This window comes from Nipponia nippon, unplaced genomic scaffold, assembly GCF_047370975.1.
Source record: "Nipponia nippon isolate SJK-2023a ecotype South Korea unplaced genomic scaffold, ASM4737097v1 scaffold_2, whole genome shotgun sequence".
NCBI classification, from domain to species: domain Eukaryota; kingdom Metazoa; phylum Chordata; class Aves; order Pelecaniformes; family Threskiornithidae; genus Nipponia; species Nipponia nippon.
The window spans coordinates 57,655,577-57,799,755 of record NW_028262336.1 but is presented as its reverse complement, the minus strand read 5'-3'; the positions used below and the strand labels follow the sequence as shown (position 1 = coordinate 57,799,755).

The 144,179-nt window shown below is 44.0% G+C and overlaps 3 protein-coding genes across 3 annotated transcripts in view; 2 read left to right on the top strand and 1 right to left on the bottom strand.

The window, feature by feature from the left end:
* Window positions 1–17,277: 17,277 nt before the first annotated feature.
* On the top strand, window positions 17,278–18,957 carry CHST7 (carbohydrate sulfotransferase 7). The gene has a single exon (XM_087758179.1). It carries the CDS (start codon window positions 17,412–17,414, stop codon window positions 18,837–18,839), a length of 1,428 nt encoding a protein of 475 aa, XP_087614305.1. The 5' UTR covers window positions 17,278–17,411; the 3' UTR covers window positions 18,840–18,957.
* A 20,557-nt stretch (window positions 18,958–39,514) lies between these two features.
* SLC9A7 (solute carrier family 9 member A7) lies at window positions 39,515–117,367 on the bottom strand. The gene is made up of 17 exons (XM_087758180.1): window positions 116,218–117,367; window positions 81,805–82,001; window positions 80,387–80,464; window positions 79,588–79,664; window positions 78,474–78,586; window positions 77,030–77,135; window positions 76,600–76,741; window positions 72,595–72,700; window positions 72,150–72,238; window positions 71,922–72,035; window positions 69,357–69,468; window positions 67,279–67,432; window positions 60,169–60,228; window positions 53,981–54,044; window positions 51,353–51,435; window positions 47,905–48,010; window positions 39,515–42,062 (listed from the first exon to the last, which is right to left on the bottom strand). Exons 1-17 carry the CDS (start codon window positions 116,483–116,485, stop codon window positions 41,814–41,816), a joined length of 2,118 nt encoding a protein of 705 aa, XP_087614306.1. The 5' UTR covers window positions 116,486–117,367; the 3' UTR covers window positions 39,515–41,813.
* A 16,652-nt stretch (window positions 117,368–134,019) lies between these two features.
* Window positions 134,020–144,179, top strand: part of RP2 (RP2 activator of ARL3 GTPase) — an 18,244-nt gene continuing 8,084 nt past the window's right edge. The window contains exons 1-2 of the mRNA XM_087759130.1: window positions 134,020–134,242; window positions 142,705–143,370. Of these exons, the coding sequence (XP_087615256.1) occupies window positions 134,096–134,242; window positions 142,705–143,370 (813 nt within the window). The 5' untranslated portion in view covers window positions 134,020–134,095. The remainder of the gene's footprint in view (window positions 134,243–142,704; window positions 143,371–144,179) is intronic.

Below are 144,179 nucleotides of genomic sequence, written 5' to 3'. Positions count from 1 at the left end.
TTCATCACTTAGTTGGAATTTCAATACACTTACAAGATGTGAACTCATTCAGACAGGACGATGCAGATTTGACCGAGTCCTCATGGGTGAAGTTTTCAAGTTCAGCAGCAAGGGGGAAGACCACAAAGAGTGTACAGAGCTGTGCCAGGAGACTTCTTTAAAAGGCAAATACGAAGATGAGAGGGGAGGCTAAATGTGCTCAGATTCGACATCCCCACTACAGACATCTGCTTTGGCATTGGGCTCTCTTTGTAGTCAATGGAGAGCACCAGATGTTTCTGGGCTTGACTCATCCCATTTGAAAACTGGTATTTGTACCAGATCAAACAATCTGCACCTTGAATTTGGCACTTTCTCTCCATTGACTGTAAAGGGTAGACAGGGTGATTAGCTCAGCTGTAAATGCTTCTAACATAGATGTATAAAACCAAGTCAGAAGAAGTGGATGTTGGACCAGGGGACCTCCAAAGGTCCCTTCCAGCCTCAACCATCCTGTGATTCTGTGAAGCCCGGGCAAAATGCCGACATATAAAACTGGAGCAGCCAAAGGCAGCTGCCTCTCAAGGCATGTACCCAAACTAGCTGTTAAGACCAGTCTTTCGCAGCATTTGAAATGATAACAGGACAGTCATGAGGGGTCAGTGATATTGGCACTCCGTTTACTCATCCGGGTAAAAAAATGCAAGCTTTGACAAGATAGTACATACAGAAGCTCATTAAGAGATTGTCAGGAAAGCAATGGAAAACTTACTGAAGGGTCAGTCCTGTTACAGACAACCCTAATTTTGTTAAGATATTGATCTTTGTGCCATCGGTCATTGTCAAGAACAGAGAGAGCTGACACTGTGGCCCTTGGGAATTGAATAAAAAGCTTTTTACATGATGAGAGTTAGCAAACTACTAAATAATAATTTTTTTATCCCTGTGTGAGCAGACCAACAGATGTTGAACTGATGTCCGAGCTGCTGAGGAATATAAAGTGCCTTGGGCTGGCGGGAATAAATGTGCAGCTGCCCTAGGAAAAGGGAAAGATGGAGGCCTGCAACCAAAATGGCATGTTTCTGAGGAGACCATGATGGTCAAAGAAACAACTAACTTGGAAAAGGTCACCTTATTTGCCTGAAAGTCTCATTCTGCAACTAATTTCTGGAAATAGATCAACTCAGAGGAGTAAGTGTAGTCATCGCCAAGCTGTTTATGAGTCAGAGATTAAAGTGTGATAGGGTGTGAAAAAGTACGGAGGTGTGAGGAAAAGAAAGCGCTCCTCTGCGACTACTGTCAGATGCAGCATCTAACTGTCCATAGGTTGACTGCATTACAGAGGGAATGTAATACCCTTTGTAGTCATCACAGGATTCGTTTTTCAGTATTCTTTAGGTTTGCTTTTTAATGCAGTTGGCTAGTCCCTCCAGGAGCACCTTGACCTACGACGGCCATAATTCCCACCCAAAAAACCTCTTAAAATGTCCTCCATACTTTTCCTGAACTTGAAAAAAAAAATCACAAGTAACCTTTCTCATGTGTCCAAAACACTGCTAAGTACCAGCAAGTACCTTGGACAGATGGACATCCATAGTGGCTGTCTTGGACTAACAGCTGCTCAGAAGAAGGAAAGAGTTTATATTGCTTTACATACCCTTTTTATTCTCAGCACTTTCAGCCCTGAGGATTTTATCAGTAAACCCAAGGAAAATATTTAGGAGTACAGTGACAACAAATAATCTGTTTCCCTAATTCCCCCACCCCACCAATCCCACCTACCGCACTCGAGAGCTGTAGCCCTCTCTGGGCTGCAAGGTGAGGTATGCATTCATCTCCACAACACAGTTTTCCCTCTGGTGGTTAGCATTCCTTTCCCATTCGTATCCCAAAAATGTACATTTACTATCCAAATAAGTAGTCAGGAACGTGGCTAAGAGGAAATTGAGGAGAGAAGGAGAAAAAGGAAAATCAAAACAGCAAAATTCTTGCTAAGTATTGAAAGTACTCCTTGTCTTACTCAGAAGCAGGTAGAGAGAGAAAGACGGATGCATTAGGTCGGCACCGGCAATTTTATATTCAATCGCTTTATTGCTTTCCTGATATATTCAGTTCATGAGAGACCTGATTCTCTGCTTTGCTATCCAGTTTTAAATCAGGAAATCATGGAAGGTAATACCCATATCTTTCACTGTGCTAAATGAAGTAAGCCAGCTTATGTGGCAGGGGAGTAGATGATCTAACAAACAGACCTATTTACTTGAATATTTTAGGTTAGTACTGTTTAATGTCTTAGTTCCTCACAAAAGTATTTCCTCGCATTCCTAGCCAAAAGAAATGTTCGCAGCAGCCAACAATCACTGCCCTGAAGGAGCACACAGGCTTTGCTGCTGGTCAGCACTTCCAAGTCCCATGTGTGAGGTGAGTTAAGGACCAGCAGCAGATGTCACAGCAGGACCAACGTCAACCAGGACTAAGTCTCAGAAATATGGACTCCTGTGCACAACATCAGCAAGGACGTGCTGGGGACACCAATCACTTTAAAATACACTGTCCTGTGTCTTGCAATGCCTCCAGAATATCTGACCCTACCCTGAACAAGCACAGTGTCTCCAGGCCTGGGCAGTGAATCTTCTGGTGTTTGGTGCACTCAACTCTAAAATCACACACACACACACCAAAAAAAAAAAAAAAAATCCAAGAAAAGCTTTGGTGGTGAAAACATTGCAGGAGGAGCTCACAGCCTTCCAGAAACTATAAAAGCAAAAAATTTGAAATTAATAGAAGCCTCTTTTCAGCATGCTTTAATAGTCTCCATTATTTAGCTGATTTTCCATCTTGTCCCGAAGCATATTCCCATGTTTGGTCATTTCTCTCCCTCTGGGATTTGCTGTGATGCCATCAGTAATTACATGCGTTACGGGTGGCAGACCACAATTAGGCATTCTCAGCATCTCAGCCCTTTTCAGCTTCTGAAATTGGGGCCTGTCCCCTTCTCCCCAGGAATCGCTGTGGACTCTCTCCTGGGCAGCAGGGCCACTGGCTTCCATCTTCTTGGCTGAGCTCAGATTTACCACTGCATCCCCTCACCTCCAAAGATGACTCTCTCTTTTAATTTTTATTCTCTGCTTTCTGTGCTGGCTGAAGTTGCTTTAAGCTACTGACCCCCATCACTTATTTTTTAAACAACAACAAAAAAATGGGATGATAAGTACCTTAAATGGAGTGCCCCTAAATTTGACCCTCAAGTGAATCCTGCGAAGGTTAGCCCGCATGACTGTTGTAAAGGCAGCTGCAGTCGCAGAAGCCTGGAAGGGCTGGCCCGTGACCCATTTTAAACACACAATCACTGATTCATAGTAGAAATCTCATTGTGGACATTCATTTTTTTGAAGAACTGCTGAGCAGCGGATAACAGCATATCTGCGAATTAAATCCAGTTCAATAAATAGTGCAAAATTAAATCATTCAATGTCTGGTCTGCCTTGAGCTATACTTAAGCCCTGTGCATGATCAACAGATTAGCATGCGAAAAAAAGCAGCTTAATCTGTCCGCTGCAGAGATACTTTTATTCCTCTGTGCTGCAAATTGTTTTATCTTTAGATACTACACCAGACAAGGTCTGCCTTTAGGTCTCAGCAGATGGTGTGGCTAGAGGAGCACGAATTTCCAATTTATCCTGAACCCTGGGTATTTATGTTGTGTCCTTTTAATGATAATACTGTTTTCAATTCTCGCCAAGAGCTACATATTTGTCCTTCTTATATTTATTACAGTAATATTGCCAGTCAAGATCAACACAGACAAACAAACGCTGAGAGGCTTAGGCATGGGAAATGACTGGTCCCAGGCCATGCAGCAATTCAGCACAAAAGAAAAAGCGATGGCATCCAGATATCCTGAATCCTATTCTAATGCCTTCTCTGTAACAACACACTGCCTGCTGTGTGGCTGTCGCTTATCCTTTGAATTAGCACTTTATACTAGGACATTTAAATCCTAAATGTTCCTCACCAGGAACTTCAATTAATTAACAAAGCTGGCATTTCCAGCCTTTCTTTTCTTAAACGGAGACTGTTTTTATTTTTTTTAGAAGGCTTCATAGCTGTATGACTACACCACTGCACTTAAAATAAAAGTAACTACAGTAGGTTAATATAAGGCTCAATCCAACAGAACATGAGTTTTTCTGGTGCAGCAGGAGCATGCTTCACTTTCAGCAGAAACAGAGAAGTGAGAGCGCTCAGCCCTTTGCAGGATGAAGCCACGATATACTTGCAGTGTTACATACACTGGTGCCAAAGCACACCAGGCTTTGAGTATACCAATGTATACCATACATTGAGACCATGCTCAGGTGCCTGGAATATCACCACACAGTCTTTGGCATCTAAAAAACCAGAACATCACTAGCATCAGTTGCATTTCATACCTGCAATTCACTTAAATATAGGGGCATATCAGAATAACAATGAGACACGCTGGCATATTCATATATTTTTAAATATGAAAAGAAATCCCCCTACTGTACCCGGCGATGTTCTGCAGTCTGCTCTGATACCCTCCTTCATTTATGCCAGCTACTTCCATCAGATGTTTTCTGCCAGAGTGCCTGAATAAATTAGAAAGCTGCTGGCACAGGGGATTTTTCAAACGGAGCAGTGGGATTTTAATTTAGTAATTCTTTTTAATAACTAATGTAACACCCTCAAACCCCTATGTGAGCTCACGAGCTACACGCCGAGTCAGACTCACCTCGGGTGCCAAATCCCGATGACAATCCATCAGCCCGTGACGGCTGTAAAAGCAACGTGGGCTACCGAGTGCCGCAGTGGGGTGATGGTACCTCACCTGCAGCTGCTGAGCTACAGGCTTATGCGAGAAGAGAAAAGCTGGCCTAGGAATAGGTTTATACGTCAAATGGTTTACTTTTGGTAAGCTTTCATGCAATTTTCCTCTGTCAAGATTTCAGAAATGAGTCAGGTGATCCGTGACCCAGTTTTAAACAGGAAAGTTACCCCACCTGCTATGTTTCCAAGAGCAAGGATGGTCATCTGGTGGTAGGCAATACTAAGGAAAAGCAGTAGTTTTGAGTTGTATTTTTCCAATGAGTTGATGTTTGAGCAGCTGGCTTTGTTGTGCAAGAGGTTTTGTTCTAATATTAATTTCTGTAGTGACGTCTACTAAAAAAATGGCCACGTGTGTTTAATAAGACTATTCAGTGTGATAAGGCTGTGTTGAGAATTTAAAAACCTGTTTGTGTCTGTCATACTATTTTTCTGGAGAAAGACATCAGAACAACAGAGTCTGTAATGTGGAGAATGGTGAGCACTTTTTCAGCTGCTTGCTTAAAAATAACTGCATTTTTAGTGACCTACTTCGAATTCAAGTGGCCATGAGTCTCATGCTTGATTCATGTGTAAATCTTGGAGGCTGGAGTTTGTAAAATTCCTTAAAAAAAGAATTAAGTGAGTCTGAGATGTCTGATATTTGAGGAAAGACTGACTTTCCAGACTCTCCAAAACAGATAACCATGGGAAAAGAAAACATCCTGTTGTCAACAGCTAAGCCTCCCAGATGCTCTCCAGTTCCCCTCAAACCAGCGAGAAGCACTGTGCCAGAAAATGGCATTTTATGTGACAAGCTCCTTGCCTCCAGTGCCAGGCTCTGCCCTTCCAGAGTCCCGAGGGCTGGGGAAACAGAGTAGGTGAGCCCCCGGCTTTTCCCCACATTTTCTCTTGTTTATTATTATTGCCAAAGGGGCATCCATCCCCTTGTTATTTTTCTTTTTTTTTTTTTTTAAATGTTGTGACAAGGGAAGTGACAGCTTTGTGCATGTAAGGCTCACATATCTATGCGCAGCCCAGCCAACGTCAGCAGCCAAAGAGACGCAGCCAAAGAGACCAGCGGTAAGGCCATGAAGTCTCAGCATCTTTTAGACGTTGTCAGGTTTGCTGCGAATACACAGATCAGCTGGGCTCCTGCCATCAGTCTGTCCGTGTCCAGCAAGCGTTAGTCCAGCTAACCATTTTAATTTTGTCCAGGATGCCTGGACAGGCAACGGTGTGGGCCACCAGAAGTTCAAAGAGTGCAGAAGCTCGGAGTACATCAGCAGCGCTCCGGCCAGAGCTGCAGGAGTGATTTTTGGAGTTGAAGGCTGTAGGGTTGGACAGAAAAAAATAAAAGCTGTTGGTAAGGCCAGTGATAGGAGAGTGTAGGTGAGAAAAATTTCCCCAGATTTAACACGATCCTAAATATTTTCTTAAAGAGAGTCTCTGAGCTATTCTATGCACCTAAAGTAACCGAGAGATTTGAGTCTGTCATGTGCTCTTGTTTAATTAAGGGTTGTTAAGAGTCCTACTGAAACTATTTTGCTAATGTTTGTATTATAAAGGCACTGTGACAGTAATGTGAGAATAACAGGAATAATCCTGTCATCATAGCAAACACTAAAGGCAGCTCTGTAACTGGCTCTGAGTTTGTGATGCAAAAAAGAGTAGTTCTGCTTTTCTGGTCAGCTACATTTTATGTTTATTCAGTAAAATTCTCTAGTCTAGACTACTTGATCAAACTCAAAGTTGGTTTTAGAGTTTATATAAGGAAAGCTAATCTTGGTATTAACAGAATGATTTTGATATTGAATTTACTGTACTGAGCATAGCATAGTAAAAAAAAAAAAAATCAAGACCTGACTTTAATTTCATTTCCACTTTAATCCAGTTTATTGCAACTTAGTATTATAATATGTAGTGTAGCTTTGGTGACGTGTTTTCTTGACTCTACCAAACTGAAACCATAGCTGTTTCATGTCGATAAACTTATGATTCTTGCAGCTGCATCCCAAGAGCCGCCTTCTGAGGATGCTGCTTGTGGACTGATGCAGGCTGACGCAGAAAGGCATAATGTGAAGAGCAAACAGAGTTAATACAAGCAGAAGAACTGCAAGGTGCAGACAGGGAGTACCCTTTCTGGTTTTGTTATAAGTAACTTGTTTTAGTCTGTTGCAAAAGCTATGTTGTTCAAAGAGAGACTGAGAAAATGAATTCTTTTTTTATTCCTGAACTGCAAAATTACACATCTTAAAATGGTAGTAGAAAGACAGCAGTCCAGTTTGATTGGCAAATTAATTGGCATTGAAATATTAGCCATGTGCTGTTTCATTTGGTCTGGGTTTTTCCCAAACTGAAATAGATAAACCTACTTCGAATTTTAAAATCCTTTCACACTTTTAATTTCCTGTAAATACTGTTTAAGATGTTTTGCATTACAGTGGAAACCTGTGTGTTTTTTCAGCTGAGAATTAATCGCCTTACCTACTGATTGCTGATGAGGGTACTGATGACTGACGAACGTCCATCATTTAAAAACTTGAGATATATCACTATAATCTATTAAACCTATCAAATTGTTTTAATTTTCTTGACTATCTTCTCATTCAATGGCAGCAGAAGTTGAGACAGACAGCATTCAGCAAAGCCACATAGTTCGATGCTGACATCAGTTTTACTTTCATCATGAGTCAATTGGAGGCATCGCTAATTCGATCAGAAAAGACGTTAAACGCTTTCTAGTTGAGTGGATTATTGGGCAGAAGGAATTGTGATCGAGGCAGTAAAACTCCATCCTGCCACACGTAGGGCTGGAACTCAGATCACAGGGAGCGCTTATTTGGGCCATGTTGGGAAGGAAAACAGGTCTCCTAACACAAACACAGATAATTTTAATGACTTTAATTGTTTTCACAGGAGCCTTTTGAAGAGAAACTCAATTTTTTTAGGACTCCCACAGGATAAAGACAAATTAACCAAGTAAATAGACACAGGGCATCTTAGATCGCAGACAAAACATTTAAGCAAACTGATCTCTTTGACTTCCTTGCAGAATAACCATCAGGCTTCCCCAGAGGAAGAGGGGTAGCACTGAGCAATCCTCGAGCAATCCCTAGGTGTCATCTGAACCCTTGAAGGCAGTAAAGCCAAACTACTGTGAAAAGCGGTGATTTAGATTTCCCTACAAAACGTTTTTGTCAGTACTGTAAGGTGTGGTACATCAAAGCCCAAGATACTCTTGGATGGAGACAGTTTGTGCTGTAAATTAGAAAAAAAAAGAGTTTTATAAGAAGAGCAACAAACAAAATGGATCAAGAATGAGGGAACTGAGATTAAGAGTTTCCCAAAGTACCAGGCATGGCTGGATTGACTGATATCCTTGATGACTGTCAGTAAGTCAGGACGCCGAGGCCCAGACAGCTGGAAGAGGGCCATGTACTCCTGACCGGGTCTGTGTATTCAGGAGGTGTCCCTCAGGAGATGACCCAAACCAGAGCCTCAAAGAGGGTCCTCAGCGTTCATCAAGTGAAAGTCTGCTATGGCTGAGTTACTCAAGAGGCGAGGTGATACCACTGCTAAGAAATGCCTTTATTTCAAGTAATTCTGTAGACTGTGAGCTTGGGTGAAACCCATTTGGAAGCTCTATCACCAAGACCAAGGAGATAAACCCCCAAAATAGCTGAAATGTGAAGGAGCTGCTTAGCTACCTGGTTCTGCTCAGTTTGGAAGAAGGCATGACTCTTCATGGCGGAGAAGGTACTTGACTCAGTCCCAGTACTCAAGAGGACACCCCACCCCCTTTGCAAAACAGCTGTGCCTGCATCCAGGAGACTCAGAGAAGATACACCCTTGCCATGTTTGTGTGGTGCTTACTGTGGGGATACACAGGCAATAACCCACCGGTACGTTTCTATTCTTTTAGCAATTATTAGTGAGTAGAGGTGGGAGAGCCCGGCCCGTACAGCAGCGACTCAGCTCAGACGTGGGTGGGTGTCCAGCACATCCCTCAAAGGGACTCTTGGCAGAAATTAAAGCCGAGAGTGCAGAAGATGATTGTCAGCTACAAAGTGCCGGGCCCCTGAGGGCACCCACTGTCCCTGCCCAGCCCCGCCAGGCTCCCCCCAGCCTCCCATGGCCCAGGACCCCCTTTCAGCCCAGCCCGGAGCCATCAGTTAGGAAAGGTCCCGATCAGAGGTCTCTTACTTGAGGTAACTTACCTTCATCAGAACTCAGATAGAGGCAGCTGTGGCAACAATTTCAAATACTTAAAATATTTAGTAAAATTTTCTGCCTGTTTTACCAGTAGTCTTGCAGCATTTTCAGGAGGTGTTTCCAATGGCAGGTTGAAGGGGAAATCACAAAAAAAAAAAATCCCCGAACAGTAAAACCACAAAGTATGGCAATTTGTCAAAACAAGATGTAAAACAGGGGCTTCCTTCCATCTCACCCCAGTACCAAAACAAACGTGAGCGGCTCTCTGTAGCTCCTGCCTGGGCAGCTGCTTCAGCCTCCGGTGGGTCAGTGCTCTTCCCTGGAGGCTGGGTGACTGGACCATCCAGCAAGAGGATAAAGAAAAAAAGTCTGTAGATAGGAGGACTGAGAACAGTGAAGGAAGGATCCAAGAAAAAACAACCAACAACAAAAAAATACAGCAAAGGCTGTAACAATAAAGCTTCCTGTAAGTAGAGCAGAGGTACGGGGCATTTGAATTCATGCTCCAACCTTGGCTGATGAACCTCACGGCCAGCAAGCTGGAACAGCCTGATTTGACCCATTCAGTCCTACCACCAGTAATGCCTACGTGCTCTTCTCCGTACAACCCAGTCCAGCAGTAATAAATGATGCGGGAAGCCTGCCTGGACAGAGGATAATTCCAAGAGGTGCAGAGATCAGGTTTTCCCAGAACATTTCTGTACTCAGCCCAAAGGTGATAGGCGGAATGGGCAGGAATTTCTCCTGGGAGGAGAACGTGAAGAGTATTGCAGAAACTGTGCTGAGATCAGCTTGAAGTTTTCAGGCTGCATTTAAATACTTTCTGTTTGAGCTGCATGGTTGAAATTAATTTGCACAGCAGCTCTGCAATCGCATGTAACATTTTGTTGTTGTTGTTCAGCTAGAACATTAGTTCTCTCATTTGTAAATCAGCCGCTATATGACCTTTTACTGTGTGGTTTTCTTCTGTTCACCCACTTGTTTAATGAGTTTGGTTTGTGGGTTTTCTCTTCATTTTTCTAATAGGTATTGCAAGAGTGAAGCTACTGTGAGAGCAGAAGAGCAGACAATTTCTGTGCTAAAGCTTTAGTAAATTTTGTAAGACAATTTTCACAGCCATATAAAACCTAAAATTGCATTAAATTGTCTACATAGCTAAAGCAGCAAGGAGCCTGACACTTAACATTTGCATACTGCCCAGAGTAAATTTGAGCAGTCCCCCCTTCACAGCAAACTTGTGTGAGCATTTTGTCCTAATCACTTTTTTTCTGCCAGGGTGCTGATACCTAATGCATCCTTTACTTCTTACTCCCACCTCAGCTTGGTCCCGAGAATAAGAAGTGCAGGGAGCAGATGCCTCTCCTGGGACTGCAAGACAGCAGCACCCTGGCCTCATTCTGCAGCTTTGAGAAGCAACCTCGACAGAGTGAGTAGGAGTAAAATATCTGTGATAGCTGATGTGCAGGTCAGTGCAGTTGTCTCTGTTTCTTACAGGGATTCTCGGAAATGCATGAGTCTGCGCAGGCGTGGCCACACATGGGGGTCCTACCAGGAAAGCTTCTCTTGTCCTCACAGACAAATAGCACAGCTTATTGCTTCCAGTTTTTAGTATAATAAGCTATATGTAGTCAAAGTTTATTTTAGATCTTAACCGTGAAGATTTCCTTTTAAAACTATTGCTATCTAGCAGCTTATGATCAGCTCAGTGGGGCTCAGCTTCAGCTGGACGTGCCTGTACTCACAACGACCTCTGTTGAGGTGCCACAAAATGAAGTGATGGCACTGGAGACTCAGGCAGGGTTGTCCTGCAGAGCCTGAGGAAATGTGGTTAGCCAGTGTGCAAGTTCTTTGTTGATAAAGGTTACAGTCAAACCAAAATGGTTTTCATATAGTGTTTTAAGCATATGGACGCACCACTAAATAAATGGTGCGCTGCAGCCGCATAGTTATGCTATGATCCCTTTGGCCAGGTTTTGTAAAGCTTGTAGTGAAGGCCCAAAGCAAGAGACTGACACCAATTTTTAAAACTGTTGCAGTCATTAGACAGCTGAAAAAAGAAATGATGGCCTGCTGACTACCACTCAAGTTGGGAAACCCCAATTAACAGCATAACCAACCCAGGGAAGGCTTCCTCATTAATAACCAGTGATGACAGCCAGGGAGCTAAACTGGTTCCCAGAGGTTCCAGGAACCCAGGAGTTTCCCAGAATCACTACCTTTTTGCCCACTAACATTTTCCTCATAAAAGTTAGATCATCTGGCACAAGCATACACAAGAATAAATTTCAAGTGAATTATACATTCTGGCATTTATCTTTCTCCCATACAGGCACAGTAATGTCTCCTGGAAATCATTTGCATCAGAAATTCTGAATTCTCAAAATGATCTTTAGAAAACTTGATGGGTCAAATTTATGAAGTAGGTGCAGTGATTGAGCCCTCAGCATTTTCATTTGCACATGCTAGTACAGATATGCACATAAGACTGAAATGAATAAAAAGGCAGATAGATTCTTGGCCCAAAAATTATATTCTGTGCATGAAAGCGTTGCCTTATGAAGGCACAGGAGAGCTGTAAGTATTTTGTTACAATGGCTGTCAGAGGGTTTTTTGGGGGGGAGAAAAATAATCCCCGGTTAAAAATAGGTCGCAAATTTTCTAGTTCATTTCTTCGCTTGACTGAACTGTAAAAGATTTAGTTCCCTGATTATACCAACACAATGGCTTAACTTGTTGAGTTGCGAAAGCTTGCTGTTATTCTTAATCAGCACCTCTAGTTCAGCAATCGTAAGCCTGTGACAATGAGAGAAAACAGAAAAAGATGCATGGTTTCTGCCGTTAAAAACAATTATTTCCCACGCATTTTAGTGTTGAGGCACTTCTGTGAGACCCCCAAACACGTTACCATCAGAATAATTTTTCTTCAGCCGCTACTGTACCTTGCCAGGCAGCGGGAGGCTTGCTGGCTATTCATGTAGCGTAAGCCTGTTTCTGGGTTGTGAGATGACTGTCTTGCTGCTAACAGGCTAACAGAGCACGGTCTGTGGGGAAAACGCTTAAAGACTTCAGATTAGAGTCATCCTTGGCGTAACTTAGAGATACTCAAGTTACATTAGCATTGAGTTGGATTGCAGAATAGATGTTTTCTTCTTTCATTGTTACCGATTTATCTGAATTTCCACTGTTATAAATAACAACAGATTTTTCCTTCTGAACTTCCTCTTGAGCCTCAACAAATTCATATACTTGCTTTGCTCTGCCTTCCACCCCCTGCATTTTCTTGTTGCATTTCCTAGTAGCATTTTCTATCACCTGCAATGCAGGCAGTATCTTCTTTTCTTAGAGGAAAGCTGAGGCGCTGACAAGATGACTGATGCCATAAAAGGGAGCATCACAAGATCGCTGATGACATAAAAGGGACCATGATTTCAATTTATTAAAAACTCTGCTTTCAATTTTTTTTCGCCATTTCAATATCCAGATCTCACATTCTTGGAAAAGCCACATCTTGGAAAGGCGGAGAAGCCAGCTAAGACCACAGAAAATCCCCACTCTGACACTTACGGTGTAGTATACTAGTAATAGGTTCACCTTTAAAAATCAGCAGTGGAAATGAAATGTAGCTCTTCTCTCGGGCGCAGAAGAGCTCCCCTAGCTGGGTACCCGTCAGGCTGCTGCAGCTGGTTCAGGCACGCTGGACTGTGCTGTCGAGCACCCCATAGCCCACAAGCAGGCTGCAGCGCTGGTTTTCACCTCACCTGAACACTTCCCCAGCTCACGCTCTGTGCCCGGCTCTTATGTCAAGCAGCAGAGAGCAGCAGCGCACCTAACTTTAGAGTTAACTTTACCAGTTCTCAGTTAGGAGTAACTGGAGAAATTTGGGAGAGAGGAGTGAGGAATATGCCTCCTCCCTTCCAATTCTACACGGTCCCCAGTCTCAGCCGCTAGCTCCCCTCAGCCTGGAGGGGCACTGAGGGGTCTCGTACCTTGCCGCTGTCCCCGCTCTTTTGCAGAGAGCCACAGGGTGGTATGATTCACATGGTGACTACTGGATTATATTAACCAAAAGCTGAAGCTGTACACCTGCCTTCTCTCAAAGCAGCCCACAAACTCAGAGTTTGAACTTCTTCCAGTTCAACTAGCGGAAGGAGTACACAGACGAAGACAGTCATGAACACCAGTTTTCCTGCCCCGTTTCCTTGTCTTTCTTGCAGGTACTGAAGAGTGGCCTCAGAGGTATGTGCAGAGAGGAGAATTACCACCTTCTGCATATGGCTTTGCATCTGAAGTCCCTTCCACCTGGCTGCTCAGCAGCCCCCAGGCTAGAAGTCTCCTCTCCTTTTGTCCAACTTTCCACTTTCTTCATGTGCTCTAAATTTCCACCGAGCCTCTCAAAACTTCTGTGACATTTTTGACCTTTTGCAGGCCCTCAATCTCTGTTCCTCTTTGGGGGAAACTCCACTGCAAAAAATCCCTTCTGCGCTGGCCGCCTCGCCTGGACCAGCTTCTCCATCCCACTATTCTCAACACATCCCTTCTGAAATGGGAGCTGCTAAGACTGATCTTGTATGTGAAACATGTGGTATTGCATATGTTGAAACATCTGATGACAAAGCAACTTCAAAAATAAAAATATTGTCCTAGGTTGTCTGCTTCTTGAAGCTTTTTAAGCTACCGTTAACCACAGACTTCCTTTTGGCTGAAGCCTGTGAGTGACAATATGAGCAAGCACAGCGCTCATTAACAGCCAGGATGTTTGAGGGCGGTGCTCCCTGTGCAAAGCATATTTAATTTTATCAGCTAATCAAGCTATTTTTAATCACAAAGCGCTCTTTGAAAATGACAAGAGCATGCGAGAGCTGAAAGATGGCTAGATACAGAGGCAACTATTTCTATTTTGAAACCTCTGCTGAGAAGATAAAAATGATTCTGAGGCTGAAACACAGTGTTCCAGCATTTGCTGTCTCTCTTGTCAGCAGAAGTACCGTGGGAGATGGAAGGGCAAAAATTAAGTTAGAGAGACAATACACAGGAAGCCAATGTTATGTTAGATTAAAAACAGCCAGTACTTTCAGTGACAAGCTTGGAAGCTAAAAAGGAAATACTGCTATACTAAACTACGCAAAACATGTTATGCCTATATTCTTTTTTTGACCCCTTTATAAAATAACATAAAGCACAGAATTATCACCAAGAAATGGCAGGAGCTAGATGCCAAACGGGCAGGCTGCTTCGCAGATCGATGAAGAAGAACCTGGTTGCCTCTCTCGGGTACGGAACTGTCCTGCTCTCAGGAGGAAATGCAAAAGATCATCTGTATATGTAAATGGAGTCTTTATGGCTCATAGAAAAAGCCTAGATGGGGGAAAATCATCCCCCTTCTCTGTGCTGAAGAGAGAACAAATTAATACAGAACTGAAATGCGAGAAAAGCGAAAGCCAATCTCTTCCCAGCTCTATTCAGACCAGCAACCCGCTCCCCAGTGCTCGAACTGGGTACTTCCCGTGACCCCTCAGGAAGGCTGGAGCTCGGCAATTTCAAGCCGAGCTCAGGCACCTGCTGGGTGGCAGAATGAATACCGGCCTTGCTGGAATCTCCCCACGCCTAAAAAGCCCTAACCCAAAAAAACCAAAGTAAACACTTACAGGCTAATCCTCTTTCCGTAGAGGAACCCACGCGAAGGTGCAGAACAAAACATTTACTCTGGTTCTTTCTTGGTTTGATAATCTTTTGACAACGGACTATGCTTTTATCTTAGTAAAGATGTAGCCTGTGGTAAAGTGATTTGCGTCTTCCACTTTTTCCAGAACGGTTGCCACAGAAGTTTGTAACTCCGTCGTCTAACGTAGTAACACACACGTAGTTTTATTTCTATGGTTTCTCATTTGTCTGGCAGGCCATCTTACTCTGTGAGATGTAGGCAGGGGCAGTTTAGGTTGGATATTAGGAAAAACTTCTTCACCGAAAGGGTGGTCAGGCACTGGAACAGGCTGCCCAGGGAAGTGGTTGAGTCTCCATCCCTGGAGGTATTTAAAAGATGGGTAGACGTGGTGCTTGAGGACATGGTTTAGTGGTGGACTTGGCAGTGAGGTTAACGGTTTGACTCGATGATCTTAAAGGTCTTTTCCAACCTTAACGATTCTATGATTCTATGATTCATTCTTTCCAAGACAGTTTTACTTCAGTTAGGCAGCTTTAAGACCTTGATTTTAGTTTTTAGACAAGTACGTGTCATAGAAACCAATACAGGATTAGTTTAAGGTAACACATATTACACTGCGGCTCCTTTGTCAGCGATGGTGCTGGTGCTGCTCCCAACTCGGCATTTTGGCTTGCAAAGGGGAAATCCCAGCAGCTCAGAGTTACCCATTCTCATCTGCACGTCTCAGGATCCCATCTTGGTAAATCTTCCAAAATTGCTATTTTGCATGATGCCACAGAAGTCAACTACACTGGAGATGCCTCTCAAAATACTAGATACACGTTTTTTGGATAGGGGGAGTTTTTTTGGCGTGTGGTTTTATTCTGTTGTTCTCCTTTCATCGCTTGAGGGTCTGGATGAAATCCTGGCCTTTACAGAGTCAGAGCTGAAACCCGCACTGGTGTATATTGCTGTTTAAAAAGCCCAAAGCCATGATGAATATAAGCGGTGAAATGTATGTTGGGGCAGAATTTCCTTTCCAATGCCATCATTTCTACATTCTTCTGCTCAGGAGCCTACAAGTCTTGTTTGGCACCACCTACTCGCTCAGCACGCCATAAACCGCAGGAACCCCAGTCTTTAACACTTACTTAAAGAGGTCAAGTCAAGTGTTAGCAGGCAGACTGCTGGCTCGCCACCTGGACAGAAAAGCAGCATGCTTTTTCTCTCGCGTTGCTTTGTGCTCCTTGTATTTTGCCCAACAAATTTGAAATAAGATTATTCTTTAATAGCTAGACATTCAGACAACGTGCAGCAGCTGCAAAATCCCTGTCTATATATCTATACTATAGAAGGAGCACACTTAGAACCTGTGCAACTAGTGGGTCATTTCTGCGCCCTGTTGTATGCAATATCATCGACGAAGGTTGCGTCATGTGCCTTACCACCGTTGCACACATACATACCGCATAGACTATTGTGGGAGTCCAAGCACCACACACCGAGGGTGAGAATTGTGTTATCCTCGATGAATTTCACTCTGCACACCATACTTAAGTATTAGTAGTGTTTTACAGAGGATGCCATCCATCGCCTGGGGGTGAGGACAGTCAGCAGCCCCCGCTACACAGTCAGCAGGACGGGGACATCGCTTTCCGGCCAGGTGGATGCCTTAACCAGGACATCTCCTTCTGTGAGCATCTGCCAAGGTCAGGCAGGGGCTGGGCTAGAGATTTTGAGACTATACATTCATACACCTGAAGGCAACCTCTTGTTGACTCGCCATCCCACAAGAGATTTATTTAAGCTAATCTTAGATGTCTAACAAAACTAGAAGTGTAAGCCTGAGCCGGTAACGTTATGCTCCCACTGTAGTTAATAAAGAGAAGGGTTATCAGAAGGCTATCAGACATCCAAGACAGGTTGAATGTCCCTCTGTGGGTGCCCATTTTTTCCTACCAACTGCAAAGGGTGACCAGCTCAGACAGACACGAAACTTTTGGGTGCATAAACTGGAGCAATGAGTCACGATCGAGATGTCCGTGTATCTCATCAGCACGCACACAGACAAAAGCGTGGCTGAGAAATCCCGCAGCTCTCTACAGCGCCGAGCTGCAGTATTTCTGAAACCCACTGCAGATTTTAATAGCTGTCATCCATCCTAAAAATACATTTGCACCTCTCGTCGGTACCGTAGCGTGTTCTTTCTCTGGAGACCTGCTGGAGCAAACGCTGCTCCCTCGGGTCAGCCTCAGCTGCTCGGCACCTCTCCTGGCTAACGCGCCGCCTTTGCGGTGCGCCCTTGCCCGGGCGGGGGTGACTCCCGGGAGGCCGAGCCCGCCCCTCCGGCCCTGCCCGTGGGGCGGGAGGGAGAGAGGGAGAGAGGGAGGGCGGGCGGCCCGGAGCCCCGCGCAGCGGCAGCGGCGGCAGCGGCAGCCCTGGCCCCGCCGGCGGCGGCGGCTCCTCAGGCGGCGGCGGGCGCAGGTGCGGGCGCTTCCGCGTCGCGCTGTGAGGGGGGGGGGGGGAGGAGGCGGCGGCGGCGGCAGAGGCGGGCGGGCGGCGGGGCCGGCGGCCCCGAGTCGGGCCGGCGTGCCCGTGGGCGTGCTCCCCGGCGGGGAGGGCCGCCCGCAGCCCACACCCCCGCCGCCGGCGCCGCTAACTTTGCTTCTCCGCGGAGAGCCGCCCTCCGGCAGGCAGCGGGTCGGCGGAGCCCCGGCGGTCCGGAGCCGCCCGCCCCATCCCCGCCGCGATGAAGGGCCGCCGGCGGTGGCGGTGGCGGGGGGAGCACCGCCGGTTCGCCGCGGTGCTGGTGCTGTACACGCTGCTGCTGCTGCTGCTGGTGCCCTACGCGCTGGACTACGGGGCCAGGCGGGGGCGGGCGGACGAGGAGCCGCTGCTGCGGCGCTGCCCCAGCCTGGAGGAGGCGCTGAGCGAGTGGGGCTGGGAGCAGCGGCAGCCGCCGCTGGAGGAGGAGGAGGAGGAGGCGGCGGCGGAGGGCGGCACGGCCGGGGCGGCGGGTAACGGCAGCGCGGCGGCGGCGGCGGGGAAGCGGCACATCTACCTGCACGCCACCTGGCGCACGGGCTCCTCCTTCCTGGGGGAGCTCTTCAACCAGCACCCCGACGTCTTCTACCTCTACGAGCCCATGTGGCACCTGTGGCAGGCGCTCTACCCGGGGGACGCGCTCAGCCTGCAGGGCGCCCTCCGCGACATGCTGCGCGCCCTCTTCCGATGCGACTTCTCCGTCCTGCGCCTCTACGCCGCCCCGCCCGGCCCCCGCGACCCGCTGGCCCCCGCCCCGCCCGCCGCCCCCAACCTCACCACGGCCGGCATCTTCGGCTGGCGGACCAACAAGGTGATCTGCTCGCCGCCGCTCTGCCCCGCCGCCCCGCGGCCGCGCCGGGAGATCGGCCTGGTCGACGGCGCCGCCTGCGAGGAGACCTGCCCGCCGCGGGCGCTGCGGGAGCTGGAGGCCGAGTGCCGCAAGTACCCGGTGGTGGTCATCAAGGACGTGCGGCTGCTGGAGCTGGGCGCCCTGCTGCCGCTGCTGCGGGAGCCCGGCCTCAACCTGCGGGTGGTGCAGCTCTTCCGCGACCCCCGCGCCGTCCACAACTCCCGCCTGAAGGCCCGGCAGGCGCTGCTGCGGGAGAGCATCCAGGTGCTGCGCAGCCGCCACCGCGCCGAGCCGCGGGGGCCGCCCCGCCACCAGCAGCAGCAGCAGCAGCCCCTGCTGCCGCCCGGCCTGCTGGGCGGCGGGCGGGCCCCGCAGCCGCAGCACCGCGCCGAGTTCTTCCTCGGCGGCGCCCTGGAGGTGATCTGCCAGGCCTGGCTGCGCGACCTCCTGCTGGCCCGCCGCGCCCCGGCCTGGCTGCGCCGCCGCTACACGCAGCTGCGCTACGAGGACCTGGTGCGGGAGCCCCGCGCCCAGCTGCGCCGCCTGCTGCGCTTCGCCGGGCTGCCGGTGCCGCCCGCCCTGGAGGCCTTCGTGCTCAACATGACCCGCGGCGCCGCCTACTCCTCCGACCGGCCCTTCCTCATCTCCGCCCGCGACGCGCGGGAGGCCATCCACGCCTGGCGGGAGCGCCTCAGCCGCCAGCAGGTGCGGCAGGTGGAGGCCGCCTGCGGCGAGGCCATGAGCCTCCTCGCCTACCCCCTCAGCGGCGGCGACGCCCGGTAGCGCCCCGGCCCCGCGCCCGGCGGGGAGAGCCCGCCGCCGGCTGAGGGCCGGCACCGGCGGAGGCGGCGCGGGGCCAAGCCGCGCCCGCGACGGGCCCGAGGGCGGGCGGGCGGGCGGGCGAGCGGCCGCCGGGGCCCGGCTCTGCCGAGGCCCGGCTCTGCCGTGGCGGGAGGGCGGGCGCCGTCGGGCAGAGCTGAGCGCGGGGGTCCGCGGCTGAGCGTGGCGGCGGCCGGGCCGCTCTCCTCACGGGCCGGGCCGGGCGCTCCCGCCGAGGCCGAAGGAAACCCGCCTGGCCTCCGGTACCGGCCGCGTGGCGGGGCCCGGGCCCCGCGTCCCGCCGTGGGCCGCGGTGGCGTGGTGTTTCCCCTGGGGACCGCGGCCGCCCCACGCCGGGGTGCGTGGAGGGGGCACCGGGGGTGCTTCGTTGAAGAGCAGGGTTTGGTGAGGGCTGTCCTCGGGGCACGGCGTCCCTCTGGGAGCCCTTCTAACGTCAGACGGCGACCACGCGCGAAGCACGGGCGTTCTTCAAAAGAACTGCGTCGAAACTTAAAAATCTCCCGAATAAGACCCTCAGCAAGGAACCCAAGGGCTGGAAAGGTGTTGCTGTGCGAGCACCACCTTGCCCGAGCGCTGAAGCGCGCTTGGCTCCGTCGCGTCGCTACCAAAACACGTACGAGGGGCTTCTGCGAAGTTTGCTGCGGAGGTCAGCGCGGGCCCGGAGGGCGGAGGGCTCGGCTCTCCTGCCCCGGCCGGGTCGCTCTGCGGCGCTGGGCTCTGCCCCTATGGGTGCCGATGCTCCGGGGAGGGGGGCACCGGCTGCGGGAGGGGGAACCGTGTCCAACCCCGTCCGTCGTTCAGAGCAGCGGGGTAAGCGGTCGCACGGAGGGGGTAAGCGTTCGCCTGCTTACGTGTTTCAAAGGTGTTTGTGGCAGAAATCTTTGCTTTTCTAAAGAAATCTGTAATTCTTTTTAAAGTAGGATTTTTTTTTTTAATATATTGGTATAGTTAGGTGGCGCTACTCATGCGAGATACAGGTGACTAACATGTTTCTTGGGGACACGCGTAGAGGTGACTGTAACTGGAAGGCGAACGCTCGATATTTCCATTTTGTTTCCTCAGCCAGATGAGAGAATCACTTTTCTTCCCCCGCTTCCGGGCTGACACATTGTGCCGTGCACGGGGTCCTCCTGGTCACATCCCTTCCGAACAATAACATCCTCTCAGCTGGCAACTCCTGGACAAAAGCAAATGTTTCCGAACGAGGCTAAGGCAAATTAATCGCAAAGTTCCCAAATAAAAGCTTGTATTAAAAAAAACCCAAAAAAACAAAAAAACCTTAAGTTTCATTTTGGATTTGGATTTTAAAATGACATTTTCCTGTAGGCATCCTGCAACCTGTATGAGAACGGTGTGCGTGTGTGTGTGTATGTGCGAGTACCTTTTTTCCTTTATTTCTTAATTTGGGGATAGAAGGTTCAATTGTAACTTAGGGACGCGGTATTGTAACTTCTCAGAGACTGCTTTTGAGTCCGTTACGGTCTGGCAGCGTTTAAACGGCCCCACAAGAGTATACAGGGTTATAGGGATGTTTACGTGCAGTCCTCAAATACAAACTGAGCTACGTGAACTTCAAATGGAGGATAATCCAGGATCAGGAAGAAAGCTATATTTATATAAAGTGCTGGAAATAAAAGCAGTTCAAAGGCGTTACGTTATCTTTGAGGAAACATTTGAATTGCGCTGTAGGTTTTCATGCTCTGAATATCGTGCTGTAAAACATGTCAGTGAGTTAGGATGGACCTTCGTTTATTTTAGCCCTTTTTTTTGTTCCTCGACCCTCCCACCTGAGAGTGCATTGGCACAAGAAGCGGGTTTCTTTCATTATCTGCCAGGAAAATGTAGTCATAAAAATGTTTTTGAGTAAATCTATCCATTTCACGGTAGCGTGCTTCATACAGTTCTGTTTCGTTTGGCTTCTGCTTGAAGTAAAAATGGTTTTGTGCTGGAACGACTTTCCATATTCTCTGAGGGATGTTGCTGTATTCTCTCACAGGCACCGTGAGAGCAAAATTTGTCTCTGGGTGTTCTAGTGGTATTTAATAATGGTATTTGTATAGATGCACAATACGTGTATTAATGCCTTGATAAGCTGTGGGTAACCTAATCTGGAAAGCGTTTCTGGGAATACACCCAGCCTGGCTTGTACTGACAGGTTTGGGAAGAAAATAATGTTTTCTTGCATGCCAAAAGACGATACGGTACTTACTTTCTTCTGTCGGATGGGAGGTTGAAATCCAGTATGTCTTGTTGATTTGTTTTTAGCAAGTTGCAGTCACATATTTGTACGGCGCAACTGTTAAGCATTCGCTTCACCTCGACAGGGAATCTCATCTTGCTGTCTCAGGTGGTAAATGTCTTTCGTAAGCAGTTTTTAGAAATCCACGCTTAGTTCCTCTTACACCGGTTCATCATGATGAAGAAACAAGTGTTGCCATCTAGCTTAACCTGTTGCTTATGGCTGGGAAGAAATGGACTAATTGAAAATTATTTAGTATTTTCTGAAGCAGTTTCCATGTTTGACGTAGATGCACCCTCTGTGTCAAGACTTATTTCTCTCAATGGAAGTTGTTCACTAATACAATTGCTCTTTATTAGCGATTAATTCAATTTTTTTCTCACCCCAAGCTGTTCTTGCAGGTGTTTTTGTATACTGTGAAAAGGGCTCTGTTTGGCAAAGCGTACAAAATATAGCAAGTGCAATTCCTGGTTTGCAGTCGGGTCGCCTGAGTTCATTAGAAGACCCTAAAACAACCTACAGGGAATATCCAAAACGGACAAAGGAGCGAGTAGCCCAGAGTGGGATCTTTGAGCAGGGCGTGCAAGAGCATCTAAGACTGGATGACAGTTGCTTCATGAGTGATGTCGCGACGTGTGCGCGTCAGTCACTAGAAGGCTTTCCAAAATTCCCCCGCCTGAGGAGGACAGCTGAGGCTCACCCACAGGTGCGTCCCATTTTTGTCTTCAAGGTGTTCTGATGCTGTCGGAAAGCGTCGTTCAGGATGCGTACGGCGTATCCTCGTTGGCTTTGTAACCCATGACTTGAAGAAAAAAAAAAAAAAAGAGTACAGTCAAATGACAGTGGTGGTGCTTACCTGAAAAGACAGAAACAGGTCTGATTAGGGCGACCAGCATGGAGTTTCACTGGCAGAGGTCTTTGGAAGTAAGTAGAACCTGCTGAAAGCAGGACGCCCATGGTTAAACTGCATTTTGAGAGCAGCTGGACATTCATGGCGCAGTCACCAGCTTTTTTTACTGTTATTGGGCTCAACTGAGATTTTGAGCTGAAATCGCAGTTCTACTGAATGACGCAGAAAACCGAAGTGTAACTGCGTCTTTCAGAGCAGAGGATGGCATGAGCGTGATAAGCAAGGGAACAATAAACACGTTTTATAGGTGAGCCGAACTTGGCGGGCTTAGAATCAGAGAGCAGGACTGAGCCACGGAGTTTTAGTAGTTCAGACTGAGATTTGGGAAAAATACCTACTTGTGCTACATTACATATAATGAATTAACAACTTTAATATACTAAAAAGTCATACTGGGAAACGGGAACGAAACTGGCAAATGCTCACAAGGCTTATTTCTGTCATCTGTTTTTACTTAACTTTTGGTCGTCATGTGTTTGCCTTAAGGGAGGTAGAAACGGGTACAGTAATTGTACATAAAAGGCTGTGATATTTCCACAATGGAATTGTTAATTGCTCTCTTACAACATTATATCCGTAGTTAAATTGTTGCTTTTGGTGAGACAACTGTAGCGACATACTTGTGAGAAACGCTTAAAGTCCCAGGTCAAGAAATGCCTACCCCCTGCGCCACTTGCGCTCCCTGGAACGTTACTGATGGAGGCCTTGTAGATACCCGCGGTATGCGCGCACATACTTCGGACGCAATAGAAGTAGTTTAGTAGCTCTCCCAGTTGCAGTATCCTCTGAGAAGTGTTAAACGGTCATGAAGTGACTTATTTAACAACTTCAGTATTGTCATTTTAGTCCCCCCTCTGCCCCATCCACCTGTGCATCAAGAAAAGTTCTGAGTTTCTACATTAAGTTCTCGATATCACCGCTTTCAGTAAGCCCGATGATAAAAAAAAAACAGTGCAGAATTTCTGGGTTTATTATGGTAATGCAATTAAACAACAATTTTGGCGAAGAACTGAGCTCCTGAAAGACTCTGAGCGCCAGCAAACCTGACGGCACGCTCTGTTCCTTTCGGGACCACGCAGTGCTGCCACGGAGACTCTCTGATGGCGTCGAGTACAGGGACAGTAAGCGCGGTGCACGTCACTTCTCAGAACCTCCCTGCGATCCGTGCAGCGCTGGGACTCTCTCAGCTGTTCTTTTGCCATTCCTACGTAACTTGACAGGACACCAACCACCGTGGAGAAGGATATGGGGAAAAACAAGATTGTCAAAGCAAATTTCAGTGCCTCGCTGGCTACTTGGACGTGAGTGAGGGGCAGGGGCCAGCTTGGCTTCCCTTGACTGCCATTTAAAGCGATGAATGTTAAATCCAAACTCGTTAAGGTGGTGGTGTTCAGTGACTGAGGGACCTGTTGCTTGTTGCAGCGCCGTACTTTTGCCAGTCTCGGCGCCGGGCAAACGCCTGGAAGCTGTTTAATGTTTTAGTACTTCGAGCGTGTCTGGGTATTGAGTCCCGGGAAATTCTTGCTTCCAGCCCCGAGGCGTTAAGCTCTGCTGCTGACCTACGGCACCTGCAGCGCCATTTCTTGGTGCTGGTAAATGGGAATCGAGTCTTTCCCCGGCGCTTCCAAGTTCATCACCCTGTTTCCAATCGTCCACCTTTGCCAAACTTCAACTCTGCGTAGGCTGAAACTTTTCATCTTGGGCTTAAGGTTTAAGTCTCCTTGGGAAACTTCAGTCAAAACAGTGCATGTTCTTTTGGACCCAGGGTGAGGATGTGGTGGTCTTTTGCCTGTGTTCAGATACTCTCAAAGATGTTTCTTTGAAATCATTTGTCACTTCAGTGCTTTGGGACAGGAGCTCCAGTTCGGGTAGAGGAAATGACCTCTGTGTAGAGGATGCCCGCTGTGTTTTGTTTTTACCTCTGCCTTCTATTCTGATTTGGCCAAATACATTAATGTTTGTAAAAAAACGGATAGCATGTGCTCAGTAAAAGTGGTTTTGGTATGTGTGTGCATCTTTATTTTATACCAAATAAAATCTGCATTGGTTTTATCTTCAGTGAGCATGCTCAAACCTCTTTCTTTCCCACAGAAAAGCTTGGTGTGGTATAGGACATACAGCAGTGGGAATCAAAGCCGTGTAGCTACGGCTGGGGCTGAGCAGGGAGGAGCCTGCCATTCCTGCGCTCCCTGCCATTCCTGCGCTCCCTGCCATTCCTGCACGCCCCCTGGTCCCTTCTCCTCTAGCCCCTCTTACCCTGTTGCTAGTAGTCCTAAGGAAGACTCCCGAAGCCAGCGTTCAGCTTTCCAGTGCTTAATAATGGAAAGGACTAGAGGTGACAGGGAGAAGACGTGGGTTACGGATGGGGTAAACACGAGGGGGCAGGGGAAAGGAATTGCCTTTGAGTTGTAGAGAGCGGGATTTGTTGGGCAAAGGGCTTGGGTGTGAGAGGGATGAGGGACTGGGATTTGATGAGGAGGGGCAGCTGGAAGCTGCGACTGGTTTAATTGGAAAAGGCAGCTAGGAGCATGTGGGAGGGAAGGAAGGGACATGGGGAGAGCAAGCTGGGAGGAGAAGTAGGGACCAAGAGCTGGGCTGCAGCAGGGCGCTGGGAATTGCCCCGAGAGCGTTGTTTGGAGGAGATGGAGGGGGAGAGCTTGGGGGGACGGAGGGCAGGGTGAGGCCGAATCCAAACTGTAGAGGGAAAACTGGGAGCTCTTCAAAGTCGGGTCTTCCCGCTTCTCTGTTCCAATGGCCGTGCAGACAACTGGTGGGGGACCAGCCCCGCCGGTGGAGCGCTGGTCCACGCAGCAGCGGCCGCTTGCCTTCCGCTATCCCTTTCTCAGCCCATACAAACACGTTTTCTCCTGCAAACCAGACTCCTCTCTTCCCCTCTGCATAAGGAATTTACTGACGGCCCCACAGCTCTCCTAGCAGCATCGGGGTGGGAGGCATGGGAAGAAGTTCTCTCCTGCAAAACTGAAGTAAAGCTTAAGCTTGTACAAACAGAGTCTTCCCCCGCCTCCTGATACTGTCAGGCTCAGCTTGTGAGTGCAAGGGACGATGTGAGAGCTGCCTGATCCAGCTGCCTTGGCCTGAGGTGCGTTCGGGGGTGCCTTTGCGCTCCCTTCTGCGGTGGCCGTTACCACCAGCTGCCCGAACAGAGGGGTCTGGAGGAGACCCTTGGCCGTGTCCTCGGTTCAAGCGACAGATGTTTGCACGCTGGATTTAAAAGTGCCAGTTCTAGCAGTGACTCACATGAATATCGCTGACATCTATTGTTTTCAGTATGAGCTTCTTAAAAAATGCCAGGAAACCTCTTGTATGCGCACGCTGTTACAGAGACGTTCAATGTCTGTGCTGCAGAGTCAGTCAAGCACTGAAGGAACTCTGCAGCCTCCCCTTTCATGCTCCTTGACAGTCATCTCTCATCACAGCTGGTTGGTTTGTCTCCTCTACAGCGCTTGGTCACCGCGCAAGGTTAGGCCCATCCGGGGCAGGCACGGATCGCGCAGCGCGCCTGGCACCGCGAGCCTTGCCTGGTCTGCGGCAGAAGCTAGAAAGCGCGCAGGAATCCGGTAGGAGACTGAAGGAGGAGAAAGGATGGGGGCAGTGTCTCATGGTTGAGGTATTCAAAAGCTCGCGGAGGAACTGGACTCAGTCCCTGGCGCCAGACTATCTCTGAGATGTTAGACAAATAAGTTAGCTTTTCTGAGGAGGCCAAGTCCGTATCAGGCTGCCAGAGGCTGAGTGACACATTTGGTATGCCGGAGCTGGCTTTGCAGCGCTGCCGCAGCAGCAGTCGGCGCGTGGGTGTGCCTGCTCGGGGAGCACCGGTGGCTCGCGGGGGGACTCTGAGCCCCTGGGCCAGCTAGTTCTGCAGAGGGCAGAGGTACGGTGGCATTAACGTGTTTTTTCTCCTAGTCGCCCGAGTCCCAGGGGGATGAATTCAGATTTTTAATAGATACAGAGAAATGTCAAGTGAAATAACAGCCCTCTGTCTTGGAGAAGACTGAGCTGTGTGGTGTATTTAGCCTCCAAGTCAGGGTTGAAAGAGGACAGCGGTGCTCAGCAGCATGAGCAGAAGTGTGGGAGAGAGGTAATCAAGCCACAGACAATACTGGCAGAGGAACAGATGTCTGTACATGAGCAATGAATCACTTCAGCCTGGAAGCTGGGAGAAGTGGTGGTTTTGTTTTTTTTTTTAAACCATGAGAACAGCATGGCTCTGGAGCAGGAAGGGAAGGAAAAAAGACAATTCATTTTAAGAGACAACTCCATTAATTTAGAAATAGAAAGGAACCGATACGGTAGACAACCATGTTATGGTAAGAGATGAAGCCGTGTGATCCAGGAGCCCTGTGGTCTGTGGAAGGTTCCGTGCAGAGTGCTGAAGACTTCTGAAAAATCAGCTTTACTGTACAAAAAGACCCGAGCCCCCAGTTTAAAGATGCTTTGTACATTTTGTTTGTGCTCTGTGGAAAGGAGGCAATGCTGACCTTCACGGAAATGTTGTAAAATAGTTTGTTCTGGAGTACTCTGCAATAGCCTAATGTCTCATAACATTTCCTAGGAGGAAATCTGGTCATTTTGTCTTTCCCAGGATTTGAATAAAATATACCGGAGCTGTACAATAAATCAAGAGGAGAACAAACCCCACACCATTAACTCAGTAATTTTTGCCCTGTTTTTTTGAGAAGACGGGAGCTGAGGGGAAAGGAAAGGCGGTATGCATTTGTGTAAGCAAAAGCTGCGTGGTTATTGCCTTGCAATGGGTAGAAATCCCAGCTGGGGAGGCAAGGGTAGGGCGTGGGGCCATACAACCCTAACGCTACCCTAGCTGTGGATGAGCTGTCTTTAATGTTTTGCCATAGAGCTGTGAAATGATTTGCACCTTGGTTATTTATGCACACGCATGAAATGGTACAAGTTTCAGCTGTGCTCTGGATAGCATTTAAAGTACAGCAAAGATGTCAGTGCACGTGTTAAAATAACAGGAAGGGGCTGCAGGAGATGAGCTGAGGTACAGCAGAGGCCTCTCTGATGGAAGTTTTGGAAATCTTGCCTCGGCTTTTCACAATCATTTCAGCTGCTGCTTGAGCAGGGTGACTTGGGTGAGCTGTCATGCCCCCCCCCCCTTTTTTTCCTAAAACCAGTTTAAGAAAAATTCGTGATACCTAACTTTATCTCAAATGGATTTAAAGACGATAGGATGGGACATTTGTCACCTGTCCCAAGTTGTTCTTAAAATCATTAAGGATGGAGACTTCCTATCCTCCAGCAGTCATTTACTCCATTATGTCAGTATGTCCACTGTTAAAAACTGCTGTCAATCACCTACTTGAATCATTTTTGATTCAGTTTAAGCCTGTTACTTCTCTTACTGGCTGTGGAAAACAGCCTGCTATCATTTCTGTGTGCTAAACTTGGTCTTATCACAAGCATGTAATTATATGTTTCTTTTTTACACAACAACAAAAAAAACCCCAACTAACCAGCTTTCAAGCCTATTGGTTTCCAATTCAGGTCTCAATTTTACAGTTCTTGTTCTGATAGAGCGCTTTGGTTCATTCATCCTTTCATATTGAGCAACTTCCATACTCCACCTGACTCAAGCCCCAGTTCTGCCTTAATGCCACCAGATCAGATAAGCAGATAAACATTTCAGTCATTCATATAGCCTCAACTTCTTACACGAAGAGGTGCTTTTGCTTACTTGAAACTTGGTCTTGGCTGTTCGCAGAGGTTTTCACGTCTAAGATGTGGAAACTGATAGAAAGCAGGACCCAGCCCCGAGCTGCCTTCTGATCAAGTGAGTGACTGCTGGTTATACTCTGCAGCAAATGAGGAGTCGCTTCTGTATGAATTTCCTTTTGCACCCTAAACTGTACATTGGAAACCGTATCTTCCTATTGATTCTCAGTAAATTCTCAGGAAAATATTTATGTTAGTTGGCTCTTCTAAGAACTTACAATTAAAGCAGTTACGTTCAGACAGGCAGTAACTAGCCAATGTTTCTTAAACCTTGTTCCTTAATGGGAAAGGACTTAAAATCTTGACAAGTGATACAGGTTATGTGTAGCTGCCTTGATACTTCTGCACTGGAAAATGGCCATCCTGCTGCTTTTAGCTCTCCACTGTAGGTTTTTCAGCTCTCCACTGTAGGTTAATGTGTTGCTTGTAAACTGGTAATGCTAACCTTGAAGGAAAGAGCTAGTAAGCAGTTTTAAGACTGAATAAACTCAGCTTATTTCTAAACTGAGTTTCAGGTTGCTTGGAGCTGTTGAAGTGTGTGCGGTCATGCCTGTACCTACAGCTCCACAGATTCCTGCCAGGAGGAATTCCAGCTGCGAGGCACCGAGCTCCCCGGGGCTGCCCCCGGAGCGCTGCGCAGCGGGTGGAGGCAGAGCGCGAAACCCCTTTACTGGCTACAGCGCAGGTGTCGCCGGCTCCCCATCCCCCGGGAAAAATCCCGCCCTTCTGAAGAGTTAGGCTGTGCCTTTAAGAAGGTTTATTTTAAACATCTTTACTATTGCATGGGAGTGGAAGGGCCAAGGGTAAGCGGGAGAGAAGTCTCTTGTGATCTCTTCCAGAACGGCTAGAATAATTTTGAGGCAGACATTTAATTAATACAACTCTTTGATCTTCTAATGATGCTTTGATCTGGGGAATGCAGAAGCAGTATAGGGCCCTACAGACTAATTCCCAAGACTTATTTCTGAATGTCTGCAGGGCTTCATCACTGCTCTACCCATGAAACATTCATTCCATATTGAGTGGTTTTAAACCAGTAAAGGTAAAAACTATCTAGGGAAGGTGATAGTTACTCCTCAAACTAAACCAGCTGTAGTACTAGAAGCATCTAACTGCAAGCAGTAATTTGAATACCTGTAATGGCGTAAGTGCAATTAATACAGAGAAAAGTTTACATCCTTTGGGCAGTCAGGTTTTGGAATAACTGCCAAAAGGTGAAATGAGGTTGATTATCGTAACCAAGTGTTTTCATACATGCATAGTATTGCTCTCCAAATCAAGTGTGAACTTCTACAAGAAGAAAATGCACATCCATCTTTGCAAATTTTCTTGGATAAAGGCCCAAGATGGACCACCTTCCTTTTCAGAAGTTTTTTTTTTTTTCCTTACTGGTGCATCTGCCCCAGGTAGCTATGGCATCTTTGCTGAAATACGTAGCTACCCATAGCTTTAGTAACCTGCAGGTAGATTTGTTTATGTTTGCCCATAACACTGCAACAGTTAATTCCTTCTTAATGAAGGAAGAACTACAGGAGAAGTTTGATGGTATTCCCCTCTCCTCCCTTTCTAAATACCAACAGCCAGGGTAAATCCTGTTTTGTCCTGTTTATTTTTGCAGTGGGGTTTTACCAACATGCGCGTTACTCGTGCCCGAGGAGGCTTTCTCCCGGGGTCTGTTAGGCAGAACTGCACCCACGCACCCCTGCACTCTCCTCCCTTTCACTGCCTTAAACCGCTCGATGCTGCTGCTTCTGTGGGGCCTGAACCCAAATTCCTACTGTTGGCTGAGAAGCCCAACCAACAGACAGACACAGCTGAAATTCCACTCTTTGGAGAACCCAGCCGGCACTTGGTTTCTCGAGGTCTGGGCAGCGAGGGGCCCGGGCGGCAGCAGGCGGCTGGAGCTCCGCGGCCGCATCCCACCCCGCAGCGGCCGGCTGCTCCGCAGCCCCGGGAGGAGGCTGCCTCCGGCACAGCCGAGCGCACCAGGAAAGCTCGGCCTCCCACCTCGCGCCACTCCTCTTTGCCGTTTCAAAACCCACCGCCGCCACACCAGAGAAACTCAGCGGTGTAACAGGACAGAAGCCATTTTCTGTAGGGGATGGCTGGTGTGCAGTGAGAGCTGGGGTGTGACTCAGCACGGCGGAGAGCTCTCTCCTCTTTTTTGGTATAAAGACTAAAGGCACCGCCGGAAAGATGAGGCTGGAGTTTCTACAGAAAGACAGGCACGTTTCAGTACTGCGGTTGGTATTGAAAATTTCACACCATAAACCACATTTCTATCTACAGCTGGGGCATGTGTTCAATTACTCACCCTTTCTAGAACAAAGCGTATTTTCAAGAGAGCTGTAGTCTTACCTCAGGTTATGCCTCCATTTTTCAGATTGCATGTAATCATTTAGTATTTAAATACTATTTCTTGTCCTATAACGAGAGCAGACTTGGTTTTATTTAAGATTTTTAATAGAGATGGATTTGATAATTTTATTTCATTGATCAGATAGCTCAGAACACGTAGTGTGTTTAGAAAGTCACATTTTCAAGCATTACACTACGCAAAACTGAATGTAAGCTGTCACTTTTTTTCCTTCTTAAAAAAAAAAAAAAGAAAAAGAAAACCTCTCCTAACTTCAAAACCACACATGGCTTATGTTACTTGAAGTGCCTTGCAGAAACCACTTTGTCTTGGAGCATGGATTAGTTTAGCAGGAACAGTTTTTACTTCGTGAACCCACTCTTGGTTAGGGAAAATAGGAGGTAAAAGGATTAACAAAATTCAGTTTCTTTGAGAATATCGAACTCAGTCATCTCATAGGTGTGTTACTCTTGGAACAGAAGCTACGTTAGATTGATAAACACTAAAACATCCTTTATTGATTATATCTAAGAATGGCTGGGGTAAAGAAAGACAGCGTGCAGAATGTCTGTAGCTCTCCAAGCACAGTTCAATTCTGATCACCATCTCCTGTCATCATTTCCACTCGTCCCTTGTTTGATCCAGTTCAAATATTCAGCTGATGTTAGCATACTGAAAATTTACTGAGTACCCTTAAAAAGCTTATTTTTAGAAGGAAATTCCCACATATTTGAGGAAAACATATTGCAAAAGCGAAAGAAGAATGGTTTATTTGGATTGAACAAACAAACAAACAAAAAGTTGAAAACAAGTAGCATTAAAAGCATCAGTTCTCGGGCCTCCCAAACAAAGGGGCTCTGTAGTTGTAAGCAGGAAATAGCCGTAATTTTCTCAGTTCTCAGTTCTCCAAGATAACACCTGCTAATGTTGAAGAAGAGTCCCTTCCTCATTAAATAACAGTTCTGAACTTCATAGCTTACCTGATTACAAGCTTTCATGTCTTCCCCCAGGTGCTACAACCTACTTATTACTGTAAAACCCCCTAAGCTTCTCCCTCGCAGGCTCACTGCAGAGCTGCCCTTCCCTTCCTGACCGCAGGATGACCTTCGGCGCAGGGGCAGTTTGCTCGCGCCGGCAGCAGGCCGAGGTACCCGCGCCGCCGTGCCAGCGGGCCCACGCCTTGCGTGTACGGTACGGGAGCGAACGAGTAAAGTCCCGCTCCCAAATGCAGGGCACCCATCCGCTTCAGCCAAACTTTCCGCCTGGAAAGGATCAAGAACTACGTCTTCCCAAAACAAATTCCAGTCTCTTTAAAACCTCACTGTTGACCAGAATGGACAAGTACAGTCAAAATGCAGCGACTCTTAACGATTGGAGACGCTGCTTCCAGCTACTTGTAAGGAAATGAGACAACAAGAGTAGGGTAAGATGGGTTTCACCTCCTTCGACCGGAACTGTAATATTTCATGCTCAGATTTGCTCTGTGGATCGTACTGCCATCAAAAAATAAAGAAGCGAGTCACTGCAAACACAGCACAGCAAAGCCGGCAGATTGCGTCACTGGGAAGAGGAAGACCGTCCCTGCTCAAAGAAGGTCACGCTGTGAGCAGAGGCCTTGCCAGCGATTTCATAAGCTACCAAGAAGCGCCTATTTCTTCAGTGTTTTTATGGAAAAAGTGCAAGGTGTGAGGGAAATATTTATCCTGAGGTGTAAGCTTCTGTTTTCATTAAGCTGAAAAATAATCCCAATGCTAACTGGTCACTACAGTAACAAATCCCTCAATTTGTATGCAACTAGTGTGGTTTTGGTGTAAAATGCATGATAAGATAATGCAAGATAAATAAGACTGTCCGCTGGTATCTTACACTGGAATTACCATTCTGCCTCGGCTCCGCCTCACGTCCTCTGAAGACGGGCGAAGACGGGCAAAGCCACCCGCGCGTCGCCGCCTGGGACAGGACTAAGGAGCAGCTTCCCCACCGGGCCCTCACCTCCCCGGCCCGGGCTCTGTGCAGGTGCAGCAGGGGGGTTAACACAAGGCGTCCGTTCCAGCATTCGTCTCTTCGATCGCCAAGCTCAGACCAGCTCACTGTGTGTGTACGAGGGGAAACCTCACAGCGGCGGTCCCTGGCTCGGGCTAGCAGGCCACGCTGGGGGAAAGCAATGCAGCGGAACACCCCCCGAGTCCTCCCCAGCTCCTCGTTTTTTCGGGGAGCGCCTAAGGCAGAGGCCAGGTTTGGATCACGCTGAATGACTATCGGTGCAACCAGTCTTGTGGGAAACGCTGACTTTTGAACCTGTTGACATGCTTTTGAATGCACAGCCTGTGACAGCAAGTTTCACTATTTGCTTAGGGTAACAACATTGCCTTCGGTTTTGATTTGCTGCTTCATGTCAGCAGGTATCCTCATTTGTTTTAGCAACAGGTGAACTGCCATTCCCTGTTCTCCTTTGCCGTACCATTTTTAATTTTACAAACATCAGATCTTCCTTTGCCATCTCTTCTACCCGGCTAAAACAACCCAAGCGTTTACTCATCACGTGAAATTTGCACTGTACTTTTGGTTACCCTTTTGCCCTGCTCTGTACCTTTTCAGGTTTTTTATGTCCTTTCAAAGATGACCAAAGCTACATTGGATGCTGATAGCAGGGACACATGGGGGATTTATAGAGCAACAGGTTTTTGATTTTGACTTCAGATGCTAACATTGCTTGCCTTTTAAATTATTCCTGCTGTCTTCTGACATAACCATAATGATTCCAAGCTCTTTCTTATGAGGAAATTTATAGACCAGCTATTTTATAGACCATTGCACTGGTATAGTTGGAGGTGCTTTTCACTAAGCGCTACCCCACATTTTACAGTCAACCGTGGGTTCCATAACCCTGGGTAACTGAGTATCCCACATGTTTTTCACTTTCCTACTCACTCCCTTCTCCAGATCCAGCAGCACAAACCTCTGGATGACATTGCTAGCAACTTCTCTCCATTGTGAAAACTGGTGAAAAGATAACAGAACCAAGAATAAATGGTCACGTACTAATCCTGATAGATTCCTGCTCCTACAGCAACTAAGATGGATAGCATGAGCTAAGACTTTTTGATAACAGACTTTCCAAATATCTTTTTATAAATTAAGTGTACCACGCTTTGTCTGCACGATCATTCACTCTTTCTAAGAAGAGCTAGAAGTTACAACTCCTCTTTATCACAGCCATACTGACATAAATCTATGTTTTATTGCTGCATATAACAATATTTACTTTTAGTTGTAGCTTGCAGCCCTTCCTAAAATGAAAAGGATATTGGAGCAACTGCTGGATGCTTCCGGGTGGGAATCATTACTCGTGTTTTAAGGAAGGGAACTCCAAATCAATTCTGTACTGAGAGAAGAGGGTTGAGTTGCTAGCTTTGTCTTGAGGACAGACCTGCCAATATCAGCCCTTTTAACTCCTGAGCTGAAATATGGAGTTTATACGTACGTGTCAAGCCACGGTAAGTTTTGCACTGTTATTAATCAAATAAGAAGAGGTGGGGTATTTCTGACGTGACTACAGTTGACAAATACGATCATTTGTTCTGGTACAGCTAACAGCGTAACTCCATGTAAAACACCGAACTCCACAAAAGCTAACACCACCGTGTGCCTCCTGCTTCCCAGTGACGGCAAGGTCTATGTGAAGTAAGGGAGTACTAAGAAGAAAGGGAAAGATGAAGTGCTTTGCTGACCTAGGACGGTATCGTCATGCTCATACCTAACTGGAAACTTGTTGACAGAAGAGGAGCTCCAAGCAGCACTGGCATTTCTTCTCTTTAGAAAGGAATATGTGGATGAGGCCTTAATCAGCATGCTCAAACAAAGCTGAAATTACTGCAATATCTTGTCCACACAATTGAATGTTTAGCTAAGTATGTACACAAATCAGCCGGTGGCAGAAAGCCCAGAGGGTGTTTCTATTCCCCTTCCTCCACTACTACTATCCCCACAGCACGGAGAGCTTTCACAATGTTTTGCTTTTTCTCTCTTCCCCACCCACTGTTGCAGTTAAACAACAATCCCTTGCCATTTAACCTCATTAGGATACTGAGCTCCCAAACCGGGGCTCAGAGCACCTGCATGCCATCCTTGCACTAACTGCTTAAGACCAAAAAACCAAGCCTGGAAGCTGCAGAGAGTCGCTGTCCTTCTTAAATCCTCAGAGCTTAAACCGCAAATATTGCAAAGAATGTTGCGGCTGTAGCTATCAACGCAATGAAGGGGCTGTATCAGGGGATACAGTATTATATTCCCGTTCTGCTGAACCTCTGCTTACAGTAATTACTTCAACGTTCTTAAAGACATATGGTGCAGTAGCACCCAATTTCTTGCACACAAGAGAGAAACGCTCTCTCTAGGAAGGATAGCGCTTGGCCCACCCCCAGCTTGAACCTATCATGCCGTGCAAGGCTTTAGGTGCTTTGACAACAAGGGAACAGAAGTTACCAAAGGTTTTGGACAGAACACCGACCATGGCAGTCTTAGGACAGCACGATATGCTTTGGATACCTAGTGCGTTTTTACGGTTGAAGGAACGATAAGACACCTCCTGCAACCTTAGTGATGCGTTCGTATCTTAAACGACGAGAAGTTAAGAGTTCTGAGAATGGTAGGCTGAGGAAAATCAGGTAAAATGATGCTTCTGATTTTCTGCTTTATGAACAGACCAGAACGAATACACAGAAAACCAGTAAGGCACATCCTGTAGCTGCAAAGGAAAGGCACAGCAGCCTGTCTCCCTGAAAGGAAGGAAGCGACTCTAGGACATCCTTAGCTGGCTTACGTTCTCACTGTTCCACCGAAACCAGCTACGGGCCTTATCCCTTTCTCTACTTCCAATATCCCAAGCTAAAATCAGGCAAACTTACCTCAAGTGACCCCTTGTGCTGGAAGCCGTTATTTCCCAACAACTATTACTAATCGGCTGTTACGATCTAGAAGAATATCTTCTGGTATTCTGCTTTCTGGTATTAATCTGCGTCAACATCAAGGCATTCAGCCAGGAAATTTAGGACTGAAATTCAGAATCAGACAGTGGATGTTAACCTCCTCGATTAAACTAAAATCTGGAAATAAAATTCATGAATATGTCATAACAGGGAACTGTACGACCTACTTCTCTCTGCCTCTGTAATAACAACTTCAGAGATTTCACTAGTTAAAAAATAAATCCAATCTATTTCTCATAGCCTGAAGTGAAGTATTTTAACATTGCGGTAAAATCCTTTTAAGCTGGGCATTCACTTTCTCTGAGGGAACGCAAATCTATTTTTTTCCAAATGAAAGTGAGAAGTGACCTTTAAGTGCAGTATTTCAAATTATGACTATCTAACTAACCCAATTGGCATAAGGTAGCAATGCAGCGTAGCTTTGACATTGTGCTCAGGCACAAAAGTGAAGTCTGACTGCTCTGCCCTCCCCCCCTTTTTAAAAATGTGTATCAGATGCTTATATGGGATGCTTTCAAGCTCCAAAAGGTTAAAAAAATGCAGGAAACTAGGGGCATCAGAAAATTATATGAAAAAGCATTGCATTAACAAAAGCTAGAACTAACCCAAATATTTTTCCTTTCCCCAGAATGAAGATTGCTGCTCATTTGCATGCACCAATATAAATCCTTTCTGGCTCTGTACTACAGCGTATGAACCTGGGAGGGGCACTGGCTTTATCTGTACTGGCATAACCAGGTATTAAAAAAGCCAGGGCTTCTCTCCCTCCCTGCAGACACCTTTCTGCACCACCAAGTTCCCTGATGTAGACAGCGCAGGCAACCTACAAAGCCCTTTATCCTAGGATAAATTATTACGAGTTGTCTTTCCCAGTGAAGTTTCAGTCCCTAGATAAAGCTTCAAACCCAACGGCATTTTGGAAGTCTGCAAGTCCATGTAGGTTGGTGCAAAATAGATTATGATAAAGAAAGTAGCACATGATAAAGGTGTATTGAATAAAGCATCCAAACCAGAGAGATCATTTTATTACCTGAAAATCTGAACAGGCTCTAGTACTTCATCACAACTGTTTAATTTCCACAGCAAAAGCTTGTATAAATTGCAGGTATCAAATTAAGATAGGGAAGTTCACTTGAGTCTGTAACACAGATTCAAATATGATTAGCCAAACGTTTACAACCTGTTTGTATGTATGCATGTGTTGTAAGGCACCTCCGTATTTATCAGACTAACGTTACCCTAGAACTACTTTCAAAACTTCTAAAGGCTTTTTAGATTCAAGAAAACACAGTAATGATGTGAGAGTATTTTTCAAAAAATTGTTCAAAGTTACTCGCCTTGCTCTGGAGTAGAAGTAAGCCAGTGCTTCCCTGTGAAAGCCTTTGATTTTTTGATGGATTAGGATGGGGGTAGCTCAATTACTTTGGCATTATCCCATTGCCTTTATTTTAGGATAAGGCATGCAGAAGTCCACAAAGCTTCTCAGCGGTTAGGACTGCAAGATTAAGAGCAACAATTGTTGACAGGGCTGTTCCCACAGTAAAGCTGCCTGTGTAAGCCATTTCCTGGCTTTGTAATTCACTGCTTCCTCCACACTTTCCTTCTCTTTCACTTTGCAGGCTTATTTCTACTGGCAGTTAGTTTTCAGAAGGGCACTCCCAAAAATCCCAGGCCAAGAAGCGTCTGTGGTTTCTCATTGCACAATATTAAAGTCTCCTCCCCAAAGAGGGGAAACGAGACCCTCCTCCTGCACTGCAAATAAGGTTTGCATGAGCAGCTTCGTACAAAGAAGGTTTTTCAATATCGGGACATTTGAAATTGTTATTCTACATGTTTTTCTCTTAGGAATGTGTTCATGCCACTAAGCAGCTCTGTCCTACTTTCTGTGGCTCTGATTACGACTGACATAATATATACCCCAGACTGACTACGCAGAGCCTGCTTTCCTGCTGGATGGTCTCTGCCTCCCGGTCATGGTTTATTCCCCCTTGCTTCTAAGTTTCAGTGGGTCATGAGTTCAGTATTTTGGAGAGGAATACTCCCTGCTGATGCATCTGTAAGTTCTCTGGTTTCTCCCCGAAAAAGGCCCTCCCCTCACCCGCATCTTAAAGAAAAGCACATGAAGTTGAGGCTTCTGGTTACTCAAATTCCATTCCCACCCTTGTGCAGAGGCAGAGACCATCTCTGCCAAGGCTGAGGTCAAGCATGTTATTCCCGTGAGCTACTTCAAACAGACTGAAAAGAAACACTGAACCTTTCTTCAAAAAGCATGTGAAGCATGTTCGTTTCCAGGGTTTTACCGTTACAAATTAGACTCAAAGAAGCTCCTCTGACCAACACTGTCTGAAGAGAGACTGCAATTCAAGTTAAAATGAACTAATACAAGAAGGACCATGCTTTCCATGCCAAGCTACAAACTGTCTCACTGATTATAAAGATTAAAATCACAGGATCTGGCCTCCTAGTTATTATAAGCTGCTCATGCTACCTGTTAAGGTTGCTAGACTTCGTACTATGAGGTCTTTCCCTCCCCTCAGGAGTAAAACATAGTAGCTATCATATTAGGAGTAGACATAATTTTAACCTTTGCTGTGTACTTGCTTCAGATCAGCTCTTTGGAAGTTTGGCCAAGAACGCTTAGATTTTTTTTTTTTCCCCCCTCCAGTTAAAATTTCTGCAGTCCTTTCCCCAAAGGCAATTCCTGCAGTGCAAAAACTAAATAAATAATATTTTTGGTCTTTTCGTAGGCTGAAAAACTTGCATCCTTGGAACAGGGCTTGACTTGGTCAAGTACCAACTATGTGATACTTTACCCTTGTTCAGCCTTTATCAGAAAAGGCAGCTTACTCCATACCCTTCCTCTGCATAGCAGATACGTAACGTACAACATAAACACACTTGTCATAGCGTTCCTCCTCTCTGATAACTTGAGATGAGAGTATCAGAGCTACTGCTGAAGCCAGCGTAAGCAGCGCTTGCAACACCTCTCGCAAGAAGCGCCCTGAAAAATCCAGCGTCGTGCCCGTGCTTGCAGCGAGGCTGCTGTGGCGCTGCTCTCAGCAGTCACGGGCTCTGACCGCAGCTATTCAACCGATAAACTGCCTGGAGCCCCGTGGAAGTGGAGAGAATGTGCTCTTTTGCACAAAACAGGCGCAGTGTTGTACAGGTGACTCAAAACATGATCATCTCTCACACACACTGAATTAACTAGCAGCAAAGCACAAAAATGGCAGTTTTCTAGATATTTTTTGTGTTCTTCCAAATTCTGTGAATGAAAATATTTCTAACATTGTAGATGAATACACAGAAAGGTTTCAATAGCTTTTTAGTCTGTTTAAAAATGATGGTAGTGAAGTCCTTGTGGATCACCGTGGTCGTTAACATAAGTAAATCAGAAAGATTTGTTTGCATGGGAATTCAAGCACCCACAGAACAGTCTTGCCTTACTGTCAGTATTAGCTTATATGAAGCACTGAAATAAGATTAGGGACTTCATTTTGCCCTTCTCCAGGGACTGAAGTAAGCAGATTCCTTGGCAACTTCAGGTGAAGACTTTCAGCAGTAAGTTGACAATGCAGCAAGCAAAATACTACAAGGAGAAATCACTCGGTCCCAAGTACAAGGGCAGCCACATAAACTGCAACGTCCTGTGCTACTGTGGCAATGCTTTTCTCAGTGAAGACCATCATCTTACAGGTTTTCTTTTTCAATTTGAAGAGAATATTCATAGGTATCTATTGCTGTTCATTACAATCATAAGCTGTGTTTTCTATTCAAAACCTCACACCAGGTTTATAAGAAAATATGCATCTGCTGGTATGGTTTGGTCAAGTTCTTTCCAGCTCAGGATCTTACTGGAAAGGAACTGAAAGTATTAAACTATTCTTTCAAAAGGATATACATGAGAAAAAAGGATCTATTAGAGAGTTGGTAAAATACCCAGTGTTTCAGGACAACGAGGGTTTGTTTGTTTTTCCCACTTTTTCAGTAAAGGAGTCCCTTGAGAATTTGGTACAAGGATCAGTGTCAGTAGTAAGAAAAGGCTAGATGTTTTAGCTTACCTTTTGTTGGCAGTGAAGTCCAATTTTGGAAGAAGACTTAAAATGAAAAATAGATAAAAATAAGGAATAAAATTCATTGTTGTAACGTATGAATAAAAATTAAGCTTGTGTATATGGGCCTCTCCTCACCATGCTGGATAAGCGTTTGAAGTAATTTTTGAATGTGAAGTTAGACTATTATATTCCTCACCTCTCACCAATGATCCATCTAATTTGGCTGCTCTTTCACAACGACATTTTGAGCTTACTGGTGAACTTCATTCAATTGTATATTTTTGCTATGGGAATTAAAAACACAGACAGAGAAGCATCTGCACTGGAATGGTTTATTGATGCTTTCAAGAGATTCAGTCTTCCTGAGGAAGCTAATGAAACAGAATTTCTACTTCCAGAATCTGTACCTGATCTTTCTTCCAAAGAACAGATCTCTCTGCACAAGGCTCTGTTTGTCAGCCAAAGTGATTTGGTAAGCTTCAGCTTCAAGCTGCACGTAAAGATTTGCCTCACTGTATTAAGTCCATTTATTTTGGGTAAGTTTCACTGTCTCAACCCAAAATTTGTTTCATACGACTCAGCTAATAACTCGAATTGTTGTAGAAGTTTCAAGTCCTCACTCAGTGTTGACAGCATGGGTCCCAAGACTTGTCCAAAATGAATGCAATTATTTTTGTAATTTAGGAGGAAACTACTTTTTCTACTGCCAGAGCACTTAAAAAAAAAAGAAAAAACAAGCCATGTAGACAGTATAAATAGCATGGATCATTGCTATTTATCTGCTTTGTCTTCCTTGAAAGCAGAGGAGAACTGAAAGGGAGTTGTTCTGCTCAGATCTTCCTCAGGGTTTGTTACTCTTCACCATTTAAGAACAGAGCTCAGACTGTATTGCTCTTCCAGTTTTTCCACAAAAAAAGCTTCTGCTTTCCTCGTGTCTCTTTTCTTAATAATGTCAGACAGTCATTACAGATCAATGCCCTTTACAAATTTACCTTGGAGGGACAGACAAGGAGGTAGATCACTCATTAGAGAACACATCTGAAAGAAAGCAGACTAGACAATATGACTGCAATGTTTCTCTGCAGCAGTAAGTTCTCGTACCAAAGTTAGCCTGTTAAGTTTAATAGTTAAGGAAAAACAGAGTGGGTATTTACTCACACAGTTTTATGAGAGGAACAACTGAAATGGCAGCAAGAAAAACACACGTTTTAGACAAACTGATATTACATCACATTAGTGGGCCACAGAACTCTTAAAAAAATAAACCTTTTGAGACATGAGAATGAAAACACATTTTAGCATGCTTTAAATAGCTGAACTGCTCTTCGAAGCATAAGTTTTCAGCTATTGGCAAAGACAATGATATCTCCTCATTTGGAAATTAAAAAGCATTTAGCAATAAGTTAAAGCTAGCCTACGTGTAAGTGGGCTAAAGACTAGGCAAAGATTTTTCCCTTTTCACATTTATGATGATATACAGTTCATCGCTTCTGTAGCTTATATGTTGTTGTGCAATGTCCCACTGAAGTTTCACATCTACTCTGCGAAAGAGAACAAGAGTAAACACCTTTCTTTTAGGAGAGTCACAAATGGTAAAGCCAGTAGTATTTGTTTGTCTGTTTAATTAGATGTTTGCTGTTTATCACACACAAGAACTGTAAGCAGAGTCCATGGATTCTTCTGAGCAATATGAAACCTCATGGTTCCATGCAAGTTCAATACTGCCTCTCTCTCTCTCTTCCACCTCCTCCTCCTATCTGCTGTTTTCCCCAGCCCAACAAGATACATTTCCAACTATCTTCATCCAGTTTTAGGAACCTTAAGGGAGAGAAAGTTTTACTTCATGACTTCCACCCAAGAGAGCCTGGCTCCAGGCTTGTGTTGGGTCAGGTACATCTTAGACCACAGGAAGCTGGATGTTTTTCTTTTGAGGCACTAGAAGTTAGGCTAATAGTAATAGTCAAGTTGCCCAAAGCTAAAGGGACAAGTAGCTCTCATTGCCTTCCTATTTAAACACATGGCCAGTGAAGAAATCCTCTTTTCCCTTTTTTCCCCTGAAATACATTAAGTACAGCTTGCAGTAACAGATTCTCCACAGAGTCTTGCATTCATGCACCTGTAGTCCTAATGTATACTGACCCGTTTACTTTATAGTTTCCTCAGCCTCACAAGAGAAGTTAACAATGGATCTCTCCACATTCAGACACACGCATCCTTTTTTCATCTCATAATTATCATCATGTTTAAATCTCTTTTTCCTCATTCCCAAGCTAAGCCAAGACAAGCTCAGTTCCATGACAATGTTTTCATATACTTCTCTTCAGAGAGAGCTGCTGCAGCTGAACAAGACAATTGCAGCATGCTAGTTATACTTGGATTCAATATGCAGTTGAAAAGAGGAGAATGACAAGTTCTCATTCGTCTATTTTCAGACATTTAGAAAACCCCACCGTCAGCATCTTGAGTAAAAAAGAGGCGACATCTTCAGGCCCTAGTAAAACCACTTACGCATGTTAACTTGTTTCAATAAAACATCCCCACCTCAAGTGACACAGTGGCCTGCAGTCTTCCTTGATCCATCCACAGAGCAAGAGTCATTTTTACTGAGTCAGTGATCATGCATTGTCTTCCAGAGGAAATACTAGCCGGGTACCCCTGCTTGTAACTTCATGATCTGCTGCTCCCAAATCACGTTCTAGTGCTTCCTCTGAACTACTTTTTGTTCTCCTGCCATCAAGGCTAGTAGTAGCTGTATGGGGGCCAGAAGAACCATTTGCAGTTATTGTTGTATCACCATACGTCACAGTAAGGTCACCATCATTCAGAATAAAATCAGAATCCTCTTCTCTAAGCTGTTCTTGATTCTGGGGGGAAAAAAAAAAAAAAGAAGAAAAATCTTTGTACACTGGACAACATCTGGTCTTTGCCAAGAAGGTAACTGAACAGAAGAGTTTACCTATGTGTCAATACAGAAGCAGTAAGCGGTAAAGTTCGAACCTCAAGAAATGCTAAAAATAATCTTGCACCCAGTGTTTGCAAATCACCTTACTGCTTCCTGTATAACTACTGCTAGTGTGGAGAGATGAGCAGGAGCTGAATCCAAGAACTAGATTATGAAACACGTAACTAGGGATTTAATTGCACTGGAAGTTTACCAGAAGTACATGAGATGAGCAGTATACACTTTTTTGCATGACAATTTAGAAGGCAGTACAGGAAAGACTGGAGAACGAGCACAATTAAGTCACTCCAGATACAAAGTCAGAGTTGCATCTGTTGCTAATTAGTCAAGTTCAATAGTAAAAGACTCATGCAAACTGGTAAGAACTCATCAGGCCCAAATTCTTTATACTCAAGGTTTCCTCAACAAATTTTTGTTATTGATCGAAAACTAGCCACACTCTTAAACTATCTGCTTACTCTTACCTGGTACTAAATAGAGAATTACTTGACCTAGTTCTTAGGAACGCTCCTGAGCCATAAAAGTACGAAAGACGATACAAGAAAGTGCTTGCTTCATAGTTTTGTAACTAGTTCTGATATGTTTTCTTTCCAAAAAATCATTCAAGAAAGTGGCTTATGAAACCCTGTTAATTTATTTTGGCAGAGATGGGATGAAATAAACGGTCAGAGACTAGGAATTGCTAAAGTGTAACAAAACAATTTCTCTACACAGCATAATACAACAGGAAGCAATCGTTTCACTCCTGTTTAACACCGTCTTGATAAAAGGCAAAACAGCTGAATTGGTCAGAAAATAGGGCTTCCTCATATTTGAAGAAATCCTATCAGTACTATAAGCTTGCTTTCTTGCAACTGAAAGCAATTATTTCCCCATGCGAGTAGCTCCATACTGCTTAACAAGAGCCGAAATGTAAGTGTATTGCTGTTCCCCTCAGTAGGCTGGACACCGATCAGGCTACATTCTCAAAATACATCATTTTCGTCCACTTCGTCAAAGGAAGGAGGGCACAAGCTACGTGAGATAGGATGCCTGTGATCAGCCTGACCAGAAAGCCCTACCTGTATTGCAGAACAGGAGCTCAGGGCACTTGAGATTGAAAATGCTGATTAACCTGTCCATGATGAAAAATGCAGTGCCTGGCTAAATAAAACTTCCTAGGAAAGCTTCCTGTCATTATTTCAGAACGATAATCAGCCAAAATAAAGCAGCAGAAGCCTCTAGATGATACAGAATATTTAACTAATGAGGCCTGGAAGAGGTGTCAGGAGTTTCCCAAAACCAACAAAAATAGTGGTGCAGTTCAGCGTTGGGTGTAAGACAAGCCCTACTTAGAATGAATGCTAATTTCTCAGAACCTTCATGGAATCCAAATTTATCATCGCTTATTAGAGACAGGGTTACTGTGATAGACAGCACCGTTCTCAAAGAGCAAATACAGTTTAGGACACTTGTTTTCTTCGATTGCAAAGAAAACACTCAACTACTGTCACTATCTTAAAAAGTAAAAAGGTAGAAATTAAAGGGTTCAGCTATAGTTGGCAGAAACAGCCTTTACAAGCTTTCCATTGCAAGAAAGTGAAAGTCTGAGGGACAAGAACATGATGATTAAAAAAGGTACACAAAATAATCAGCTGTTTAAGAAAACCTGATATCCCTATATATTCTGGTTTTGAAGAAGAGACATTCAAATAAAGATGAAAAGCAGAAAAACGAGTAAGAAGACGGCAGTTTGTGACTGTTGACTGGTTATGTTTTAAGAAGTCGAAGAAGCTGAGAAGCTCTATCGCAAGCTGCCTTTCACGGTGTTCGCCCTTGGAGAAGCGCCAAGGAGGGGAGGGCAGGGCTAACAGCGCACCAGGAGGTATTGCGATAGCAGGGCCACGTGTGAAGTGGCTGCAGCAAGCTCCCGAAGCATCTCGGGTCTCCACAATTCTATTTAACAGTGAATCCTTGCAGCCACTTATCAGATAAGAAACCAGTAAGAACACATACACTACACTTGAGCTTCCCCAAAATGCTGAAAAGCTCTTGGAAGCACGATGCTGAAAGGAGAGGGCCACCGGCTTTACACTATATGGCAAGTCTTAACTCAGTCTTTGCTGGTTTGTCCCAGGCTATGCTTACATGTACGTAAACACGACCAGTTCCAGAGAAAACATTAAGCTTTCTCTCAACATAGTGAACAAACATTGACTTGTACAAGCCAAGTTCCACTTATTTATTTCACTTCTGAACAGCACTGCAAGCAGCAGGCAATTTATTTCATATATTTCCCCAGAGAACATCCATGAACAATCCCATGTAGTACACGGATTTACTATGTTTGCAAGCAAAGAGGATGGGTGAATAAACCTACTGTGCTTCATGCAGCACTAACAATTCTTTCAAGAAAGACAGGAAACGTATCCAAGCAGATCCCTAGAGACTTGAAATTCTTCCAAGAATAACCCTAAACTGGCCTCTGCAATCCCCTACAGTTCTGTAGGAATAGCTGCAATTCACTCAAAAAATATAGGTCTGAACTTCACTACTTAAACTGACAAACTAGAATGGCTAAGTACTTCAATCCAAAACCCTGCAAAAGACTGAATTTTGCTTTGACGTGCTGACCATAGCCCTGAGGGACCTCACGGCATTCTGTCCCATTTGTAGGAAAATCTGCTCATGCTCCTAAGAATGTGTGATGGAGATGTTAAAATGGCTGAAGCTTATTTAGAGTTACTGCTTACAAAGCCAGTCTTTATTGCCTCCTAAGGCAGTGCAAAAAGAAGTATGTGCGGTGTACTTTACACGTGCAAAGCGCTGATAGTCACCACATAGGCTGCTGGGGCTGAATACAACACAGGCATCACGGATGACAAAACTTGCACCAGAAGTCACTTATCTTGTGGCTCCAAAACAAAAGCATCAAGTAGTATGCATGCAAAATACATTACAGCTTAAACCTGATGCTCTGCTTAAGAGTTTATTTCTCAGCTGAGTTCAAATTCAAGGAAACTAAACAATCTTTGCTATGAAGCTAGAAGCAATAAGAAAGGGGAGGGGAGAGGCATGGCTGAATAGTTTTCTCACTATTTTGAGAGTTACCTCCTCCAAGATTTATATAAACTGCAAATGAAGTTTCTTTACTGGGTTTGCTTATTTAGAAAAATAATTCAATTCCCTCTGCTTTCATATGAAGTTGTCACACTGTGTATGGTGCAAGAACTAAACTTTCAAAATAAAAAAAAAAAAGGTGGGAGCATGTGTAGGACAGAAAACACACCCCTGAACAAACAAGCAAAAAAAAAAAATCCCCCTGGAGTGTTTCGTTTTATCAGGTGATAACGCAGATGCTTCTTCCAAATGGGATAAATGGTTGATGAAACAGAGAATTACTAAAAGTTTCAAAGGACATGTCAAAAGGGAAGAAAAAAGGTGACCTGGCATAAATTGGAAAGCCCTGCCAAATGGTCAGGCACTGAAGATAACACCAGAAGAGAAAAATAGGAGTAAATTTTTGAAAAGGATTATTTTAAACACTAACTACAGCAGCCTTTTATGCTTTTAAGTTGCAGCTTGGATTCTGTTTGGGTGGGAAACACTTAATGGTGAGCCTAATGGCACAGTCCTAAAGCAGTGGGAGAACATCAGCAAGGAATAATAACAGCAGCTCTGGAAAAAATGCACTGTACCTCACCCCTGCATGCTGACTCAGAGCATTACATGTACGTCATGTAAATTCGAGTTTAGATGACACGATCTCATTCTTAGGAATAGGTTGTAGGTGGACTACGTAATAAGATTATCTGACTTTCAGACTTTAAAACGCCCCGTTGGCATCTAACTAAAAAGATGTACTCCCACTCACAGAAGCGAAACTGAATTCTAAATAATGTTGCAATACAGCCAGAGGAAAAAACCCAACAAAAGCTGAAAACAATACACAAATATACAGTCAGTACAGCCACATACTTGTATGCTTTCTTCTCCTTCTTCTCTATGTAGATGTTGTAACTGCTCAGACATGCACCTGAATGAGATCTAGGATTTACTACTTTTTGAAACACATTTTCCAGCTATGTTACATTCTGTTGAGTGCTTACAGACATTTTGTTTGTTTAATTCAAAGTCTTCAGTCTTTAATTCTCTCAGATGTATCATTCCATTTTCCTGGAAATACCTCACAAAAGCACAACTATTCCAAGCAGTTTCTGTCCCCCCAAAGACATGGCACTCAGTTGCTTCACCTGCACTTAACAGGAAGGCAAAAGATTCCAAGCTTTTTAGCCAGTAATAAAATGGTATAGTCACAGTACTGTAGCAAAGCCAGTCATGCAAAGAAATGAAAAGCAATAAAGCAACTGCAGAGTTTGGAAATCTTGAAAAGAAACAAAATCTCAAAATTATATTCTTTCCTAAGACTAATGCAACAATGCACTGAAATAGGAACAAGAAGAGAGAATACAATGTAAAAGTTCCACATTATACACCTTAAGAAAGTATGCAGCCTTATAAGCATTTTTAACGATGAAGGTAACATCCCAAGAGGCAGAGAGTGAGTGTGTGTGTGTGGGGGGGTGTGACAGAACCAATCCAATTAAAGAATAAGTTTCCACATGCGGTAGTAGCTAAGAATGAGGAGTAAAGAATAATTAAAAAAGGGCCCAACTGTTAGAGAAAATGAAAGCCAAAGCTTCCATGTTCATTCTGGTTAGAACCTCAGTTACTGGATAACTAATCTTATAAGATCATACATAGATAGACACATGGGCAAGACACAAGTAGGCTAATTGGTCTGATGGATGCCTTCCAGCCTAGATCTGTTTTAAGATCTCCAGTGGCATTGCAAAGATGGGAACAAGGCCAATTTCTTGCATTACTAATACCTCCAAATAGGCAGCAAACATTTCAAATTTCTTTGGAATTTTACTCTCAGGTAAAAGAAAGATGCTAATGATACCAGAAAGAAATGCAGGAAAGTATTTCAAAGTTGCAAGTGGAATTCATAACTCCCTAGGAAAAGATAAATAGAAATCTGATCCAAGACTACTTGAACATAGCAGAGATGTTACCATTCCAGAGAACCTGCAAATCTGAGTGATGCCACACAGTACTATGGTTTTATTTACAAGCAGCTCATAAAAAGTTGTAGATTTCAGAAGCACTGTACAGATAGGAATGACATGTATCAGGATCCTGCAAGAGTAATAGGAGAATGAAGCATTAATTATTGCAAGACATGGCTGTAAAGACAGTACAGTGACCTGCTAGACTGAGATAAGTAACTGATTAACAGTTCCTGTAATATGATCTCAAATTTCACAGTGGAAACAACGAAGGGAATCTGTACCAGATTTCCTTCCGGCATGGGTAAATGCATCAGTGTCTTCTCTGAAGGAGACCTCAACACAGCCTTAGTAGTAACAGGAAAAGAATCTTGTCCAAAAGTGTTGAGAGGGAATGAATATTTTGAAGTGATTCACTGAACTGGTTTATTGACTATGCCTGTAATTTTCCAATATCCTTAAATGTTATTTTTTTAAATGTAGTATTTGAACAATAAGATCATCTCCAATTTCCACTAAGAGAAGCTGTTGCCTGAGGGGAGAGTATCTTAAATCTTTTCTGCCTAGGACAAGCAAGCACTTTCTTGCAGTATGTATATCATACCAGCCTTCTGCCTAAAAGGAAAAAAAAAAAACACTTTGCTGAAATTAAATAAGAAACAAAACACAGAAGTATTGAGTCATTCTACTTACATCATAAACCTGGGGACTTGTCAGACAGCGGGCTATCAGGCCACACCAGCTGGGTAGAGTTGTGGTTAACGGAGGGCCACTGTGAGTGAGAATCGGCTTTAAATAACTTAAGTAGTTAAGGAAAACACATCAGTGCTCAAAAACCACTATGAAAATAAAAAGACAATTGTACATAAATGTGATTCTGCCTTTGATCTATGTGTTGCTCAATAATTGTATATAAAACAGCCATTGAAAAAAAAAAAATCTGTATTTGTAAACAAATAAATGAAAAACATCTCCCCCAACATTTTTCCCTTGGTCCTTTTAAGGGAAGTTTCTTTACCCACACATTTACTGCAAGGGGAACTACCTACCTCTCAAATTTTCAAGCAGGTGCCATATTTCCAGCTTTTGGGCTCTCTGGAGCCAAAAGGAGCAGAGGTACATGTGCTTTAATGTTAACAGGTCCAATGGTGCCTCTGCTCTGCAGATGGAAGCATGGTCTTGAGATTGCAAGCTAGAGGTAACAAGACGACACACCCATGCAAGGCAACACAGAGAAATAAAGAAATACTGTCCATCCAACATCCTCCAAGCAATGCAGCCACCTGAACTGGTCCACTGCTGGCTGGTCACTGAGCCACAGAGATGCAACCAGAGATCTTACTCTGGTAAGGCTCAAAGACATCTCTGCAGTGCACATATACATACCACACAGAGCCTCAGAAAGGCGAAGGGAAAACTGTATGGCAAGAAGCATGTAACACAGCCTGGAAGGAAAACATCTGCCCAGGCAATGTTACCTCGATTACATTGAGGGGGCACGGGGGGTGGAAAGGAAGGTGTCTTTACACCTCTCCTCACAGGTCTGCCCCCAGGTAAAGCCATATTTGGTCACACTAGTACCCAGACTGAGGATATGCCTGAGGAAACACCCAGGAGTCAAAAAAGGTGTCCCTGCTACAGAGCAGCATGCTGATCTTGACTGGCACAAGAACAGCGCTCAGGAGGAAAGTGCTAAGACTTCCAAACATTGAAATCAGGACCAGAAGGCTTTTTTGTTTGTTTGTTTTTAAGTTAGTCTGATTATTTTAAATGTAAATATAAACTGTAGGTATTGTAGTTACTTTCTTAGGCCTCTAAGCACAGAGAGAATCAAGTCCACTTGTGAAATATAACACAGTTTCCCTGATGCTCTCAACGGATCAGGTGCTTGGGGGAAAGCGGGGTTAAAAGGGGCTGTTTTAGCAGAGCCTGGCATAGCATGTTTACTTGAGCGTGTAACAGCGTGATTATGCCACTGCAGAGTTATATTTCCTCCTTCCCTCCCCCAGTAACAGTGTGGCTACACCCAGTCCTGGAAAGAAATAAACTCTCCCCCTTACACTAACCTACCAGCCTCTACGTTGCCCTGTGGCAGACAGTCACGCAGTGACTCAGTTGTAATAAAACAGGCCCAGTAAAAGACATCTGGTACTTCATCAAAGTTGCCGTTTTCTTCATGTTTAACAATTGTGGGTGAACCCATGGAACAGCCCATGACATTCAATGAACTCTGCATTCCACAGGAATGAAGTTCCCAGTTACCCATCCACACAGAGCTCTGCAGGCAATTGGAGCACACTGCCAAGTGCATCTTACTTCATCTTTCTCAAGTTCCCTTGCAAAGAGTGAATTTTGAGACAATCTGCCTTTCTACCCACAAACCAAGTGACTGCATTAGCAAAAAATATTTTTACATTTAGCCATGGGTGGCAGTTCTAAAGATCATCCCTTCCATGCAATTTAAGGCCACCCAGCCGATGCTTATCTGAATGCCTCCTTGCAACAGAAGGAGCAGAATTTTACCTCTAAGATACAGCAAGTCAATTCTGCCCCTGGACATCAGTTTCCTTGGCACAGACTTCATGGAAACCTTCCCTAAAGATTGCTAGTCACCACTGAAAAAGCAAGTGCACTACCAGCATCCTTTACATTTCTGTGAAATAGCTAATTAAGCTGTAATTTTCACCTAGCACTCCCCCCGCCCTTGCTGCAGCTGCTGGGGACTGCCCTTGTGCTAGCATCAGCCGAGGGGAAGTCAGCATTGCCAACTACTCCATTTTTCATTGGGCACATACCTCTTGTAAGGGTAGGGGAAGAGGATAGTTCTGCTTCCTTCTTAAAAAGACAAAAAAGCAGCAGTCAGCCACAGCCAGACCCTTCTGTGCTCTTATCACATAAGTTGTTTTTTTGGTTTTTTTAAATAACAAAAATTGACCTCAATACACTTTGACACCAGCCACTACAAATCAAAGTGTTAACTTGAAATCACTTACATTTATGAATATTTAAACTAGCACATACACTCCCTGCTGGGCTTTGACCCAATACTACTGCATCTGAAAGTATCAGTCACAAACAGACTTTATCCTGAACAGACAAGTGCTGTAGGATCTGAATGCTTTCAACACTATACCTGGGTTTCCCTGGGTGGGAAATCTTGATGCACAAGGCATGGAAGAAAACTGCTGTGCTCCAACCAGGCCAGCAATCTCTCATCAACCAATGGCCAAGACCCCAGTGAAAAGACTCACTTCTCAGATGCAAGCTGCAACAAGATTAAGGCCCTGTCACAGACATTTACATATATTTAACTGCCCCAGAAATTACTACAAATCAAGAACCAAAACTTCTTTGAATTTCTAGGTATAAGTAACTTGCCATGGCCACCACATCATCTTTGCCATTTTCCACTAAGTGAGTGTAAGCTGTTAAGGAGGGGTACCTGTATGATATACTGATTAAGAATATGCTAAGTAGACTAAAAAAAGCACAAGCATGAAAGATAGGACAGCTACACAAAACTTGCTCAGAAGCTTAAACAAGGCTATCTAAATAGTATAATAGCAGCTTCAGAAAGGTTGTACAGTACTATATACACACAAGGACACTCTCTGCTTTAACACCCATAGGAAGTTGTGGATATACTGAAGGAAATAAGCTGGATCACATGTAGCTTTCAGTTCCAGAACTTCCCGTATCAGCAATGAGTTTCCAAAGAGGACTTCATCACAAAAGCAGATGGCTCGTCAGAGCAATGAGTGGAGGCTTACACACATACAATGAACTGGAAAACTAGTTTTTGCCATGAGCATCAGTGAAGATGAGAACAGATTAATGGAACAAATCAGAGGATCTGAAATAGTTAATTGGCTGTCTTGTTGTTCAGGAAGGAACTTCAGCTCCTAGAACTGACTGGTTTCTGTCCTCCAGCAAGTGTGACATACCATGCATTAGAGAAAGGAAAGGTCCATCTTCCAAGTCAGCAAGTTCAAGCTTCAGTTCTGTGCCTTGAACCTGTCAAATACTTGATTTTTTTTATCCTGTGTGACTCTCAAGTGCTTAAGGCTACATATGGGTACATGGAAAGAAAAAAAGTGAACATTTCATGCCTTGAAGCTAAGCTGTGTTTTCAAAAGGATACTTATGGTCAAAGCTATACCATAGTCTGAAGAGCCAAGCGCTTTCCTGCTTTGTCCTGTTCCTTCTTTCAGAATCTGGGCCATCCTAAAAATAAGATAAAAAAAAATATTCAATTATTTCAGGCAGGAAAAAAAAACCCAAATCACACATTCCAATCATTCACGTTACAATGTCCTGTCCAAAAAAGCCAAATTACTTCAATACTGTACTTGGACTGCAGAAGAAAACTGTTTTAGAGACATGCTTATACTGAGAAGGTTACTTACCCTAGAAAGACCAGAAATGACTGCAGAGAAGTAGGCCCTCTTCATTACCCTCAAGTTACCTTAATGAGCCCTCTACCACCAAGTTCCCTTGAGTCTAAAAGCTTATCGCACAGTTAATGCAGTAATGGATACAGAAGTAAGTCCAAAACTGACAAATAAGCCTCATTGATGTACCATCCCCATTCTCCTGCCCAAATAAATCAACTGGAATAATCCAGCCTGATCCCTATTCATTGCTTGCTTCTGTAACTCTAGGTCTATTCGACGTTCTTTCCTTAAGCCTATTGCTTCCTTGGAAGAATAAGGGCATTTACCGTACCCGATAAACTCTCGCAAACCTGATGGAAAATACTACACTTAAAAAAAATACGCTTAACAGGGAATCCGTATAAACTAACAATTGAGGAAGGTCATGCAAATTTCCTAAGTTCTAGATCAAGCTCAGATATATCTAACACTGCAAACAGTGTTAAATATAATCCCTTTACTAACTGTGCTGCTAGTCATCACACCAGCTGGTCTGCAGCTGCATTTGTTTTTACTTTTGTTACTGTTTTGGGTTGGTTTTTTTTTTTTTGGCCAGAGGCCAAAGTTAAACACAGGAAAACAGATGAAGTGAGAATGCCTTCTATGAATCATCTTCCAAACTACTAGAAAAGAACAAGCTGGGATTGCCCTGTGTACTTCTGATCTGCAAAAAATCCATGATCCACCAAGAGTTAAAGCTTAGTACATTTTCACTCCCAAATGATGTATTTTCTTTAACTGTGACATGCTGCTAATCTTGGCTTGGTGAAAGAAAAAGGAATCCAAAGGGAACTGACTAATCGAGTCCATTAGGAATGCAATGCACAGCTAAAGAAGGAAACAAATGGGTAAGTGCTCTATGTTTACATGGGAAAAAAGCAAACAAGTTATTTCCACCCAGACACTGAATGAGAACAGAATACCCATGCTCTGTTTCCTGTTAAAGCAATTCCTCAAATACTGACAAGCTCAGTCTGAACTGGCCAAAGCCATCTTACTACTTCCTAACCTTGGTTTTATGCAGTAACTGTAGCCTTCATTGTAGAAGGTGTTTTGAGGCCTGGCCTTGTGGTTGTGTCCAGATAGCTAGAAAACCAAGTTCACCCTTTTTGGTACCCAAACCCACCATTTCAGAATCTATTTTGTGTGCTGGACACAGGGGCATCTACAAAGAACACAGAGGTGCCTAATGCAGTTTCTGCAATGAAGGAGATGCTTCCTGAGCAAGTAACTCTTACCTGTACAACCTGTGACCAAAAAAAAAAGCAAGGCAGAAGAAACCACTAATAAGGAAGCTGATCCCTGATACAGCAAGTATCCCATGCATGTATTTGTGACCAGCCTGAACACCAGGACCATACAATCTGAGGTTTACAAAGCAGAGTTCACCCACTTGCACCCTATGCATCCTCTGGGTCCAAAGTCATCCGTCTTTCCTGCCATTCGACTTCCTCTAGCAGGTTGCTATGTAAGCAACCAGTTGTGCTATTGAACTAGTGTCAGGCAGTACTCTGGGAGAGTGTAAACTGAGGTCTGGACAGAGGAAAGTCCCAGTTTAGCCTCAGGAAATGTTGGGTTGTTCTCCCCGCCCCCAACCTTTCACTCCTGTGAATTCACTCAGTTTATAGATGAGGACAACTGAAATTTCTGCTATGAACAACATTCTTTCGATACTCTTGTTTGCCAATAACATATTGCAGGGGAAAAAGTCAACTCTTGGGTTGTTACTGACGCATCGAAAGCTGCACTCAAGATTCACAGCAACAGTTTCCCGAATATAAATGACAGTTTTCCAGTGCTCCTTTTGCCTCATACAGGTGGTAGGTAGCACAGGCAAGATCCAACTGGCTTGTGGTATGGTATACAGGAGCTGAGATTGGATTAGCATCTTAATCTTTGATTCTAAGCAAGTCCAAGGGCCAAAATTTGGTATCAATTATTGAACAGAAGCCAAGAGGATTATCTCTGGGTCAGTCTTGGGGAGGACTGTTTATGCTGTAGCACGTTAAAAGCAAGCATGTTGGGTGGGTGGGGGAAGAGGAAAGCACATTATTAAATAGAGTATATTAGTAGATTTGGGACGTTTTTTGATGCCATATATATATACACACACACACACACGCACATATATATACAAAAATTTGAATGCTGCAGCATTACACCCTACACCACAGTGTTTTTCAGTGGGCATAACTTGAATATTATAAAGTAAAATGCATTATTGACTTCCCAGCTAGGAGAGAAAGGTTTTACCCATGCTCATACCTTCTGTAGTTCTTTATCGTCTTAGTTACAAAATAAGATCAGCCTAATGGAAAAGTTATGTAATTACTTACTCCTTGTAAGACTTGAAAGCTGTCATTAGTAGGTGGAGGATCCTGATCTGGGTCAACCCCAACCCTACAGAAACATTAGGAAAACAAAGCAAGTGGTGTTACGGAGGGTTGCAAATGCTGTAAGTTTGGCAGAATGCATTTTAAAAGCACTTTAAGCACCCAGCAAAGCTGCATTCAGAGAAGCTATAAGAATAGCTTGAGGAAGAGCTGTCTATTATTCCCCTGCAGTTGCATAGCTATAAACAAGATACTTTTTCACTCAAGCAGCAACTACCTGTAGGTAACAGCTTCAACTCCATCTCGGCATCAACTTTAACTGCTTACCTTTGTTGCCAATTCTCCTAGGACACTGGCAAATACTATTTTTGGCTTAAAAGGTGAACTGTGCGTGGCATCAGCTTCAGTGGAGAGCATCCCTTATGTCCAGCAGGAAGAAACCAGAGACTAAGGATAAGCCCAGCCTAAACATTTGACACAGCAAATAACTTAGATGCCAGATAGGCCTGAGAATGGCTCAATTATACGATTAAAAAAAGCCACACACACCAAGTTTTAATGCACTGTGTGAACCAACAAAAATACTTTCTAAAGACTCATAATATTAATTTGCTGCAAGTTTCATTCACCTAACACAACACAGCCACAGTGGATTAACAAGAGGTCCGTATAGTCCAGCCTCCCACCTGAGTGAGGGAGGGTCTGTATAATGAGATGGTAATGATGACAGTTTCTTATTAACATATTATTCTGTATACTCACTTTTGCATAGTTAGCAAGCATCTTATTACTGAACCATCCTTTCACATAGTGCTCCTATCCAGGATGGGTATTTTTGTAATTACATTCAGGTTTTTCTGGTCTGTTTTGGGGGGAGCTATTTGTTAAGATTGGACTTGTCTGGTTTTAAATCCTATTCATGCCTTAATCTCTGTGCTTTTTTGTAGAACCTAGACCTCCAGCCTCAAATGTTTGGTAAGATTGTCAGCCTCAAACGTGTTGTGTTTCAGTCCTACCATGGTGCATAATAAGTATAGGAAAATGCACACAACAACAAAAATACATTGTCTGAAATGGCTAACTTCTTCATTTGCCCTCTCTTAGAAGAGACTGAGCTGGTTTGGTGCAATTTCTTTGTTACCTAGACTTTGTGTCAGCTATTTCTAGCCATAGCATTTATGCAACATCCCTGAGGAGCATCAGAAACCAAAAGAACCTTGCTGGTAAGACTATATCATCTGCGTGTCCCAGGGACATGTGCTTGCGTAATGCAAGCAGTGATCCAGACATGATTTACCTTCAGGCACAGGAGATGGCATGGATTAAACTAAAAGGCAACACCTTCGAATAACTTCCAGGGCAGCACTTTCTAATAGAACAATAGAAGAAGAAAAGTAGGCATTGAACTGAAGTTTTAAGTCATCCTTGTGGACTCACGGCCAATCAATCCAAGGCCTCACATGACAATGTAGTTCAGAGAAACTCCAGAAGATCCCTCTAAGACAGCCTGCAGCAGCCTCATATAGAGCTAGTGCTGACTCAGTCCTCTGCTTGGATTTTTTCCTGAGTCTCTTTTCTTGCCTTATCACTTCCTTTTTCCACATACAGAGTCATCTTAACCCCTAGGCACATTTGGCCTGGGAATTCATTGGCAATGACCAGCCTCCAGACTAAAAAGCTTCACCAGTTTAAGGGGACACTGGACAAACAGGTTGGGTACTGGATTGTAATACATGCTAAAATAAAACCCCCCACACAAGAGCTCTGAAAGGTTACCAGAGCTTAGATGTTACTGCTTAGGCTATCACTAAGCAATGAAGACATGGCAAGAAGGGTTTTCTGCAGACAAACAAGTTACCTAATGAAGCCTCATGCAGAAAGCTGACAAGCAATGTCAGGAAACTCGCTCTGTACGGCAATATATGTAAGATTGTGCATTCCTTTATAAATACACATAAAAATAAAAAGATCTGTGGCTTTCCAGACTCCATCTGCACACTGCGGAGGTTCAACACACTATGCACAGCAACTACACTCATGTTAGCCGTGCAGCTGGCAATATGAAGAAGGAGCTCAAGAAGCTCGTTCCAGAAGATGAACATAGCTTGCATTCCCTAAATAGTTTCAACTCAGTGGGCTGCCCATTCACTTCACAGTACATAAGAAAACCAAACAATTCAGAATGTCTCAGCTTTTACTTGACTTACAAGGTTGTGCATTTGTTTGGGGGATTTTAACTGCCCTTAGGCAGGGGAAGGGGGCTTAGTGGAAGACCGAAGCGGGATGACCATACTGTTGAGTGAAAAGTCACAGTACACCACAGGCCAAGTATTTGGGTTCACTGTTGTGCTGAAGAGGAAGAGAGCACTTTTCTATATTAAAATGGGTCAACTTTTAGGAAAAAAAAAATTCTTACTACAGAGATTTCTTTCAATATTGAAATAGTACATCGACATAGACTTGTCCATTTTACTTTTTTTTTTTTCAAAGTTATTCTTCAGGTGAATTTATATTTTGAGCATTTCTAAATAACTCTTTTCTATAAATCACTTTTTTTTTAAGTTCATGTTTCAAAGTGTGTTCCTCAGTTCACAGATTAACACAAAATACATTACTATTCTGAATTCCCATTACTATTTTTTTGTATCTTTCAACCAGCATCCTGTGTCTCTTATCCTCTACTCTAGCATGAATTGTATAGGAAGCTTTTTTTTTGTAGCAAGTCTGCCTCTTTCACAGTATATAGACCCTGGTTTCATGACAAGCATCACGTTTTTGCAGGCCCTGCCCCCAAATTTCTAAGAAAGTTTTGTCTTTATCACATGAAACAAAACAATACCAAAACCAGTCAAGTCTTTCCCAACCTCCTTTAGAGTAAAGCACAGAAAACATGTAGTTACTTTGTCCTTACTTAACTACTTCCGTAATTAAAAGCACAAGTAAAGCTGATGCATGTATGTCTTCAACCTATTTTTTTTCCTGGCGGTTAAAAGAAAAAAATCCATCTCACATCCTTAAGTACATTTAAAAAGCTTTCTGTAATTTAAATATGCTGTAAAGGCCAGTATCAGTTCTCATTTATTTAACCAGTTTTTAAATTAAGAAAAATTGTTACTGGTTTGATTTATGCAGATCCCCTCTCAGAGAGCAGTGGCACAGAATGGGTAGCCTCGCTAATGACTGTGGTGTTTTGCTCAAACCCCCTAGCAGAAAGGCGGGCAAGCAAGCAAGCTCTGGTTGAAAACAGTGTTTTGCTGAAGAGGCACAGACTGCGTGAGGAGGACTGGGGGCCCCATAGGCTGTGGGACAGCCAAGGCCAGGGCAGTGCAGATGCCAGCAAGCATCTTTGTTTTCCCCTCTACCCTTTCTGAAAAGCCCATTGCAGCAGTTGCGTGTGGATTCCCCGCGCATGTACGATACCAATTCAAATATGTAACTCTTAAAAAGCAGATGTCAGATGAAGAAAATGAGCAGTCTTTCAGCTGTAACACTGCATATATGTCCCCAAACTGGTGAAAAACTCATCTATGTGCCCCATTGGCATCAATTTGGTATTTGATAGATACGTTAATACTTCAGTACAGACAGTTATTAGTACATAAAGTTCAGCCATCTTTATTTCTGCTTTAGGAAGTTTACTAGAATCTGTAGACAAGAGTATGCTATAGCAAAAATCCAATTTAAGTGTATTTCTTCACTCCTCCCTAATAAAAATATTTTTTTTGTTTTTAAGGCATAAAAGGCTTTTCACACTTTAAGAACTCTGTAATAGCAAAGGGACTACCATTGAGCTCCTAATGCCCAATACCAAAGCACTGTGTTTCTGCTCCTAACTGACTCCTGACCTTCTTGGTCCTTAGTTCCAGCTAGAACTTCAGCATCACATGTAGGAGAGCACTTACTCAGATTTGATCCCTCAAACACTAAGCCTATGTATAATTCAGTAATATAAGCAGTGTGGTAGAAAATGGTTGACACACAAAATGTAGAAACTAAGTGTATGGAAAAGAATAGTAGAAAAAGCAGATAGAACTACTTCAAGTTCCCCACTATGTAATTTTAAAATGGGTGGAACCATTTCTTCTTACACATCAAAAACCTTTCCAAGGCCCTACAACACATAGATGACAAGTTACCAAAATACCAGGCTTTATTACGTTCTAGCATATGTAATTAGTGTGGCAACAACCGAGACTGACTGTAATAGTTCTCAAATTCTCTGTGCAAGCTAACGTACTGCATCTCTGGCAAATTTAGTAGTTGGCTGGGAACCTTCAAGTGTGACAGAATACATGAAAAATTTACCATTGCCCCACGCCAAAGAGTTTTCTTTATATAAATACTCTGTATATAGTTATATATATACACACACGTGCATACAAATATACACTCTCCTATACATTTTTTTTTCTTCCCTTCTTTCTCTATCCATGTATCAGTTCTAGAAACCATCAACTAGAGAAGACTAGGATTCTGGTTTATGTCCACTTTTTTTTAGCATCTTCCTATAAAGCAATGTGATAACCCTCAGTTTTTAAAATATAACCCCACAGAGGCTGGGCTAAATCATGTATGAAGTCCCTTCCAATCTAGAATCATAGAATCATTTCAGTTGGAAAAGACCCTTAAGATCATCGAGTCCAACAGTTAACTTAGCACTGCTAACTCCACCACTAAATCATGTCCTCAAGCACCACGTCTACCCGTCTTTTAAATACCTCCAGGGATGGAGACTCAACCACTTCCCTGGGCAGCCTGTTCCAATGCCTGACTACCCTTTCGGTGAAGAAGTTTTTCCTAATATCCAACCTAAACTTTCCCTGGCCCAGCTTGAGGCCATTTCCTCTCATCCTGTCCCTTGTTACTAGGGAGAAGAGACTGACCCCCACCTCGCTACAACCTGCTTTCAGGTAGTTGTAGGGAGCAATAAGGTCTCCCCTCAGCCTCCTCTTCTCCAGACTAAATAACCCCAGTTCCCTCAGCAGCTCCTTGATAAGACATGTGCTCCAGACCCTTCACCAGCTTTGTTGCCCTCCTCTGGACACGCTCCAGCACCTCAGTGTCCTTCTTGTAGTGAGGGGCCCAAAACTGAACACAGTACTTGAGGTGCGGCCTCACCAGTGCCAAGTACAGGGGCACTATCACCTCCCTAGTCCTGCTGGCCACGCTATTCCTGATACAAGCCAGGATGCCATTGGCCCTCTTGGCCACCTGAGCACACTGCTGGCTCATGTTCAGGCGGCTGTCGACCAACACCCCCAGGTCCTTTTCTGCCAGGCAGCTCTCCAGCCACTCCTCCCCCAGCCTGTAGCGTTGCATGGGGTTGTTGTGACCCAAGTGCAGGACCCAGCACTGAGCCTTGTTGAATCTCATACAGTTGGCCCCGGCCCAGCGATCCAGCTTGTCCAGGTCCCTCTGCAGGGCCTTCCTGCCCTCCAGCAGATCAACACTTCCACCCAACTTGGTGTCATCTGAAAACTCACTGAGGGTGCACTCGATCCCCTCATCCAGATCATCAATGAAGATATTGAACAGGACCGGCCCCAGTACTGAGCCCTGGGGAACACCACTCGTGACCGGCCACCAATTGGAGTTGACTCCATTCACCACCACTCTCTGGGCTCAGCCGTCCAGCCAGTTTATAACCCAGCGTAGAGGGCACCCATCCAAGCCGTGTGCAGCCAGCTTCTCCAGGAGAATGCTGTGGAAGACAGTGTCAAAGGCCTTACTAAAGTCCAAGTAGACAACATCCACAGCCTTCCCCTCATCCACTAAGCGGGTCACCTTGTCAACCTGAACAGTTGTATGAAATAACCCCAAGGAATACTTAAGAATACCTGTGTGATTAAGGATCATAGGATCGCATCCATGATTTATCAGCTTTCAAGTCTTCCCAGGCCAGAGACACTAATTTTTCTTCATTAATTACCCATACACAAGAGTTAAAGGATGTGGTGTTTTGTGTGTTTTGTTGGTTTTTTTTAAGCTAAAGACATGATGAGTGATCCACACTCTCCCAGCTCAAAAGAAGAGAACAGACTCAGAACTGAGGAACGCCTATGGCACTCTGCAGAGAAGGAGAAGCAGCAGCAGCATGCCATAGTATAGAAAAAGAGCACACGCTTAGTGTTATAAAGATGAAGAAAGCCAAGCACCAGGTTAATTTGGTATAAAGGAAAGCACAGTGTCACCTGAAATACAGCCAGCGGCTTTCACTCATCTCTTCCACCGATGGAACATGGTCATCAACTCTGGTACAGTACAAGAATGCAATGTGAGTAACAAAATGTTCATGAGATGGTAGCTTTACAGAGCTCCCTAGCAAAACAAAATAAACCAACAAAAAAGCCTACCCAATCAAAAAAGATAAAGCATACAAGAATAAGAATGACAGAACAATGGGAAAGTGACAAAAATCATAAAAATTATCAACAGCAGCACTTTATGATTGAGATGTCCAGTAATGCTCTTCATTCTTTCAGATTCAGGCTGGTAAAACACCTGTATTCATGACAGGCTACCTTCCCTAGAAAAGTGGATTCAATAGCTCTCAAGAGAGCTGCTACACAGAGACAGACCCAACCTAAAACAATTCCTACCACTTCGGACCTGCGCATGGTCTAGAAGAGAAAAGTCATTAGAGTAAGTCATGACAGAGGCCATCAATACTGCCTAGTTTCAGAGCAGTCCAATACAACTGGCAAAATGTACTAAATCACTCAGTTGGTTTAACTAACCATCTTCAACATAATAAATCTCCAGTCACAGCAGAGTGTGCTTTTACTCATTTCTTTACCTTTTTCAATTATACTTAAAAAAAGAAAAATACAAGTGAAAGCATGTTTGGTTTCTAGTAGTTTCCATGTAAATTCCTTAGCAACTTGTGTTTCCCCCTGCCCCATTTTTCCATACAGGCATGCTACATGAACTATGTATTGCTTATGTGAAATAAAAACCCAGATGATCAGAAATGCACAGAGGCCTCACTTTACAAAGAGCAGGTGTACACATCCTGATTGCAGGCTCCCATCTCGATGAACTAAATGTTTAAGGCCATAGCTTGTGCTACGAACACCACATACTCATCTAATCCTTGAAGGCCAAGGCAAATACCAGACTTCGGATAGATTTGTTTTGGATTTGTGGTTCAATAGTTCTTCTCCAGTACTGACATATACTCCAGGTCAGAGCACTCTGCTCCGAAAGGCCAACACTGAGACAGCTCTGCATACGCAGCAAAAGCTAAAATTAAAAACTGCTCAATAACTTCCCTTCTATGACTTCTTTCTCTTTGCTGTGTCTTTGCCAAGTTAGTATACGGACGTTTTCCCAGATGTCTGTAATGAGTGCAGCATTTTTGGAAAATTTTAGCTATTTTGGAAGAGTTCAACTGTTTCTCAGAAGATGGCTGAGGAAGATAATTCCCACCCTGTGTAAAAAAAATAAAACCTAATCACTAAAAAAACCCAACAACCTTGAATTTTGAAAAGTTGTTTCAGGTTGGTTTTAGGGTGCCTTTGGGTACTCCTTTACTTGGCTTAACCAAGATAATGACTCCTGAAACTGCCTACTGAGGCTTGCCAGAGCTTGGCAGTTAAACCCATATCACCCATGTGCTCTAGACGTATCTCAACCCAGCTCCTACAGGGTCTGAGCCTTCCCCACACTTCTCTCTGGTGTGAATTGCTATATTTCAGAGCACAAGAACAGAGATAAAGAAGCATCTCCCATGCTTACTTCCAGACATCCAAAAGAGAAGGCAACTTCTTTCCTACCAAGGGAAAAACCCAGAGGGGTGAGGCTGAAGGTTCGGTGGCTGCACTGCACCTCCATTAAGAAAGATGCAAGATTGATGACAGGAGATTGGGAAAGAAGGAGGAAGGCGGGAGATACTAGATAGGGAAAGACGACTGGAGAAAACAGTGCAGAAGAAGATATGGTGACAGGAAAAAGCCCACAACGGAGGGCGAGGGACAGCACCTGTGTCTGTGCATCTGCCCTTCAAGGGCAGCAGAGAACAGCTAGAAGGCAGCGAAGGATCCAAGTTCTACAACGATGGAAACAGGCTGCAAAACAGAAGGGTGTAACCTCCTGTCAGACATCCCCCACTCCAGTCCAGAACATAACAGAAGGCTGGATCCCAGCATCAACACTCGCCTCTTGCCATCGCAGCACGCTGAGGCATGGTATTTAAGAAATGCACATTTTATTGTTGGACCACCCCGGGTAATACAATAGAGTATAACCTGAGACTGCCACCAAGCTGTCAGTTTTACCACCATCCCAGAGAGTTAGGTAGTTCACATAGCAGCTGTGTGAGCGTTAGTGTTTCCAGATTTTTTTCAATTTGCTCATTTAAAGAAAAAAAAAATTTAAAAAAATCACTAAACAGAAAACTTAAAAAGATTGTATTTGCAAAGTCAGACATAAGGCAGTAAATATCTAAGTTGACATTGTCTGTGCAGCCTTTAACTTTTACAGTAGAAAGATACTTAAAACATTTTAAATTGAAAGCTATAATGCTTTAAGATTTAGAAAAAGGTTGCTAAGTATAACTGAAATTACTTCATTAAAATAAACAAACTTCCTCATTTGAAGCAGATTATGAAGAAGAGGAAGGCATTAATCTACATGTTGCTTCATTCAACATGAAAAGAATCAGGTCAATAACCTCTAATGAAAAATGGAGAAAACATTATTTTGCAATACAAATGCTAGGAGTTCCCTTTTTTCCTGTGACAGATAAATGAAACGATAAGTCAGCTACTTTTCTGAAAAGAGGAACTTTGCCAGTGGTTTTGATTTACAGGGCTCTCAAGTTTGCTGAAATTGTTAAAACTTCAGGCAGGAAACTGTTCCTTTGTTCTAGTCTCAAAGGATGAGACTACATTTTTAATATCCAAGTCATGCTGTAGGTTCTAAGAAAAAAAAATCTACTACTATAAAAGTAACTGTTTACCACTCTCATGCTTGGATACGTCTCACTGATAGACAGCCAAGAAATTCAAACACATAACATCATGGCTTTAACTCCAGTTTCTGGCGTTAATTTTTAACTTGCTTAGCACCAAGTGGCAGAAACCAAAAGCATCTAAAGATCCCACTATTTTTTACTTGGATTTTGCTGTCATTACCTCATGTTCCCAACCAATTAAGCAGTAAAGTAAAGTTAAATCTGCTACAAACCGTAGGTCTTCTGCTTAGCTGTACATTTAAGCCTGATCAGTGGACCCTGGTACACTGGTAACATACCCTATCTGGAAAGATACCCGGTCTTCTGATTGAGATATTCAGAACAGAGCAAGGGGAGGCAGAGGGCATTTTTGCCTATTTTCCTCCTTATACTGCTTTTTACTTTATCAAAACTTAATTTTCATATTTGCCTGTCTATCCCTCACCTACTTTTAATACATTTCACATCATGGGAGAGAAGAGACCACCAGAAGTAAAGAACAAAGCACGCATCGCAGTTGCTATGCAATTAATGGTGTGGCCAGAGGCATGTGCCTCTGAGCCACAACAAAGCGATTCTGGATCCTTGTGTAGGCATCGCCCCATGTGTGCACACAACTGCCTCCCCGTGAACGTAGTGGTATCAAGCCAGGCTGAAAATCTTGGCTGAAGTCAGCTCTCTAGTACTGTTCCACTTAAATCATGCAGGTACAACCTTAAATAAGACCCTTTGGTGTTGATGCCTGTCTCAGCTCCTCTGACTTGCCCAGTACAACAGACACGTGCCTGCAGTTCCTGGGGACGCAGCTCAGCCCACCACAGCCCACAGGAACTATTGACAGGGCCACCCAGAAACCCCACTGATGGGCAGACCACTACCCACAGGAGTACAGTAACACCATTCTGCCACACAATCAGCAGGCAAGCTAAACCAGCCTAAAGGGTCAGTCAGCTTGGTTGACTCTTCACTGAAGCAGGCCGTTGTCTTCTCCTCACCTCCACACTGCAGCAAGGCCAACTACTTCATGAGGACTTTGTAATGGCTGACTGGCTTTCCGTCTTTCCTTCCACAAAGGCCAAAGTCAACCAGGATACAACTGGTGTGAACTTCACACCAGAGCCGGACTTTTAGGAGTCCACGCAAATCCTGACATTTAAGTCCAACACACAAATGGCATTAGTTTCCTACGTCTCTTCACTTAATCTAGGAAGCAAACCACCTTTTTTCTTTTAACCTCTTTTCTGCCAAATACTCCTGTATGGGAGCACTACTTATTTCCAGCCTCTTGCAATCTAACCTAACGGCCAAGTGCCAAGGCTCAGAAAGCATCCCAGGCCACCCCGGGGACAAGTGACCCACTGCACAGCACTATACACAGTGCTGCTGAGCGAGGCACTGGGACAGCATCTCATCTTCATCTCCTCCCGCCTACCTCTTCCACTGGGTAGAAAGGGATGGAAAAGAGAAAAGCAGCATATTTCTAAAATTCAGCTGGAAACTAATTTGTCCCTTTCTTAAATCTGCAAGGTCAGACAGGACTTCGTGCTTTTCAGCAGAAAGAAGGGCTCTATCACAGAGAGTACTTCAGCAGTTTCTAATTCTCGATCAGCTGCACACGGCTGCCACCTCCTGGCACAAATCTGATTTCATGTGGTCTCAAAAAGCGCGGTCTCCATCACTAATAGAGCAGTGCCTATCAAGGCAGCTGTAGGCAGACCCATGCAGTTCTCTAAAATACTGCCTATGTAGAGTTCCCTTATTTACATGATATCCTTCCCTTAATAGGGAAGTTAACCATTTATTTCCTGTCAACCATGCCAAACAAATGGCAGTTAAAATTACTGCTTACTAGCAAGGGTGGGTAAATCTCCTACAGCTAAACACTCAAAACTATGGTTCGACCAACTGCTTTTTGTCAGCTGCTCCTCTAGGAATGGTATCATCGCCTTTCCAGCTGTTCTGCCTTGTTGGACACATCAATGATTTTTGCAAGTATAGCCTAACCAAAGGGCAAGCCTGGAATGGACACGGTGTTAGCCCTTGCTCCCTTCAGGAACAACCCATCAGCCAGGCTCAGGGACTCTCATTGCTGAACCAGATTAGTCCTGCTACAAGAGTAAGTGCATATGCTTGGATGCTTGCACAAACTGCTTCCTCGGCTCGATGGAGAGGAAAGAAAAGGGGAAAAAAAAATAAGAAGCTGCTACCTCAGAACTAGTTTCCAGTTGGCCAGGAGCTGGGGCCACATGTTAGAACTCAGTCCTGTCCTACTGCTGACAACTGAAGGAGCCCCGTGGCAGAGAGAATGGTTGACTGCACTCAGAAGGTGCCTTCTGATACAGGCAGACTGAACACAATTCCTCTTCACTTAGTTGTTCAGCAGCACATCCTGTCCCTTGCTAGATGACAAGGTTTGAAGGAAATCTTCAGCTATGCTCCCTCAACAAAAGAGGTGCAAGCAGCAGGGCAGAAGGCTCAGGATGCCAGCACCTATGGTGAGAGCTGTTAGAGTCAGTTTTGTTGACCTGGTTGCAGCCATGCTTTGGAAGATGCTTTGGAATCCACTCAAGTGGAGATCAGACAGGGGATATCGTCACACTGGCCACTGCAGAGGCTGCAGGCAGATCTTGGCAGACTTTGCTCAGCCATTGCAAGCAGACTGCAAGCAGCATTCTTACCTGCATACTGCTGGCCAGAACTCATCTCCCGCTCCCTTGTACCCCATGCCTTGGACAGTCTATGCACACTGCCGGTTATGCATACACTGTGCCTGCCCTGCTTGTGGGGGTGTATTAGTACAGTTGTTCCTTATATATCACCATCAGACAGAGATCTCCTCCTGTTGTCAGAGGTGCCAAATGGACAGCTGCACATGGCACCTATTCCAGGTACCTTTTTAAAGTCGCTACATAGCTCTCATGTGGGAACAGAAACCAGTCCGGCTGGGCTCAGAAATATCGTTATGTTGTATCTCACAATCGTTAATGACACAACTGCACTGGAATTGTTTTTGTTGTTGACTTCCCACCAGGTGTTGCATTACCTCTTGTTAGCAACACAGCCTTCGGAGAGCCTGACTATACGGAAGTGATGCTTCTTTCTGGTGTGCTAGCCAAACAGCTGGAACTTGCATTTAAAGACAGTTTTAAAGGACAGAAATGGATTCATTTAGCACCAAAAAAAGGAAATAATGATTTCCCAATGTTTGCTGTTAGTCAGAGCTAAGATACTGTAAATCACTGCTGCAATGCCTGTCTCTGACTGGAAGCATGCTACTTTCAATGAGAAGAGTTCACAAGTGTTTCTGGGAGTCCTACCCATTTTTTTTTTTTGCCAACCTAGAAAGCACCTGCTATCTATTGCCACGAGCAGTTCACTTAAGTTTTCCAAAAGCAGCACCAGTCCCTAAGAACGATCAGTTCTTCCAAAGACTGAAACTGGTTTTACCCGAGATTGTTTTTTCCTATCCTATCACAAGACAATGAGATACAAATCCTAGTTAACTCAATTAGAAAGCAAGACAAAGTAAGCTTTCAAGTGCCAAAGAACACAAATAATTTACACGTGAAAAACACATTGAAGGGTTTGTATAGCATGTATTGTTTTAATTTCACTCTGTTTACCTTCATCCCCCCAACTGCCAAATATTCCACAGAATGGTACCATATGCAGTCTTTAACAATGACTGATTCACGATTCTCTAGCACTTCTGTTGATGAGTATCTTCAAACATGAATGTACTTGCAGCCTGAAAGTACTAAGTATTGGCCAGGATTTACAGACAAATGTCTATAATCATGCTACTTACCATTTTCACAGGTCTCCTCAAAACAGGAGGAAACACGCCCAGAAGACTAGCAGGATCCCATTTATTGCAGTTGTTTAGATAACATCAGGTTTCTTTGGGTAGATGTTTAAAGTGCATTCAGTTTAGCACCACCCACTAAAGACTCTATTTAACTTAAAAAACATAACAGGTCCATTACCGAGAGCCAAAAGACAGGGAAATGTCTTAGTATGAAGAGAAGTTTATATGGGATTAGACAGATTAATTCTTTCTTTTCAATATAGGGGCTGCTGTATCAGGCAACACTATTCCATATCCTTCTGGGCTGACAAGGACCTCGATACCTACTTGCAGAGCATCAGAGAGCTTTAGGCTGAATCCCAGCAGCATCAGTACATTTGCTTCACCAGCCTGCACTAGCACCTTCCTCTATGAAACATAATGTTCTAAATACCTAGAACACCTCTAGCAAGCACCAAGCAAGTTCTGTAGGTCAATGCCTGATTAGCACAGTTGCCACTTGAAAAGTGAAGTTTCCCCAGCATACAGTTGCATACTGACCTGATGTTCAGCCATGACAGCATGGGAGTTGTACCTCCACCAACAATCCACACAGTGAAAAAGACGATGAGGAGAGTTGTTGAGAACATCATTTGATGTGAGTAGGTAGCAGTATCTCGTATAGCCAGAGCAAACGCCATGGCTCCCCTGAGACCTATGCAAAAGAATGAAACAGCAGAGCTTCAGAAGCGCAACCGTGCCTATGTATAACACAGCATCTTTCCTTGCTCCCTCCCTGCCACACAGGCAAAGTGTCAGGCAGAAAGCACTGGGCTCCGGCAGGTGTTAATTCCCTCAGTTTTCCTGATAAATTATGCCCTCGGATGATTTAGAACATAATTTGCCCTGGTAGTTTTCTGTAACTTATAGAATCCACAAGTGCTGAGAAAAGGTGTAAATATTTCCAGACACTAACAGGGAAGAAATGCAGAAACAAACAAGTTGCAGGCAACAGCAAAGTGTATTGTGGAAATCAAGCAGCTCCCTGAATCCAAATGAAAATACACACTTTTCCAGTTGATTCCATAACCGAAGCATAAGTTCTTGATATGAAATTGTTATCAGCTGGAAAAATATTCTAGTTAATAACATGTTCACAGGCAGACTACATTCCCCCTGACTCCCCTGCCAATTATGCAACTCCACTAGCAAGGACAAGCCATGGCATTTGGCCATCTGCAGACTTCTTTAGTGGGGGAATCACAGGATGGTTAAGGTTGGAAGGGACTTCTAGAAGTCATCTGGTCCAACTCCCCTGCTCAAGCAGGGTCACCTGGAGTAGGTTGCCCAGGACCACGTCCAGATGGCTTTTGAATATCTCCAAGGATGGAGACGGCACAACCTCTCTGGGCAACCTGTGCCAGTGCTTGGACACAGTAAAAAGTGTTCCCTGACATTCGGAGGCAACCTCCTGTGTTTCAGTTTGTGCCCCCTGCCTCTGGTCCTGTCACTGGGCACCACTGAAAAGAGCCTGGCTCCCTCTTCTTTACACCCTCTTGCATACAGAGGCATCCCTGGCACTTTTTGAGGATGCACACGTTTAGACACACAAACACACTCCATGATTTGCTTTAAATGACAAACTTAAACAGTTATCTGTGTGACAGAAATCGTAAAGGAGTCTAAGTCAAATATTCTGCTTTCTCCAACTAAGTGGGAGAGGGCACCCATAAATACACCTTGATTTTCTCAGCAGACATCAGTTTCTGCACAATGCTGTCCTGGTTTCAGCTGGGATAGAGTTAATTTTCTTCCTAGTAGCTGGCACAGTGCTGTGTTTTGGATTTAGAATAATATTGATAACACACTGATGTTTTAGTTGTTGCTGAGCAGTGCTTACACCAGTCAAGGACTTTTCAGCTTCCCATGCTCTGCCAGGTGCACAAGAAGCTGGGAGGGGGCACAGCCAGGGGGGCTGGCCCCAACTGGCCACAGGGCTGTTCCATACCGTATGGCATCACGCCCAGTATATAAACTGGGGGGAGTTGGCCAGGAGGCAGCAATCACTGCTCGGGGATGGGCTGGGCATCGGTCAGCAGGCAGTGAGCAACTGCATTGTGCATCACTTGTTTTGTATATTCTATTGTTATTTTCCCTTCCTTTTCTGTCCCATTAAACTGTCTTTCTCTCAACCCATGAGTTTTCTTACTCTTGCTCTTCTGATTCTCTCCCTGCTCCCACTGCAGGTGGGGAAGGAGTGAAGGGCTCTGTGGTGTTTAGCTGCCTGCCAGGTTAAACCACAACAAGCATGTACATCATCTCAGCTACAAATAACCTTCTGGAAGAGATACATCCCAAATCCCCCATCCCCTTCAGATGCACTTCAAATGAAAATACCCTATTCCCAACATGAGGTGACTGCTTACTGCCATCAGCTGGCATTTCAAGATGTCACTCTTCCCAGACATGACACACTTTCTGTAAATGTTGAAAGATACATGATGGCATGCTGCAAGAACCATTAAGCCTTCTATTCAGGATGCACCGATGTGGATTATAAAAGCAGAAGGTAGTACTACAAATTGCTTATGAGTTAAAAAAATAAGATTTTTCGCTTTAGCAAACATTTTTGCTTTTACCTGAAAACATCATCATGTGCTGAAAGTTCCAGCTGATCTTATGCCTTCTGCCCAGATTCAACAAGAAGGAGAGAGGGTAGATGTGTGCAGCTCTGCCCAAAAAGATTGCAATCTGTTCACAGCTGAGGGTTAAGGATTTCACTGTCCTGAGATATGCACTCTTGGGTACCCAGCTCTAACACAAAGCTTCTGTTTTAGTGAGAGGTTTACATCATGATATCAAGTGTTCTTGTTATCTCTGTCTATATAAAACAGACTTTCATCAGTTATGTGCACACAGAACTCATTCCACAGAATGCAAATTTCAACTAATATAACCAAGTTTTTAATGCACAGTGAAATTATACCTAGTATTAAAATTACCAGTTGTACAAATGAAGACTTTACTTTAAAAATTCACACTTTAAACAACTATCAGCACCACCATTCGATTATGTGTTTCAGACCAACAGAAATGCGGTCCTATGTACAGAAGGAAAACCAACAGAAGACCAGCAAGTGGCCACTCCATTACGGCTCCTGCAGAGGCAAAATCTCCTACTGGCTGGCAAGCACTTAAGAGAACAGTTACTAAGATGATAAATCCAAAAGCCACTTGTCAGCACTAGAATGAAGTTCAAAGAGAGTAGTAAAAGAGTATTGCAGAAATTCATGACAGTAGGTGGTAAGCTCATTCCCTCCCTTACTGTGGTATAAAACATCCAGCGGCTCCAGTGAAGAAGCAGAAAGCTGAATACACCCTCCACCATCTAAGGAACACTTTGGGACAAACTAGAGTGATGTGTTGAAATCCTATAAAACACCGACACAACCAGAAGCCCACCAAACACTGATCACTTGCTGCTGGGATAACAACGTTAGAAGAATGAAACAGCTCTCTTATGGAAAAGAAATAAAACCACATAAGAGCTCTAGACACCACTGGGTTGTTGCCATAGCTAATGTAAAGCAATACTGTCAGCAAGAAATTGTGTCTCTAAGAAAATAAGATCTTGATCATCACTTTGTACAAAAAGCTTCATGTAATTATTCCAAACAACTTTTGCAGCAGTCCTTTTGAGGACTGCAGAAATCGGACATCAGAAGCCATCACGACCAATGTATGTAGGAATAATGGCTAGGATTTTGTCAACGATACTGAGGCTTTAGCCCTGCTTTTGCAGTCCAACCTTTCAACAGCTAACGATGCCTCTACATTTCACTCCCACAAGGTGTTAACTCAAAGGGGACAGTAGCTGTTGCAGCAAAACGTGGATGCTAGTACTAGCTGCCCTCCTCACAAAGGTAGAGGAGCACTCAAGAAGCAACAGAGGTTAAGCGCAGTGGTAGAAAAAGATGTGAAAAATGTAATACAAGGTAGGTGGGTAGGAAGAGAAAGGAACAAAATAAATACTGAAAACAAACCCAAGAGATAGCATAACCTGAGACAGAAGGCAACAGCAAAGATGAAAAATTACTACGTTTAGTATATCAGACGCAACTATTCTGTTCACATCTTTATCCGATGGCTGCAGGGCTCTGGAGCATTTTTTAGGTCAGAAGAACGGACATGAGGAGACACAGGAGAAAATGTATTACTGTTTCAGAAAAAAGTAAATGGCCAAAAGAAAATAAAGACAAATGTGATAAATCCCTAGAAGCAGTACAGAGATGAGAGCAAACAGTGGAAAAAAGGAGAGAAAAGAAATACGTTCTGGATTAGGCTATCTTTATATGCCCTTTCACTAGGTTTTATCTCATTGCTGATACCATTACTCCCGCAGCAGGCAGAGAGAAATCAAGACTGGAAGACTAGTTCCTACTGCTTCATGCACACTTTTAATTGCCCTGAATTTCCAATCAGCCAGGAATATAGTGAAGAAATAGGTACATAAGCTATTTCAACAGGGGTGGGGTGCAGAGAGGAATCTAGTGATTCCCAGCTTACATGAGTGTGACTTACACAAAAATGTTCAGTTCTGAGGAATTCAAGAGCCAGGTACTAAGTCAGCCAGGGACAATGGGAACTGGATACCCACCTCCAACACCAGCACCTTTCAGCAGCGTGTACCCTTCATGTCATGGTTTGCACCACAGCTCAGTTCCTTCCTCCTCCCATCACCTGAGAACTTGACCTCTGCCTTGGGGGCACTGCTCAAAAACATTTTTTTTGCCCATGATTCTCTTTATTTACTTCAGGTTTTATGCTTTCTTTAAGGGATCGTTGGAAGTGAAGAGAAAAAATGAATCCTTTCTAGGTCCCTGAAGTTCAAACACAAGAGCAACACAAGCACTGCTGACTGTCAATAAGCCAAGTCACACAGTAAAGCGCATTCATTTATTTATCTGCCAAAATTATACGACTTCTAGCACTTGCTCAGCTACAGAGCCAACAACTGTGTGGCGCAGAGGCCTTAGGGATTTGATGTAAGGGGTAACCAAAGATTGTTTTCAAAATTCTTGTACCTGCAAGACATGAGGGGAACTCAGGTCAGCCGCTATCCTCTATTTGGTAAAGCCAACAGACACCACTACTTTTCAGGCACATAAGATAAGAGAAACCTCACACAAAGTGAAAAAGGATACAAAAGCTCCAATGATGAAAACTGGGCTGAATATGTGTTTCTGGAAAGTAAACAGTGCCAAACCCATATAAGAAAATATGAAGTTCTCTGCCAGGAAGTGCAATACCTCAAAGAGCTAGGGAGAAAACAGTCACATGTTAACGACCAAGCAATAAAGCTGCTTTTCAAAAACAATCATACACAGAATACTACAGCAATACAGTGTACAAAAGGTGGAAGACACTCTTGCCTGCTTAGTGCGACTTCTTGATTCAACTGACAAATTATTGTATGTATAATGCGCCTGGGTAATTCCACAGAAGAGGACAGCCACCACACCTGTGAACAGAATCACATGTAAAAATCATCCTGTTTACTGTATGAGCTCAACACATTTACCTTCCTCAAGTTCTATTAAATTTATACATCATCCTTAACCTTGAGATTTTATGAACCTTATTTTCAACTGAGTTAGATTCCAGGGTGAAATCAGGGGGGAGTTGGCGTGTGAATCAAACCAGTGCTTTTAGAAGCCACACAGCGAGCTGCACCTTCGATGGCATTGTACAGAACACAGAAAAGCTTAAGCACCAACACCTTGTTTCTCATCGGAAGGTTTCAGCAAGAAAGTGGAAAAAGGGCTGCTAAGACAGACAGGACTTCTGTCTCCATGTGCTTGAATCCCATCAACTCACCAGTAAATCCACAAGCTTCTGCAAGCAAGAAAGTGCTCCAGGACATCAAGAAGAAGAGAGCTGTTTCCAGCAGGGGGAAGCAGTGCAACTTTGTAAACTTCGTCACGTTAAGTCGTTTGTTAAGGGATCAAAAAACAAATCCTTTGGCTTCTCTGTACCCAGTATTTATGAAAAACACTTACGCACTAACAACCAACACTAGCTGGAAAACAAAACACTTTTAGTGCTGAAAAACATCAATTTCATCACATCAAGACAAACTCCAGAATCAAGGTCTCCCCTTGCAACAGTCAGTTTTGGATATTTTTGCTGCATATCCATGGCGTAACTGTGGCTCCACCTGTTTGAGATAATATCTTACTCTATGCCACATTCCCCTGCACAGTGCCAGCAGAGAAGGTATATATACCTGGCGTTCCTTTTAAAATGTGTGTCTTGGGGTTTGTTTTTTTGTTTTGTTTTGGGTTTAGTGTGTGTCATCTTATGCCCTCCCCCCCCCCATCTTTAAATAAAGCATAAAATACATTCAGAAGCATTTAATTCACAAGGCTGTTCTTGACTACAGCAACCCTAAGATGAAGTAGCTTTACCAGAATTTTCCTGCTCAGATTTGTTGACAAGTCTTTTTCAGCAAGCACGGCTACTTCTGTACTTCTGAGGCAAAACAGAAATTATGCCTACAACAAAATATATTTCTTCTCCCTGTGTTGATATGTTTTAGAGTAAAAGCCAACTCAATCACAGCAGCTCAGTCTTTCAATGGGAAGAAAAAACAAGTTCATTTTCCAGAGGTGAGCAAAACTTGAGGAACGTCAAACACACACTGAATTAACAGTTCACAGAGCTACTGAAGAAACGGAACAGATTTCAGTAGTGTTAAATATAGCTCTTCACATACTACAAAAAAGCCGTTCACGTATTTATAGAATTTCCCTCCCCACCCCCCCCCATTACTACTCTGGTAGCAGGTAAACACTGAAGGGCTCACTGTACCTGAGGTGCAGACAGCTATGTGCAACTCTACTAGAAGACACAGAAAGAAACCACGTGCTAACAGGGGTGGTAGAGAGATCCCTGGTCTTTCTGAAACCTGACAACTAGCACAGTCTTCTCTTAAATCCAAGTGGGAGGGCAGCAAGAGCACAGCAAGGACACTTCATATGAGCAGGAGAAAGTGCTTACTGTTTGAAGGCAATCAATGGCCACATCAAGGCTGCGCCATCATCCACCATTGCTCTCCATGTGTAACACAGCTGCATCCTGGGCTCTCTGTAGCACTACACAATCTAAAGCTAATGGCAGCCCTGCTGCTTGGGGAGTCATGGCTCAATATGGGATAGGGATGTTAAAAGCAATGAGCAGCACTGCTTTTCACAAGGAAATTCACAGGCCCTGGGTGGTCCAGGGCTCACAGCACTCTTGGCTGCCTCCTGCAAGCAGCAGTCAGGCAGCCCAGAAGACTCAGCGGAAACAGTCTCCTGTGGGCTTTATCACAGAATACGGCATTCACAACAAACCACAAGTGATTAACACCCTGCTTTGTCAGAAGGCTGCACTCTAAACCAAAGCGCAAACCATGATAAAAAAAAAAAAATATATATATATATACATATCTCCATGACAGTTGACATTACACCAAATATAAAACTCAGCATTTTTTTTAAACAGCTGTTATTCTCCTCACAGTCACTTGTCCATATAAACCACCTCTCTAAAACTTTTGAGGATGTACTGTTACACTGAGCTAGATTATTTTTTTCCCCTTCTAAACAGACCCATTCTTTAACTTCGTGCTTCTGAAGCAGCAACATCCACCAGAGCAACAACTAAAACCCGTCTTCCCACAGAGCACTCGGATAATCCCACCACAAGTGTATCCCACTGCCTCGCGCAAGAGGCATTCATGAATGTTTGGGAAACTGGATAGCCACAGTCACTCCACGGGAGAGGAAGAGGTTGAACCTTGTTCCCCTGAAGTTAGGCAAGAGCCCTTGTCAGAACAGATTCCCCATTTCCAGTCTTTTCTGGCAGCTTTGTGAATGAAACTCTTTATTCCCCTTGCTGCTATTGTAACTAGCCATACCAAAACATTTCACTAAATCTGAAGTGAAAACCTGTGCTCATCAATCTGGAGTAAGAGGAGGGTGAGAGAAAGGAAAGGAAAAAAAAATCATCTTATTATTTCATATAATAATTGACCAAATTGAAGTGTTAATTCAATTTAAATTATTATTTGTTTGTTTTCTTAACTTAAACATTAAAGGAAAGATAACTTTCTTTCTTTATTCCTTAGGCATGGCCTTCTGCTTCACTTCATTTCAACCAGGCAGATTCTGCAATTTAGAAAGAAAATACAAAGTGGTACAATACCTTAACTGTTATAAAAATAACCGCAGACAGTGAGGCCAAGACAGCTTGCTGAAAGCCAGAACAAGTCCATGTATATTATCTGCATCACATTTGGAAACTAAGCGATCTGTCTGTTTTCAAAGGACAATGCATGACTGCATGAAACCCCTCACCTGTAGAGAGGTACAGTTATAGGTACTTCACAGCTACAGGAACAACACTCTATTCACTTCATTCATGACGTAACTTATGGGTTCTAACCAGCTATGAAGCGTAAAATGCAAATTTATGGTTTGCTTCTACAGTACTGCATGACATTAAGTATTTTTCCAAAAGAAAATAGTTAAAATTTTATAACTGAGCAACAATTTAGGGATTTTTGTTGTGTTTTGTTGTTTTCTTTTTAAAAAGAACCAAACTAACCACCACAACAACCCACAGAGGCTGTTTTCTGAACAGCCTCCCCACTCCCAGCGTCATGCACCCTCCTGAGCACAAACATTAAAAACAGCAAGAACCAATTGCTGCTTCAGAAGCATGATTTTACAAAATGGATCTGAATGCAGTTCAGCTGTAATTAGTAGCCAACCAGCAAGCCAAAAACCACAGCAACAGTATTTGATCAGCTAAAGCTATAGATGGCCAGTAGCCTAAAAGCCAGATGAAGAGTCATGGTTCTGGACCACATCGACTGCAGAACAGTGGAACTGGAAGACCGAACATAAAGCATCACAGCACATCTACCCCTTATACCTGAAGGGTTACCATTATGCAGACATATATCGGACAAATCTGCACAGTGTGTATATAACAAGACACAGTTGAGACATTATTCCTTAAGATGAAGAATCACGGGGTTCATGTTTATTGTATAAAATATCACATTCTACCCCTTTTAGATCAGTTTTCAGAAACCTAGGTGGATCAAAGCAATCTAGGATGTGTACAAATATACTAGCTGGTCTAAAAGCAGAGAATTTGAATTTTTCCCCTCAAGAAGCATGACAATTTCTGGAGCAGTTCAGGCTTAATAAGGTCTACTACCTCAGCCTAAAACAAAACCCACACAGATCGCTTGCTGAGCGCCTCAGAGTTCTAATCAAACAGTAGCAGTAAGCTTCAAGCGAGCAGGACAGGTCATGCAAAGCACATCATGTTATGATGTTAACTCTGGTAGAGATACAGTCTTATCCAAGACAGATGACATCAGATTTCCAGCAGAAAGGTTAAATGCAGAACTCTCAGAAAGAACCCTGTGGGGTCAGAAATAGCTATTAATGATTATTCTGACAACAGAATCAAACACCAGTTATCATATGAGATGTCTTTCAAGCTTAATAATAAAAAAAACATTTTTTTATTTCCTAAAAAAACCCTGAATATTAGGACATGCCCATTTAGGGCCTCCCCTTGGCTTGGAGCATGCATGAACATCAGTAAAATTCCTAGTGTGGCCACAGTTATATTGGAAAGAGGTGATTTCTGTGGGTACTTATACACCTTTCTATAGACAAAGGTTACATGAATACTGAGCACATCTTCACACTCGGATTAAAACAAGCTAGTGTCAACATTGCTATAGTTGGAAACAGGTGAGCTCTGTTAGTACCCAAATGTAGCATCTAGTCTGGAAGAGCTAAATGTGAAAAAGGATATCAGAGCTGTCACAACCCCTGTCACTGCTCCCATCATGAAAGAACCACTGAATATTCCCAGGAAAACACCAACACACTTGAAAAACGCTGCTGCATCAAAAGCATGGGTATTTTCACCTGTTGGCTGGTAGGCAACTATAGATCTAGAAAGAGATTAACACAATGAGAAGTTAGAAGTAGCATCAGAAAAGTTTTATTCCCTAACAGCAACACCTGAGCAACAGAAGAGACAATCCCCTACTGAAGGCAAATTTGCCTTTCTGGTGTACGTATGCCTGAGGGATCTTGGCAAATGTTTGCAATGTTTATTAATTCAGTTCAAGACAATTCATTTAAATTCAAAATAACATTTCTCAGAAAAAGCATTTATTTTAGACAAATACCAAAAGCAATTAAGTGATTTCAGAGTAGAAATTTAGATGGTTACTTACGAAGATAATACAATGGCAACAGCGTCATTCAACACGCTCTCCCCAAACAGAAGGGCATAGAGATCGACATCAGCATGCAGCTCATTAAATATTGCTAGCACGGTAACTACAGAAAGAAAAGAGAAAAACACACTGTCTGACTTCAGGAGCAACTGCGTGAGCTGACGGAGCAGACTTTCCAGTTTGCCTAAAGCAACAAAACCCAGGAATTGAAGTACAGGATCAAAATTAAACTGGGAAACAGACTAGTCATGTTTATCCAGGTAAGCAATTCCACCATCAGTTTTAGGAGGCGGCTTTGTTGTCCTTCCATCTGCACAGTGTTTATAGGAAAGGCCCCATGATCAAGGGACATAGGGCAGACAAAGCACTTCTACCAAAGCCATGATTTTTTTTGTAGAACATGTTCCATATAAGATAATCAACAAAACATTGTGCAGCTCTTACTACTTTTAAAGGCTGTATGGATTGTTGACATAGCTTTATTATTTCAGCCACTGTAAAATAGTGCTAATAATCCTAAGTGTTCCCCAAATCATACACTATGCCACAGGAGTGTGCATTTGCACAGAATTTGAAAAGGGCAAGACTGCTAAATATTTATAACCATCCTTTCATGAAACTTCAGTCTGAAATGGAAGACCATGATCTTGAAGATGTTCCCATATATGAGCTTCAAAAAAATCACATGGTGATTTTTTGCATAAATTGTGTGTAACCACCAGCTGTTCAGAGCTCAGCTCAATTGCAGGAGCTACTTCCCATTTTCACACAAATCACCACCGAGCACCTCAAATAAGCTGTTTTAAATGTCAAGCTTCATACTTCACTCCCTTCCCTGGCCCCGACAGCTGACACCAGCTCTCCAGACTGACCCATCAAGCAGAGACACCTACGTGAGCCTGCTGGACTTTGAAGGATTACTAGATTATTTTGGCAAAAGCTCAAATTACTTTGCCAGAAGAGCATTCTTCTGCTTAAACTTGTAAAACATGAAGTTCATTTGAAGGAGAAAAAAAAAATTCCCCACACCTAAAAGCCTCAAATATTGCTCTTAAATTACCCAATGTCCCAAGCAACGTAGCTAAAGAAGGAAGTCTTGCTATCCAGACAATGTAATAATTTCATCTATTTGCAGGCTTAAACTTGATGCACACTAAACAAAAAACCTACTGGGGAGAAAAAAAAATATTTGAAGTATTTGAACAGGAAAGTTACATTTTTCCCCCAAACATACCATCGTGTCATACCAGTCCAGCACCAAACCGACAAAGAACAGCTTTCACAACACTCAGAATTTGTACGCATTTCAGAGGAGAGGATCAGAGAAACTAGCATAACATAACTGAAAATAAAGTGCTGTTAATATCTTCATGCTATGCATCCAACAATCCTAGCAATAGGATTATTTTGGAAGGTTATTAAAAAATGTTCAGCAAGCTACCTGGATCAGTGGCAGATATTATCGCTCCAAAGAGGAGGCAGTCTGTATAATAGAATTTATCAGAGAGCTGACCCACCAACTTCATTAGTTTCACAACCCCATACATGAGATTCCTGAAGAGAAAGAGGATAAAACAGTCCAAGTCAAACAAGTTGGTGCATTTCAGACAGGCAAAGGAAAAGCACAAGCAACAATATTTCAGGCAGGCTTGGTTATGCTACAGCTCTGTGGGACACGGCCCATTTAACACTAAGCTCTCAGAATTAATTTTCCTCTTTTCCCTATGGACTGAGTCAGGTGATACACGATCCAGAAAATAAAAATTTAAAACCAGTAAGCAAAGCGTGAAATCTGTTTGCACAACTAGTACACAGAATCTACAGGTTGCTTCCTTTTTCCACCAAAGGGGACATTTTCCTGCTCAAAATTCACCTCAGTATTGCTTCATCCAACACAGTACATAGGCCAAAAGCTCTGAGCTCAGAGTAGCCTTCAAAATATTTCTCTAGCAGAATTCTTTGAGAGACAAAGGAAGGTCACCTATGCAATTCAGGATATCTGTGTTTCAGAATATCCATACACCAGACACAGTAATATTAGCAGCATAAGAGATTGTATGCAAGTAAACCGACACGACTAGCTACCTTAAACTAAATGTGTGTGTACATACACACACAAAATTATACATATACACACATATGCAGAGAGAGAGAGCACATGCATGCATGTGGGCATTGAAAGGGACATGTCTAAAAGTCTGATAGCTAAAATTCTGTTACAAGTAGCATCCACAATTCAAGTTAAATCAATTCCAGTAAGAGTCTAACAAGGTTTTGTTTTGGAGTGGACCATTACATCAAAAACTCAACTCCGCTGTTCAGTACTGTGGACTTGCCAAGTGATTCAAACTTGACAATATCATTTCAAGGGACAGTATTGTTTAAAGGCGGGATAAATCTCAGCAAAAGTTACATTTGTGTTTTGTCTGGAGGATACACAAATAAAATCCTCAAACAAACAAATTACAAAATTGAGGCAATCTGGAACGCTCAACATATACTTAATCAACTTAAACTTTAGTATAGAAAGGAATGATACCACAGAGTTCACTTACCCAATAATAAAACAAGAGACTGCTGTTCCTAAAAACGCGTAAGCCAAAATGGACCCCAAATTCCTGAAAAAGTGTCTCTGCATAGGAAAGATGTTTACATGCTTATTTAAAACTAGTTATATCACCTGTTCAAAAACATACAGCACTTTATACTACACTTGCATTAATACACAGAAACACCCCTCCATTTCAAAGAAATGCTTCCATTACTCCAATGTAAATTCTGTCCAACTTCAATAAATTGAATAAACCAAATCTGAATCGTGTATTAAATCCTACATGGAGCTTATTGACAGGAAGCTTTCCACACAGATGTTTTCATAAGAGATGTAAGAGGTAGCTGCAAAACTGAAACACAGCACCAATTCATGGTATCTTCAAGAGAGAGAAGAATCTGGGCCCTTCTGCCATTCAGCAGCTGGCACATCCCCACAGGGATTCAGGTTTGGGTCTACTTCTCAGCATAGTTTACTGCATTTTGGACATTTGAGAAGGACCAAAACAATTCATAGCAGGACATCTTTTAATTTAAATGAAATTAATGTTAACCTCTGGCAATGTTCAAAGGAAAACAAATCAGCAAGATTAAATAGAGTTTAATGTGTTTATAGTAAAAAGCACATGTATTTTCTCTTAAAACAATATGACCTAACCATCTATGGAGGTCATGAGATTTTTCTAACTGCCATAAAAAAAATATGCTTGAAATGCAGACTGTACTCCATTTCATGAACAAATCAGCAGTCTCACATTAAAGAAAGAAAAAAGGCTATACTCCTCAGAAAAATATTACACTTACTTTCTTCAGGCTATAACCAGCATGAAAAATAATAGGAGGCAACAGAATGTTGAAAAAAACTTCTGGGTCAAACGTTACCTAAAAAATAAAACATGAAACTTCAATTAGAAACAGACATACACAAATTGTTAGGTCTTTTTCCCCTTTTATTTTCTCACAACTGCCATTTTTGATTGTTGAAATAGCAAACAACTGGCTAAGTTGACCCTCCAAAATACTGGCCAGCTCTATACATATACAGCAGCAAAAAGCAGCAGCTCTTCATGGTAAACAGCATCTAGAAAAAACAGACATTACATCCATCACCAATGATAGTCTTGCAGTAGTCCCAAACACAGTCCCCTTTTTAAATTAAAAAATTCTAATAGAAATTATTGGAGAAGATATCTCTTTTTGCGATAAGTTATATTAATATATATTTGCAGATAAGATGCTATTTAAGCTTTCCCTCTGCGCCCCTCAAGTCTAGCCCCTGCACAGCTGTTGTAAGCCAATCAAGTCAGATACAAGACTGGTTTTCAGGAACTGGGATCATCCATCACTTCCACGTATTTCAGTGGAAGCTCCAGATATTCATGAAAGACTACACTAGAGTAAGGAACAAAAAACAACATTTGAAATCCAAACAGAAGACCTGCACACATGTGAGACTAACTAGGCTCTCTTCACCCCTGTCTAAGCACAGGTTAGAAGACAAACACAAGTGTGCACTCCCAGAATATGATTCATTTCAGCTAACTTTAAATATCTATAGCAGACAGGTACGTATAAACAGCCACCTAAGCTCTCTTCATAGTCAGCAGAAAGAAGGATTTTTAGGTTACAAGCCTAAAATCTCAATCCTATACTTCAAAGTCTAGCTTTGATACACACAAAAGGTGGTTAATTCCTGACACTGAATAGAATAAGAAGCCAAATAGCAGATCTAAGTAACAATTAATAGATGAATTTCACTTCCAATACAAGACTGTCTCATTTGGTGGATTATAGGGACATAAGCAGTAACTATTTCCTGACGATAAACAGATTAAAAAACCCTAGGAAAAAAAAAAACCAAAAACACTGAGAAACAATCATTTTTCACTAAGAAAAGATCATGTTCCTTATATTGTATTATACAAGGCAGCATCAGGCTTTTTTTTGTTCAGCTGGTCTTCGTGAATTCTAGACATTAGAAACATACATTAAGTCTTCAAACAGCAGCCAAGGGCTTTGGGAAAGCACTACATACATGCAACGGAGCACAGTTGTGCCAGCAGCAATATAATACAGAAGGTGATTTTGAATTAAGCATTGAAGTGCTGTTACTATCAGGAATACAGACACTTGGTACTACCCAACATTCAAATGGGATGGTGTGGGGAGGAGGGAGGGAAGCACAGCTAAAGGAGAAACACTCAGAAATGGTCTACCCTCACCTTTCGCAACATGTCGTTTTGCTCCACATTGTGGATCTTCCCAGGGCTTATTTCCCCTTTGAGCGTATACTCAAAGAACTTCCCACTGACGTTGACCAGCAGGGTTGTAAACGGCCTGTCCTGCGAGCAGCTGAATGGCTTGTCATGGCCACTGGTAGAGGGAGTCCCATATCTCAAGATGACACCAACTATGAGTCCTGGAAGAGAGTTAAAAATCCATGAGGCTGATTTGCTACTCTTGTACTTAAGTTTCTAGTTTCAAATAACATTCAAGGTATAATGATGAGCCTTACAAGTGTACATGCTTCATAAACATTTTGCAGTGAATCATCACTATCAGTTTCCTGCAGAGGAAGAGAGGCCCGAAGCACACCAAAACTACAGATGAATTTATACAATCTGGTATCAGCCTGAAGTGACAAACAAAATACTCAGGTTTGTGTTTTGTCTTCCTCGCCCTCATTCACACCTCTAACACGTAAACCCCGAGTTGCACGAGAGGCTAAACACTAGGACACATGAAATACATGTCACCTGCCTAAGGACAGAACTGAGTAGATGCACCATGGCCGGCAAATAAAGACCGCCGAAAACATGTGGCCACACCTGAGCTGGAACAGTGATGTTTGCCACAATATTTTACAGCTGCAGCAAGGATGCAGCTTTTTTGCCTGGCAATTCTAAGCAAGCAACCAATGTTTGTTGCACAATCTCCTGCGTACCCTGCAAACTTTGCAACTAAAATTCGGATGACATGCACAAAGAAGCCAGCTATGTGACTTTTGCAAGCATTTTCCACATTTCACAGAAACAAAAATAAAGTAAGGTAAAAAAATGAACAACCATAAGAGACCTGAGATTCAGGAACATAAGAATTACTCAGCCAGCCTAGATAAAATCCAACCAGAAAACCCTATCAATAATAGATGCATCAAACACAATGACAGAAAATAATTTGTAACCTAATGGAAGGGCCATGCCAGGAGGCTGCCAAAGCACAAGGTTTTAACTGAGCACCGTTCCTTTTACAATGTACTAAGAAAAGAACAAGACTCCAGTTCTGCACAGAGAACATACAAAGGCAGTCAAAGTGGTTTTGGTCTGGTAAGTAAACAAATTGATACCCACTTACTTACTAAAGGCTCCCCTGTCACCTTAGGATGATCTGCGATTTAATCCTTGTTCCAGACAACTGCGAGATGAAGATGGATGTTTGATCGTTTTGTTGACAAGTCAGTAGTCAATGCTGGTTTTGCTCCCTGTGACCCTCACTCTGCATCCATAGATCTGTTTCCCCAGATGGTAAATGAAGATAACAGGTAAGAACTAGAGAATAAATGAGGTATAACAAAGAAAAAAAAAATCCTACCACACATCACAAAAAACCCCCAACAGATTTATCTTTATTGCATAGTGTAAAGAGTAACCAAACTGTAGCACAAAAAAGCCAACCAAAAGAACACACCTCATTCCCTTCAAGTTCAGAGTGGAAAAATAGTTTTAATGCAAGAGAAGGTACAGCAGGTAGTAGCTGTGACACCAGTGCGCGGCTCGCCTCCGGCCCTCTTTCTGTATGATCAAGAGAGCACAGCGGCAAGAAGATCATTAAAAAGTAACTGGACGATTAATCTGTATTTTATTTAGAAAAGAGAAATACGTACTCAAAGAGAACACAGGGGAAGAAACCCCCTCAGCAAAATAAATCTACTTAGTGAAATTTCAAATGCTGACAGTTTAAATACAGATGTTTATACAAGCATGCTCCTAACAACCCCAGAGCATTTTACAGCTACACATGACGGATGCAACAGAAACGCAGCTCTGCACAAAGTGACAGGTTAGGGCCAGTCACCTCCAAGCCACTTGCACTACCAGTTACGGCTAGAGACATCTTTACGAGGCAAGCAGCCAAAGCCGCCTGCTGCTCTCACTCCCCTCACACCTAGGAAGAGCTGGGCTCACAGAATACATCAGGAAGACTGTTAAAAACTGATCTAACCAGCACCAGCCAGAAATCCTGTAGTAAATTAGACGCCAGACTGAAAGCTGTACAGATGAGCTTATGCATAGCAGTGGCACAAAGCCAGATCTATACTGCTACTAAGCTGAGAATAGAGAGGGGGACACCAATAGACGTTATATCTTCTTAGGCTCAGAGACTGTCCTTCAGTGAATTCATCGCACAAGCAGATGGGAAACCCCCATTGCTACTGCATTAGCAAGATGCACTGGAGACCAGGACGTGATCGCATTATACAACTGGATATAATCCACTCATACATTTTCCTCCCATAATAAAATACACTAGCTATCTTAAAATAAGTTTTGAAGACACGCCAATTATATCCATAATTGATACCCAGTGTTTGAAGTGAAACATCCTTTAACCCTCAGAGTCCCATGGCGAAGCTAACACAGCTACATGGAAATATCCTGTTTTCACACACCTTCTACCGATAAAACACCAAACCGGACGACCTTTGCACCAAGCACCATGCCGCTTAGGAACATGCAATCCCTGCTGCCAGGCTGCCACCTCACAGCAGGATGCAGCTGGGACCAGGGTGGCCGGCATCTAAGCAGGAGACTGGCAGAAGCAGCGGCAGCTGGTCAAGGCAGAGTACAGTCAGCTGGCTAAAGCTACATGGGGCTCAGTTGTGAAAGGGAATAGGTATGAAAATAGAAAGAGCCATGGAAGCCACACAAATACCATGGGCAGCTTCATTAGCAAAAAATACTAGGCACTTGGTAGTTCAAAAGATGAGTTAAGAGAGGGGAAGTTCCCCAGTCTTACAAAGGTACAGGCATACAGTTATATTTATCATAGTCCAAAATTACAGGTTTTGAACATTAAAGTGAAATGCATCAGCTGGACATGTTTGACAGAGACATGCACTGCAGAAATCCTGAAGTCATTAATGCTTTTCCAAAAAGAATTTAACATCTGTATGGGAAACGGCACGGAAGTATTTTCAGTTTTCCAATGCACAAAGTCTTTTACACAGTAAAAAGTTACTGGACTTGTTAGATTATTTCTACATCCCATCTCACCTGATAAAGCAACAATAACAAAGCTTGGCTAGGGGAGGAGTAGCTGGAGAGCTGCCTGGCTGAAAAGGACCTGGGGGTGTTGGTTGACAGCCGCCTGAACATGAGCCAGCAGTGTGCCCAGGTGGCCAAGAGGGCCAATGGCATCCTGGCTTGTATCAGGAATAGTGTGGCCAGCAGGACCAGGGAGGTGATAGTGCCCCTGTACTCGGCACTGGTGAGGCCGCACCTCCAATACTGTGTTCAGTTTTGGGCCCCTCACTACAAGAAGGACATCAAGGTGCTGGAGCGTGCCCAGAGGAGGGCAACGAAGCTGGTGAAGGGTGTAGAGCACAAGTCTTATGAGGAGCGGCTGAGGGAGCTGGCGTTATTTAGCCTGGAGAAGAGGAGGCTGAGGGGAGACCTTATTGCTCCCTACAACTACCTGAAAGGAGGTTGTAGTGAGGTGGGATCGGCCTCTTCTCCCTAGTAACGAGTGATAGGACGAGAGGAAACGGCCTCAAGCTGCGCCAGGGGAGGTTTAGGTTGGATATTAGGAAAAACTTCTTCACCGAAAGGGTGGTCAAGCATTGGAAGAGGCTGCCCAGGGAAGTGGTTGAGTCCCCATCCCTGGAGGTATTTAAAGAACGGATAGATGCGGTGCTCGAGGACATGGTATAGATGGACTTGGCAGTGCTTGGTTAACAGTTGGACTCGATGATCTTAAGGGTCTTTTCCAACCTTAATGATTCTATGATTATATATTTAGTCAGCCCCCAATGTCCCAAAAATCATAAAAACCCAAGCACTTTTCAGGCAGATTGAACAGCCTGATTTATGGCTTCAGAAAGGATGCCCTTCTAAGCTGCCGGCCATTAGGTGTTACACGGAAGGCCAAGGCATCCTCTATAAACTCTGTCTAGATACTTGATTTCAACCATTTCCAGAACATCAGAGTTGCAGCTGCAGAACAAAACCAGAAAGACCTGGAATTGCTCAATGGACAAACCTAGTGGGATACTCTAGACTTACTTCTAGGCTGTTAACACAAGCATAAATTCAGTATAGCTCTGTTGCTTATTTGGAAGCAAGTGAAGGGATGGATGCTGGATCCTAGGGTCAGATAAAGAAGAATCAGTACGCAAACTCCATGTTACTTCTGCACCACAAGGTCTCACTGGTAAAGGGTTTATGAAGAACCTGGATCAACAGAGCAAATATTTATCTGACTGCTTAAGGACATTTTACCTTTTCAAAAAAGAAACCTCTAGGGCCACTAATCCAGCACTGTATTTTACTGCAAGACTGTCACAAGAGGGGAAAAAAAGCTAGAAATGGGCTACAAATACTTCAAAATTTGAGAAGAGCCTTACTTTCAAAGTTTGGGTTTGCAGTAACTGTTGCAAGGGCAAGTTTACATCATTGCTCAAAGACCCTCAGGAAGGATAATCTCAAAAATTAATACTTAATGCCGTGTATGCATGACCTGCATTCTCACTTTTAACAGAGAAAGCATTTATGCCAGTGTCGTGTGTACAATGCTGATCACGGAGCTGGTACACAAAGAACATCTTACTGGAAATGAAGCATTAAAAAGCTGGGAATATTTTTTCCCTTTTAAAACAAATCACTACTGATAATAAAAAAAACATTAGACTTCAGACATAGCCAACACCAATCTACACAATACGCCATTTAAAATGGCATATTTACTTTTGGTTTTGTTTGAGCACAGAACCCACTGAAGCGAGAAGATGAATGCAGATAGGCACACACAACCACAAGCGCCTGTCCCTGGTCAGGGCCGAGCTCTGCGTGGTTTCCAGCCCAGTTCCCTGCTGAAGAACCAGCCCTGAGGTTTCAGGGAGCTTCAGCAGGCAGCAGTCTGCAGGAACTGGAGGTATTCACACGCCACGACACACAGTTCAATCAGTGAATTCAAACTGTGAATCAGTGGGCTGGATCAATCGGTGAAGTCAAACCTGTTTAGGTACTGCTTCTTTCATATGCTCCTGGGAAAGAGCCAGGCTCCGAATACTGAGGGTCCTTCCCTAATGCAGCGCAGTTTGCATTAACCACGTTTCAGGCTGAAGGAGACTCAGTGGAGATCTTACGGCTGTTTGCAGCTATCTACTGGGAAGACAGAAAAGAGAGGGACAGACTCTTCTGAAAAGTGCACGGTGATTAAGACTAAAGTCAACAAACATCTTGTAATGCAGGGGAAAAAAATTAGGTAAAGGTTTGGTTTTTTTTAAACAATGAAGTGACTAAGCACCAGAACAGGCTGTCCAGAAAGGCTGTACAATCTCCATCCTTGCACACAGCCAAAACTCACATGAATATGGCCCCCAGTGACCCAAGCTGTGGGGGCCTGCTGTGAGCAGAGGGCTGGACAGGACTACACCCAGAGGTCTTTTTCAGCCAAGACTATTCTGCAATTCCTACTCTTTCCCACAACCATTTGGACCCCTCAGACAGGTACTTTATGCTGCAAAGGTTTCTTTAAAAACAACTTTGTTGCTTCTTGGATCAGTCTTGGGGATTTCTGTTGCTTTGGAGTTGGGTTGGGGGGTTTTGTTGTTTTTTAGTTGGGTTTGGTTTGGGATTTTTTTGGTTGGTTGGGTTGTTTGGGGGGTTTTTTGGGTTTTTTTTGTTTTTGTTTGTTTGTTTGTTTTTTTATGACAGACTGCAGTGCTGACTAAAACTAAGTCAGAGAAGAAATAGCAATATAAGAGTCTGATCATAAAAGTGACCCAGCAGACCAGGAGGGGGATGCTTTTACTTCCCCAATCCACCCTGGCTTGCCCCCTGCCCTGGGCCACAACTCACCCTGTGGAAAGCAGGCAGAGACAGTGACCAAGAGATGTTTAACTACTGTTAATGCCACATAAATACAGAAAAGTAGATTCTGTGATAGAGCAGAGAATGAACTTGCTAGTAGTCTTTTTTTAAATGTAAAAGTAGTAAATTTTGATAGCAATACTACAGCAAACCATTGACTGGTTTGTCAAGCTGGGCAGGGCTGTCAGCAGCAAGACTCAGTCTCATCTCGGCACACAGCCTGTCTCTCCTTAGCGCAGCCCTCACAGAGGCAGAATAATGTATCTTGGGTACTTGGACACCAGCTTTGTCGTGGTGCAAGGTGGTGGTGAGTAAAATACCCGTTTGCTTTTGAAAAAGCACATAAAGAATACACAAAAAGGATTTTTTACATTTGAAAGTCTAGATATTTTTTCTTCCATACCCCCAAACTAAACTTTTTACCAGCTTGAAGACAAAGACACAAAGATGAAGAAAAACTTGGTGAGAAGGATAAAAGAAAACCCTGTAAGTATTTTCAAGGCAAAAGACTAACAATATTTATCACACGGCTTGTTTTACTATAGGATGCTTGTGTGCATCAAGATATCACAGTTGGAAAGTTCTACTTTAAATAGCCTGAAACACCAACAGAGAGAGTGTTTCTCCTAATACAGAGTCAACCTGTTTTTGAACCTCACAGTCCACACCTTCAAATTTGACAGTGATTTATGAGGAAGTTTCAACATTTCTTACAAAGTAATTCAAGCATTGTTTCTCATCCAGAACTGAGCTGGCAATGTTGCATGTGAAAGAAATCAAATCACATCAAGCGTTACGTACCACCTCCAGAAGGGCTAGCAACCCACCCTCTACACCATTTGCTTGCCATGCACTGTGCCATCGCGTAGAGGAGTGCAGAGGAACGCTGCTACGCAGCCCCTTGACGGAGGGTTACGTGAGAGCAGAGCCCAGACCTCCGCGGGGGTCCTGCACTCAGACGGGCTGATCTATCAGCTACTTCCTTAACGGCCAGTCATCAGCTTGTCACAGCGCTGCAGAAGATGCAAGACTTGAAAAAACGGGAAGACTGTTTTGAAATTAATCCTTGTCTTTGGCAGTTTATGTTCAGCAGCATAAACACAAGACAAGTCCTCACCGCACTTCAGTTAAAAAAAAAAAAGTGGTGGTTTTTTTTTTTTTTTTGACAGGGAACAGAGGCAGGCGATGCCAATTCTTGAAGTCCGAGGGAAATTTTGGGGATATCCGAAACCTGAAATGCTGAACAGATTCAAGGTCATGCTTTCTCATTGCCTTAGGGCTGTTTTGGATAAGGAAGTTAAAAGACAGTGAACGAGATGGTAATTCTTACTTGTAGGTACACGTAACAACAGTATGCTATCAAGGGCATCTTTGTAATAAGCATTTTATTCACTTTTTAAATAAGCCAAACTAAACATAGTTTTGAATTTAAACAAACAGATTACTAATAGGTTCCAAAAAACCCACAAGAGTGTCTGTGATGGTCAAAAATGCCTTCTGACTAACTGTTGCTTTGGTTTTTCCTAGGGACACTAATTCTTTTGCAGGTCGTATCCTGTTAGTGTGATCTACATACTTGTATGTATAGTGAAATGATCAAAAAAAAAATTTATGAACTACAGAAGCAGGCAGATATGCTTTATTCTGTAATGCACGTTCTTACTGATGAGGTTAAAGAACAGGTTTAAGGTAGAAGAAAGTAATTTAAAAATACAACTATTGAGAGATTTAAACAGAAGACTGCTTTGGAATTTCAGTACTTAATTTCTGAAGCATTATTAAGTTTCACAGACAGCTTCACATTTGCACAGAAGAGTTATAACTCCATAAAAATTAGTTTCTTCAAAATAAGATGGCAAACACAGAAACGTGATCATAAAAATGTGGCAAAATGATAACCAGTAAGAAAAATTGCTCCCTGTATTCTCCCCTAGAATCTATAAAATCCAGAAAAGAGAGAGTTAAAAACTACAACAACAAAAATAAGAACACCACCACAACAAGCCACAACCCCACATCATATATTGAACAGCCTAAACTGAAGGCTCAGCCCTGGAAGAGACAGCTGTCCTGCGGTAAGAACATGTGGCCTCTGGTCCAAGCACAGGACTGTGAGTCAAGGCTCCTGACCCAATTCCCAGCTTTAGCTGTGACTCAGTGGAAGAGCTCAGACAAGCCACAGAAGACAATTTAAAGAGACACTCTCAACTTAGAAATAAGATACCACAGTTATAAAAAGGCACTGGTATTTGTCAGAGATTACAAAGAAGGTCAGAGTCTGCAACTAATCTCAACTCTCCTTGTTCACATGTTTTCAAGTTCATTTACCACATCACCATTGTTTCAGGCAGCACAGATTTAACAAAGCATTTGCTGTTAAATATTTTATAACATTTAAAAAAGATTCTTTGTACTTTCAGAAGCATAAGCATTCCTCCTTAGCTACAAACCCCAAAGCAGTGAAAGCCACACACATACTAATGCAGCACACGTTCCCCTGGAGGCCTGAGCTGCAATGGGCGACCACAAAGACACTAACCTCTGCCACCCTGCAATTCCCTTTCCTTGCCCCGTACAGAAGTGACTCCCTAACAGGGAGCCAACTGCAACTGGTCCCAGTCCCCTGCGGCAGGAGCAGAGCTGAAGCATTTTTTTCCAACACAACTTCTAAGCCAGATGAGGAAAAACCCCAAACACTGAGATTTCTTTTTTACCCCAGGCACGTTGGTGCCCACACCGGCAGGCACCCGAGAAGAACAAACAGCAAGAACAGCAACAGCTCTATAGTAGGTAACAGAAGGCTTCCTATTTAATCGTTGTGTTTTGTTACTGCTTTTCTCCCCATGTGCATATGCATGCTAGAAACACTCAGCATATCTCAAACAGGAGGCCACAAGCTCCTCGAAGTCCGAAAAAGGATAACGTCAAGCCTCTTATTACAAAAAGCTTTACAGTAATATCACCTGGCTCAGACACTAGCAAGAAAAGAAGCTTCCCAGCTTAAAAGAAAAAAGCCCAGACAATAATTATACCCCACACACACCTAAAACGTGCTGTAAAGCTTCAGCAGAAGGAGTTATTAATCTGTCATTGCAAGGAGTCAGCTTCAATCTGCAGCCCCATTGAAACTCATGAAGCAGCAGCAATCTCTTTGCTGACGCTGTCATTTAATTTTGAAGGTTTGACATAAGGAGAGGATGAAGGGGGAAGGGGCAGGAAATACAGCCATCTCAGCACAGCTTTGGGTTCAAAGATCCCACAATAGCTACAAGGAGAGCTGGTAAGTATAGATAAGCCTGTTTTCTTGCTGTGAGGAGTTCTGCATCCCAGCCTCAGGCCTTTGCTCATTTGAAGGATATTTAAAGTGATGGATGTGTGTGGAGGCCTTCATCCTGAAAACCATTTCCAGGAGCTTCTGATTAGGACAGGGGGCCAAGCAAAGTCTTAGGAAGAAAAGAACAGGAAGAAGTTTGAGCAAGGGGAATGAACCAAAATCTGCATCAGAAAGGTTTTCAGTTGTCTCAAGAACTTCGCAGTACTTCTGTGCTGGTTTCAGCTGGGCTAGAGTTAATTTTCTTCATAGTAGCTAGTATGGGGCTGTGTTTTGGATTTGTGCTGGAAACAGTGTTGATAACAGAGGGATGTTTCATTTACTGCTGAGCAGTGCTTACACAGGGTCAAGGCCTTTTCTGCTCCTCACCCCACCCCACCAGCGAGGAGGCTGGGGGTGCACAAGAAGCTGGGAGGGGACACAGCTGGGACAGCTGACCCCCAATGACCAAAGGGATATCCCACACTGTATAACATCATGCTCAGCATGTAAAGCTGGGGGAAGGAGGAGGAAGGGGGGGACGTTCGGAGTGATGGCGTTTGTCTTCCCAAGTGACCATTACGTACGATGGAGCCCTGTTTTCCTGGAGACGGCTGAACACCTGCCTGCCGATGGGAAGTAGCGAATGAATTCCTTGCTTCGCTTTGCTTGCGTGCGTGGCTTTTGCTTTACCTATTAAACTGTCTTTACCTCAACCCATGAGTTCTCATTTTTACTCTTCCGATTCTCTCCCCCGTCCCACGGGGAGGTGGGGGGGAGTGAGCGAGCGGCTGGGTGGTGCTTAGTTGCCAGCTGGGGTTAAACCGCAACTTCTCGCTTCCCAAAGGTCTTGCTGCCCCAAGCCCCATCCATTTACTAACAACACAGCCTCCTACCTGTAGAACAGACAAAGGTTTTGAGTTGACCAAATTTTCACGGAAATCTTTTTTGCTGAGGCAAGCCCCATGCTCTGTAGCTGTGGCCAGAAGACCAACCAGCACTTGTAAACAAGACAGTTTGTGGCTTACAGGGAAATGCACCAACCCAAAAGACAGAAATAGCAGCAAGATGACAGCTCTGGCTTTTTGGGATGATCATGTCTGACCATAGAGGTCTTGTTATTGCAGCATCCAAACACACACAGTCTCAACGGAAGAGCCATCCCATCTCGTAGGACCAGCCTGCCGCTTACAGAGGTCTCCCAAAGCAGAGCTGAGAAGCCATGTGTTCCCTCCGTTTCGTCTTTCCGGGTGACTGCTCTGAACACAGGCACTTCGGTGCCCGTGGCCTTCCCACTAACACACCACAATTCTCAAGCCCACTCTACAGCTTTTTAACCCGCTGACCCAGCTACTCTGACATCCATCCCACTTCACATGCAAGGAAACAAAAAAAGCCAGAAAATACTCTTCTAGGACCTTATGAACAGGTGAACAGAGGATCAAAGAAATTAACTATTACTTGCCCAAGACTACCTTTTCCACTTTCATATATAGTGTAAGATTTAAGCAGTTGTCTTAGTACTAACTGCATTCTTTCCTCTCCCCTGCATGTTCTCTCAAATACAACCTCAAGAACAAACATCGGAGATTCTCAGATTGAACCAGCAGGTTTTCTCACACAAGCTGTTTCAACACCACCACTCTCAGCCCCACAGTAAAATCTTGGGTTTGGACATATGCAAAATAATCACTATAAAGCAATTCTTGCACCCCAAAGCAGATGGATACCCTTTCAGGAAGATACCAAGCCAAAAGAAGGATCTTTCTATTTCACTCGCTTCACGCCACTGCACTTTCAGGGCTGCTTCAGATCAGCAACACCAAAATATCCTCCAAACTTCCTTAAGTTGTTTTTCATGACATGATTTTTATCAATACAAGAGGTTAACTGTGTCTAACTAGTTCAATTAGAAAATTGTTTAAGTCAACATGCTTTTAAAAGAATTAACTGCACAAAGTATGTATAAAAACCTGGGAATGTACACATTTGCCATCAGAGGCATGAAGAACTCCCACTTCCCATAGAACTAGAGGACAGGGGATGGACTCACACCCACACACGCGAGGTAGTACAGAGAGTAAGCAGGCCATGAAACCAAGCACTGCTGCTCACCATGAACATCCTTAAACTCATGTGTGCAAAAACGGTAAAGTAATTAGCCCCGTTACTGCTCAGATGTAACCTTCGCAGCCTTTTCTTTTTACTTTTCCATTTAGAATCTTCAAGTGAAATACAGCATCAGCTAATTTTGGCTTCACTTCACTTTCACTTCTCCAAAGACACTCTTTTCTTACACTACGAAAATGCTTGACAGAATGATACAAGTGCCTGTGACAACAACATGCAATACGATACAATGCATTTTGTCTAGCTTACAACTGTCATCCCAAACCACAAAAAAGTACCTCATTTAATGGCAATGTGGCTGTTAGGGCTCTGGTATCAGATAAATAGTTTAAACTAACACAAAAAACCCCAAACATTGGTTTGTGTAGATAACAGGTTACACCACCCTGCACTTAAGTGCTGAGACAGTCTACATCTGTCAACATCGCTCATCAAGAGAGAGCTACCCTTGGAGAACATGGTAGTCTTTACAACAAGCTTTTTATTTTTAAAAAATACACGCTAGTACTATTGCTTTCGGATAATGTGGTTAAGAGATGAATGATTATCTAGACACTTGGAAAAACACCTCTTGAAACTTTAAGTACTTACTCCAAGATTTGTTACCATATGAATTTGCAGGTTAAATGGCAGTGTATGTGTGCTTATTAATACTCTCACAGCACACAAGCTGGATCAGCACCTAATACATAAAGACTGCAGATTTACTACAGTGGAGGTAAATTACCTAGGGCAACTCATTGCAAGCTTCTATTTTGCCTCCATCGAGCTTAGTTTTCATACCACCACTTGACGTTTAGGGAAGCCACTGGGGTAAGTGAATGGCTCGTGCCCAGAGCCAGCATGAAACACAGCTGTCATCTGACCCCCTTCCACACAGCCAAGCTTACAAGCAAAGAAGAGAAACCAGGCAGACTCTAGGCTTGCCTGTTCCTCCCATTACTGCTCCAACCTCCAAGTCAGAAGATAAATAAATTCTTTTATCCCACTGCTTGAGGCTTCCAGCCCAATGGAGCATTTTCAGCCCAACACGATACTTCCTACATCCCAGAAGCTACATTTTAATATGTCTCAAAGTATTAGAGTTGAGTTCATTTTTACACCCCATAGGCAGACACTGGATCTCCTTTGTGCAATTCACATTAAAAAAGTCACAGAAGTTCACTATAAATGAAGTTCATTTTTTGTGGACACTGAAAGTCCCTGGTGCACTTGAAGAGAGCTCTGATTTAACAATTTGCCTTTTAAAAGCCATTAGCATTTCGCAAGAGCTCCCACACATTTATCTTTCAGGTTGTTCATCAAGATGGGTGGGGGAAAAAAACAGTAGTTAACTGCAACCAAAACAAATTACAGTGTTGAAGTATAAGCACCAATTTAAGTCTGACAAACAAATCTAAAGTTCAAGCTCAAGTTCAAAATCTAAAGCTATATTAGGAGAAAAATGGGATGTTCTTAGAAAGCATTTGCAACTTGCATACATAGCTAAAGAGAAAAAGAAATTATCAAAATTTGACTCAAGCCTTGGGGTGGGGGGGCAGGGGGAAATTACTTTTTTCCCCACTTTAGATGTCAGCTTGCTAAAACCACTTTTGAGACCTAAAAAAGCCACTTCAATGGGCTTAAAAACTGAAAAGTTTTTTTTGGAAGAGTTCTAGAAAATTCCCAAACCACATAACTTAGACCAGTGCTTTTCAATTTCAGCTACGCAGCTTCTTACACAAAAATAATTCAAAGTGTTATCATGTTTAGCATGGGTTTCCTTCGTGAAATATGCCAATGTAATGACAAATACTTTTAATAATTTGTGTGTGTGTCTTTCTACTGGCTAAGGGTTTGCAGAAAGAAGTCAGTCAGATTCTTTGCTTCGGCTGCCTGAAAACCAGAAAAGGCAGCTGTTTCAACACCAGTCTCCAACTTGAGCTAGCAAATTTGGGATACAAGGTGCAGAGGGTGAACACTTTCCACTACCATAAACAAGTCCAGCTGGTGGGAACCTGCAAATGCAAGTTAGCAATCCTGAAAATTGACTCCTGTGTATCCAAAGACAAAACCAGAGCTCAAATCAGAAGTTTGGAAATGAAAGAGCCCTTATGTTCACAGATGCTGCCTAAACCAGTTTACTCAGACCGTATTTCCCTGAGATTCTCCATGGCTTGTGGAAGGAGGCAAAAAAAGGTTTGCCCCAGCTGCTCTTTTCTAGCACATCGGCAGACCTTTATCTGTAGCTTCGACTGGTCCCATTTCACTGACAGATGTGGGTTGCACCTCTCACGCACCTCCCGTGCATTCAATGATCAGCTCCCTCTGGAAAGGTCCAGGCCCCAGTGAGCCACCCGGCATCAAGCGGACAGCCAGAAGACACAGGCTGTAGCGCTGCCTGGACAAGTGGCCTCTGCCAAGTCACTTACCTCTTAATACTCACCCTCCTGAAAAGGCAACCTGAGACTTGCAGTAGTTCCCACTGATCAGGAACAAAACTAAGGTCCTGCCGTGCTATATAAAGTATTCTTTCTGTAAACTGCTTAAAAGTTTAATACAACAAGAGTATGGAGCCATGAAATTGACGATTATTGCTTTGCCCACCAGACACAACGTTGCAAGCACACCTCAGAATTTAAAGAGCCTGGCGAGAACTCCATCAAAGGCACAAGGTGGTTTTTAAAAGAACTGCTCTCACTCCGGAGACTGCAGAGTATCAGGCTTATTAAATATTAAGGCCAGACAAATTGCAGAGATGTCAACAAGACTCAAGACTTTGCAATCCAACACTGACAGACTGAAAGGTCTCTGTGGTATCCTCACCTAATGCTGCAGATTTTGCAAAAGGCATGCTTGCATGAAAGTAACTTGATTTTTTGCAGACAAGGAGTAGAAAATATTTCTGTCAGAACAACATTTCACAGTTCCAGTTTCTGAGGAAATCTCATAAAAGCAAGGCAAGTTCTGTCAAATAAAATTTGCATGAGTTATTTCACTAGACTTAAGTCCTAACCTTATTAATGCCTGTGCTTTAAAATAAGTTTGCTGTAAAAGGTTAACTGAAGACCTCCATAAAAGTTTTTTAAAAGGGGATTCAAAAAAGAAAGTCAAGACTTCTGAAAAAAGTGATGGCAGTGAAAAAAAAAAAAAAAAAAAACAAACCACACCTCTGTATTGTAGCTGTTAAGACAATCACTCACTACACCAGAAAGAAAAATACGAATTATCTTATAAGTATCTCCAAAGAGACTTCCATCACAGTTCTGTCATTGGTTACGAAAGATTAGAAAGAGTTCTGGGTATTCTACCTAGGCTTCCACATTTACCTGGATCAAAACTACAGCACAAACTCATGGGACACCAGAAGACTCACAGACGCTGGGAGCCAGGAGGGCACCATGACATAGCTCAGAGAGGGAAGAAGGCTGGGTGACGACAGGCTGTAGAAGCAAAGCCAAAAATGCTCACCAAGAAGCAAAGCGCAAAGAAGCTGTAACCAAAACTGCGTGGAGCTGCATCCCCTGACTTGTCTCTTCCCTCCATTACTGCTACCAGTACTGTATCTTAACTCCAACAGCACATTTTTGTGCAGAACACAATTTTCTGAAGCAAACTGAAGTGTCCCACTCTGCACAGGCAGCACAATAAAATTCATTTCAGTTTGCTTTAGAAAATGGCTCTCCACTCCCAGAAATCAGCAGGCAGAACATGAGAACATTGCACTGGGTTAGACAGCTCAAACATGAAATCCAGTCTCATTCCAACACATCTTGGATTTACTCTAAGATTAGACTTGTTACGACCCACAGGAGGCTGCTGTACACTAAGACCATGTCCAGTTTGTTAAAATTTGGAAAGGATATCAGCAAGGTGGGTCTCTTCCAAGACTGACAAAGCCTTAAAGTGAAGCCATGCTGTCTGCAGAGCTGGATCCCAGGCTTGAGTCTATAAAGGGCTTCTGAGTGATGCAAACAACCACGAGCCACCTTTCATAAGGGGGCATGACTTGGCATTCTTGAACAAGTAAGTGTTAAGAGGTCTGGTTTGCAAGAGTAGTGGGCTTTCCAGGCTTCACTAATACATAAGAGCATATCTGAGAGCATAAAGAGAAGAAAATCCCAATTGCAGGCATCAAAAAGGGACAATTAAGAGACTCAGTGAATCCTTTTGATCTTGCTCCTTGCCACAACTCCTTACCTGCAAGATGGGGTAATAGCACTCCCCTGCAAACACACCACAGGATTTAATGGTTGTGTGAACCCCCAGGGAGTAGTAACCATATTCCCAAAGAATAGGAGAAGGAAGGAAGAAAACTTTACAGAGACGTGTTACATGGTAACAGCTCCATATACCACCTACAAGCTCTCTTCTAGAAGCCAAGAAGAGAGAACACTGTGAATGAAGTAGGCCTTTCAAGTCAACTGTACAAGGTTATTTGCTGTTTTGGACACCCTCTCTCTCTCTCCAACAATAGCTAGGAATTGACCTTTGTCACTGCTAGAAACACAGTATCCTTGAGCCCAAGGTAAAGCACACCCTGGGCTAGCGCAGCTAAAGCTGAAGCATGGGTGAGGTACACTGACACAAAGATGACGATGCATTTTCTGAGCGGACACAAGCAGAGCACAGGCCGATCTTGTGCACTTCTGGAGTGCCACAGTCATTGCTTCTGCAGTTACCAAAACACCTGGTGAAATATCCTAGGAGTCCACATGACCATGGGATATAGTAATATTGGACATTGTTATTCTATTTTCTGTGACAGAAGTAACGTGGAAGCTGTTTCATACACATGTATTATACAGCCCAGTTCCTTCAGTGTGACCTGTCAAAATTATCAAATAGAAACATGAAAAAAAACCCAACTGTGACATGACTATAACAATGCAAATCCAGCCTGACATATAACAGCTGGGCAACTGATGCCTACAGAAGTGCAAATATTCAATTAACAACTTCTATCAGCAATAATCACAGATGTTCTGATGTCAGGAAATGCAGTCACCACTTTCTGTCAAACCAGGGAACACACATACATTAGCAGAGATCTGTAAAAAAGCACATCACTGTGTGCTCGAGTCTACTACTAGCAGAGATCCTAAAGACAGCAACTGCGTGCAAAACAATTTCACTGAAAATCTGAGGAAAACAATATTCAAAATATGCGCCTAGATGGCTTATATAGCACTACGTCTTCATCAAGGGAAAACCTCTTCCCCCTTACTTCCATCCCTCTAAATATATCTCAAATAGCTACTATTTCCAAGCTCTTAGTTTGCTATTCAAAGGCTCTTTATGCAAGACTTGTCATTAGTAACAAACTGTTACTAGCAAAATACTGTTCAGGAAAGGTTCTCTCTTTCATTATAGATGTCTTCAAAAAGCACCACTAACATTTGCCACTTCAGTAGCTGTATGGAAGTCCCCGGGTTTGCTTGTTGACTCAACCAAAGCAGACTCCATAGTAAAAACTCCAAAGGCAAGAAAACCTTCTTCAGACCAGAATATTAATACTGTGTGCAATAAATAACACTCTCTTAAGTGTTATATTTTTTATACAATATTAAGAGGTGTTATATTTGGTTTGTGCAGCTGCTGAACCAACTAGCAGCAATGGAATCGGCAGCCCCCGTCAGTCCCAAGAGACGCGTCGGTTCTGACCTGCACAGTCAGTGCCAGGCCCACCAGGTACCCATACCCTGCAAAACGCTTTACCAAACAATTTCATTCTAAGTCTTTATTTTAAATTACGTTGTACTAGCTTTCTAATGTTTTATCTATTTAAAGCGTTGGCCGTAGTTGAACCAGATTGTTCTATCAAGAGCAAACTCATAATGTGAGATGCTATTTAGTTGCTCTGGTACTGGAGCATTGCAAAGTGCTGCACGCTAGGTAAGAGTACAGCAATTGCCCAGTGACCATTTACTCCTGATTAACACTATATTTAGAAGAGACTAGTATCACTGAGTGCTTTATCAGAACACCGTGGAAAAAACTTGCATTTACTACCACCCACCACGACAGGGGGCAAAATGACATCTGAAAGCACACAACTCTTGGTTACAGTACTATTTATATTTGCAAACACAGGGAACGTTTCAGACTCCGGAATCAACTCTGATCTTCAGCCAATACAGCAAGGTCTTCCTTCTTCAGTGCTCCTTGCATACCACAACACAGCATCCCACTCGGAATTGCGAGTACCTTTTTGATAAGACTTGTCTGATAAGACAAGCGCAGCTAGCAATAGAAAGTAGAATTAAAATCTAAAGTTACAAACTTTTAGTGAGAAATAAATATATCAATCAAATTTAAGAACAGAGATGCACTAGTACATCACATTCTGTCTTGGAATACACTGTCTCTGAGTACTCTACTGTGCTTTTAATAAAAGGAGTATGTTACCCAAAGCTAACATTTTTTGCCAGCCCAAATACTTCACAATATACTGACAGCTGAACAAATGCCCAGGACAATTCGTCCATTCACGACCACTGGAGTTCATCATTCCTACTTATTCTTCATCCTTCGCAGATGCAGTAATCCTTATGAATGCAGGCTTTCTTTAGATTGTTAAGAACGGCAATAGGGCCACAATGAAAATCCATCCAAAGAAAATCCAAGCTTTCAGAGCATGCACTGAAGATTCACTGATCTGTACAACAGTCAGCTAGAAAATGTACACACTCTTCAAAACAAAACAGGAAAATGGTGGAAACAGAGTCAAAAAGGGTTTATGAAGCACTACATCATTCAGATGCTGTATGTGAAAAGCTGCAAAGTGCTTCTATACAAATAAAGTTGTTTCGCAGCACCCTCCCTCCCAAATACACAGAAAGACTACCTTTCCCCACTCCTTTGCGTCTAGGGATCAATAACTCACAGAAAGAAGGAATGACAAAAATAAAACGAGGTTACGGATATGCTGAACCGCCGTTGCAGGCACTGTGGAGCGTTCTGCTGCTTCTGTACAAGAAGTACGTTCACATCAGCTCCTGACAATGATATGTTCTGAAACTGTAGCAATTAACGTAGTTCTTGAGAAAAGAAAAATTACTGCTGCGACACCTATTTATGCCAAGGACCTCGAGAGAATTACCGCTTCAGCAAGCCTTCCCTCAGTAGCAGGCAAACCAGCTGCACAGTGCTTTTGCTATAACCCAATGTGAATAAAAAATTGCCTCCCAAATTCTAAAAATAGATGACACAATAGATAATGCAATCCAATAAATACACATTCATTGCATTTATTTTTTTTTTGCAAAGTTTTTAACAAGCTATATCAATTTAAGCAAGAGGACTTGTTATGAAATATGAGCAGGTTAGGCAGTAATAAGTGGAAGATCAAATCAGATAACTGCTCCTTACAGTAAAGTGTTACCTAGCTATTAGACCCATAGGTATACGGGATTAGTTTTGGGATCACAGCTAATTATCATAAGGAAGCAAGTAGACTATTTAGCCTACCATTTTCTTCTGGCATAAATAACCATAATATTTCAGAAGGAACAGCAGAACTTTGAGGATGAGTACAGCATTGTCACTGTTACCACAACATTTCAGGTTATGAGATCCAGATGGGTGCAGGATAAAGTGTCACCTTCTGGATTGTTATAATAGCAAAGCATAGACAAAAGGTGTGCCCAGTTACTCATGCTAAATGCCAACGGACTGAACTGCCAGAGTGTTGGGAAAACAGACTGCAGTCAGCCAAGTTTTAGACCACAAACAACAACAAAAAAAGTTGGCAGATAATACCGTTAAATGTATAAAATCTACACATTCAGAAACCAGCGTAATGACTGGGGACTACTAAAAGATTTGCTTCAAGCACTGGGTTCAGCTTTGGTTACCCTCTGAGCAATCTTTTCCAACAGTCTAAGTGGAAGATTTATCATTAAATTCAACTGAAAGTTAACAAGGTGTGCCACAATTCTCCTGTCATAACAGTAACTAAAAATCTTGCACTGAATCAAACAAATAAAGGACTGAGCAGATCTTATGAGTAATGCACACAGTGCCCAATACTAAGACACTCATGGCAAACACCGAAAACCCCACAAAAAGCCCAGGAAACCCCCCTGTTAACTATTTTACCAATACTCAGACACCCATCAAAAAAAAAAAAAAAAAAATCAGCTCTCCTTGTAACTGCAGTCTAGAAAAAAAAGGCACAAGAAGTCACTCACACACCTCCGTGCCAGGTTAAGACTCAGCAATGGGGAAGGGACACTCCAGCACCCGCACGCTTTCTAGCACTCGCACTTCTCCCGTAAGGGACACGGCAGCCTGCCTGCTTTGCACGGCTGCTATAAAGCCAAAATCATGGACATGTTACAGGCACAGTTAAGATATGCAAAGTCAGACCGTGTTTAACCGGAGCCCTGTATGATCATTACAGGAGCAAAGAGCATGCACAGCATCGACTGCTGCAGAGCTGGAGGTTCTGCTTTTCCCTGGACAGAAAAGATGACACTAGTGGAAACCACTAAGTAAGGACAGAATCACAACTCATGATCCAAATTCAGCAGCAAGTTTTCCGAGCAGCCTTGAGCAAGCCTTTCCTGTTGCATACTTCAGATCCAGTACTATTTTCCATCTTTAAGAGGCAAAAATTATGAAGGCTTTACAATGCTTAGATACTAATATGGTATTTCATGGATCTGTAAATACATACACACACTTTTTTTTCATGCCACATAAACAGGTATAAAGCATTGTGAGGAGAGCTGGATCCTAACTTTAGGGTGATGAGCAGCAGTGGCCCAACCATTCTCCTGCTCCTTGCTATCACACCATCGCTTCAGGTGCACTAGGTGTGCCAAGCAAGTAGGAGTATAAAAAAAAAAAAGCAGTGGTGTAAACAGGTGACTAAAAACATTTTTACAGGCTGAGCAATATAGTTGCGGTCGTTCAGAGATGGTGTAACTCACATTGACTTCTTGGAACATATACCACACAGCTCAACGCCTAACCCCAGCCAGAAGCTCTCTCCCCAGTTAAGTTCCTGAGGGAAAGTGTTCTTTTTCAGGATTTCCTATTTATCACCTCAAAGACTTGAGGTTACTGGACCGTGACCCACGGACTACGTGGAAAGGTCTCCCAAAGAGCACAGGAATATAGCAATGAAAAGCCTAGACCAGTAATTAGAGTACTTTTCTTCCTTGCAGAAAAGCTTCTACTTTTTCCAGCCATTTTTTTGTCGCCCCTAAAAAAATTCATATCCCTCCAGAATACTTCTGTCTTCCCATAGTCAGTCTCTCAGCCCATATCAATAAGCCTAACTGAATCCGATGCCTTTTCCTTGGTTAAATCTCCCTCTGCAGATAAAGTTCAGCCAAGCATTTCTCCTTGGGGTACCTGTGGCCCCAGCAATTTGTTCTGCAACTTCTTCTGGACAGGGTAGGTGACTTCAGTACTGGCTGATCTGCTCACTAAAGCTTACAAGGAAACTGCTCAATCCTCAAGCACATCAAATCCTGAGTCACAGATGAATTTTCCTGGTCACAGCCACTTGTCTAGCAGAACACGTCCTGCAAATGTGACGTCCCAGTAGCAACCCCAAGTCCATGGAACTTGGTTAGTTTAAGTTACACTAGAAAAGCAAGCTTTTTTCAGACACTTTAAAAAATAGGATATTGGTTTCAATTTGATGTTCCTTAACTGTGAAGCCCAGCATCTCAGAACAGACCTCTGGCAAACAGGTGCTAACAGGAATCAGTAAGATCTTCCTCATCCTTTTTACCAGCCCCAGAACACCCTCCTGGTCACATCAGCCCACCACCTCTGAACCGCGTAAAACCCCTGCCTGCTCAGGAACTTCCCACAAATCCATCTCTGTCAACAAGCTCCTGTTTCAAGTTTCTCAACCAGTAAGGCAAATAAAATGTAACAGATAAATCACCTATAGTAAGAATTGTCAAATTTAGGAGTACACCTAATAATTACTTAAGATGCATCAGATCACCACTCATCATATACTTATTTCAATATATGATTCATAGACTTTTTATGTTCTCCATACAATATACACTCAGTTTATGTTTCAGGACAATAGAAAAAGGGCACCTACGTTTCTTTAGTTTAGTTTTTCTGGTGTCATTAGAAAAAAAAATACCATCTCCACACGTAAAGTTATGCATTTTCTATACTAAATCAAATGCAAAGAAAAACTGTTTCCAGTTAAGTGAAGTATCAGAAAACCGTCTCCATGTTCAGACAGAGAGTATTACACAAGAATGGGCTATTCTGGAAAGCGAGTAATTCAACTCCGAGGCGTGCATGTTGTATGTGGGTGGACACACATAGGTCAGAAATGTGACCAGTTCAAAGATCAAATTGTCCAGAAAACACCATGCAGATGTTGCATCATTTGGCTTCTGGCACTTTGCCATCATTGCAAAAGCTGCCAACTTTTGTTCTTAAGCATTGCCCTTTTCTGCAATTAAGGGTTCCGAATATCTCAGAAGATTAGATTCACTAAAAGACCATTTTTTACAAATTCTTTATAATCTAGTGTTACAAACTGAGTTAATTTCCTCACTCACTGTTCCAAGAAAATGCTGTAACATAACCCTGGTCGTAAATAGTCATCAAGGGTTCAAATTTTCTTCTTATAGCTGAGCACTCTGTACTTTGCCCACGAGTCAAACTTTAAGCCTTCTTTGGAAGTCGAAGGACTAAAAAGTAGGTCTTGCTTTCGACACAGCCTATTAGCAAGTTAAATAACGTTGGTTTAATTGTTGTTATAATTAAGTACTCCTAGAGACAGTGGCATCTTTACCTTTCACTTTGCAAAAACACCGATTCATATAGCATTAATTAAAAAAAAAAAAATCAACGAGGAGGACAGCTGAGAACACAGCAACAAAGTGGGGGTCCAGGAAAAAAAGTTACTTGTAACACAAACAGCAGAAGTTTAATCTGAACACAATTCTTCTCCCATGCCTTCAGAAATAGAACATTGAAGGAGTCAATGTTGCAACGAAAGCCTGGACTGTAGCTGTGGAGAGATAGGAATTAATATATCTTACATACATGTTACCTAGAAAGAACCTGCACAGCTTAGAGCAGCTCGCAGGTGAAGACAAGGTATAGATCATTTCAGCAGTGCTCAGGGAACCAACCTGAGAAATGGACAAGACTCTGGTAGTAGGAGGAAGAAAAAAATGACAAGAAGTTATTTCAGCCATTCTGAGCTTGAGCCAATTCCCAAGAGGCAGGGAAGTGAGCAAAGATTTTTAGCTTAGACTGGGGAAAAGAAAAAAGAGTAGGTTTGATATATGGACAGGAATCCAGGTTGTCCGCATGAAGATAAGCTATTGGATGCACCTTGGGGAGAAGCAGAGAAGCGACAAGGAAAGCGTTTTAGGTGATCCCCACAAAAAAAGTGGGCAGGCAGAATAAGTACAGTACTTCTTTCAGAAGAGCTAAAAGACAAGACCAGAGAAGAATAGTCAAACCCACAGGAACCACTGGAGGGCAAGGTTTATCTGTATCAGCACTTCACACATGAAGAAAGAAGAGTGAAAGGAGACTACCAAAATTCACAGAGACATCATCCTCCAAATTTTTGGGAGCCCCTAGTTTCTCTTGGAGCTGTGGTAGAGGTAGCATCTAATGCAGAAAAACAGCTTGTGGTCTGGTAACAGAGAAAAGACAACCTATAACTTTGGCCAGTGAATGTAGCAAAACAAATGCTTCAGAGGCCGTTTTCCAGGTTGTTTGTCTGGTTTTGGTTTTAAGAACATAACTATAAGTTTAAGCAGTACCTAAAAGATTAAGGCGCTGATGGGGGGGCCTTAGCTTCAACAGGCTAAGAAGAAAGAGTTCATAAACACGAAGTAGATTGTGCTTACACCTCCGGCCCCCACCTTCCAGTCTTTATGAGAGGGGCTGTCATACCTGCACACAGCATGTAATGCAAAATTTCCTCTATCCCTAATTAGGGTTGACAAAACACTTACGTACCTGACATCGTAAGTGCCTGATGCAATGAGATGAGGTATCTATGTCTGAAGTACAGAGAACAAGAAATAGAACTGTCCTATGTTTTACATTTTGGAAGAGATGCCAAAACCATTAGGGTTGATATCTGAAAATATTGAAATAAATGATCAAGCATTTGCCAGCAAGAGCAATAAACTCTCTTTATGGTTCTCCGAGACTAATATATGGAGAAGGTGGATGTAATCAAGTACTGGGTATCCCCAGGATATCCATGTTGACATTTCTCTGTTTCATGCAGGCACATGTAAAAATCGAATATGCTGCAATTTAGTTACTGCAGCTTAACGAGCAGGTCACCAGTAGGAAATCACTCACTAGCTCTTCAGTCATGCAGTGCTGAGGAAAAGATTAATTTTATGTCCGTGAATGTCTAAAAAAAAAAATCATTAGGAAGTCAGTCACCCACTTTTTTGGAAGTTCCAAGTAATCTGTGTGTGTTCTAAGGAGGCTCCTTCTCTCAGAGAGGGAGATTTGGGAGCAGCAAAATCCCTGAGAACTTGGTAAGTCAGAGCTTTAGAGAAAAATTAAACCTGATATAGAAACACAATCTTTCCATTCAAGCTCCTGAAGTCTGATGAATGTTTTTGGGGCTGAGCAGATAAACACATTGCTCCAACACATGTAAACATGGTTGAAAAAAAGTTGAAAGTTTCTAGAGATAAAAATCAACGTCATAAACAAAATATTTGCCAAGTTGGATACATTGCCATGCAGAGATGAAAAGCAAGAATGGTTAGGCTGAAACATTGTACTGGCACTCAGTTGCCCATATGAAAGTCTGTTCCAGAGTTAAGGCTACTTCACTCACACCATCATGTCTTCAAAACACTCACCTCCTTCCAAGAACTATTCACTGTAAACAGTGTCTGGTGGGAATAAGCTCCCTGAAAGACACTAGTATTGCAGATAGGTATGATAAAACTGTACTTTTTATGCTGTCACAACTGCCAAAGCATAAAGCTTCAAGACAAGCTAAACAAGCAGAAGCGCCTGCTTCAATTCTGTGAGCCAGGAAAGGATGCTACAGCCAACCTTGCCAGACATGTCCGTGGAAGGTCCCATACAGTCACCCTCTTCTGCTCTTAATATACAACATTACATAATATTCAACCAGAATATCAAAGAGAAGCCAGAAGGAACCATCAGGTGGCACTTCCACAACAGGAATAAGCCTTTACATGAGGTTTTTTTCCTCCATGCTTATCCCTGTATTTTCCAACCGTTGCAGAACTGCAGCGTAGCCGGTGATGCCAGCTCCACACACCGCTTCACATCTCCTGTGAATGGCTCTTCCACCTCCGGTGGCATATCCCTCCCAACTAGCCAAGGAGATCCCTACATGTGCCAGTTCAAACTCCTCTATTGAGTTCAACTTGTAAAGGCTACTTAGAAAGCGTTAATTACATAGCAAAGCTAAAAGCCAGCTGGAACAAGCTGGTATTTCAGGCCAAGAATAATAAGTTTAAATACAGTATCTACTAGCAAACACTAGTAACTCACCTACAAAACCAGCCAGATCCTAAGACTGCAAATAACAGGGCTGGGTATAGAGGGAATGTAAATACATGATCCCCAGCCTCAGCAGAGTTTTGGATGGGGCGAGTGCCCAACTCCGTAGCAGGTGACTTGCTTTACAGCCTTCGCTGAACAGGTAAGTTCTCTAGCTGCAGGAGAAGGTGGATTCTGGGGCTAAACACTAACAATTTGCTCACTAAGAAGGCAATTTAAGGAAGAACGGTCAAGCTGTCTCGTGGATAAGGAAACTATTCCCAGGAGAATGGCCATTACACAATCAGTAAGCAAAATGAAGACTGACATGAAGGAAAGAGCAAATAGCAAGGATTGTGCAGCAGTAAAACAACAGCAGAGGTATATGACACTTTAAATGCAGGTTGCCTTTCACTACTGAAGGACTTGATATCAAGTGCTAAGAACTAGGGGAAAAAAAAAAATAATTTCTCATAATTACTGTGGAAACAGATAGTATCCATTCTAATGGATTCAAAGAGTACAAATCAAAAGCTAGTCATATCCTTGTGGGACACTTGATATTTTTAAACTATCATCAGTTATAACATCTTTCTATTAATATCTCATATTCAAAGCAATGGCAAAGGTTAACAGCAGTTTTCATATTTAATCCAATTCTCGAATTAATGGGATAGCATCCGAGCCTCAGAAGCAATGACTACACTCCTAGTGCGTTGGCACCGAGCATGGCCACAGCGTGCCCGGCTGCAGAGCCAACGCAGGGAAGAACCTGACACGTAGGGGACACCAAGCCACACGAGCGGCTTTCTCTTCAGCTGGGTACTGATGGCAGGAGTCACAGGTACATCCACACACAGCCAGCATGTTGAAGACTGTCATCTTACGCACAGGCAAGTTGATTGCATTTTAGAATACATTTATACCATGGCTCCCTTGTTTCCACCGTTTTTTTGGTTAACAATAGTCCCCCAACTTCATAACGAAAAAGCAGAAAAAGTCAGAGAGCAGCCACTTAAAAAAAAAGTTAGTACTGAGGAGATTTTTTTTTTTTTAAGCGTAAGTGAGAAGGGAAGACAACTATGGAAAGGCATGGCATTCAGAATAAGCGTACCACTTTATTTAAACATTTTCACAAAGCCAGCACACCAAGGCGTCCATCAGACCCACAGCTCTGCTGTTCAAACTTCCCCCTCTAAGGGGCTTACAAGGTAACAGAGGAGGAACTAGTAATATACTCGTTACGTGCACTTAAAGTTTGCACCAGGTATTTCAGTGGTCCCCAGCTGCCTTTAAAAACCTATTTCAACAGGGTCCAGGTATTTTGAAAACCCTGAAAGCAGAGAAAATGGCAGCTATGGAGAAGTAGCTCGGACTACCAGCAGACCGGCAAGCCCCACCAGCACGGCTTTACAGGCAGAACCCTCCAGCAGCAGCAGAGGGTAGGGGTGTGGTTTTTTTTCACGCATGGCTCACACATACAGCTTTATCAGGAGAAATGCAGAGCTTAAACCCAGCCTTTCAAACTGAACATGAAATACTGAAGTCAGGAAGAAAGCACAGAAACCATGCACCTCCCCTGACTAAGAGCACAGTTCATCTCCTTGACTCTAATTGAAGGGGAGCCTTCAACTATTTCTCCCTGATAAAAAAAAACTCTGCTTCTTCCATCATAGCTTTCAAAGGCCTTTAGGCACTTCTAAAGTGAATTGTCTGATTTCAGGGCATGAAAAAAAATAAGCAGTTTTATACCATTTCTTTTTTCTCCCTTCACACTCAGTTAATTGCAGGCTGAAATGCTTTTTAATAGAGAAAAAAAAAAGCTGTGCGTTTGAGCTAAATTACCCATCTTTGGTAGTCACAGAAAAGATCGGATCTGCTGAGAACTGTGTATTTTTTTACAACACTAGTAAAAACCCCTTCAACATAAATACCCATCTAAAAAAATAATTGCTTGTATCACATCCTTTCAATATAGACACCACTTAGTCTAAAGCAGGGGGAGAAAGGCTATATTCAGTATTAAATGGGGATAAAGCACTAATCCTGAGTCACAAATAACGACTCTGTTGGGGGAAGAGGAAAAAAGAAAAGAGGAAAAAAAAAAAAGAAAAAGGTCTACAAGCTGTTATTTCTGGCTGTCACAGTGGAAACAACAGCCTTGAGTTAAATACTGAGGCTGTCTCCTGCACGCACAGGGACAGTTCAGCAGCTCAGTGCCGGACTCACATCAGTCAGCATGCGAGCCAGGAAAGAGCATCCATGGTATGCAGCACCTGTTAAAAGGCTAGATTGGAACCACAAAACATTTTTACTTCTGGCCCATAACAGGCCAAAGATACATAGTTCTGGACTGCAGGACGTGTCCTATAACACACCATAGCTCTGAGGCTTTTTTTTTTTTTTTTAAATGATGGTTGACCTGTGGTTCCTGCTTCAGATTTCTGGTTTCTAGATCAGTAGGGGGGTGGATGCTCCCACCTCTACCTCATGGAGAGAATGGTTGTTCAGATAGCAGGGGACGGGGGTGGAAATATCTCCCTACCAAAAGCACGAGAAAGGTTTCACCCAACTCTAAGATGTTGTCTTGAGCTACTCTACAGAGTAGGTTGGTAAGGGGAGGCCAACTTTCAGAAGGAAGGATGGGGGAAAAAAGGAGTACTATGCACCCACAAAGTGAGGTTCGTGGGCCAGAGGACACAAGCGGGGAGCATAACTAGCTGAATGAAGTCACTTGTCTGTCACAGGGAACCGAGCCTTCCCATCACTGCTTCCAGAGCTATCTGTTCATGCTGTGGGAAACCACCCCGGCTTGGAGGCGAGGCCAATTCCCTGAGAAGGGAGGGTTTGGGCCCCAGCGAGTCAGAGGCAAGGCTTATGCCTGTTTCCCGTTGTACCAACTTTGCTGACAGTAGGAGCTGGAAGCAAACACAGCAGAAGTCTTTAGAGTTTCCACCTCTGTTAGTGAGCCCGGGACAGGCAGTAGTTTAGAAAGGCATTTCACAGGTTGCACTCCTGCACCTAAATGCTTCCCAGGACTGGTTGTACAGATGAACCAGAGGCACTTCCGAAAGCACTCTGCTGTGTGGCTAATAGCTTGGGGTGAAGGGGACTTCAGTGATAAGACGGTCTAGTCATTCTATAGCAGAGAAAGCGAAAAAAGTGTGTAAGAGACACTGCAAGAGAAGGCACAGCTATAATCACTTCAGTCTAGCACAACTTTATTTAATTAAATATCGGAAAGAACAATGTCCAAATTGTTCATTTTGTTTTGCATAAGGCATAAGTCGATGCAATACTGTGAAACCCAGAGATAAGATTATGCGCCAGTTGCTACATAGATTTTTGTTAACATAGCCAAGGAAATGCTCCCTGTTACCCTCCCATGATCATCCATAAAACAAAGGCCTCACTTTCCAAAGGGAAAGGAGACAGCTGAAAACCGAGACCTGATCTGTCCCATCCACCTTCTCCCCAAAACATAAAGAGCTCCAATTACTGAGCAGAGCAGCACTGAGATGGGGACACCATCAGCACCTGAGAAGCAGCTCTGGGCATCTTGTAGGATTTGACAGCTTTTATACGCTCCCTCACTGTCCCCTTTTCAGTCTTCTCACCTGCACCAAGAGCAGAAGCTACTGGAGTAGCTGCAGACGCTCTGCATCTACAGAGCAGCTCAGTCCTTGCGTTATTTTAGGGAGATTCCTTGGAGGACCTGTTTAGAGTCATATTTCTATTGCAACGCAACAAAGCGAAATTGGAAATGGTTGCAAAAAAAAAAAAAAGAAAAAAAATCTTCTGAAGTGGACCAAGGAAAAACTCAGGCTCCTACAGGGCCCAGACAAGAGCAATGGCAACCCGTAACGCGCTGCAGAACCACCTCACTGCCTGACAAGTTTGCGCACCAGACATCAGGTTGCCTGCCCTCGGTTCAACACGCTCCTACCAACACAACCAGTCATCGAGCAGGCACACAGGAGAAGGCGGCAGGCACACGTGCGAGCGCTGCAATATTGCAGAACTGGCACCTGTTTGCAATAACTTTCTAATTCAGATGAGAATTACAATGTACGCAAAGGAACACCTTCTCCTTCAGCCTCCGGCTGGTTCCTACAACTGCGTGCTGTTGTTGGGGCAGTACTAGCTTTAATAGCCAGTTATGTCACCAAAGGCTTCCTCATGTAGAGGAAAGCCAGGGTTGCCATTTTTCTCTTCTTTGGCTCATGCCAGTGATCAGAAGGATATTGTGGTGTTCATTTGACAGAACATCTGATGAAGCTGAAGTTAACAAACAAAAATTAACTCATTTATGCTAATTGCTATTAAAACCACTGTCCTTCCTCAAAAAAAAACCAAAACCCAAACCACAAAAAAAAAAATCTTGCCACACAAAATCACTGCTCTGAGGATTACAGCCGAATTGTACTCCAAAGACATTTCAGAAACATTAGCAATTTATAAGCTATTAAACTACCCCACCCGAAGAGCAAATCTGAAATACAGGTAGCTTAATAACAGAGATATAGTATTTCTTCCAAAATCTCTCACAAGATAAAATAAGTTCCATCCAGTCACAGGCCACAAAGCAAGCTTACAGACAAGGTTTGCAATACAATTAAGATGTCCTGAGCAGCCAACAAATTGAGCAAGACTCACTTTGAAAGCCTGTAACCAAGGGATGTAAAAGAATATCCAGGAAGAACAAGCAGGTTGCCAGAGAAAGGATAATGTTCTCAAAACTCTGTTGCTCAGTTATGCTCCTAACTCTCGTATTAGAAGGCTCATGTGAAAGTGGCTTATTAAATACCAACACTGACATTATTTTGATGGCCCTGGAGGTGCGTTAGGTCATCTCTAGCATGTGTAGAGACTAGAATTATAACAGAGAGCACTGCAGCCAGATGAGCTAAAAATAGGCCTTTTCTGTATCTACTCTGTGGATACAGAAACAGCCTGACACAGAGTATTTCAGAACAAATCTGATATTTTAACTTGAACATTTACCTCTTACCTCTCATTTCTGATCCACAAAAGGTAATAGAAATTTTATATGCCTCTTCATATACTGTTTTTCTTTCTCTGTACTCAAGTCCAGTTTTGCTTTTACTTTTACCTGCAGCGCTAGCACATGCGGCCCCCAGGCAGCTCCAGAACAACCCTGCAGTTGAGAAGGTACCTGGTAGGACTGACAACTGTGCTGATGTGTGGGTTGCCCATTACCCAAATTATCACTTATGAAAAAGGGACAAACTAATTGCCTACTGGGAGTGATACCACTGGATCTGCTGGGACACATCTACGTATTCAGATAGCTGCTTCCTAAAGAGCAGAGTGCTGGGGAGCCACCATCACTTCCCATCTTTAAGCTCTACCCTGAGCTTTCAAGGTGCACGGTCCATGTCCTGTAGCTCCCTACCACATGGGGATGCTCCTCAGCAGAGAGTGAAGAAACCTGCCAAACACAGAGTTGCCATACACAGTTGAACCTCTTCAGGAAAAACACAGCCTAGAACACTTTACCCTTGGGACTCTGACCAGCACAAAGAAAAGTGAGCACCGTGATCACTATCACAAGTTGAAATACGTGTGTCAGCAAAGTCTCAATTCCTTAATTGCTCTGTTGTGGGTTGTTTGTTTGGTTTTTTTTAATTGCTCCATAATGACTTGCATTAGTAATACTGTTGCTGGAGCAGCTGCCCAACATTTGTCCCGTGCAAGTACTTAACTTCCACAGAGCAACACCCCCGTTACAATTCCAAGACCAGAATTCAATGTATTTAGCACTTTATAAGCCAAAAGCATCTTGTGGAATGACCTGTGGACAATCACACTGTGACGGCATGGTGCACAATCAATTCAAATCAGCATCGTGCCTGAACCTGCCGCTTGAGGTGCAAAGGATTTTATGACATTCAAAAAAAGTTAGGTCCCTTCCTCTTTCACATACAAAATTGTCAGACCTAGCACACACAGCTGAGGTCTGTAACTTCCATATTGCTTCATCAAAAATAAGATTTTAAGTTGCACATCACAAAAAAAAGCAGCACTGTAAGTCATTAAACAGTCACGTAAACTTCATGTTATTTCACATCTTAACAGATGTTTCCAGCGAAAGATATTTAACACATCAGATTAATACAGACAAAGCAGCAGCAACTGCCTGTTGAAGGGACAGGGACAACACAGGAAATAAGAAACATGGAAAGACTACATGATTTTAATGACTTTTTAATCTTCAACTGAAGCAGCTAGCATGATGAAGTTACATAAAACACAGCAAATCTGAACGCAGCAGTAGCCTTTGTTCTTCTGAGGACTGGGTAATTAGACCACCACACTGACACCGTCAGGCGTGACGGATGCCTCTCATTCAACGGGCAGCAGAAATCGTGCTACTGAAAGTCTGGAAAAAATTCAAACTTTGGCAGCACCAGCAGTACTTGGGCCATGGGCCTTTTTAGCTGGGTAAAACACATGCTGCCTTCAACAGAAATGCGATCAAATCAACAGCAGAAACATCACAAAAGTAGAACAGGATGTGCTCGTATCTGGATTCTCAGAAAAGATAAGTGAGAAGTGTTGGTTAAAGCTCTGGCTGGAGGCAGCTTCTCCGCTCACCGTTTCAAGCCAGCGTCGTGCCACCTGATTCCTACTGCGCGCAAGGAAAGGGGCCTCGCTGCACATTACTGTGAATTACCATGGCTAGATAAGAAAAAAAGACATCCAGCTCCATCACCTCTTCTTAAAGAGCGAAAGAAGCAAGGAGCCATCAAGACCTGCAGTTCTAACGAGCTCAGGTCAAACGTGTATTTGCTCTAATACGATCATCCAAAGATTCCTCACTGTGAAACCAACAGTTTTGGAGGGTTTTTAGGTGCAACAAGCCAGTTTCTCCTAGGTCATCATCTCCATGGTAAAAATTAATCGGCACTGAAGCGCTAGCTTACTTCTCCTGTAAATGAAAGCCACTTAGGTAGCATTGAAAACTGCTGTGATAGAAACACTTTGCTTTTTCTGTTAGAAAAATTGAAGACAAATGGTACAAGTGCTGTAGACTTGACCATAAAACCATGTGCAGAGTTTGGAGCCTACACCAATAACATATAATGAAATACATCCTTATGAGAGCACCTAGACACCCAGAACTGTTTCATTCTACATACTTGTGTGTTTAGGACTACAAAATGTTTGGTTGAAATATTGCCATATAATTCTGTGTTTAAGTCGGCCTCATCAAATATATGCACTTTAAATACACACATAGTTTGAAAAACATGCATTTCTGAGATACCAAGTTATCCACAAAATAGAAACTCATCTGTCAGTTTAACCACTATCCTTTAAGTGACAAAGAAGGAAGAGGAGAAACTCCTATTTGAAGAATAAAGCCTGGTTATCAGAAGTATAACAGACAGTTACTATGACACTTGCTACGGTTTTTTTTCCTTGCTCTAAAGGAGGTCTGCAAAATGCCAGGCCTCAACAGAGCCTTACTGGCATGAAGGCTAACAGTGCTATAAAGGAACCGAACTCACTAAATGTGTTTCCTCGGATGTTTGCCACGACGTGGCAAGGGTCAGTTTGCTTGGGAGGGAGAAGAGCATGTATTTTCGTATGCTAAAGGGGTATGTTTAGAAGGTGAACATATCGAGGAATGATCTGTGAAAACAAAAATTATTTAAACGAGGGCACAGCAAGAACATGCAATGGTTTGAGCCAACCATTCTTTCAGCTGCGCTGCCTGTGGTGCAGAAAGGGCTTTAGCGTAGTGCCTTTTCTAATACAGAATACCAGCACTTGTACATCAAACTGGGATTCTAGCATCCATTTCATGGATCAGGAACTGGATATTAAACTAGTTTGAGTTTAACGAGAGGCAGAAGTTCTCTACTTGAATAACTTCTTATTTCCCCACACAGCTCAGCAAAATGCATACCCTGGTACTTGTATTACATACATTAGCGCTCCCACGTACACAAGATTTCCACCATAAAGTAAACAACCTAAATCACCGAAATGGTCTTAAAACATAAATGAACTTTCTGAAGGTGACAACACCAGGGTAATATCTAAACATCCTTCATACAACCTTACCCTGTCTCTTCCCAACAGCACATACACGGTTAACCTACCATCTCCCAAGCACTATTCAGCTGCTAAGCATTATCATGCTAGTGCATAACTTACTTATATGCCCAATTGTTACTTTGTCAGTTTTCAGCAACAAGCCTCTGTGAAATACACAGCAATGCAGCAAAGAGATCGGTGACTAAGAGCAAATTGGGATGGTTTAAGAGAAGCATCAGCAGAGGAAAATTCCACTGCTTTGCAAACAATCACGTAGCTCTCAAGAGCAGTAGTACTCATCGGAGAGGAAACGGTTCACTTTCCCGCTCCCCTTGAGTGCCGAATTTCTCATCTGTGGTTACCCTCAATGTGCTTATCCCGACCAATGCCGGGTAGGTGTTTCACACCGTTCAGCAGGAACCACTTCGGCTCACCAAGGAGAAGAAATGCCCCTGGTGCTATGGCAGCAGCCAATCACCAGCAGACAAATCATTTTTTAAATGGATGGCTGCTCCTCATCGCTACGCAGAGCATACGCGGTTGCAAGCTGCGCAGGAAATACAATCGTGCGAGTTCGCAGCGGAGCGAGCGCTCCGTGCCGCGGGCTCGGGCTCACCTGCGGACCTCTGCGCCAGCCGTCGGCCTACCAGCGCAGAGCCCAGCTCCTCCAAATCACCCGCCCCACAGACGCCTGCTGCCGAGGGATTTATTTTCCCTTTGCTCCCATTCACTGGGGGAGAAGGGGGCTGGAGACGACAGCCTCCACTCCGAACCACGCGTACCCCACCGAGCGGGCTCGACGCGAGCCTGGGCGCTGCCCAGGGCGCCCGGGGTCACTGCGGTCAGCCGGTCACCAGCAAGCCCAGGCCGCCCCTGGCAGCCGCACGCCAGCAGCCAGCGAGCAAACCCCGGCGCATCCAAGTTCCAAGGCGCTCCCTTCCACACGCTGCGCGCCACCGCACGGCGAGAGCACGGGGGTGACGCTTTCCAAAATCGTCCCCGCCGCGACCCGCCTGGCCCGGCACTGGGGAGGGCTGGAAGCGCCCCCGGCGAGCCCGCTTCCCGCAGCGGGGAGGGCCACCGCAGCCCGTGCCCTGCCAGCACGGCCGCTCCCGGCGCCGGGGGGCAGGGCGCACCTTCGCGGGCCCCGTCCCCCCTTTCTCCCTCTGCCCTCGGCCCGAGGAAAGGCGCCGGCGAGGGGAGGGGATCCAGGAGCACCGGCGCTGCCGGGCTCTTGCCGCGGCGGGGCTCCCTCTCCCCCCGGGGCGCGGCCTACCCCTGCGCTGCCGCCCGCCAGCCGTGAGGGGCCGCGTCGCCGCGGCCCCGCCGCCGGAGGAGAGGTGCGGCCGCACCGCACCTCACCTCGCCTCGCCTCTCCTCAGGCAGCGGGGCCGGAGCGACACGGCGGGGCGCGGCCGAGCACCGGGGCCCGCCGCCTCCGGGCGGCCCCTCCGCCGCTCCCGGCACCTGCCGGGGGTGACACCGGCCCCGAGAGAGCCGCCTGCCCGGGGAGGAGGCGCTGGCCGAGGCGCGGTGGCGGGGGCCCCGGCGGGACTCACCGTAGATCATGGCCAGGCCGGTTTCGTGGAGGAAGCGGACGCGGCGGTGCTTGAAGAGCCAGATGGTGAGGATGGTGAGGGTGAGGAGCAGGATGAAGGTGAGGAGGCTGACGCTGTCCTGCCGGTGGCTCTCCTCCGCCTCCTTCTCGGTGGCGAGCTCCTCCATGGCGCTGCTGCTGCCGCCGCCGCCGCTCGGCTCCGCCGCCCGCAGCCCGCCGGCCGCCAGCAGCAGAAGCGGCAGCACCGGCAGCCGGCGGCGCAGAGCCATGGCTGCGGGCAGGCTGCCGCGGCTCCCCGTCCCGCACCCGCGGGCGCTGCCCACCGCCCGGACGGCGGGGGGGGGGGGGGGAGAGAGGGAAGGGGCGGCGGGAGGGAGCGGCCCCGGCGCGCAGGAACCCGCCCGCTGCCGCCGCCCGCCCCCGGCCCCTTAAAGGCGCAGCCCCGGGCCGCTCCCGCTGCCGAGCCGCTCCCGCTGCCGGGGCCGCTCTCCCCGCGTCGCACAGCGGAGCCGGCGAGCGGCTGTCAGGCGGGTGCGGGACCGCAAATCATCATCATCATCGCCCTGGGGCCCGCCCCGGGCCGGGCCCGGAGCTGGGGGTCTCCGTGGGACCGGGAAGGGAACGAGGCCGGCGCTGCTCTCTCCGGGTCCCTATGAATTTGCAAAAATTCTCCCAAAAAGTGAGGATATACTCACTCGAGTGTTTTCCCACGTGGGGCCTTTTCTTTTTTTCTTCTTTTTTTTTTTTTTTTTCAGATACAGGAAAACTTATTCAACGCAAATTGCTAACTTGGGGTTTTCCATACAAATACATCCTACTGGAGATGTGCTTCCAGGAAGCAAGGCAGTTGTAGGAAATTAATCGAGCTAGTCAGCATTTTTCATTTGAAATTTCTTTGCTGGGGGAAAAAAAAAAAAAGAGCAGATGCCTACTGTTTTAAAATCACCTCCGGTTGGGGGAGGGAAGGAAAAGTTGCTTTTTGCAAACAAGCGAAAATCAGAACTTTCTTCCTTTAGCTTTTTTCTTTAACGAATTGCAAACCTTTTTTTTTTTAAAAAAAAAGAAAAAACAGGGAGTTCCAAGTAATGAAAATGTTTGGTTTCAAAGAAATATGAATGGCTGTAAAACTCGGTTGTTTTTTTTTTTGTTTTTATCAGCTTCAGCAGGGGTGTGCTTTGCCTTTGGCTGCCAGAGGAATTCCCTCCCCGTTTCCAGTGGTGCTGCGAGCAGTGCTGACATTTCTGCCCCTGTGGCATTTCTCCCAGAATTGAATTCTGAGGGTATTTATTGGGGTGCTCTAATTACGAGCATCTCTCTTCCAAACTTTCCTCCTGCTAGCGGATCTGGAATTGTCTCGTCACATATACTTTTCTTTAGGACACCCCTTTTTAGAAACATTTTCAAGATGACAGCTGTGTAAATCCACATTTTTATTTATATGTAGTCCTTTTAAATATGGTATTTATGCAAACTCCTCAACAACCTTCAAAATCCAGTATAATTATGTGCAATTACCTTTAAATATTTGATTGTGCAGGGCTGAAAGTTTACATTGATAGTGCCGTCATTTGTAAACCTCTTAGAGATGAAAAGCATTAATTTGCCCTGAAGACCTAGCTCTTAAACCCACGTGAACCATTAAAAATTACTGCCTCAAGACTGCCTTACATTAAATCTCACATTCAAAATTAAGATTTCTGGTATAATGAGAGCATTATACCGCCAAATCTTTATTGTGTATCTTTAGGATATACAACTTACATACAATATAATGTATATCTTTAGGATATAACAACCTACAGGCCTCACAGCAGACTACAGGTGTGCAATACGGTGCTAAGTATGTGTAATGCTGATACAGTTGTAAAATAAAAAGCTGAATGGCAATAACAGGCTCTCTTCTGGTTTTGTTTTTTTTTTTACTGTGTGCTGCATAGTGCTAGGTCAAGTCTGTCGCTAAGTGTATGGTGGCTCTTTTTAAGAAGACAATTTCCATGTATATTGTAATTCCATCTACCTCGCAGCTGAGCTGCAGTCAGGATCTTAAGTTAGTTTCTGCAAGGTCTTCCACCAGTAACCTGTGTTTTATCCTTCAACATTCGCACAGTTCACTATGTGCTGTGCCTCTTGCTCTCCAGGCAACAATGAGAAATATCCAGGCAATTCTTTTAATAGTTAGGCATAATAGCCCAGTTTTACTCTTTTTTTTTTCTTCAGCTGAACTATGTTGTTTGTGGAGGAAAGCATTCATCCATAGTCTGGCGTGTCAAAGCTGCCATCAGCACAAGCTTCCACATTCACATTTATGGGTGTTTTCACTGCTGCCTTGTCCCTGTAGCCTCTGCACAGGTATCACCTTATCCTAGGAACACCTCCACTGAAATCAATACATCAGTAGGTACTGTCCCAAAATATTTTTACTGAATTGAAAAAAATATGTTCTCCACTGTTGTGCACAAAATCGGGCACAACTCATCCTTACTCTGGGTTATGTGGATGTAACTAAATCCCATACACAAACTGGTGATGGGAGTATGATTTGTTTCTGTCCGTTTAGGGCATTAAAATTTAATAGTGATGTAATTAAATTCTCCTCAACTCAGTGTTCTGTTTAATACGTTGTTGCCAGGGAATTTGGTATGCACAGTGTATTTGGGTCCTACAGGCCAAAGTCTGCTGTCTCTTTACACTCATGGGCCGGTATCATGGTGCATGGATAGTTTAACTGATTTAAACAGGAGCATCTGGAGTGTATGATATCAAATAAGAAAAAAGGTATCAAGTCGAGCTTGTCTATACATCACTGTAAACCAGGCTGCATCCTTGTACGACAGCTGTGTTCATACAGCTCAATTTCTTACAGCAGTGTAGCTAGCAGATTGCTGTCGTGTTTTCGGTCCATTAGGAACATCAGTAATTTCACCTCGAGGGGTAGCTCCGTCACTGTAATAGCCCTGCGGTTACAGTTTGTGCTCTAAACTTTTTTCTGGCAGGCCTCCACCTGCCTTCCCAAGCTGTTCTGCACTAGACCTCCTTGGCGTTCTCTACAGGTGGGACCTGGATGTTACCTCTGTCTGGCGGCCACCACCTATGTTGCAAAAGTCAGCCTGCCTGCTTAGCAAAACTATCGTTTTGTTCTGTTCCTGCGTTCTTCCCATTTGTTATTTTTTATCTGGTCCCAGGCAGAGGTCTTTGATCTGCTTGCTGTTTGAGAGGCCAGGACTGAGGCAGAAACAATGGTGTTTGCTTAGGGAGATGGAAGGCAATGGCCTGGCCAAGTGGGACCACAACAGAAGTATCAAAGGCTTAAAACGAAAGCTATGAGATGGCACTGAAATAGAGCGAAGGACATAATCTAGCCATTCAACAGAGTTCAGCCATACCTGGAGGGATGCAGGAGGATTTTGGTATTCAATGCTAATAAATATGTGCATTTGCTCATGGTTGATGATTGACCAGCAGGACTGATTCACATGAGTCTGACCAAAACACCATAGAGAGAGATATGGATCAGCCCACCCCATTCCTTTTGCCTACCACTCTTCTCTTACTCAAAAGTTCATCCTGTCAGAAGCACCATCAAATAGTCCATTCAGCATTTATAATTTCCTTTGCTATGAAAGTTGTTGTTATCACATAAATTGATACACACTTCAGGTTTATTCTTATTCCCAGAGTAGAATATTGTCATGTGAGGCAAATGCGAGGTTCCTGTTTTCAAGCCCTGCTCTTTCTCTGAGCTATTGGCGGTAACATCGTCCAGTCCTTGCCCGTAACACTGAAGAGCTCGCACTCTATCGAGACCTTTTCTGTATCACGCAGGTCTGTTGAGGCTGGCCCTTCGTGCTGATGAAAGCAGCAGTTTTGACATTTCCACTGATCCAACACGCTCTCATAGGACTGGTTCTGATACAGAAAGGCCTCGCGGTTGCTTGTGCTTATAACAAACTGGAAAATCAAACAAATCCTTCCTTAGTATGTGGCATGTTTATGCAGCTTCCCTTGCACGCTCAAATTTTCTACCATATTAATGCAGAATACAGTAGCAAGTTGATTAGCAGGCAGATCAACCTTGCAGAGCAGCTAGTATGTCAACCACTTTCCTTAACACCTCCCTTTCTTTCTCCTTTCTTCCCATTTAAACCAAAACCTCCTATCAGTCACTGTGCTCTCAAGTGGCAACCCATCTTGAACCTATTGCCAACTTCTGGCAATAGTTGGATCACGAGAAGCTACCCTCCTGTTGGCCATGTAAGACATCCCCACGCCCCGGGATCCCGTAAAACATGCCTCATGGCAGACGTGAGTTTAAAGACCACTAATTGTTCTGCAATTAAATTCTGAAAAACATGTCATGTTTTGACTCAAAAAGGAATCTCCAGTTTGTCAGAAGTGTTAACATTTTGTGACACATTTCTCTGTTAGTACCAGTTCTGCAGAGGTGTCATATATCTGAGAAAATGTCAGAACTGCCATTTTCCATCAGTGCAAATGCAGAAACCAACATTAGCCTTTCCAGTAGACAAAAGTCTAGCTAGAGTAAAAGCTGTTCTGTGCTATTTGCAAGGTGCAAAAGTCACTCACTATGCAGCCACATCTCACAGCTTTTATGTCACGGTAAACTTTCAAAGTGTCTGAAAGCAATATGACTAGAAATTTTAGCTACAGAAGGTGCTCTGCTGTCTCCCTCATACCCAAACAGATTGCTTTCCCCTCCTAGCTGTATGTGATACCAGCAAGTGTCATTCTACTAGGGACAAAGCAGGTTTTCTCTTGTGCTTCAGAAGAAGGCAGTCCATTACCCTTCGCAGGTGCAAATCATGGTCACAACTTTCAGTGTTATAATTGCTCGAAGCAGCAGCTAAAAGTGATCACTGTTCTCATCACTCATTACTCCCCACCACATTCCCCATACATATTTAAACAAGTGAATATCCTAGTGTCACAGCTTAACTTGTGCCAGAGGAGTCTGAAAAAGTTCTGGAAAACAGCAAGTGAGCCTTGGTTGAGGCACATGAATTATAATTTGACCTCCCAGACAAAATTAATCTTGCCTAGCCCTATGAGGAGTCATGTGAACATAATTTGAAACAGCAAACATGCACATGGATGCTCTGTTACTGTCAGCTGTCAGTTGACCACTACCAGAAACAGTGCCCACAGAAGGTTTTCTTGAACACAGTACTAAAGCGCAAAGAAGGAAAGACTGGGAAAAATGTGGGTGCGGTGTTGTGGCATTCAAATTTGTTATAAAATATTTCTATTCTATGTTTGTACAATTATACCAAATCTTCTGACAAAGCTCTCCTGGAAAAGCCCACTGTTCTGTTCTTGACAGAGAAACAGAAAGTCAAAATTATGTTTGATTAAATCTTGATTACGCTCAATACGCTATGCCTGTAGGCATTGCATAGGCTAGAAAGTGAATCTTTGTAAGTAAAGTTATGCTCAGTATCTTGGCTTCATCTGAATTAGGCAGCCCAGAGGCATGGCTAGACATATGAAAGAAAAAGGTTAGATCTATCTTGAGAAGTTATATTCTGAAGGTACTTATTTTTGCCCTTGTTCTGGAAAAAAAATCAGGAAACTTCTAGTCTCTTCTACAGGAAAACAAGCTGTCTTATAAATATTAGATCCTAAAACATCCACAGAGAAGCAGGCTTGAGTGATAAATGGCTCCCATCATGCTGGACACTGTGCTCTGCAGTTTTGAAAGAAGCCTAGTGGTTTGGTAAGAAGGTATAACTTGCCCGCCATATTTCCGTGGGCTCTTTTTCTGCTGAAAGGGCTGAATTATTAACAATATACTAATACAGTCAATTTGTAGAATCTAAGCAATCTCCTACATAGGTAATAAATAACTTACTAAGAGAGAGACGGAATGTCAGTTAACTGGCCAGTAATCACAGGACGGCTGAGGTTGGAAGGCACCTCTGGAGTCCATCTGGTCCAACCTCCCTGCTCAAGCAGGGCCACCTACAGCCAATTGCCCAGGACCGTGTCCAGACATCTTCTGAATATCTCCAAGGATGGAGACTCCACCACCTCTCTGGGCAACCTGTGCCAGTGCTCGGTCACCCTCACAGTGAAAAAGTGTTTTCTGGTGGTCAGAGAGAACCTCCTGTGTTTCAGGTTGTGCCCGTTGCCCCTGGTCCTGTCACTGGGCATCACTGGAAAGACCCTGGCTCCATCCTCTTTAGACCCTCCCTTCGGGTATTTATATACATTGATGAGATTATCAATGTATGATAAAATGAGATTAGATTATCAATGATGAGATTATGAATGTAATATCTAGTTTAGTAACAATATTTATCTCCAGAGTTTTCCAGACTGGCAGAAGTCTGACAGAATGGTGCTTCAAAAGGATGAGAACAATTTATTTGTAAATTTTTATTACCATGGAAACTAAACAACTGATTGACTATTACTGATTTTATTTTACAGGGTCTGCCAAATCGTGTAGGAAATTTGGAGACATGTTTTTCAAAAGGCTACGCAGGCAGCCAGTTCCCCACAACCTGGGAGAACCCGGAGTCAGGGAGGCAGAAGGGGCTGCCTAACTGAAAGATGAGGATCAGACATACGTGCAGAATAAGATCAAGTGATGCCAGTACTGGGAGCTGGTTGTTCTTTTCCAAGAATAGTCAAACTCGGGCTGGTGAGGGCAGTGCCACTGGGCAAGTTTTAGCTCCTGATGGACCCTGGCTAATACCAATGGCAAGCTCTAAGGGAAAACATGCTGGCTCCAACAGTTGAGCCCTCTCACAACAGATCTGCATCTACTGGAAAAGTTATGATAGTAGGGCTGCGCCAAGTTGTGACAGAATGTGAAGTCTGACAGCTCCCTGAAAGCATGCCTGTTAGAGGGGGAGCTGGATGTGGGTGATACGGATAGGGGTGTTTTTTATTTGGTTGACTGCTAGGCTGCTGGCCAAAGGCAAAGAGGAGAAAGACACCAAAAGGCTTGAAATCAAAAGACAGAGAGTGGTTGTCAGCTGCTTCAAGATGCAATCAATATTATCTCAAGCTGTACCCCCAAGATAGGGAAAGTCCAAGGCAGATACGTTAGCGGAATCAGCTTCACAGTAGTCAGGTCAGACACAAGCCACCACTTTTGCTATTGTAATAAAGGATTTGATGTTATACTGCACTGTCTTTCCCTGTTTATTCCTTATTTTAGTGGATAGGATATTTCATTCTGTAAAGAAGGCTTTTCATGCTAACATTATTTGCACATTCCCAATTTCCCATCCTTCTGTAGTTGTGTGCTATTTGAGATAAATTCCAAGTTTGGGCAATAGAATAGATGGGGTGATTTATTGTGGCTTGGTTATTACATGCATACAAAGCAGGGACATCTAGAGGCCAAAGCAGTGTCTGCAAATACAGTCTGTACAAACACAGCTACTAGATGTGGTGTACGAGCATTTTTCAAAAGCAGCTTAGATAATAAGTACATTGCATGACCTCTAGTGGTATTAAGCCCAAGGCACTGTCAAGGTCACTCACAGCAGTCTGATATGGTTGGGGAAAAGCCAAGGTTACAGAGGAACTATCACATACGTGCTAGTTCCATCCTGCTGTACCCCACCTTACTGCCAGCTTTATGCTGGCCCAAATTTTGTCCCACTGCCAGGATAAGATTGAGAAAAGTTTTTAATTTGGCAGAAATTCCAAACACTCAGCAGAGCAAACGTCTGGCAGCGATGCTTTCATTGTCAACTAACCACACATGGTCATTAATCTTTCCTGCTACTGTCTTCATGTAGAGAAACAAGGAACCCAGCAACACCAGTGCAAGAAGGAATGGCAATGAGAACCGGGAGGTAAAATAGGCAACGTCTTCTCTGCAGTGACTCAGAAAGTCAAAGAGGAGTAACATTTTCTTTCAACATCAGCAGAAGAATAGTGTTCTGTTTCCCTGGTTTTGTGGGCCCTATTCCCTTGAAAAAGTGAAGCCGTCATTGCTGACATCCCCTTAGAGGGTCCGGAGTCCCCACGGCCAGAGAAGGAGGCTAGGAATGACCCGCTGCCTGGGATACTGACTTTGGCAGCAGGGAGAAGTAGGACCAGGGCTTCCAGAAAGAAGCTACTGGCACAAAGATGAGGTGGAAATGGCAACAAACATGGCAACAGAAAACACTGAGCGTGACTGCGTGATTAGGAAAGCAGGCTTTCCCACAGGACTGCTAGGAGGAGACCAGTGTTCTCACAGGGAGTTGCTGGTGCAGCCTCTCGGCAGGACAGCCAGCAGGTTGCAAGACACCCTGAGAAAGACAAGTTACCTTCCTTAGAGTTACGGGCCCTGTCCCCATGGTTTCCCTTCTCATCCATCACATTCTGCGGCCTCTGAGACACGCTGAGTGTGCAAGGAGTCAGTCCCCAACAGCCCATCACTGGAAAGTATTGCAGTGCTCTGCCGCAACTGAGAGAGATGCGTAGATGTTTTGACAGAGCGTACTTGCTCGTTATGGAAGACATATTTTGTTTTATTTGCATTTTGGTTTGGTTTCACTCACATTCTGGGGTTTGGGGCCTTTCTCTAGTGCACTTCTTTTACATTCATGGCAGCTGGCTGTATTTTGATGTTTTCTAATTATTCGCTTGTTGTTTTCCATTATTTGCTGTTTAGTCCTTTGGTGTGTAAATAGCTGCAAAATAGAGAGAGGAACTTCAAAACAAATTATTTTAAAAGGAAATAATTTTGAATGAGCAATATACAAAATTGACCACAACCCAGTTTAATCCAGGAAATTAACATTTTCTTTGCCTTATCTTACAAAAGTGTTTACAGTGGAACCTCTTTTCGTATGCCTGAATTAGACTTTTAATGGATTTGTTTCAAGTTATAATGCAGGGTTATTTAGTCAGTGTATTTATCTAAATAGATACATCGCCTTCATAATTAACAAGTGAGTATAATTTAGCCAGTTGTTTGAAGCTGAGTTGTTATAGCACATACCTCTTTAATGTGTGTGTGAGCTGATTTGGCTTAGCTGCTTTCCAGATGTAAGCCCTTTCTGGCATGGACTGTGGTTTCATTTACGTAGAGCACCTATAACATACAGAGAACTGCTAGAAATAATCAGTGATAAACAGTTCCACATACAAAGTGTGATTTACCTAAAACAGCCTCGGAAGGTCAGCTTTAGGCAGCTAAAGTTTTGATATCTAAGTCTGTGTTCATCACCCTCGGCTGACTTTATAATTAGCAAAGAAAAACAGACAGTTGAGATAGGTCGGGTTAGCTAACCCTCCGAAAGTGCTTATCTGAGATTGAATTGCCATCCCAAAGTTTTTCTCCACTGCCTACAAAGAGATTGCTTTGGGTGACAAACTCAGAGTTACATATCTAACTAGCAGATCTCCTAAGGAAACCTACCCACAAAACTAGTTTGTTGGCAGCAGTGGATCCCAGTGAGTACTGTGATCTCCAAAAGAAAGGCACTTTTTGATAGCTTGCCTGTACTGAAGATGTGCAGTCACTTACAGAAGTAGAGCAGAGACAGATTTTTCCTCATTTGATTAAATCAGAAACAATTAATAGACTGTTTTGTTGGGGACATAGATCCTGCTGAATAGGTCTGAAACAGAGTAAAGTATGAGCCCCAAAGTGAGCCATCCTTATTGGACTTTGGGGTTTTTTTGGTTTTTTTTTCTTTTTTTGGCCTTGTCCTGATGCCTCTCTTGCTGAAAACTTTTTACAGAGGTTACTGCACTTTGAATAACTCCTGAGCTCCTGGAAAAAGAGGGACTGAAATTCATCAAAACAGCACAGGGTTGAATGAGAAGAGACTTCATTTGCCTTAACTCAAAGACATTTCCCACTTTCCCATTGCTCATCGGCCATCTCTGCACCAGGTTCTCATGACACGGCTGTGCTTCCCTTCTTTTGACTTTTAAGTAAGTCAAGATCAATTTGCCTAAACCATATGTAGGTTACTTACCCTTGTATATGATCACGGAATTCCTTTGGAATTTCACCTTACAGTATTAAAATCTGTATTTCTACCTATCTGGACTGAGAGGAAGGTCTTTCCACATGTCAGATTTGTCTAATTTGTACCTCTCTCCAGTGAATGGGTCTATTTTGCAAGAGAACATACTTTCAATTCCACCCCAGTTCCTCTCAGCTTGACCATTTTAATTTATTGATTCCTGTACTGAACATTTTTGCTCCATCAGTGCAAATTACATTATTTGAAAACCGGTCTTAGTGCAACGAGTCTTCCTCCTGCGCAAGCAAGCTTTAGAGTTTAAACTCTTCCAATCAATAGTTACTTCAGTATTTTCTTTCCATCTGCTGTCTCTGCAAAATCCCTTGCTATTTTGTGTTATCAACAGTTTAACTAATTTATTCCTCAGAGTCTTACTGTGACGTGGCACTATTTCCAAAAACAGTCTCTAGAATGTTTATAACACATTCTGCTGAAAGACAGAAAGGGAAGAGAAGGCAAAACAAACGGAATCCCGTGTTTGTTTACTTTAACAGCAGGACTTTTTTACAGTTAACACTGAATATTAAAGTGTGTAGTTTAGATCTGATTCGCTGGCTCATTATGGTGCTGATGAAGTTGGATAAAACTCTTGACTTGTGTGGGGATTGTTCAGGGTTACAGATCCTGTGTGATTCCCTGCAGTTAATGTAGGCAGAGTCCGGCACTCCTGCAGCCCTTGAGTATATTTTGCCAGGATTCCACCAAGGTCCAGATAAGTGACATCTTCTACATTTTCGTTGGAGATCCCACTTTTCTCAGGTTTTACCAGTCGCCCTGGGAGAATCAGCCAGCCACTGTTCTCACCCACAAGGACAATGTGCATGGCAGGCTGGCACCATCGATAAAGCCACCCCACAAAATTAGCTTGAATTTGGAAGAGCATCCATAGACTGTGCAACAATGCGAAATAAGACTTCGTACAGACAAATTCTGATGAATTGTGCGATAGCAAATTAACATGTTGCTCCCTCCAACGACCTGCTTTTGATGGTCTGCTGCACCAGAATTAGGAGGACAGCGCCTACCCCAGGCCTCAGCAATCTCTCTCCCGTGCCACAGCAGCAGCTCAAACCAAGAATGAAGGAGGGCTGATACGATGTCAAACACTAAACAAGAAAAAAAACCCAAACAGAACCTCTATCCTTCTACAGTCAAAAAGTTATCTAGGCTCTAAAAATGGCAACGTACTAAGCGGTAAGAGCAAGCATCCTTTACTCACTGCATTCTTGGTTTTCCTTTTCCACATGAGGACTGTGACAGAGTGTCACTGTCTAAGAGCCCACCTTTGGAAGAGTGCTCCACTGAGCACACCAATGCCAGGTGCTGTTAGAGACCTGGGTAAAGGATAAAGAGACGTAACTGGAGGCAGGTGCTGGCAGATGATCTAGTCAATTTTAACTAGGATACAAAGGGAACCGGAGTGCCTCTTTAGAACAAAAAAAGTCCTGTAAGCTTAGGGAAGAAAGTAAGGGCTGCTGGGCTATGATACAGCAAGCCATTAAAACTCATTTTAATTTTAACTATGTGCCTAACTCTTTGCTCCTGCTTAAATCCCACTGAAATCTGTAGGTTTCAGCATGTGCATACATCCCTTGCTGAATCAGCACTGTAGCTTGTTATCTGAATTGCTGCCCTATTAAACATAAACCGCAAAAGATACACTCCATAAACTTTATTGTCATTACATTGCATTTTCATTTAACATTAAACTGAAGAGTCTGCCTGCCTCAGCTAGAGGCTCAGGTGAAGCACAAGCTTTTCTGGCAAAGCGAATGTTGGGCAACACCCTGGTTATGGCAGCTCTCTTCATATCACGAAAAAGGATCTGGGATCTAGACTCTTGCATAAGATCTATGAACCTGTAATTGCTAAACAAGAATATGCTTTATAGCTGAAAACTTAATTGTGCTCTGTTTGAGTAAGTGCAGTCACTACATTAGCAGCCCTTAAGCAGATTGTGACCTGCTCAGCTACAGAATTTCTGCCACAGAGATGGCTTGCGGCAAAGTTCAGAATTAATGTCGGTTTTGTATCATATATTATGCTGTCCATTTTGCTAATATTAGGATATATACTTCAACTATACAGGATAAAATATATTATGGTCTACTTTCAAATGATTCTTTCATTCATTTGGCCAACAATATTTAATTTATGCCTTTTAAAAACTGCTGACTGTTTAGCTCTTCAGTAACAAACTTCTGAAATTACTTGTAGTCCTGTGTAGTGCCTTTTAAGAGGGATTTTAAATAGTATGCTCTCTGTCTGTGTCTGTCGAAGGACTGTTGTGGTTTAACCCCAGTTGGCAACCAAGCACCACACAGCCGCTCACTCAGTGGGATGGGGGAGACAATCGGAAAAAAAAAGGTAAAACCCGTGGGTTGAGATAAAGACAGTTTAATAGGACAGCAGAGGAAGAGAAAATAATAATAGTAATGATAAAAGAATATACAAAACAAGTGATGCACAATGCAATTGCTCACCACCTGCTGACTGATGCCCAGCCCATCCCCAAGCAGTGATCGCTGCCCCCCCCCATATAAACTCCCCCCAGTTTATATACTGGGCATGACGCCATACGGTATGGAACAGCCCTGTGGCCAGTTGGGGTCAGCCCCCCTGGCTGTGCCCCCTCCCAGCTTCTTGTGCACCTGGCAGAGCACGGGAAGCTGAAAAGTCCTTGACTGGTGTAAGCACCGCTCAGCAACAACTAAACCATCAGTGTGTTATCAACGTTATTCTCATGCTAAATCCAAAACACAGCACTGTGCCAGCTATTAGGAAGAAAATTAACTCTATGCCAGCTGAAACCAGGACACGTACTGCATAGAACTCTGCTCATCTTTGTCCCAAACACCAGTGACAGAAAAAGATTTGTAGATATGATGTAATTTCTTACAGGGAAGGTAATTTACATTAGGAATATATGGAAGATCATTTCTGAACACAAAAGTTAGCAAATGTGAACTATTCAGTTTTGCTGTTTGTGCTTCTCCTTGTCAGAGCATGTAAGTTCACAGTAACCTGGGACACAGCCATACCTGTCCCTTGGTCCCACTGAAATAACCCCAGCCTTAAAGCTGTATATCACAGTTAACAGACTCTTTGCTGAGGACAGCTACAAAACAATGCATTCCCTTGTTGACCAGTGGTATTGTGGTTCAGCAAAGTTACTGGTGACCAGGGCTAAATTCTATATGCAATGAGATGCTGGAAAGCTATATATTGCTTGAAAAACAAGAGGACGTTAGTCCGAAATCAGCAATAGCAATGCAAAATAGATTCGAGTATGTTTTATCACAAAATTAGCCATATTATTGTTCCACCTGGTCTCAAGTTCCAGACTAGCTTCTGTTGGTGTTCAGTCTGGCAAGAGTCTCCGGCAGCAGAGAACCTGCTACAGAGACCAAAAAAAGGCCAGTGTGATCTCAGAGTATGTGATGACTGCTGTGTGAAAATACTATTCAGTATATTTGTCATCTGCTTCTGCCAAAAAAGAGTGTCTGTATGAGACTCAAATGCACAGATGTCTAATTGAAATGGTTGTTTTTCACATTTATCAGTTCCCCGACACGGTTTACCACATGTCTGTACAAACATTTGTGCTGTCCCACTGCATAGGTAGCTAGGTATTTAAATAAGCAGCTGGAGGCAAGGGATGCTTTCTGTAACAGTTCTGTCTTAAACGTGTACGAGAACATAGCCTCAGAGAGTGAACCCAGCCGTAAAGTGCCCTTCCTTTCCTTGCTGTTGAATACTACGTAAGGAATTGCCACTGTCAGGTGGAATTCACACCTCTCTCTAATTCACGCCACTGTCTCATCTGTAATTCACAATTTCGTATGAATATAGGTGAATCTAATCTTAACTAGGAATCCTTTTCAAAGCTTTATACCAATTCTAGATAAGTTGCCAGGATCTCAGGTATGGGATTTATAACCTTTCGTGGCAGAAAACATGAAATGAGCTTTTGGAAAGTAGTAGTATTTAAGTTCTTTTATTTTGTGTTCTTGATTTTCATGTCTTAGGGGTGGTATTTTCAAGGTCTGCTCTATAACCAACAGGATTAAAAACCTGCTTTAAACAAGACAGCCTTCAGATTTTGTCACAAAGATATATTCCAAGAGCTTTAAGAGGCACACACAGAGAATACAATGAATCACATTAAGAAGAAGGTTGTGAAAGTTGGGTTTGTGTGTTTTGGCAAGCTTCCAGCAGCACGGAGCGAACTTGGTTCTGCCCGGTGTTAGGAGAAGTGCAGACGTGCACACAGTCAGCTCTTGCTTCCTTACGCTACCTGTTCAAGACCAGGTCCTGATGTTTACTGGGAACGGCTCCCTCCCCGTGCCTTTGGGGTGCTGCGCAGGAGTGTCAAACAAGAGAAGGAGGAAAGGGAGTTAGGATCTTCTTACCTGCAGCACTACAAGGCTATGTGGGGATAAAAGCCAGCCCGTACAGAGACACAGCCCGTGCACACGCTTTGCCTGTCTGCCTGAGAGGGACTGCTCTCTTGCTGAAACAGAAGCACTGCTCTCCTGGGAAGGACAGCGGAGGTCACAAAGGCTCCTTGCAAGCCGCACATGCCCAGAAGGTATGGACACGGCAAGTCTCTTTCACCAAATCCTTCATAAAATAACCTTTACAATGAAAATTTTTTTTTCAGTTACCTGGAAACTACTGTCTGGGGGATCACAAAGCTCTGTGTTAGACTGTAATTAGATATACTTCACAACATACAAACGAGGGAAATCACTAATTACAGCAGTTTGTTGAAATTGAAATAAGTATAAAAATGGCTGGTAGTGACTATGATGTTATTGCAATCTTGTATTACTACACTTCGGGCTGTGATTGTATCAAATCTCAGAAGCCGAGAGGGTTGGGTCTGGCTGGCATATGAATAGAGATGAAGAACTGAACTAGGCATTTGCAATTTCTTAAGAAGTCATGTGCTCATAAATCACAACTCATATTAATTTGGTCTGGAATAAATGTTCTGGTGCTTTGGTGTCAGGAAACACCCTGGAGCTTGAGAGGTTGCGTTGTGACAGACAGATAAAACCTACGCCTTGTCCTGATCAGCTGTAGTCATATAAAAATCCTGTATTTTTATGGGACTGATAATTTTGCAAGCATGGAAAAATCCCAATTTAGAAACTTGCATTTGCCTTGCATCTGCTCATTGGAAATGTAAACGTTACTTTCTTCTCTTGCGTTTAAATACCTTTGTGAAGCATTACTGACATGAGTGATGAGGTATTTCCCTTGTAAAGGCAGCTGCATCTCAGTAGGGGAAGAAGTCCCTTTACACACATGGACTATGAAGTCCTCTGTTAAGACAGATAATCCATTAATGTGAGGTAACAACGTTGTGGTAATGTAGTTTTAGGTTTTGCATAGATTAATTAAACGGTATTTTAGCTTTTAACAAAAACGTATCAAATGTTATTTTTATACCTTCTATCAAAAACGATTACATTTTTTTAATGGATGTACAGAAAGAGGAGCCTGGTTGCCAAAAGACTGCAGAACTTTGCTAATCTGTATAAATTACACGGGGGACTGGGAGGACTGTTAAACTTCAAGAGAGTGAGCTAGAAGAGGTGAGGGTGTATCAGACTCCCTGCAGTTGCAGACTAGCTGGACACACTGTGGAAAGAGCTGGTGCACAGAGGTCTCAGTGAAAGAGCAGGATCCAGCCAGTCGGCGCCCAAGAAAGCCAGGCGAGTGGCTCATAGAGTAAATCTGCATTGCAGCTGAGATGTAAAAGTGTACTTTGTGTTGTCGTTGGTAGCGCTGGCTGAGCTGTTGACTTGAACTGTAGCATCAAAAGCTCAGAGCAGGCTTCATGCCTGCCCAGGCGTAACGTTTTGCAGTACAGCTGACGCCAAAAAGGGTGTCAGTCACCCCCTTCCTTAGCAACCATTTCTGGCCAACTGGTCTTGCTTCCTCCTTTCTGCTGTCCCCGGGGGCCCTCAGCTGGGCAAGACTTTCAGCCAGCTCAACTGGCAGAGCGCTGCTGCTTTCCTGGGGCTTCTCCTCTCTTCTTTTGCTGCCTCTACAGCAGGAATGCCACCCTTTATGTTACATAAAATGGCTCTGAAGTTTTCTAAGTGGGTACGTATTGGGTGTAGGTGGCCAGGTTTTGGCAGCAGGGGGCTGCAGGGGTGGCCTCTGTGAGGAGAGGCCAGGGGCTGCCCCGTGCCGGACACAGCCACTTCCAGACATCTCCAACAGATCCACCACAGGGCACGGCTGAGCCCTCAGCGACACCAGCGGCACCTCCGGTGAAACATATGTAAGGAGGGCAAGAACGCTGCATAGCAGTGTAAGAGAGAGGAGTGAGGAAAGACAAACAGCAGTGTGAACACCAAGGTGAGAGAAGAAAAAAGGGGATGGACGTGCTACAGGCGCTAGAAGAGGGATTTCCCTGCAGCCCACAGAGGGGACCATGCCGGAACAGGTAGCCACACTGCAGCCCATGGAGGGGACCATGCCGGAGCAGGTAGCCACCCTGCAGCCCATGGAGGGCCTCACGATGGAGCAGGTGGACACGCCCTGAAGGAACTGTGGCCCGTGGAGAGCCCATGCCAGAGTAGTTCTTGAAGGACCGCAGCCCCTGGCAGGACCCACACTGGAGCACAGTGTGAGGAGGAAGGAGCAGCAAAGAGGAGCTGTTATGGACTGACTGCAACCCCCATTCCCCAGCTCCTGAGCACTGCTTGGGGGGGGCGGTGGGGAGGTAGAGAAGTTGGGAATGGAGAGGTGAAGTTGATCCAAGGAAAGTGGTGGTGGTGGGGAGCTGTTGTTTTCATTTTGTCTTTTGTTTCTTGCCATCCAACTCTATTTTTAATTGGCAAAAAATTAATTTTCCCCAAGTTGAGTCTGTTTTGCCCGTGACAGTAATTGGTAAGCGATCTCCCTGTCTTTATCTCGACCCATGAGCTTTTCCATCTTTTCTCCCCATCTCCCATTGAGGAGGGGCAGTGAGCGAGCAGCTGGGTGGGCACCTGGCCAAGGTCCACCCACCACTGGGTCAGAGGCAATTCTGAAGTCTTCCCCCTCTACCCCCAGGAATCAAATCCGTAAAATCTTGGGGAAAATGTCTTTGAATGGCTGGATAGTCGGATAAAAATTGTGTGTGTGGTTTTTTTTTTTCTCTGGGGGAAAAAAAAACCCAAACAACAAACCACAAGCCACACAAAAAGCCAGAGTCTTTGCAAAGGCTGGCACAAAGCCGCGGGACGCGGTGGGTCCTCGTGCCGCCACTCGCCCCTGGTGCTCCGAAAGACTTGCCAGAAGCCGGGGGGCTGGCTGGGCCTTCTGGCGCGGCCCGCCCAGACCCGTGAGCTCGGCGTCCACCCCTGCGGTGTCACACGTCCAGGCGGGTAACGTCCTTGCCTGCCGTGCCGGTTGCACCGACAGAAAATGACGTGATGTAGGATCGGCCGGTTTGTGTTTGCAGGCCGCACCTGACGTTGTACCTCCGACTTCCGCAGCCGCGCCCGCCTACGGCTTCAGGCGGGACAGGGGCTGCCACGGGCGGCAGCCGCCTCACCCCGTTAGGGCTGGCTCGTCCGCCGCTCCCGCGTCCGCCGGCCCGCTGCCGGGGCGGCCCGGGGCCCGCTCCTGCGCCGGGCCGGGGGGCGATGGCGGTCACTGAAGCACCCCATTTTCCCGCTTCCCCCCGGCCGCCTGAGCCCTGCCTCCCCCTCCCGCCGTCAGCGGCGGCGCGGCCGGCGGCTGGAGCGGGACGGGGAAGGGCCGCCGTCGCTACGGGAGACGGGGGGAAACCGGAAGCGGGCGGGGCGGGGCGGCGCGGCGCTGCGCTGGCGCTCCCGGCCGCTCCCCGCGGGCCGGCCGGGCGGCGGCGGCGCCATGGGCTGCTTCTTCTCCCGCCGCAGGAAGCCGGCCCAGGGCGGCCAGCAGCAGCAGCAGCAGCAGGCGGCGGCGGGGGGAGCCGGCCAAGACGCGGCAGCCGGCGAGGAGAAGGCGCCGCAGTACAGCTGGGACCAGCGAGCCAAGGTACCGCGCCGGCCGTTGCCCCCCGGCCGCGGGCAGCCGCCGCCGGAGTGGGCTGGGGCAGGGCGGGGGTGTCGGCTGTCTGGGCGGGCAGCGCCTCGCCCTCTTCTGCCGCCCGGGCCGTGGGGGGCTGTAGCCGCGGCAGGGGCTCCGCGGCGGCCGCTCGCCCCGGGAGCGGGGCGGGGGGGGGCCTCCCCGGCAGGGAGCTGGCCTCCCCCGGTACCGGTGCTACGGCTCGGTCCCTGCAGGTCAGTGCGTTTATTTAAAAAACCAAAAGAAGTGTTTAGCCCAAGGATTCAACCAGGCAGCCTCGCACCGCGCGAGCGGAGCGGGCGGCAGGCTGGTCCTGCGGCGGCCGCCGGTGCGAGCGGGGGCGCGGCCCGGGCTGCGGCCAGCAGCGCGGCTCGGACAGTCGCCACCGGTGGCGAGTTGCTGTCCGGCCGCCTCGGGAACTCTGAGGTAGCTTGGAGCCCCGCGGGTTCCTCTGCTTCACCTGGGCAGAGCCGCGGAATGGCAGCGGGAGGGCAGCTGGATAGCGCTTGTGCCTCTCGGGGCTCGAGTCCCCGCTCCTGGTATTCCAGCGGAGGCGCGAAACTTGCGTCTTGTGTCCTGACGGTCAATAGTATCTGTTCTTCCTGCTTGGCTCTTTGGGTTTGTCAGGGTTTTTTGTTCAGGTTGTGTTTTCTGGGTGTTGTGGGTTTTGTTTTGTTTTTGTTTGTTTGTTTTTGGTTTTGTTTTTAAAAAAAAGCTAGAGGGACTAGAACAACCTCTCAGTCCCTGCAGTGACAGATAAAGACGGATCCTTCCCAGTGCTGTTTCCTGACCTGTTGAAGGCAATCACGAAGTCTCAAGCAGGAAAGCCCTTAAGTGCTGGATGAAATGTATTTCTCCGCACCCTCGTTTCAAGTTTCACTTCCTAAATACATCATGGCATCATAGCCCTGCTAGGTCCCCCCTCTTCTCCAGCCGCCTTTGGGTGGGGGAAGGAGGAAATGGGGCAGGCCATAAACTTAGTTGATGTGGTTTTAACAAACAAAATCTCCAAACCTTTAGGCCACATTTTACGAGTATGGAAAAGAAAACGCGTGAACTTATTTGAATGCTCAGCTTGCTTGTTTTTTAAACTTGGCCAGGTGCTCTAGGGTGTCCCTTAAGTCTTCCCAGTAGATTAAGACAAGCTCAGATGGAAATGAGCTAGAGAGCCTGCACGTGGCCTGGAGGAATCAGTTCATTGAGGATAAAGACGATTGAGCTGTGGTGGGCTTGTTGCTTTGATTTGCTAGTGGATATTTGCAGTGCAGCGTTGGAGAGAGAAGGAGAGGATGGCAGCCTGTTACTTGTACGGAGGCTGTTCTCGCAGGGAGAGGGCTGTACTGAAACCGCATTTTAGAGTAGCAGAACAAATCTTAGTTCTGTGCAAAAGTACATTGCTAAATGAGCATTTGAAATCGTATGATCTAATCTTAGAGCAAATTCATCAGCTACAGCTCAGCTTATATGAAACTTTTTACTCCATCTGCTTATATGGTGCTAACTTCTAAAACTAACGAGAGGAAAGTCAGGACATAGAAACACTTGATTCAGAGAACAGCCAGCCTTGTTGCTAAGAAGCTGACTTGTTAACGTCCTGGAAGTAGGTTCAAGCTAACAGACAAGGCTATTACAGCACCAACAATCTATCTCTGTGGAGGAAAAAAAAGCACGTAATGCATTGCGTGTACAACGACTTCCTCCTTTTCTATAAAAGACTCTTAGAAACCAGAAGAATCGGTGAGTTTGGGCCGTGCTACCGAACTGTGGGAGCCATCAAATTAGCTGCTTAATTTTGTACTGTACAGCTCAAGAATGGCTATTTAGCATTGAAGTCCATTTCTTTTGCTCTTTGCAGCTTTACCTTTCATTGGGCTCTTGGGTGTATGCTCGGTACATTAAACCAGGAAAGCAGCACTAAGACGCCTTCTTGATCCCAGTTTGCATTAAGTGATACTAAGTCAATGTTAATGGAGTAGCTTTAAGTATTGTCTCTGATACGTTATCCTGCTGTCTATTGCTTTCTCATTTCTGATGCATTGCATATATTATACTTATTTATTTCACAATTTGTGTTTGTGTACAGAGTTAGATTGAAGTCAGTCGGAAAACTTTTGGCACGAAGGCTCCTTTTTGTTCACCAAGTGCATTGATTTGTATTCTGAACCCAGAAAACCTGAACTCTGTCAACAGATGTGCTAGTGGTCTTCTGATGTTCGTTTCCTGTTGCTATTAATAATGTGTCGATGCACCATTTGGGTTGGGGGTGCGTTTCTAATTTTAGGCTCTCCTACTCGCTGATGCAGTTTTGGTTATATAGTGCAGTTCTGCAAGCAGGTTTGGCAATTGTCCACAGTTCTTGTAAGCTATCCTCTGTATGTTCTTACAGGTGGGTAAGTCTCGCTGCTCAGAGACTCCAGCTGTCTTCCTGTAAACTAATGCCATGCTGACACTCTTACTGTAGGCAGAAAAATGCAGGCACGCTTGCGTGCATGCTTGTTTGATTAGGGATGTGAGAAGAGGTGACTGCTGGCTGACAGCTGTGCTGGAAGAAGCTCTGAACCTGAGGAGCTCCTCCAGCTAAACTATTTCTTCTGCTTCTGAAGGACAGTGGTGTTAGCCTAGTCTATTTTAATTGTGTTCTGGTGGCAAAAGATGATTGGTATTGGTACGGTCTGCTAGTGTAAACCTAGCCAAAGAGTAATATGACAATATCCTAGTAAGCATGTAACTCTTGTATAACAGTCCCAAAAATGGACTGTGTGGTAGAAAACTCCAAATACAAAATATTATAAGATGCTGACAGTTGAATTGAAATTAGGGAAGGTATATGAGTTTGAGGGGCCTTTTCAGATATCTACGTCACCTCATTTAAGTGAGGACAGAAGTCTGTGTTTTAAAGGTATGCAAACATTAATGAAATTTAGATTGTGTCGTAAGTCTGCTGGGATCTCTGTAATGCTTGCTGACCCTTGGGTTCGGAGAACTGTGTGAAGATTACCTATGGTGCAATAGAAGAATCAGCTTATCTTGAAAAGAGAAGGGAAAAGGATGAGCGTTCAGTTTGTCGCTGCTCTGGGATTCTTAGTCCAGGAGAGTAAGTGGAGCACCATTCATTACAGAGGCTGTTATCGCTGCACCACATCCTGGGGACTTGTCATGTGTTGATGTCATTGGGCTGTCATGAGGGTCCCCTTCTGACCAAGTGTGGGGGAGGAACTTGGTGCTGCTCAGCCCTCCTCAGCCTTCTTCAGCTAGGTTTCCACCCGGAATGTAAGATTGTATTTCTGCTCCTGGTCTCCCTTTTCCTTTCCTACCTCAGTACCTTCTGTGTGACTAACGTTGTTTACATGCGTGACCAGAGCGGTAACTGCAGCAGTAACTGAATAGGGGTACGTACAGACAGGAACTGGGGGTTTGTGTCTTGCGATGGCAGATACACCCACCAGCTGTGACCTTCTCTGCAGGAGAAGAAACACAAAAATCTGCATCGTCTTTTTTGCTGTTGTCTCATGTGTAAAGAAGTAGGATTAGATTAATTATGATCGCAATGGCATTTAAAGCTTAGAGGGACTTTCCTTCCCAGATGACTTTTCCTTTTAGAAGGAACAAGTAAGGTTTTGTTTTATGTCAGTTGACTTGCAACATAACTGCTTTAGTTGATAGGAAACACACAGCTATCGTTGCTATATGTGATGGCTGTATTCAAACAGTTTAGAAAAAAAACTCAGAGGTGTAACTTTCTACATAAATCATAGATAGAGTCTTTTGTTAGTTACCATACATTTGAGGGTTCTGCTAGAATGGTCTAAGCTGATGTGGACATCTTGAACTACCTAGATCTCGTTTAGGTAGCCACTTTGTATTTTATTTTGGAATATAAATAAAATCACTTTCATCTTTTTTCTTTTTTTTTTTTCCCCTCTTACTAGACAGTGAAATATTTTGTCCTTTAATCCAGTGCCTCTCCCTTACACTTCCCAGTGCACCAGAAGAACTACTGCTGTATTTCTCAAAACGTAGTCTATCAACTGAGAAACAGTCAGCAGGTTCATATTAAACAATATTTCCAGTTAAGTCAGATGTAGGCATGTACTAGCTGCCTTTCTTCTTTCTCTTCTCCTATCTGCAGTATTTGGCAATGGTTCGTTGCTCAGGAAAGTATGAGAATGACCGTTTTGTGCTATTACGGGTACTCTGGAAGAGGGGGAAGATTACAAACAATAGAATGAACGTGCATTCAGACTGTTGTATTGGCTACGTTTAAAGTCAAGGTGCACAGGAGATGCTGCAAGATGAAAAATTGTATGCTAGTGACTGGAACTTGCACATGTTGTCCCTCTTTCCACCTTTCTTGTTGCCTAAGAATCTAGAAATCTGCCAGAGGTGAGTAACTTCAACAAACAGTCTCCAGAGGATGTTGCAACTGAGTGCTTAAGGGCACCAATCCCATGCAAGTATGAATATGCAGAAGTGTCTAGGCCTGGGAATGCACTTTTCTTGCTTATTTCCTTTCTGTTGATTCCCCTACTGAAAAAAATAGCACGAAAAGCCTCTTAAGTTCGTGTGCCTGCCTTACAGCTGCAGCTTTTAATGTCACTGGGTCAGCAGCCAACTCTTGTATGTCATTGACTGTATATAAGTCCATAGCTGAACCACCATCTGTTGTGATTTAGAGAGAGAGGGAATGATTTTTTTTGAGAACGATATTTAAAAGAGAAGACCTTAGTGTAAATGGTTTAGAAAGACTACTGTTTGCTCAGCAGGCTAGACCCAGGTAGCTAAGGGAGAACCGTAATCCATTAAGAACAGCAGTACCTTCTCATATTTGTGGTGGCGTATCATTGCTGACTAAAACTCCTGTCCTGATAGACCCGGTGAAAAAGTCTTGTTAAGACATGAACTCATGCCAGAAAGAGTTCAAGAAGCTGTTGGGATCCTTGGTGAGTCTAGGCACAGTTACCACTAAAAACTGTGAGGGTCTAGTACTTCTAAGTTTTCCTCCAAATGGGAACTGCCTAGTCTTGGTGCCAGTAATCTGGATAATGGTGGCTGAAGAGATGTACGTCATCTGCAGCCTTCACACCTGGCCTCTGACCTTCTTGCAAGACACGTGTTTGTAGGAAGGAAAGCTGCTTAATACACCTTGCACTTGTTGCAGCAGAACTTCCTAGAGTTCAAAGCAACCATGGCAAACTTTTGTTTGCCTTCGCTTCTCTCCTTTCTTTGTTCTTTCAAATCCCTGCTCCTTACAATTTGTCCTCTGGTCCTTTGTAACAGGCTTATGACCAATAACTGAAGATGAGACTTCTGTACCTCTGCTGAGGGGGAACCATATTGTGTAAGCAGGAATTACTTTTTCGTCATCTTATCTGGTTATTTGAGGTCACTCTCTGGAGTAATTCCTGAACTTGCGCATAGAATTTCTGTTAGAAGGTTTCAGCTCTTGAGCTGTGCCTGTATCTATTAATGCACGACTCGTATCTACTCCAAAAACTTTAAATTCAGCTGAAAGCATTAAAAGTTGCCTCTATAAATACTGTCATCATTTGGACTAATACCAGCCTGGGGAAAAAAAAGACATTTAAAAATGTATTAAGGGATGGAGAGTAAAGCATCTGTCTGGGTGAGATGGGTGGATTTGGACAAAGTTCTTTGAAGCTTTATCCAAATGCAAAGGATAAATAGATGAGTTATCTAACAGTTGATTTTTGCTAACCTGCCACATACTTAAGATTTTATAGCAAAAGTTGCACCAGATGAACAGGCAGAGAAATCTACATAGCCCTGCTTATGGTTGTATGAGGCTGCAGATGTTACCTTCTCCTGTTGCTTTTGGTTTTCCTAGCCTGCTTTCTTGCTATGTTGCCGAGACAGAGCTTAAGAAGCAGTTAGTGCTGACTGTCAAGGTACGGAAGGTGGATGCAGTGATTTAATATTAACCTGTTGATGATAGCTGCAGACTTCAGAGCTGGTAAGCGTGAAACTCCGCAATGGGCATATTAGCAGCTGTTGGATGCATCCTCAAAATCGTAGTTCTGCCTTCACGCTCTTTTCTCTGGCATGCATCTTTTACCCAGGAGAAGTGAAATGTTCAGATCTGCTACAGTCTCTTGGGTTACCCCCTCCTTGCTGGGGCAATAACCCAGTGTGCAGAGAGAGTGTAAAATCTATTTCATTCAGTCCCTCCAGTCTGTACGGCAGTGTTAGTCAATAAATACTCTTAATCTTTAAAAGGAAAACTGCAAAGCAAAATTAAATGAAATTGGAAAACTCCCTAGCATGGTGAACAAACTGAGAAGTAAGAGTTGTGTCAGTGCAGAACTCTTAATTCATGTCAGGGAAATAAAATTGAGCTCCTGAATCTGGTAATAAGCTGACTTTTTTTATCCTTGAACTCAACTACTACTCTTTCTCAAGCGCTCTCATTTGAAACTGTCTGTAAGCTGTTGGTGAGCTGACTAACCGCTGGTTTTTCACCTAGGCCTAAATAAAATTGCAAGGTGAAGGTGAAGTTTCACACATCTCTGTACAGGCCACTGTGTCGGATGAGTTAGTGCTGCTTCAGAGGCTTTTTAGAGCAGAGCAATTTAGAAGGACACGCTGAGGTGACAACTTTCAAAAAAGCTGTAAGTTCCGGAAACTTTGAACTTGTCCTTCCTAGGAGAAGTAACTGTTCCTCTATACCCTGTTTTGAAGGCAGTAAGCCTGTCTCCCAAGGTTATTAAAAAAACCCCCAACATTATATATATATACACACACATACATATATAAATGTTCTAGGAGGTGCCTGGGAAAGACGTGTCCAAAGCAATTTTGATACTTATATTCTCAAGTATGAGAGAATATGAGTATAAATATCTTGTGTATGGATCAAATATGTAACATTACATGAGACTTAAGACCTTAGAGGGTTTGAATCCTAATCATACTGTGTGGCTGAGTCTCCATGCTGTGTCCCTTATCATTTGAGTCTCCCAATTTTATCTGTAACTCTTCCAGCTAACTTTCCTGGTTGTGTACTAGTGGTATTAAATATGATTGAGGGGAGATTTCTAGGAAGCCATCTTCATTGTCTCAACTTGCATTTTATTTGAAAGATTCATCTGCTGCGAACTTCCTCTCCTGTCCGGAGGTCAGATATGTTGACTATAAAGGAGTACATTTTATCAGTTGGTAAAGACTTTTTAGCTTCCATTAGCTGTTGTAGACAAAAGCTACCTAGCCTGACCTGGTTTAGTGAATGTCTGGCACTAGCCCATCCTGGTTTATGCCTTTTTCTGGTCTCTCAATCTCCTGCGAATGTTTGAGATGCTGAAGAGGAGGAGGAGTTTCTTACAAATTGGGCTATCCAGAAACTGTTGTAATGCATTAACACTGATAACGGTGCAGCAAGCTTTAGGCCCCTTGGGCTGATGATCAAATAGCAGGTTTGTGAAGTGGTCTTGTGTCGGACTAGTTCGGGTACTTGTATACTTCTGAGTGCTATTTTAATAAGCTTTCACAAGAGGGCAGAGTAGAATTTGCTCCGGGAAGCATAATTGTCTTGACTCATGTATATCTAGAAATGACCCAGCTCAGATTCCTTCGGTGTTACGACAGCACCAGCTGTATTATTCATGCTCCCCACCTGTATCACAGACCATCCTGGGCGCTCTGTGGCTCTTCAGTCTCTGCTCCCCAATGGAGAGTCCCAGGGAAAACCACAGCCTCTCTCAAGTGTCCCTCCCCTGCAGTGGGATGCTGGAGCGTGGAGGAGGAGAGGTCTGTAAATGTGCCCCCTGCACCAGCACTGCCAAGGTTTGCTTGTTGGTTGTAGCTAAAACAATCACGTAGCTGTTGTTAGCACAAAAATCTTGTAGTTGTTAGCACAAGATGATGCTGTGGCGCAGATAAGCAAGCTCTTTGTAGTTGGCAAATGTAATGAAGGAGATACTGCTTGAAAGCAGCAAGGTTTCCTTGCAGCGTGTTGAGCTGTGGCAAAATGTGACCAAGAAAGCTACTTGAAAAGGAAATACTGTGTCTCTTTAGCTTTGTGAGTCTTTAAGTATGTGGGCCAATTCATTTATTACAGTTATTACGATAATACCCAGGACCATCATCCTTGTTGAAACAGTCCACAGAGAAACCTAGCTCCCCCTGCCCCCTTTCTTTATTAGAGGACAAACTGAGTTAGGTGTTTTTTCCTGAAGCACCTTAGAAGTGTTGTTTCAATTCTTTGTTGTACCTTAATAGTGTGCATTTCAGTAGTTTAGCTAAAAGAGCTTTTTCTGATCTTTCATCACACTTTGAAGAGTTTTCTGGCAGGTTATCCTGTACAATTCAGTGCTACCTCAATTAATGCAAGTCAGTTGACATTTAGCATGATAGTATTCTCTGTACGTGAAGACTTTCACATTCTTTTTTTTTTTTTTTTTTTTTCCTTCCTCCTTCAGATTGACCCCAAAGATTACACTTTTTCTGGACTTAAAGACGAAACTGTGGGTCGACTGCCTGGAAAAGTAGCAGGGCAACAATTCATCATTCAGAACTGTGAGAACTGTAGCATCTACATATTTGACCATTCTGCTACAATCACTATTGATGACTGTGTAAACTGCAAAATCTTCTTGGGACCAATAAAAGGCAGCGTGTTTTTCCGTGACTGCAAAGACTGTAAATGCATAGTGGCCTGCCAACAGTTTCGTGCTCGGGACTGCAGAAAGCTGGAGGTGTTCTTGTGCTGTGCCACCCAGCCCATTATTGAGTCCTCCACAGGTATGAAATTCGGATGTTTCCAGTACTATTATCCTGAGCTTGCTTTACAATTTAAAGATGCTGGACTGAGTATCTTCAATAACACATGGAGCAACATCCATGACTTTACCCCTGTGTCAGGAGAAAATAATTGGGGCCTTTTGCCTGAGGATGCTGTAGTCCAAGATTACGTTCCTCTGCCCAGCTCTGAGGAGCTGAAAGCTGTCAGAATTTCTACCGATGCTATGAAGAGCATAATACCAATAACTCGAGGGCGGAGACAGAAAAGCAGCGACGAATCGTGTTTGGCCGTGTTTTTTGCTGGTGACTACACAACTGCAAATGCCAGGAAGTTAATTGATGAGGTAAGCGACCTTTGTCTGCATTCAACTTTTTGAATTTCTAATTGGACTTTCCTCTGGATAGCCTCCGGTGCTCCCTGAAGGGAGAATGCAGAAGCTTTGCTTGTCTACTCACCATACCAAGCAACTGCACTGTTTAAAACCTTAAAGGAAGGTAAGAGACTGGAGCTCATCTGATCAGACAGTTGTTTTACAGCTGACATCCTGTGACTGGCACATCTGTCCTCTAATAGTTCCAGTGTACTTTTCCACCATGGCACACCAAAGCTACGTTCTGAAGAAAACGCGTAGTTGATTTGATGAACTTGGCCAAATGTAGAGTAAGTGATTGGCAATGCTTGTCAAAGGGATGTAGCCAATTAACTTGTTAGCTTATTGCCCCAAAAGTCACAGCTAACAAAGCAGTCTGTCTTGAAAGTTTTTCCAGTACTAACAGAGACTTTAAAAAAATAACATGTTAAATTGTATCCCCCTTGGCACCCAGTATTGGAATTCTTTTCTGGAAGAGGCAGTGAGTGTTTGTCACGGCTGGTCAGCCATCTTCGATTACTAAATAGCTGGTGCTGTCTCTCTTTTTTTTAATCCCTGCAAGGCAGCAGCTCCCAGGCTTGGCTGAGTTTGGGCTTTCCTGGGGCTAAAATCTGGGAGTGGCTGGCTGCTTTTAGCACCCTGGAGTGCTAGGGATGACAGAGCAGAGCCAGTAACCATGAGCTACAGCTTCTGAGAGAGGTATCTGCAAACCTGCTGATCCCAGTGTTATACAATCAACAAAACAACTGATGGAGCTCCTTTGCTTGGGTTTTTAACTGCAA

Coding starts and splice junctions, on each gene's coding strand:
- CHST7 (XM_087758179.1), top strand. CDS start 17,412: ATGAAGGGCCGCCGGCGGTGGCGGTGGCGGGGGGAGCACCGCCGGTTC.
- SLC9A7 (XM_087758180.1), bottom strand. CDS start 116,485: ATGGCTCTGCGCCGCCGGCTGCCGGTGCTGCCGCTTCTGCTGCTGGCG. Junction 60,229..67,278: donor CTGTCATGGCTGAACATCAG/GTCAGTATGCAA, acceptor GTACTGTACCAG/AGTTGATGACCATGTTCCAT. Junction 42,063..47,904: donor CAAGTCCCCAGGTTTATGAT/GTAAGTAGAATG, acceptor TTTTCCCCCCAG/AATCAAGAACAGCTTAGAGA.